This window comes from Silurus meridionalis, chromosome 8 (assembly GCF_014805685.1).
Source record: "Silurus meridionalis isolate SWU-2019-XX chromosome 8, ASM1480568v1, whole genome shotgun sequence".
Taxonomy (NCBI): domain Eukaryota; kingdom Metazoa; phylum Chordata; class Actinopteri; order Siluriformes; family Siluridae; genus Silurus; species Silurus meridionalis.
In genome coordinates, this window is record NC_060891.1 from 23,815,308 (window position 1) to 23,959,486 (window position 144,179).

At 38.1% G+C, this 144,179-nt stretch overlaps 2 protein-coding genes across 7 annotated transcripts in view; both read left to right on the forward strand.

Moving 5' to 3' along the window:
- The first annotated feature begins 33,614 nt into the window (after positions 1-33,614).
- Positions 33,615-94,926, forward strand: htr1d (5-hydroxytryptamine (serotonin) receptor 1D, G protein-coupled). Of its 6 annotated transcripts, XM_046855911.1 has the most exons (5): positions 33,615-33,679; positions 33,841-33,924; positions 45,399-45,540; positions 45,698-45,839; positions 93,005-94,926. In XM_046855911.1, the coding sequence occupies exon 5, from the start codon at positions 93,399-93,401 to the stop codon at positions 94,539-94,541; it is 1,143 nt and encodes a 380-aa protein (XP_046711867.1). In that variant the 5' UTR covers positions 33,615-33,679; positions 33,841-33,924; positions 45,399-45,540; positions 45,698-45,839; positions 93,005-93,398; the 3' UTR covers positions 94,542-94,926. The 6 variants fall into 6 exon arrangements, 4 of the variants coding, with proteins under 4 accessions (XP_046711867.1, XP_046711869.1, XP_046711868.1 ...); XR_006926693.1 differs by lacking the exon at positions 93,005-94,926 and adding an exon at positions 57,301-57,455 and having other exon boundaries at positions 45,399-45,839; XR_006926694.1 differs by lacking the exon at positions 93,005-94,926 and adding an exon at positions 46,002-46,135 and having other exon boundaries at positions 45,399-45,839.
- Positions 94,927-140,793: 45,867 nt separating this feature from the next.
- ccdc6a (coiled-coil domain containing 6a) overlaps positions 140,794-144,179 on the forward strand; it is a 14,113-nt gene continuing 10,727 nt past the window's right edge. Inside the window, exon 1 of the mRNA XM_046855230.1 lies at positions 140,794-141,203. Within this exon, the coding sequence (XP_046711186.1) occupies positions 140,907-141,203 (297 nt within the window). The 5' untranslated portion in view covers positions 140,794-140,906. The remainder of the gene's footprint in view (positions 141,204-144,179) is intronic.

The following is a 144,179-nucleotide window of genomic DNA, read 5'->3' on the forward strand; positions in this document are numbered from 1 at the left end:
AGAATGTCAAAAGTATATAACTATATTTAACCTAGCTATACAAAGAGAAGTGTCAAATAAGAATAAAAAAATGAAGAAATTCAAAATGATGATTTATATTCTTTCTATAACAGCAAATCTGAGAGCAGTTTCAGCAGCAAGACAAATTACAGGTTTAGTAGTTAAATTTATTTAAAAGGGTGCACAGTAAAGAAGTGTTTTTACCTCATCAATATTTTACACAATATTTAATTTCAATTATTTACATTTTGGAAAAACTCTTACTTTGCTACATTTTTTACATTTTTCGTTTTACTCCACCACATTTTAGAAAAACATGCCGTTTCTCACTACATTGAAGTAAATATATAAATTACATTTGATGAAAAGAGTGGTGAGAGCACAAACATAAATCTGTGGTTGTGGTGAAAGTGTGTGTGGAAAAGGGTTCTTTCAGTGTGTGTCTTTAGCTATAGAAAACTCTCTCTTTAAAAAGGTTTGATGTGCAGGAGAATGGAAGCCTGCATCCATTATTCACATCATTCTAAAAGATCACTACTTTTCACCAGAAATTGTTTACTTAAGTAGAATTGTCAAATGAGCACTTTTTTTTTTAGTTATATTTAAGAAGGCAATTAGTACTTTTACTCAAATACATTAGAAGTGTCATGTCCATTGCTGGTAGTTGTGCATGTACATGCAAAGCAAGCCCATTTAAATGCAAGTGTGGTGCAAACAAATCCAAAACATAACCAAAATATCCAAAAGTCAGAATCGGGAGAAAAATAAGGCAATCAGCAGGGGTAATCTGGAGACAAGTTACCATAAACAGAACAAAGGATCAACACCAGGGAAGCAAATACATGGTATAGACTGAAAGTAGTATAAACTGTGCTAATAGTTTGCGGTGTGTCTATGAATGAATGATTTTTAAATAGTAAGCAAGAGAAGTGTGTGTTTGAGAATTGGTGTGTCTCAATAGAAACAGTGATTGAAAGTTTGTGAGTGTTTGTTCCCAGGAGCCATGTCTGTAGGTTGTGTGGGTCACTCAAAGTCAGACCTAGTATCATACACCAATTCCAAATTTGCAAATTGCATAAACCTGTATTTTATTTATAATAGAACATAGAAAACATATCAAATGTTAAAAATAATGAAATGCGCCATTTAAAGGAAAAAATAAGGTCATTTTGGATTTGATGGCTACAGTTTGGACAGGGCAATGTTTAACACTGTCTAGCGTCTTGTCTTCTGTCCATACATCTGGGAACTCTGGAGACCAGTTGCTGAAGTTTTGGGATAAAAATGTTTTCCCATATGAGTCTGATACAGAAGTCTAGCTCCTCAAAAGTTCTGGGTGTCCTTTGTTGTGTTTTTTTTTGTGTTCATTTGCTTGTAGCTTTTTATCCAATGTCATTAGTGCATAAATAAATACAATTTCTTCCTCTCAGTTTTTCTGACCCCGGCTTTGCATCACTATCGTCTCGCATGTTTCCTGAGTGTCCCACTGTTGAACAGCGTCTGGTTTGAAAATAAGCCTTCTTCCTTTGTTCAAAGTTTGCAAGAAAGTCAGCCAGCTCTACCCACATTGCCTTGGGTGCACTGCCTTGAACAGAAGGCATGTGTTATTGGCTCTGGCTGCTCGTCTGCATGAAAATATGTACTCATGCGTAGAAGCCTGAGGCCAGGGAGAATAAAAAAAGTATTTCCTTTTTTCCCCAGAGGAAAGATAAAACAGTCCAGAATCACAGCCAGGAGTGTGTGTATGTGTGAAAGAGAACATACAGAGAAAGAATAAACATTTTCAGGTTTTCAATTTCAGCCATAATTTATCTTGACACACATTTTTGTTTATTTGACCACAAATGGACTAGGGAGCGCTTATGTTTAGGGTGCTAATAATGTTATTGTGTATACAGGCTTAATTCAATTGCAGATGCTTCACATGAGCGGATTACAGATTTGTCCTTGCAGTGACATTGTGAGGAGACATTTATTTAACATACACGGAATGAGTGTCCATTGTTAGAGCTTTGTAATGGTTAGACATAAATCTGGAAATGTTTAAATATGTAGACAAAAATCAATTCATGGGAGTTGTCATACAAAAAAAGAAACATTGTTGCACCAATTGTATTATTTCATTCATACAACTTAGCAATTGATGGTTGAGGCCCTTGAGGGCCTAGCAATAGCAGCTTAATGATGGTGGAAGTTGGCTTCACAACCTTCTGATCAGAAGATGTTAGACTTCTGATCAGAAGGTTCTGAGGCCAAATTGTTGGCCTCAGGTTGTTAGGCTGAATGAGCACAAATCTCCACAAGCACATTCCAAAATCTAGTGAAACATCTTATGGAATGTGCTTGTGGAGATTCGTTCTCATTCAGCCTAAAGGCATTTGTTAATTCAAGTATTGATGTAGGTGAGCTGAAGAGGCCTGGGGTGCAGACAGCATTCCAATTCATCCCAAAGGTGTTTAATAAGGTTAAGTTTAAAGCTCTTTAGCAGGCTGCTCAATATCTTCTACTGTGGATCATTTAAAGCTAATCTTCATGGAACTGACTTTGTGCACAGAGAAATATTCATGCTGGAACAGGTTTGGGACTCCTAGTCTAAGTAAAGGGAAAATGAGCAAAGGCGTCCTATACAGTTGTGGGCCTCTGACTTTGTGGCAACAGTTTGGGGGAAACACATATGGCTGGAAAAGTCAGGTGTCCCAATACCAGAGCCAGAGGTGATGGTGATGAGGGAAACAATAAACATTGAAAGAAACCAAACTTTAAATGGAACCCATCCTCATCTGAGTGACACTGAGTATTAATACAGTTTCAATAATATAATAGAATGGAATAAAATAGAAATTCATTATAATTTTAGCAATGTAAAAACGGTTGTAGTAAAATCCTTCAGAGAAAGCTCAAATATCTCTGGTCTGTTCATGTGGTGGCATCATTCAGCAGCAGTGAGTGTTTTCCAAGTGATGAAAGCTCCATCCAGAAGATGGGCATCATACATAGTTACACTGCTCAATCTGTCCTCTGCACTCATACTACAGGTTCTTCAACTTATTTTTTGTGAATGTACACACACACACACACACACACACACACACACACACACACACACACACACACACACACACACACACACACACACGTGTATATTTGCAGGTGCTGGATCAGATCTTCTCTTTTCACCCTGCTCTCACGCTCTGCCTCATCGCTTCACTGCCTACGTGTCTAACCGACATAGCGAGAAAAAGAGATAAATGGTGGTAGAGGTTGTGCTTCACTTTTTATTTGGGGTCATTTATACCGTTACTTTTGTGAAATCACTTCTTCACCCTTTAAAATACTAAAAATGGCTAAGTGTAAATTGTGGAATAGTAAATAAGTGAATAGAGCTCAAGCTGGAATTGACATTCACGTGAAGAATAAAGCACTTCAAAGTGTGTATTTTGAGGAGAATCAGTTGCAGGGTAATATATGATAAGCCCAATGTAAAATAAAACTCATTCTAATTATAATATTGTTTGTTTTCCAATAACAGTGAAGAATGACAGAATACTTAATGTTGTAGAACATCTACCTCAACCGTACACTTTTTTTTTTTTATTTAATGATGAAAACGTTACGTTACTCTAGGTACTCTACAAACAGAGCACAAATTTCAACCTCTCTGAACTTTTGGCTAGAAACGATGAGACTGAGAGGAAGTACCCAAATGCAGGACGCAACAAGGGTATGGAGAAAACGGTTTAATGGCATGCAGAAAAAACGGATCAAAAATAGCTGACAGACAAAGTGACTTACAAAACTGTTTTGAGGTTTCTATCCATAAGTACATACTGATACTTAAAGAGAGTGCTAATTTAAGTCCTACTGGTATGGTCAAACACAAGACTCTCTTGTCTAAACTCAAGAGCCTCGGTATCCGTGGAGCAGCATGGGAATAGTTTGCTTTCTACCTGGAAGGTCCCTCATACCAGGTAACATGGAGGGGTTCCACATCGGCCTCACACAGACTCTCCACTGCTCAGTAGTTAATCCCCTCCTTATACATTTATATTTGCGGCATTTAGCAGATGACCTTGGCATTTAGCAGATGACCTTGGCATTTAGCAGATGACCTTGTCCAAAGCGACGTACAAAAGTGCTTTGAGTCTCTATTAATGAATAAATCTACACTGGTACACTAGATTACAACTTAAGATAAATCAGCCTACAACTCTGTTGAGAGTTTTTTGCTTTTTTAAAAAATATTTTCTCCCTCTATAACCACTCTCTTAGTGACGTCATATCCAAGCTTCTGCTCAGATCTTGGCATGCTTGGCGGACATATCTTTGTGGATGAGTGCTCAACTAAAACTCAACCCCAGCAAATCCGAACTGCTGATCCCAGGTGATTCATCTCCAGGTCATAACTCTCTGCTCTTCCCTTTAGCCACTGCTTGCAACCTGGGGGTAACTATAGACAATCAACTGTCCTTCTCTTCACATGTGGCTAATGTGGCTGGATTTCTTTTATACAACATCAGGGTTCCCAGGTGCTTGTTCAGTCTCTTGTCATTTTGAGACTGGACTACTGCAACTCTCTGCTTGCAGGTCTTTCTCTGAACGCTACTCATCCACTGCAAACTGTGGATACATTTGGACCAGCACCCTCTTACCTCAGAGAAAGTATTCCAAAAATGGACCAGCACCCTCTTACCTCAGAGACCTCATCATTTCTCGCACTGCACCTGAGTGTCTGAGATCCTGTAGACTGTTCGCCTGGTACACCTTCTCTCAGGATAAGAGCTAAGTATACTTCAAGGCTCTTCACTGTTCTGGTACCAATGTAGTGAAATTTACTTCCCCTAGATGTCAGAACAGGGTGAGTCCCTGGCTATCTTCAAGTGACGGGTAATGACCCATCGCTTCCTGATACACTTTAACACCTTGCAAGTTTGCTTTGTTTTGAAAAATAAAAAAATAAAATTAATAGTGGTAGTGCTAGTGAATATTCGGACTAGTGGAAGTCTAACAAGTCAAACTAGTGATTTGTTCCAATACTTAGCTTTTGAGAACAAAGAGACTTGAAACAGGGCTTCCTTGTAGCCTGGGGGATAGTGGGACCAGTGGTCGATGATAAGAGGGTGTGGGGGAGCCCATTTGGTGTGGGTCTATTTTTGGCATTGTAGGCAATCTTCAGTGTTTGAAATGTGAAGATTTAGACATAGAGATAAATCACCAAAAATCTGAACAGCATTTGAGTATGACCTTCAGGAGCAGCCATATATGATAACTGATTAAAAAGCTGAGAGGTGTCTGTAGGGGAAAGGAGAGATTCTTTTTGCTTGTCATATATACTTTACAGCAGAGTGAAATTCTTTCTATGCATATTCCAGTGATGTTAGCAAGCTGGGGTCAGACTGCAGGGTCAGCCATGTTACAACAACCCTAGAGCACAGAGGGTTAAGGGTCTTGCTCAAGAGCCCCCAGAATGGCAGCTTGGTGAGACTAGGGCATGAACCCCTGACCTTACGATAACCCAGAGCCTGTCATTACGTAACCCAGAGCCTTAACCACTCAGCTATGATCTCCCTCCTTGAGCTATCACCTCCCCCTTGAGCTACCACCTGCCCAAGAGGCTTAGTTTAGTGGTAGCTCTGTGGTTAAGATGTTGAACTTCTGGTCAGAAGTGGCACTCTATAAATCCCCTTCCTGACTTATATACTTCATTACTTCCTGGTGCACTAATGATTGCTGCATGTATTAATTCCTCATTATGAAAGCATCTATTACCTATTAGTTGTCAAGCGGCAAACGAAACAGAGGCGGAAGCCAGAGCACAGTTCGCTTTGGTTTAAGGACACACAGAGAGCTGAACACAAAAACACACACATACACGGCAGTCCATAGAATCCCAATGAACGCGAGATAGATATCCGTGGTATGCCCTGAAGGGGTGAGGTCCACAAAATCCAGGAGCGAACGCACGGGAGGAACAGGGGTAATCCGGGGTGCTCTTTGGAAGGAAGCGCGGCCGTGGAGAGAGCGTGGATTCCGGAACGGAAGGAACACATAGGAATATGTAAGGCAGTGAAACACATATACATGCACCAACAAACACCAACACATACCAACAATAACGGACAAGGAGTGTGGGTGAATGAGGGGTTTATATAGGAGCTGGGGATGAGTGAATAATGAACCCCAGGTGTTCACGACTGCAGCCGGGAGCTTTAGAGAACGCGGCCGATGACAGCCGCCAAAGGGGGCGTGGCAGGTGGATTCCTGACATTATTATACTGTATATTTATTTGTTTATTTAATCTGAAAGAAGCTTGTGTATGCTTTGTGATTTCCAGCTCTGTCCCTCACTTTCACAGTATCTTCAGAAGACAGGTCTGACAGCAGAACATCTATACAAATCTACAAATATAAATCATGCATAAAAGACAGCACTGCCTGAGATCACCGCATTAGCGTATTTGTCGGGATTTAGATGTCAGTTTAAATATTAAATATTTTCACTGTATTATGGTGAGCAAGTGACAGTTCAATTTCAACCACATAAATTTGGGGGATGGAGGGCTTCTGGTAAGAAAAAGGTCTTCTATGTGCGTGTTCTTTTATTTTTATACCAGAATTTTCTGGTTTTAAAAAGACTTTAATTCACAAACACCACTTTAGCAACACATAATAATAAGAAATATCATTATTATAATAATTATAATAATAATATATTTTAATATTTGTACATAATACAGTGGGGAAAATAATTACTTGATCCCCTGCTGATTTTTTTGCGTTTACCCCCTTACAAAGAAATGAACAGTCTAGAATTTTTATAGTAGGTTTATTATAACACAGAATATAAAAAGAAAATCCATTCCAGCCTTGTGCAGGTCTACAATCTTGTCCCTGACGTCCTTCGACAGCTCTTTAGTCTTACCCATGGTGGTGGAGAGGTTTGAATGGAGGAGGTTGATCTGAAATGTGTCTTTTTTTACACACAATGAGTTGATATTAGCTCTTTTTTAAAGGGAAAGAACTAATTTGGGTGTGTGGGAATTCTTGCTGGTTGGTACGGGATCAAATACAAAGTTATTTGTATACAATGTTGACGTATAATTTATTTGTAGATTTTATTTTGTATTCTTTCTAGGTTCCGTGGTGGTCTAGTGGTTAGGATGCGGCGCTCTCACTGCTGCGGCCCGGGTTCGATCCCCGTTCAGGGAACCAACCCCAGGGTTGGACAAGCCAGTGCACTCTTAGTGCCGGTCCCAAGCCCGGATAAATGGGGAGGGTTGCGTTAGGAAGGGCATCCAGCGTAAAAACATGTGCCAAATCAAACATGCGGATCACGAATACGGATGATCCGCTGTGGCGACCCCTAATCGGAGAAGCTGAAAGAAAGTTTATTTTATATTCTTTCTCTTTCTATCAAAATAATCCTACCATAAGCATTCAAGACCATAATAATTATTTTTGTTTTAAGGGGTAAATTTACTAAATCAGCTGGGGTTAAAATAACACTGCACAACAAGATTTTCGCTTCTTGTAAACTGTTTGGTGTTCCTTAATGATTTTTGGCTGCTGGTCACGAAAATACAAATTTGCCCATCACATACTGTTTAATTGTAGTTTTGTCATGTTTTCCTTATTGTTATGTGTCCAAAAATGTTTGTTTCTGTAAGAGACCTATAAAAAATGTTGTGCAGTTGTCCAGGCATATAATCAGGCCAGGTTGGAAGCTGTGGAAGTATGCAGCCCGGGCATTCCTAGGCTGAGCCATCTTGACACCGCCTCAGCTGGCTTGCATAAACAGATACTACATTGGATTAATATAGATCTTATAGTGTGCATGTATTGTTTATGAATATAGCATTGCCTCAGCAGCACTATAACAAGTAATTTAGATGTTCTACATTTTACAGGACGATTGGTGTCGGTCAATCTGTCTCGTCAATGTCGTAGCCGTTATGCATTCTGCTATATTTTTGCTGAGTATGCGCTTGTTCATTCGAGACTCTCAATGAATGCTCTTGTGAGAAAAACACATCATCTGTAAAATTGCTAATCAAGACAAGGAATGATAACCTCACATTTGTTGTGCGACATGTGCTGTCTGTCTTAGAGCTTGGCTCAGAGGCACTCGAAAGACATTGCCGTTTGCTGTCCCAATGATATAGCAAGAACAGAAAGACCATGTGACGGACTGTTACTTCTGTTTGACTAATGTGTCTGGTTTCTCTGTCAAAATCAAGAAGTCAATTGACTACCCTAATACTTCGAGACTGCAGGAATGGTGTTTGCTGTAATCAGGTACAACATTTTTTTTTAAGCTGCCAAGATGATAGAATTAAATTCATTGCACAAGTTGACAGGCTCTGTTTCTGTGTTGACATCAAAATATTGTTTTGGGTTGTGACCATGTCCCGCAAGAGTGGCGTCTCCTTATTGATTTATCAATGTTAAGAATCAAAGCTGTTCTGTTAAACAATGGCAAAGTTTACTTTTCAATACCTTTTGGCTATGCAGTACAGATGAAAAAAACCTATGGGAGCATGAAAATGTTGCTAAAGCACATCCAGTACAGCAAGTACAACTGGAATATCTGTGGAGATCTGAAAGTCATTGCTAGAAGATGCTCTGTTACTGGGACTGCAGCTCGGCTATACAAAGTACTGTTGTTTCATCGGTGAATGGGAGAGTCGTGCCAAAGAGTTACATTATTGCTGTAAAAGCTGACCACTTCATAAAAAGTTAGTTCCAGGACAGAAAAATGGGGCGCATGAACCGCTATTGTCGACCCGGCAAAGATTTTTCCTTCTCTTCATGTAAAGGCAACGTTTTTTGATATTTAAGACAGGAATAACTAAGGGCAAGTTTAGAGAGGGCATTTTTGTTGGCCCTCAGATCAGACATGTTATGAGTGACATGCGGTTCAAAGATCTATTAGTCGGACCAGAAAAATTGCCTGGAAAGCCTTCAAAGATGTTGTTCACAAATTTATTGGCAATTACAGAGCCCCACATTACATTTAGCTGCCAGACAAACTTCTCAAAGCATTCAAAACAATGAAGTGCAACATGTCACTTAAGATTCATTAAGATGCACCCATTAGGGGTTATGCCACAGCGGATCATCCATCTTTATTTCATTTCTGCATCTTTCAGACCAACCACCTGCATTTCTTCTTTTAACACATCCATAAACCTCCTCCTTCTTCCTTTTCTACCTGCTGCCTGGTGGCTCCATCTTCAGCATTCTTCTACTGATATACTCCATGTACCTCCTCTGCACAGGAACAAACCATCCCAATCGTGCCTTTCTCACCTTCTCTCCAAAAAAACACAGCATCTTCAACTTAGCCACCGTCTATGGCACTCTTTCTAAACCATACAACATAGCAGGTTATACCGCAGTCTTATAAACTTTCTCTTTACACTTCTTCCACAAATCCCTCCTGCCACTTTTCTAAACCCAGTCCACACTGCCGGCACTCTTTTCTTCACTTCTTTAACAGACAATAATAATAATTTTTTTTTTTTCATTCTATTTCTGTAGTGATTTTAACAATAGACATTGTCTAAAAGCAGTTTTAGAGAATAAAAAAATGAGCTTATATTTACCTTTATTTGTATTTATCCCTTATGAGTAAATCTGGGGAAACTGTGGCAAGGGCAAAAGCGGAACCTATCCTCATTTAGAAGAAACCAAGAGTGTGATTATAAATCATTAAACCATTACAAACACAGGAGAGAGAGAAATATCATGCGCACCAGATCATGTGATTATGAGTAATGTCCTTTCTACAGTCTTCCACTGTCGGTTGCTGTTCATGAAACAACTCATGAATTATCTCAACATCTGAAATCATCATAACAGCCATAATATTATTTTAGGCAACACCAACAACGATAAACAGGTAATAACAATATTAACAAGAAGTCTAACAGTTTTAAATAATAGCATCATCATTCATCTGCAGTTTGAAGAGACTTTCAGCAATTATGATGCAGCTGAAATAAAAGATTTCTTCAACTTCATTCGGATTAAAACTCGATCATCTTTCTCATTATATTATCAGCCTAATGGCATCTTTCTATATGCCCCCTCGTCCTTATCTCTTGGAAGATGGAATGAATTGGATGATCTTATCCCGGCGCTGCTGGAGTATTGTCGCATGCAGCAGCTCTTCTCTGATTGTGATTGAGTTTGTCGACTCATCAGGAGCTCATCAGTTTGCAGGGAGATTTCTAGTGACCGCTTGTCAAAGATGCCAAACCAGCCACAATGGCGCTCTTTAAGAGGACGGGGTAATCTGATGTAAATGTGGAAACATTTCCTACACTCCCACGCATGCATGTGGTGTGCAGGATGGAGGGCAGAACAGTGGCCTAGTTGGCATACCACTAGTCATAAGTGTTTTAGAAAGTCTCGGTAAAGGAAAACAGGACTGAGACAGGAAGTAGATACTGAATATAACGGGCTATATTATTTCATTTGTTGTTTAGGTTAGCTTGTCATTCAGATTGTTTATTTAAACAGTGTGTGTGTATGTGTGTAGCTGCGATAATTTCTTTATTCATTCGTTTATAAACTGAACCGTATTAGTTTTTGTTAGTTTTTTTTTTTTGCATCTGTGTGCATGTGTGCGTGTGTGTGTGTGTGTGTGTGTGTGTGTACATGTCCTTGTGTGCATGTGTGTCTGTATTTCTCCATCCTGAGGTCTGAATTAATAAATTACTTCATTCATTCCCCTATTCATTCATTCCTTCATTCATTAAACTGGGCCATCTTAGTTATTGGATTTTTTTGTATTTATTTTCCTAAGGATTTACATAGTCGAAACAGATTTGTCAAGTCTTGCTTTTAGTCGACTAATAGTCAAATTGTGTGTGTGTCAGCTAGGAATTGGGAGGCGAGCACGCTCTAAGTACAGTGCAACATCGATGCACTGAAAAACATCAAAAAATTTTAAAGAATCAAATTATATTGTTCAATATTTAAATCCCTGCCACCAAGATGCTTCTGCCACCGGGGTGGTTGGACTTATTCATGCACATTAAATATATGTATTAAAATCTTTTCTTTTCACATTCATTTACATTATTAAATAATGGGCTGATGTTCTGTATATTAACTTATTAGGAGAAAACCGGTAGTTCTATGTAAAACCAGACATTGAGCACCCCCATATAACTAAAATGGCATGCTCCTCGTTTCATAACACCTTGGTGAAGATTCGACTTGGTTTGTTTGTTTATACTGTATGTCACAGAGCAGATGACAAATGCACACGCATGACTTGGTATTGGAGATGCTGGAGAGGCAGATGCAAGCATTGGATAAGAACATGAACAAAAAAGCAGGCAAAGGTTGCGCATTTAACAACTAGTGTGACCTTGGGCAAAACTTGGATGAGATGAAAAGAGCAAAAGCAATATCAAAACCAGGAAATCAAGAAAAAATGGCTTGGTAAATGACAGGTGCAAATATCCACATATATGCTACACTTGGGTACAACCTTGCCTTGAATCTTTAATCTTATTCAAACAGCAACGGTGTACTTAGTTTTTCGCACATGACATTCTCATTTTAAGACCTAATTTAAAACCATAATATTCTAGAGTCTATTTGTTGTATTTAAGAGTGGGCACACTGGATCGTCAATCACAAACATGGCTCACACCCCAAATCAAACATTGTTTGAGAAACCTGACAATCAAAACCATGTGTTGCTTTTCCAAACTGTTTTCACAACATTTGAAGCAGTAACTTTCAATTTCCATTCACATTAACAGCAGACACAATTATCTGAATTAGACACAAAGAACTGTAAGGGCCTTGCTAAAGGGCCCAGCAGTGGTAGCTTCCATGCAGTAGTCGAACGCCTTACCCATTGAGTTACCACTTTCCTACACAAACCAAGCTCCATTAAGATTTCTTGTGTTAAAAATTGAGTGGGCGAACTTCAGTGTCCTGCACAACACCCTGACCTCCTCAACCCCACTGAGCTTCTTTTATATGAAATGGAGAACAAACTATACCCCAGACCTCCACACCTACCATCTAACTAATGACCTTGAAGCAAATCTTATGGTAAATTCCCACAGCTATGCCCCAAAATCTAGTGGAAACTATTCATAGAGGAGGGAAGCTTATAACAGCAAAAGGGGAATCCATCTGGATTGAGGAAAAAACATCTGGATTGATATTAAATTTTTTACGTACATACTATTATGGTGTACAATCAAAGATGCAGAGAAGCCTAGAATTTTTTTAAGTGTATTGGCTAAAAAGAGGGAAATACAGATAATGGGGGAAGGCAAAAAAAGAGAAAAAAAGAAATTCAGTGAACAGGAGCTGTTTTTTTAATTTGCATTCGTATTTGTTCTTGCAAACGTCTTTCACTCTACCGTTCAATTATACTAAATCTACTAGGAGCAACCGGGGATATCAATAATCTCAGGGAACAAGAAGCAGAACAAACACACACATAGGTGTGTTTGCACTCATGCTAGAGAACTCACCAAAGAGATCTGAATCTATTGTCTGCATACCTGCGCTCTCCCATCTAAATCCACTTTGACTCAATGTCAGTTTGTAATGCATGAATATTCCAGTTTCTTTTCTATTCCAGTTACTTTCCTTTTTCTATGGAAGCTGGAGAGGCTAGCCCTTTGTCTGTTTAAAAAAAAATAAAAAAATTCAGCAGACGTTTTTTTTAAAGCAGGTTTGAAACTTGGCAAAGCTGTTTTCAAATCTCAACAAGTTTCAGAGGCTTTCAAATCTACAGTGAATAAAAAGTTACCTTTCTTATACAGTGCATTCAGAAAGTATTCACAGCGCTTCACTTTTTCACGTTTTACAAATTACATGTACATACAGCAAGTATTTACAGCCTTTGCTCACTACTTTGTTGAAGCACCTTTGGTACCAATTACAGCCTCAAATCTCTTTGAGTATCTCTTGAGTATTGAGTATAATGGTCTGATATTCTGTATATTAACTTATGTAAAACCAGAAATTAAGCACCCCCATATAACTAAAATGGCATGATCCTCGTTTCATAACACCTTGGTGAAGATTCGACTTGGTTTGTTTGTTTATACTGTATGTCACAGAGCAGATGACAAATGCACATGCATTACTTGGTATTGGAGATGCTGGAGAGGCAGATGCAAGCATTGGATAAGAACATGAACAAAAAAGCAGGCAAAGCTTGCGCATTTAACAACTAATGTGACCTTGGGCAAAACTTGGATGAGATGAAAAGAGCAAAAGCAATATCAAAACCAGGAAATCAAGAAAAAATGGCTTGGTAAATGACAGGTGCAAATATCCACATATATGCTACACTTGGCTACAACCTTGCCTTGAATCTCAATGGTGTACTTAATTTTTCGCACATGACATTCTCATTTTAAGACCTAATTTAAAACCATAATATTCTAGAGTCTATTTGTTGTATTTAAGAGTGGGCACACTGGATCGTCAATCACAAACATGGCTCACAATCCAAATCAAACATTGTATATATCACAGAGCAGATGACAAATGCACACACATTACTTGGTATTGGAGATGCTGGAGATACTACACTCTTGTCACACCTTTTTTTGGCCAGTTTCTCCCATTCTTTGTTGCAAAACCTCTAAAGCTCCATCAGGTTGGATTGTGAGCGTCAGTGTACAGCGATTTTCAGATCTCACCAGAGATGCTCGATCCGGTTCAAGTATGGGCTCTGGCTCGGCCACTCATGTCCATTCACAGAGTTGTCCCATAGCAATCTGAGGTCCAGCACACTCTGAAGCAGGTTTTCATCAAGGACATCTCTGTACATTGCTGCATTCATCTTTCCCTCAATCCTGACTAGTCTCCCAGTTCCTGTTGCTGAAAAACATCCCCACAGCATAATGATGCCACCACCATGCTTCACTGTAGGGATGGTACTGGTAAACCTTCAGCGCAACCCACGTTTATTCAAGACATCCTTTCTTTACTCAGATATAAAAAAAAAAACTCCATGGAAAATATTTTTTAATCAGCAAACATTTGTTTTACTGATGCGTCTCAAATCAGCAATAAATTTCGTCATGATGCACACAATTAATCCTCTGGCATCGACAAACACGGCGGCATGTTTTGTGTTATTTTTACCTCATAACTCTGAAACTTAAACTTAAACTTAACTTAAAATACAATTTTTTTGATCGTACAGATAGGAGCAATACGAATCTGTAAAGTGTCTACTTTTATTTATACACACTCATAATAACAACAGAAAACTGTGCTTTTGTAAAACATACAGGGTCTCTGTCTCCTCTATTCACAGACACACTAAACAATCTGAATCTCAGTGAATGCTAACCTCACAGACATAATAAATATATGTATAGAAAGCTTGAAAAAGACTACTTTTAAATAAATCAAATCACATCGATACAAATATTCTCTGATTATGTAATCCGTATGAAAGTTATAAGAGGTACAGTTTCTCTGGTATCACCTCATTAACCATCTGTGTGGAAACATAGCAATTTAAAACACAATAATTACTTACCGTAATTTCCGGACTATAAAGCGTACCCATTTATAAGCCGCACCCACTGAATTTTACAAATATTTTTATTTTTAACATAAGCCGTGTGTATATGCAGAACATGTGTTTTGCAGCTCAGAACACAGGTGAGGTGCGTTTTTTCGTTTCCGTTCGGAAATTTCATTGGTCTAATGTTATGGGGTTCAGTTTTTTGGCTTGAAGTTTGTGAAACCGGGAAAAACCCAGGGAAAATTTGACAAGTATTCATTTAAGGTACATTTAGAACAGATAAAAATGTGCGATTAACTTGCCATTAATCGTGATTAAATATTTTAAATGATTGACAGCCCTAATATTAATATGACGTGAGGTCCAGTTACCAGCGTGACACTTAAACAGCATGTAGTAATGGATACTTTTGTAGTAGATACTTGAGTATCTATACTTCTACTTAAGTGAAGAATGTGTGTACCTCTGCCACAGGCCTATTTATACTACATGAACCCAAATCTACACATGCACACTCTAATATTGAGTGGAACAGGAGTTATTACAACAGCAAATGGGGACTTAATGTGGAAATATATGTTCTAAAATTACATACCAATCCTGTGGTCAAGTTTCCATAAACCTTTGTCTATATGGTGTAGGTGAAGAATATTTTTGTGCCAGGGATCTTGGAGCTTTCATGCAGCAACACTTCTTAACATGTATTTACACTCCTTATGGAGGAATGTGTGTATGTGTGCTTTTAGGTGAGTGTGAAAAGATGGTGTAGATGGAAATGGTTAATGATCTGATCATTAGCTAATTAGTTGTTCATTAAAGAAACTATTATCTTCGAATTCGTATGCATTTCAGAGAAAATGCATGTGATTGTGATGCTCTAAATGTTCTTGAATATAAAACTTTTTCTGAAACTGGCATGTAATTCGAAACAGCACCTTGGAAGGTCACATAGTAACTGGGTTAATACCATAAATATCATAAAGGTAACATTGTTAGTCATGTGCTCGCAGTAGCAGTCCCTGTACAGGAAGTGGAAGGAATTGCGTAAGACCGAACCAGGCCTGGGGCAACACTGGCACACTGTGTTCCATGAAGATATTCCTAAAATTGGGTGTATCGGCATGTCTGTGCACTTCCCTCTCTCGTAGTGCAAGAGTGCAGGAAATCATCAGCTTTGTCAAATTTGAGACATTTGGTGGCTACTTGCCTGTTCAAATTTTCACTATGGTCACCATAGTGCGCACACATTTCTGATGTTCAATTCTTTGCCATATAGCATACAATATCGAGATTTTATATATAGAATATAGTGAACTCAAATATAAAATGAGATCTTGGTGATCGCTAAACTTTCAACTGAATCTGCTATCATTTTGTTTACGCTAACTCCCATTGCGACCACTAGGTGCAATAATAGCTATATGGAGCTAAATGGGGCAGTGAGGTATGGCACAAAATCTAGTATGGCAGTGGAACATCTGTCAAATAGCAGTTGAGAATAAAGTACAAATCCTCTGCTTAAATACAACTCCAATAAAGGTAAAACTCTTTGATTGACTTTTTTACTTGAGGTAAAACAGAAAGTACTGGCTTTTTAAATGGATTTAAGTGTCAAGTAGTGATCTGGGAGAACTCTATGTGAATAATGGATGCAGTTCAGTGTTCCATTCGCCTGCACATCAGACCTTTTCAAGAAAAGAATTTTCTATTGATACAGACACACACTGAGTGAACCCCTACTCCACACACACTCACCTGAACTGCAGGGTTAAGCCTGTGCTCTCACCACAGTTTCTCATTTTACAATGTTTTCACTTATTTGAGGAACAGCATGTTTTTCTGAAATGTAGTGAAGTGTAACGCAAAATACTACACATTAAAATGTAGTGATGAAAATGTTTTTCAAAAGGTAAAAATACTCTGATGAAGTACAATTAAATAAATAACACCACATTATTGGTCACCACTGGCCAAAGAGTGAGATCGTTTGAAATCTTGCAGAGGTTTTATACCTTTTTTATTGAAATGTAAAATGTAAGGATTTTTTCCTGTGCATTACAGATTTCCTGTAGATTTGAAATGAAACTAATGTGTGATTTTGTGCAAATTTTACAGGAAAGAAAACGCAAAAGTATTAATTGTTATGAAAAAGCTTAACAACTGTTTTGAACTTTTTTGGCTTTTTTTCCATCTTGTAAGTTGTCCTTGTTTTTGTTTCTAGGACCAAATAATTTTTCTCTGTCATCCACACGACTATATCAGAGCTTGTGCAGTTTGCTCCAGTATTGGTTTACATGCTTTTACTAGAGTGCTTACTGACCATCCAATCAAAGATTTGAAAATGTCAACGTGATTGGATGCCTTCTATTGGGCTTGGAGTGGCCACATCGCAATTTGATTAGTTAAAGCAACATAGAGTTTTTGCTGGAAAAAACTCTTCATGTGCGGACTTCAACATATGCAGACACTTGGGTGGGCTGCTGCAAGTAGAGATGTATGTAAAAGCTGTAAAATTAAGAGAATACTCTATTGGGAATAATTGAATGCATATCAATGTCCCGGCTCGCTCATCAGGGAAAAACTTACATCTTATTTATTTTTATCACCACATTATATGTGTAAATCTGCTTTGAGACAATGTTCATTGTTAAAAGCGCTATACAAATAAAAATGAATTAAATTGAATCAATGGGCAAAAATATATACGACTTAAGCCAGTGGTTTTTAAAGAGTTTAGATCAGCAGAGAAGGTCTTTTTCTCTCTCTTGTTCCACTCTGTGTTTCTTCTTTCTTGCTGCCTTTGTGCCAGGCCACTGTTGTAAATCATAATTAGCTCTTAATTATTTGCCTTAAATGAAATGTTAAATAAAACAGCACACACACACACACACACACACACACACACACACACACACACACACACACACACACACACACACACAAGCATCACTATCTCTGTTAGCCCCTGACTTCAGAGACTAACAAATCAATGATTCCTGTGAATCAGTTACAGCACAGACTCTCAGTCTCTCAGTCTGAAGTGCTGTTGAACCACTAATACAATAAAGGCCCTTTGTTCATAAAGAGATATTAATAGGAAAAAATGATCAATAGCAATAATATGATTTGTATAGGCATTTGTGCCATTCTGAGCTGAACAGGGTATGATTAACACTTTCCTTTAAGTATTCAGATTAATATTAGCATTCATCATAATTCAAACAGATCCGGATGGCGACGCAAGGAGAAACAGCCCCCTCCGAATGCCCGGAAGGGAAGATGTTTGTTCCCCAGGTTCCGCCCACCGGGGGAGAAGACAGACCCTCCTCTTGGTCTAATTGCGCTACTGGTGGCAAGTGATGTGCAGGGACATAGCAAGATATGTCCAAGGCTGCTCTGTCTTTGCTATGTCAAAGACCACATGCCACTTACCAGCTGGAAAACTGGTCCCCCTGCTGACCCCACAATGACCGCGGTCCCATCTCCGGTCCTACTACCACCAGGATCAAACGAGCTGGAACCGTTTTTTTCCATGAGCCGAGTGCGCAAAACTTCCTGCACTAGGAAGCCACTGGCCTGACCCCATTCCAGTGCGTGCTAGTCTTCTAACCCCACTATTTCCCTGGACAGATGAACAATCTAACGTCCCAGCAGTAGATTACTAGTTCCGGAAAAGCGTGCATGTGGGAGTCAGCACATACCCAGCTCCAAAGAGCCCTCAGGACCACCCGGACGTTCACAGATCCTCTGAAATTAAGCCCTTACCAACCAGGAGATCTGGTGCGGTTTTTGACCCGAGATCTGCGCCTCTGACTGCCCTGTAAAAAGCTCAGTCCGCAATACATCGGGCCATTCAAAATCATAAAGCAGATCAACAAAGTTGTTAAAAGGTCTAACTTTATTTTTTAAACACTTGTAATAACAAAAAAATGCTGTGCTTTTGTAAAATAAAAAAAAAAAACAGAAAGGGGGTGCTCTCTACCATCTCTCTTCACAGACACACAAATAAAACAACCTAAATCTCAGTGAATACTAACTTTAAATACATAATAAATATAGGTATAGAATATACCTTTATTTATTATGTCTTTGAGGTTTATTATGTCTTTGAGGTAAATATTCTCTGATTATGTAATCAGTATGAATGTTAGAAGAGGTACAGTTTTTTCGGTATCACCTCATTAACTGTCCGTGTGGAAACATAGCAAAGGTTCCGTTTGGTGTCCAGATAATTTACGTAATTTAAAACCATTAATTTAAATCATTACTTTTACGAGATTATTTTGTCTTCATGCTCTATGTTGAGTCTGGTTTCACTAATAATAAACATTCATTTGCATAAAGCTTATATATTTGTCCATACATATGTTGATTAGAGTATTAAAAACCTGAAATGTATTATTTTAAGGTAAATTTAGAAAAGATAAAAATGTGCAATTAAATTGTGATTAATCATGAGTTAACTCATGACAGTAATGGGATTAATCACGATTAATTTTTTTAATCGATTGACAGCCCTAATATTAATATGCGGTGAGGTCCAGTTACCAGCTTGACACTAAAACAGATAGTAATAATGGCTACTTTTTACTTAAGTACTGTACCATCGCATCACTGGGTTTCTCCTTAAGGAGGATGCAGTAGGTGTGTAGGAGGTATATAGAGTCTTGTTTTCTACCATAGGTTCAATCAATGCTGCATTAGTGGTTGACACTATAGGGAAGCAGTCCAAAACTGCACCATACCAGAAGTGCTGGCTGCTATGTTGATAAGACTGCAGGAAAGACTATTCAGCTGCCACACAAATCTCCTCTAGAGACATGGGGGTTAAGCAATGCCTTAAGGAGGCATACTCCTAGATGAGTGGAGATAGGGGGTGACAGGGGAAGAGGTAGATTGTGGTCACCTTGTTTAAAAACCTAGTCTGGTCGACTGGGACTTAATGACTCCGTAAGTCCTTGGTGAAACATCCCTGTGAGATCATTGTCTTCAGCAAGAAGCATCTTTCGTTCTCTTAGAAATCGTTACAGTTTAACCACAGATCTCTCTCTGAGGCCTTGATTGCTGCCAGGAAATGGATTATTTGCTTGGTGGCATGGAAGGCTTAATCTGCAGCCTGATGATTTTTCTTCACTGTGGACACCATTAATACCTTTCCATCATCCATTGTTGTGGTAAGACTGAAGCACAGCCATAGTGAGCAGCGCTGCATCAGTCTGGCCAAATAAACTTGATGTTACTCTACACAATTTAGAGGACAGGGATGGACCCCTCCATGATGATGCTGGAAAGCTCGAAAGATTCAGGGCAAGGAATATGGATTTTAGGACCTGGAATATGTATACAGTAACTTAAACAGAATGGAGTTTCTGGAGGAGCTTCAACAGATTGAAGTTGCTGTTTATCGCAGTAGATACGATTCGAACCAGAAAGACACAGCTTACATTTGACTAAAAAGTTTACGTCTTTATGCTTAACTAAAGTGAAATAATGAGCATATTTCTACTTTGAGAAACTCGTCTTGCTCTCGCCTCAACTCGCCATTACTGCCGCACAGACCTGAATAAACGGAGACACGCCCACAGTGCGTCTTCTTCGTCTTTACAGTGGTTCATCCACTAATCCTACAATGTGTCACTGCTGTAAATAGGTTAGACTGTAGGCTACACTTCAGCTAAAATTCATTCATTTAAAAAAGTAACGGGTAACGCACCATACGGTAATGGAAACGGAGTTACTTAATTTTTTTAAAGTAACGCGTTACAGTATTAGTTACTGTCAAAAGTAACTGCATTACAGTAACGCGTTACTGCCCAACACTGGTTATTTCAACAGCAAATCATGCTTTTTATCCATTTAGAGTAATATTTACATACATTATACATGCAAGTAAAATGTAGAAGTAAACGAAAAACAAATGCAGGAAAAAAATTGTGGTGAGTGAAAAGCTGAAAAATTATTTATAATAATATTTATATATATAATTATTATATTATAAAACTTGATTTGTACAAAATGCCGATGCTGGAGATTATTTTTAAAATGTCAGGAATTATAAAATATTTTCATAAAAAAAACATGTTTTTATCTGTTTAATATCAGAATAATGAGCCCTTTGCTCAATAAGCAAAGGGCATTTAAAATTACATTTCTATCCGAATTTCTGTAAAGCTGCTTAATCCTTTTTTTTAAAATAAACTGAATTAAATTAAATTGAATTGCAGAGTTGGTGTTAATCCTGTGAAAATAATATTATATGATCCCCTGGAGAAGCACGTCCAACGAATTGAAGCGCTTTTTATGTATGTAAATGCTGCTTTAGGCATGTGAATTCATTCACTTTTTTTTTTTTTTTATACTTTTATTATGCACATTCTATTTTTATTTTTTCTAAAGTAAATTTTATTCAGACTTTTTCCTTTAATTTCTATTTTACACATTTATTGTAAATCAATGTTTTTCTATTCTATTTTTATGTTATGACCAGCTTTCAAAGTGTTTCACTGGATGTTGTTCTGTGTCTGTATAACGTGTTTCTATGGGGAAGTAGTAGCACAGTGGTTAAGGTTCTGGGTTACTGATTGAAAGGTTGGGGCTTTGAGCCCCAATATTGCCAAGCTGCAACTCTAGGGCCCTTGAGCAAGACCCTAAAACCACTGTGCTCCAGGGGTGCAGTATCATCTCAGTTGAATTTAGCGGTAATGCATTATGTGTTAGCGGCCGGAGCAGCCCCTTTAAGAAGGTAGCGGATGGAGGTAAGACATGTGACCGAGGCATCATGACATGCATCAAGAGTGAGTCATAAACAGATGTGGCGAAGAGAATCCAGTCATTTTCCAAAATAAAACATTGTTCAGAATCAGATAATAAATAAAACAGAAATAATGTAAGTTATGTATTCTTTCTGTGCGGTCTGGTACCAAATGACCCACAGACCAGTGCCGGTCCGCGGCCCGGGGGTTGGAGACCATTGGTCTACACATCACAAGTTGGCCCAAAATTTTCAGTTGCTGTCTATGATATGTGTTATTCTTTTACCGGTCATTATGTTATAATTTCATAATGTTATGCCTGGTCTGTGTAATACACATGAAGCCCAGGAAGTGCAGAAGGGAGACATTGGAGGTGAGTCTAGATCATGACAGTATACAGTAGGTGCGTACGTGGCAAATAAAATACAAACTTGAAATTACGAAGCTTGTTTAGCATCAGAGCACACATTTTATTTGCTGATATTTTTTTACCTTAGTATCTACATCTCAAAGGCTTCATGTCTTTATTGTTAATAACTGTCATTAATGCAGTGCTAAACATTTGAATACATTTTTTTTCACCATGTTTTATTCTTTTTTGGTTGTGATTTATGTAATGCTTTATTCTTGTCCTTCTCTTTGGTTGGTAGGTAGGTAGGTTAGAACCTATGTGTGTTCCTCCCACCTGCGGCACAGCAAAAGAGCACTCGTGCTTGGAACACTCCCACACTTTCCACTGCAACACTGCAAGGTCGTACCCTGTGTGCGAACACGGACAGATCAATAATCCTGCCTTGTTTTCAGCTTTGCTTTTCTGACACCGCTGTTAGACATGGAGAAGGAAGTGATCTTTCAGACCAGGGTTTTACACACACACACACACACACACACACACACACACACACACACACACACACACACAAATAAAGCTAAACCGCCCTTTTTAAGCTAAATTTCTGCAGTTATTTAACACATATCAAAGGGCTGTGAAGATGAAACCGGGTGTCGTGCCACTGCATCACATCACACACATTTTTATGCTGTTTTAAGCCACACGCCATCTATATTTCATACAGGTACATAATTCACTCAGTGCAGTTTTTTTATCTTGCGCTTGTGTTTGAAACGACAGAAGACCATGTGGAAACTTGCCGCGGGACACCTCACAGGATTCAACGCCCACGTGCGTGTCTATAAAGTAAGTCATAAATAAAAGCCACAGGGTGAGCTGTATACTAACCAGGACAATTATGGAGAGGGTCCTAACAGTTTGACCATTAAAACCTTCAAGCAAATGCATATCAGCGGTCTCAGGGTATGTGTTTTACAATATATAGGCAAAAGCATTGAGACATCTGACTTTTTCAGGCATGTGTGGTTCTTCCCCAAACTGTTACAACTAAGTTGGAGACAAACAATTGTACATTTTTCCGTTTACTTGAACTAGAAGACCCAAACACAAAACCAGCTCTGTTAAGATATAGTATATTTGGGTTGGAGTGAAAGATACTTTGCTAACAAAAGTGGAGGTTTTTTTAATAGCAAATAGTGACTAAATGTGGAATGGGATGTCCAAAAGTCACATAATAATCTTAATTTCAGGTGTCCACAAAAACCTTTGTGCATATAGTGTAAAATCTTTAAAAAAAATTTGTTTTGTAACAATGGTGAGAAGACAAAGGCAGCATTAAACTGTCCGATATAAATCGGGACTCTGAAGGTGGGAAAACAAGACCCAAAGCATAGGTAAACAACAACAACGACATGCTTGTAATTAAGGCTTAACATGAAAGGGATGCACACAATCAGTTAACATGACAAGACAAAAACAAAAGCACAATGCCTCAACTTGAATCCAAACAAATAATTGCAGGGATGCTCTAAAAGGTTCCAAATACTTCACAAGCAGACTCCATCCATTTAATGAACATCTAAATTTTTGCCTGTTTTTATTTCCCTTTCTTCTGTATACTTATTGGTTTGTTAAACAAGCCTACCTGCTGAATAATAATCCTCTTTTGGATCTTTATTCATGTTTTTATCACCATTTATTTTAATTTGTTTAAACACTACTTGAAATGGAAAGTGAATGACTCCGATGCACTGACATCTGAGACATACTGTATGATAATATACTTTCTTACATAGTATTCACCCTCCCTGAACTTTTCTCCCTGCTGTATTTTGTGCCACATCCTGAAACCGAAATGGACTTCATTGAGATTTCATTTCATGAATCTATCAAGAAAATAAAGAGTACTAATATAGTAACTGTTCTCTGAATCGACTGCAATGAGAAAGGAGGAAATGAAACTTAGCATCTCATAGAGATGGAGTATATTTTTGGCAGAAACTGCCAGACACTATTCAGAGGGTTACATCCTTAGTTGGAAAAATCATCCCAGACAGATAACTGCAAGAGGTCATAAAAGTGCTGTAGTTTTCAATTTTATACTTATGAAAACATAGTTACAAAGAATGAGTGGATGAGATATACTGTAGATGGATATGTGCTAGGAAAAAGATGACGGTAAAAAAGACAGAAAGTGGCAGTCATATTAAAATATCAATATACAGTAGTCATTCAATGGAATGTTGATTTATCCTTTATTAAATAAATTAATGAAATAATATCTAATAATATCTAGCACCAGCTTCTGCTTGTTCAGAAAGTGCTCTCTGTGTGTTGTCCTCTGCAGGTAAGTTGTAAATGTCCAAAAAGCAAACAATCGTTCCGACTGTGCACAAAATACAGCTAATGCGTCGCTTGCTTGGGAGTGGAGCACGGTAGACCTGTTCCCGAGGTAGAGTGTTCTTCGAGTAGGGAGCCCTCTAAGGAGAGGCCTCCCTTGCCACAAGAGCATGCAGCTCCGCCTCTCTTCCCGTGTCTTGATGGGTCCTGCGCACTGTAGAGCAACAGGCTCTGTCCCAAACTCTGGTGGGAAGCGAGCAGGCTTTGGTCATGGAACAAGAAGTAGACTCTCTCCTGAGGAAGAATGCCATCGAGGTGGTCCCTTCGTCAGACAAAGAGTTCGGTTTCTACTTCATAGTTCCCAAAAAGGACGGTAGGTTGCATCCTATTCTAGATCTACATCAGCTGAACCGCTCTCTGATGAGGCCCCGTTTCAAAATGCTGACCCTCAAGCAGGTCGTGTCTCAGATCAGATCCGAGGACTGGCTTGTTACGGTAGATCTAAAGGATGCGTACTTTTATGTACCCATCCTCCCTTCTCACAGGAACTTCCCGAGGTTCGCTTTTGGGGTCAAAGCATACCAATATTGGGTCCTTCCGTTTGGCCTTACCTTATCACCCCGCACCTTTACGAAATGTGTCAATGCGGTTCTGGCTTCCCTGAGAGTTCAGGGCATCCGCATTCTCAACTATATCAACGATTGGTTGATATTAGCTCAAACAGAGCAGTTAGCGGTTCGGCATAAAGATGTGTTTTCGCTCACATAAAGGAACTGGGGTTTTGGCATAATACCAGGAAGAGTGTGCTTTCCCTATCACAGAGAACCACCTGTTTTGGCATCATATGGATTCATGTGGTGAAGCAGATATGGGAGAGGTTTGGACATGTTAAAGTCTACACGTCTGCCATTTCGGCTTATTACGCCCCTGTGTCGGGGCATTTACTGGGCAGAGACCTACTCCTGACATCCTCTTAAGAGTCCTTTATTCTCCCCGCACCATTCAGGGTTTAGAGCACACTCGACCCGGAGTGTGTCAGCTTCTAAGGCTTGGTCCTCTGGATTGTCCCTCCAAGACCTCTGCGACGCTGCGGGCTGGTTCACTCTGCTCACCTTTGTGGGATTTTACAACCTTGACCTCTGCGCCACTCATGGCACCTCTGTCCTTCGACCTAGCTGTGCTCTTTCACACTAGTCAGGGACTGGTCAGTGTGGTGGTATTGGACTCTTGTTCCCAAAGCGTTCCGATGCAGCTTGAGTTCCTGAAAGGGAACTCAGCATCTTTAGCTGTCACCTCCAGCTCCACCTCCTGTCTTTTACCTAATGCCACTGTCTCTAAACCATACAACATACCAGGTCTCACCACAGTCCTATAAACTTTCTCTTTCACTGTTGTAGATACTCTTCACCTCTTCTCAATGCAACCGCACCACTCCACTGCCGTCCCTCTCATTCACACACATGTACTGTATTTTCCGGACTATAAGCCGTTACTTTTTTCCCCATGCTTTGAACCCCACGGCTTAAACAATGAAGCAGCTAATTTATGGATTTTTTCTGGGTTTTTCCCATTTTCACAAGCTTCAAGTAAAAAAACTGAGCCCCATAACATAGGCCAATGAAATTGCCGAACAGTTTCAGGTGAACCAATTAAACTCTTTATATTAAATCGCGCTCCCACTAAATCGGGCCGCACCACATCATAAATGTGGATGAAGTTCCTTTGACGTTTGACCTGCCGCTCACTTGGACAGTCAACAGGAAATGCGAATCATTCGTCACACTGAAAACAACCGGGCATAAAAAAAAAAAAAACGCACTTTACCTCTGTTCTGAGCTGCACGGCATCGAGAGAAAAGCTTCCACTGATGGCGATTTTTAAACGCACGACGATGCCAAAAGATAAAATCTTGAGAGAAATTGTTGTGAAAGGAAGGAGGAAGACAGTGAACAATGACTTTCTTGGTAGGCTACTGTTTGGATACAAGCCGTGTAACAGGCACTGTCTTTCGTTAAAGCTTGTTTAAAGTTCATTAGTTTCTATGTAGACACCTGTGGCTTATAGACAGGTGCGCCATATTTATGTTCAAAATAAAAATCTTTGTAAAATTTAGAGGGTCCGTCTTATATTTGGGATCGCTTAATAGTCCGGAAATTGTGGTACACTGTCTTACTCCCACTGACTTTCGTTCCCCTTCTCTACAGCACGTACCTCCACCTCTCCAGGCTCTTCTCAATCTGCTCTCTGCTCTTACCACAAATCACAATATCCCAATAGTTTCTTTACAGATAATTATTTTAGGATAGGCCCAGACAGACTACATAATGGAAACAGCTGACGGTTTGTAATGGTATTCAAAGTTTGAATTAATTGGAATTTCTATCCATTAGTGATGGTTTCCATTGTCCCTTCATTTAGCAGGAATTATTGAGTAAATATGAAATATTATTAAATATTTCGTTATGCCTATTTAAGTGTTTTCTATTACACTACATATTCTGTCAATGCATGCAAATCACACTATTAATGACAAACAGATCCGGTTAGAGAGCGTCCAAAAGAAATCATTAAACACATGCAGAGATCTGTTAAGGTAAATGCACAATTGTGAGTTCAAATGAGCAAAACCATGTTACACAGCTTGAGGCCAAGGGGCGAATTACCTTCATGCGCACTGCAGGATCTCACTCTGTGCATAATTAACAAAAGCAAATGTTGCTTGTTCAGTCTACAGAACACTAATTTGCTGTAATTACTACATAACGGTGCTCCCGAGAGATAAGTGGTTTATTCAAGCCTTGTTTTGAACGGTGCACTGCTTCCTTCCTTGACGGCTGCATAATTATCTGTACCGAATCATTATTTCATTAGAAATAAAATCATACTTTACTGGGCCTTGGTGCAGGTTATTGTTTTGTTTTGTTTTACCCATACAAAGGGATATTCGTATTATGAGAAACACCCTGAAACACATAAAATACACAGATCAATCATAGCATTAAAACCACTGAGTGTTGACATGAATGTCATTGAGTATCTTATTAGAATGGCATCTATATCAATTAGTGGGATATATTAAGCAGTGAAGGAACAGTCAGGAAAAATGTAAGGATGTGGACAGTTGTGGACAATTTGACAAATTGTGAGGACTAGATAACTGGGTCAGAGCATCTCCAAAATATATTCAAGGTCAAAACATATGCAAGTGATTAGCACCTACTGTACCAAAAGTAGTCCAATAAAAGACACCTGGTGTACCAGTGACAGGGTCATGGACACCCAAGGCTCAGAGATACAGGTATGTGTAGAGAAAAAAGGCTATGTCTGTCATGATCCCCTCAGAAGAGCTACTATAGTACATATAACTGAAAAAGTAAATGCTGGTTCTAATAGAAAGGAGTCGGAACGTACAGTCCATCACATCTTGCAGTGTATTGCGGTTATGTACTGCTACTAAAGTGGTCAAAGTGCCCATTCTGAATCCTGTACACCGCTGAAAGCTCTACAATCCTCTCAGCATCAGGACTGGACCATGGAGCAAAGGAAGAAGGTTCCCCAGTCTAATAATATACAGGAAATCGAACAGTGTGATGCAGTGATTTTTTCATCAGAAACATTAGGTCCTGGAATTCATGTGGATGTTACTTAAAAAAGTGCCCTCTACCCAAACATTACTAAATTACTAAACTGTATTCCCAAATGGAAGTGGCCTCCTTCAGCAGGATAGTGTGACCTACACTGCAAAAAAATGTTTAGGAATGATTTGAGGAATAAAGTTTTCAAGGTGTTGACTCAACCTTTAAATTCCCCAGCTCTCAATCGGATGTGCTGTACAAACAAGTGGAAACTCCATTTCACAAGTAACAAGACTTAAAGGATCTGCTGATAACAACTTGGTCCCAGATACCAGCCAGACATCTTATGGAATCCAGACCGGGGTCAGAGATGTTTTGGTGAAACAAGCGAAATCTACCCAATATTGGGCTGGTAGGTTTAATGTTATAACTGATTGGTGTATGTGGTAGATACAAGGGTAAAAACGCTAGACATGGACACTATTACAGATTGTGCTGAGGGAATACAAACTAGGTCAGTGTCAATAGGAAGCTAAGAACAATATAAAAATAAAAAATTGGATAGTCTTAGTCTAAAGGGGAAAAAAAGAAGAAAACTAGACCAGACTGTTCTGTCTAATAAGCAATGAGTACCTGTCTGCTAACCCAGCATGTCTAAGCAGACATTAAAACCTCTGTGGGAATGTAGCACAAGAAAACCAAACTAAAACAAAAAAGGACACACTCTCTCACCCTTCCTCTCGCTACTGCTCATATGGGATATCACAATATAGAAGCAGATTCTTAAGATCAAGGAAGCAGTGAAAGAATACAAATAAGAAACTACCTGCAACCCCTGTGGCAATTGTGTTACCAATAAATTAATCCATTACTCATTTTTCAGTAATAATACTACTACTACTACTACTACTACTACTACTACTACTAATAATAATAATAATAATAATTCTATGCTTTAAACCCTGAATAATGCAGCTTTGTGCTAGCTTTGTCAATTTGCACTGAATATATTAGAAACACATATACCTGTACTTAACTTATTTTAACACACATTTAGCTATAGTTTTGATGGACTCATTCCAAGAGATGCCTTTCCTGCAGGAAGCACATCATTTCCTCTTGAATTTGGTTAGAGATGGAAAACAACAGCATGCTAATTTTTTGGCAGTTATTTTTCTATAATTGAATACATTTGGATCAGAACGACAAATCTGTTATTTTGTGGCTTCTACCACAATGCACATGATTTCTTCTTGTTTTCATAAATTAAAATTTAATTCCTGACAAATTTTCTGGTTCTAATTCTCTCAAAAACAGGGAAACACAATCAGTCTGGTGGCATTACACCAAAGGCAGTTTCAAGAGCTGACTTAATAATGATTATGCTGCTCCTAAACACCTCTCACATGCAATTTAAAGCAGTGAGAGTTAATGTTAAGTTGAGTAATATAAAAAAACAAAAAATAATTTTAGTCTTAGAAACCCTGTATTTATGGATACAATACATTATATGTCTTCTGTACACGTTTTTGGACATCAGCTTTATGATCCTTAAGTCAATTAGCTTTATTGTCATTTAAGGTATATTCAGTACACAGTGAAATCAAACAATGTTCCTTCAGGACCTTGGTGCTACATAAAACAACATACAACCAAATTCCTAAAAGTTTGCAACGTTGTGTGACATGTAAATGAAAACAGAATGCAATGATTTTTAAATCTCAAAACCCATATTTTTTTCAAAATATAACCTAGAAAATAATATAAAAATTGATGAAATGCACCTTTAAAGTAAAATATTATTATTAGTAGTAAAATGAATTATTATTATTATTATTATTATTATTATTATTATTATTTTATTATCATTATTATTAAATATTATTTTATATTAAGATTTATTTAATGGCTGCAACACATCTTTAAAAAAGTTGGGACAGGGTGATGTTTCCCACTGTGTAGCATCCGCTCTAATTTTAACAAGTCTTGTATACATTATGGCAATGAGGAAACCAGTTGAGTTTTTCTGTGTCTAATACAGTATTCAAACTGCTCAACATTCCTGGGTCTTCCTTGTTGTATTTTTCATTTCCTGAAGGGCCGAATGTTTTCAGTTGTTGAATAGTATATAATATAAAATATGGGTTAATGGAATTTGTATTCTGTTTTAAATTACATTTTACCCAGCATCCTAACTTTTTTTTTTGGAGTTGGGGATTGAATGAACACTAGATAGCACAAAACTGATTAAAACATACAAACCTGTACACAGGAATAAAAATTGTGCATGTGAAAACCTGTGTAAACCGCATTTAGTGCAACAACACAATACTATAGAACTGTCGCAATCCAGCATTAAACCGGTACACAGAAATGAATGAGAAATAGTGAAAGTATATTGGCCATATAATAATTACTGTACATGCAAACATTTTGTACAAAAAAAGTGTGCAGTGTGTGTGTGTGTGTGTGTGTGTGTGTGTGTATGTTTGTGTGTGAGAATCAGTCCAGTCTCTTATTTAAGAGTTGGATGGCTTGTGGGAAGAAACTGTTAGACAGTCTGGCTGTGAGGGCCCGAATGCTTCGGTTAGAGAGCACTCGACATTTCCATGCCCTGCTTCCCTGTGGGAGAACAAACGTTTGAACCAGGACATTTTCAGAGCGTGTTACCATCCATGGATTTTACATAAAACTTGTATTTAAAAGGGTTTGTGTGATGCATGTAATCGTGAGTAAACAGTTCTCCTTGTGTGACTGTCGAGGTCTGTGATTATTTATCTGCTGTTAAACAGATCTGTGGTTCTTGGCTACATTTACTAACAATTTTATTGATACCAGACATATACTAAGCTCTTCCATGTTTTGAAATGTTGGGAAGTTTAACATTAAAAGCAGGGTTTCAGAATATATGCTTTCATTTAAATGAAATCCCAAGTTACAGTATCCTAAAGGGTATGTATGTGTTTGTACATGTACATGTATGTGTATGTACATGTACTTTTGTGCTTGTTTATACTTGTGTTTACATTGTGTGTGTGTGTGTGTGTGTGTGTGTGTGTGTGTGTGTGTGTGCTTATATGCATGTGTGCATTTTTGTATGAATGTATGTAATGTATGTATGTACTGTATGTATGTACTGTATGTATGTACTGTATGTATGTATGTATGTATGTATATATGTATGTATGTATGTATGTGTGTATGTTTATGCGTTTATTTGTTTTGGTGATTGTGAATGTGCACGTGTGTGTGCTTCTGTGTGTTTGTGTGTGTGTGTCTTTTCCATAATAGTGCATATTTGTGGGTTTTTGTATGTGCTTATGTTTGTGTTTGTGTGTGTGCTTGTGTGCATTTTTTTTGTGTTCATGCATGTTTTTGTGTGGTTGTGTTTTTTCATTTGTGTGTATGGATAATACTGTTACAGAGGGTCTCTTTGGCTTTCTAAAGTATGCCACATTGACTTTCCTTTCACATTACTCACACACACACACACACACACACACACACACACACACACACACACACACACTATTCTGCCAAACTGACAAAATTTAACTTTTCTCTCATCCCACAGAGATTAATAATCAGTGGCCGACGTGAGCAGGTGTTTAAACACATTCACACATTTTTTTCTCATTTTTAATTAAGTTAGTGTAGGTTCTGCTAATAGGAAGAGATCTTGTACAGAATTTAACACTGAGAGTGTGTGTGTGTGTGTGTGTGTGTGTGTGTGTGTGTGTGTGTGTGTGCGTGTGTGTGTGTGGGGCAGTTTGTATTGAGGAATAGGGCACAGTATGCTCAATTCAGGAGATCTTTAGCTCAGTGATTAAGGTATTAGTCATCTCACCTTGTTCAGATGATTCCCGATGTTTTGATGACTCATAAAGAGCAGCACTTACTCTTTAAATAGATAGCGTCCAGTTATACAGCATAAAACATGCTATTTGTTTGAGTGTGTGTATAAGAGAGAGGGAGACAAAAGTTCAATGAAGATATTAAACATTTCAACTGCTTTTACACCTAATATGGGACATTATACAGAAATAAATAGCTTTTTGTATTTTTTCTCTCCCTCCACATATTGGAAATATTTGCTTATTCCTCATTTATCATGCCAGTGAATTCTCTAGTTAGTGTTTTAATGGATTTTGAATGCAGGTTAGCATTATGGTGGATGAATTTGTATGTGAACATAATCGTAATATATTCATTACGAAGAAGAATAATAAAATGCTGACCCCATTTATAATTTGTTATCCGTTTTTACCAGCATAGCACTATGCAAATTTTTTGTTTGTCTTTTTAGCTTGAGAAATAAGACCAATGCTCCAAATTAGAAGGTAATAGGGACTAACTTGTTTCAAGAATAGTTCATTTAACCATGAATGGATAAAATTGGCAAAAAATGAAGAATGAAGTAATGTAATATAAATTCACTATATGGACACCGACCATAAGATTGGCATGTGCTTTTGAATATCCCATTCCACATTTAGTTCCCATTTGCTGTTATAATAATCACTACTTTTCTGGCAAGATGTTCCACTAGATTTTTGAGTGTGCTTGTGAAGATTTGTGGAGGTCATTCGTCCCTAGGGACATTGGTAAAATCAGGTACTGATGAAGGTGAGGTGAGGAGGCCTGGGGATTTTAATTCTCTATAGAACCAGAATCGGGTGAACGCTAAACCAATTATACCAAGCAATATGTAGGTTGAAACACAATCATTAAGTGAAACAGAAACAGCTGCGTGGGAGGATTCAAACTGGGTGCGGATCAGCCAAACTCTGCTACTACGATTAAGTTGTCAAAGACAGCTTCATTTCACAGGTCATAAAACTTTGCAAGTCTGAGCATAGCAACAATACACAGGGTACTTATTCTGTATCAACAAGGTCTCTCCCAGACAAAGATTTAAAAAGACTGGGATTTCATGATGTTCATGCAGATAAAATCATGTTCTGATGTCGGTGAGGAGGCCTGGGGTGCAGTCAGCATTCCAAATCATCCCAAAAGTGTTCAGTAGGGTTGAGGCCAGAGCTCTATAGTAGGCCACTCATAATCTTCTACCCTGACACTTTATGTAAAACATATGGAGCTGGCTTTGTGCAAAGGAATATTTTCATGCTGGAACAGGTTGGCATCTCCTAGATCAAGTGTGTCTTCAATTTTGTGTTATCAAGTTGGGAAAGAACCACATATGGCTGAAAAGCTCAGGTGTACCAATACTTTTGTCCTTAGAGCGTACATATGAAATTCATGTACATTATGTACACAATAAATGTGATTTTTGCTTTGTGAATTTTTTTTACAAAAATGTATTTTAAGATTGTAATCGCAGCATACCAGTTTAGATTTATTTATTTCTAGAGACTCAAAGCACTTTTGTACGTCACTTTGGACAAGGGCGTCTGTTAAATCCTGCTATTGTAAATGTCAAATAAATAAATAAATGTCTCCACTTTATGAAAATGTAAATTTTCTCTTTGTTAAATGAAAAAAATTTTTTAGGCACAGTGTACATTTTATCCATTTATAGCTACACTTAATGGTACTCAGTGTCCATTAAATCATTCCCTCTCCAGGCCTTCTTTTTTCTCTCTGCCTTTAAATTAACTGCTAGGAATATGGCCATGGACTATGGACCCATCAGCCACTGCACTAACACATGAATGCTACATGTCACTTATAACTGACACCTGTACCTCCTCAATCTTATTGGCACATATATATGCACCTTGTCTTAAGTTTGTCTTCCGTAAAGGGTAATTCCTGTCTACCTACTGCTGACACTATTTCTCAAATATGCATTAAAGTGCTGTGAAATGGTTTCATTTGCATTTACTGGGTTAGGAAGTTGGGGTCAGAGTTCAGGGTCACTGGAATGATACCAAGCACAAAGTATTATAGGTCTTGCTCTTCACACTACACACTTGCACACTGTCAGAGAACCACCAGTCATGCCCCCTCCAAACCTCTCGCTCAGCCTCTCCCTCCTATTAATTACCTGCACCTGTTTCCCATTAACCCTTCACTCGCCGACTGATCTACCATATACCTTAGATCATCCGGACTACCCACTGCTCCTGCGATCTCCTGAGTTTCCTATGCTCCTCGCTATACTTCTTGTGACGTACGCTACAGCTAATTTTATTATTTCCTGCACTTCCGTTTCTGATTCTCCTGTGTCTGCTTCCGGTTTCTGTCGTCTGGTGTATCCGTGACACACACACTTTTACACGTCCATGTCTGTTTTTTCCAATCAAGGCTTACTTGCTCTTCTCTAACCCAAAGATTAGTATCCTGTGGAAAACATTGAATGCAGCAAATCTGACCAGGAGGCTTCCTAATGACACTGGAGATCTAATAATGCCAGCGGTGAGAATCTCTCTGTACGATGTACTCTATGAAAACACATCGAGCAATATCAAACAGCAAAGAAATTTTACAACTTTTTTGTAATCCTGCAATATTATTGTACATCAAAAATGGATTCTGATTCATGCAGTTCACACCTAGGCCTTCAGTGGTGTCTGACCTGAACCAATCTATATATTAATACCATTATTATGACACCACAGCTATAGAATCCATCAATACTATACCGAAATACAGTATAACAGACCACTGCATCACAGTCAGATATCACATGCAGTGAGTGATGCCTGTTAGGGGGCATAAATCTAACAAGAGCCTATACTATTTATTTCTGCTGGTCATATCCACAGTACACACTCACGTCAATTTATATTATGAATATGCATGTAGGACAGTTGATTTGATTGGTTTGTTCAATGGAATCACTCTCAGAAAAAAACAATATTGACGTAAAATCAAGTTGAAATTGAAGACAATGTCATGCAATTAAGTTTGTATAATATAAGCACCTTCTCTCTTCTTCGTCTTTTGGCTGCGCCTTTTAGGGGTTGCCACAATGGATCATCTGTCTCCACACTACTCTGTCCTCTACATCTGCCTCATTCAAACCAGCTACCTGCAATTCTTCTTTCACCACACCCAAACCTCCTCCTTAGTCTCCTCTTTTCTTCCTTCCTGGTGGCTTCATCCTCAGCATTCTCCTACCAATATAGCCCATGTCCCTCCTCTGCAAATCATCTCAATCGGGCCTTGTCCCTAAAACGTCCCACCTGTGCTGTCCCTTGTTTCTAATCCTGTCCATCCTTGTTACTCCCAATGAAAATCTCAACATATTAAGCTCTGCTACCTCCAGCTCCACCTCCTGCCTTTTACTCAATGCCACTGTCTCTAAACCATACAGCATAGCAGTTCTCACTACAGTCCTATAAACTTTCCCTTTCACTCTTGCAGATACTCTTCTATCACAAATCACTCCTGCTATCACCCTGCCTGCACTCTTTTCTTCACTTCTCCAACACACACTCCATTACTCTTCACTGTTGACCCCAGGTACCTGAACTCCTCCACCTTCCCCACCTCTTCTCCCTGCAACCTCACCACTCCACTGCCCTCCCTCTCATTCACACACATGTACTCTGTCTTACTCCTACTGACTTTCATTCTTCTTCTCTCCAGCACGTAACTCCACCTCTCCAGGCTCATTTTAACCTGCTCCCTACTCTCACCACAAATCACAATATCATCTGCAAACATCATAGTCCACGAAGACTCCTGTCTGACCTTGTCCGTCAACCTGTCCATCACCACTGCAAACAGAAAAGGGCTTAGAGCTGATCCTTGATGCAGTCCAACCTCCACCTTAAACTAGTCTTTCGTTCCTACTGCACACTCCACTGCTGTCACTCTGTCCTCATACATGTTCTGCACCACCCTTACATACTTTACATACTTCTCTGCCACACCAGACTTCCTCATACAATACCACCTTTCCTCTATCGGCCCCCTGTCATATGCTTTCTCTAAATCTACAAACACACAATGTGACTCCTTCTGACCCTCTCTATACTTCTCCATCAACATTCTTAAAGCAAATAATCATCCAGCACCTCTTCACCACCACAAGCCCCTGTCTGACCTCTTTCCTGAATCTCAAACTACAGTCTTCCTTCTTCAATTTCCACAATCCTATTCTTCTTTCAGTCCTTAGTCTCCTCCTCTTCCTCATCTCCAAAACCATCCTACAGAACACCATCCAATGCTGTCTAGCTTCACTGTCCTCCGCCAACACCTTACAGTCTCCAATCTCCTTCAGGTTGCCTCTCCAGCATAGAACATAGTCCACCTGTGTGCACCTTCCTCCACTCTTATATGTCACCTATGATCCTCCTTCTTCTTAAAATAAGTATTCATGTATAATATAAGCACCATGACAGGATAATCAGATTTTGTGCAGCCCAATGCAATACTAGTTACTGTTAACAGTACAACTTTATGTCCAATAAGTGATTTATTATTTTTTTAATTGTCATAAAAAAATCTTGTTGCCCACATAATCCATTTATGGTACATCAAATGTTGTGGAACGTCTATTATATAGGAATATACAAATTCCTCACATTATAGCAGCTATAAGCATTTGTTCTCTAGCCAGAATGTGCCTTTTTTTGATCTCTTAAAGTGAAGAAAAATACAACTGTTTTTTTTCAAAATCTGCAACTCATAAAAAAGCCTTTACTTTATTCCTTACATTTTTAACTTAAGGTCAGGATTATTCACAAAGACTAAGCTTATCACCCTCTCTGTAGCGTTTTTAAAGAGGATAATAGAAAGACACATTTTTTATTTATGGCATTTGGCAGATGCCCTTATCCAGAGCAACTTACTTTTCTCTCATTTATACAACTGAGGAGCTAAGGGCCTTGCTCAGGGGCCTAGCAGTGGCAGCTTGATGTTAGAATTTGAACTCATGAGCATCAGATCCAATGTTTAATGCCTTAAGCACTAAGCTAATGCCCCTCCACAGCTTACTGCTGTCTTTACTAACATTTATCTTCACAGTGCATGTTCGTAATGATATTTCCTCAATACATGCAACACAATCACCATAATACATATAGCACAGCTTCACCAATGCACCACACTCATGTCATATGATCTCTGCACCTGATTTACATTGTGTTCAGTGCACCTGATTTACATTCACTTGTGCACCTTTCACAACATTTATGGTCTCATGTTTGCTGTCCATGGTTCTTGTTGTTTTGGAGTTCCGCAATCTAGTTTATGTTTACAGTGTACTGAGGCTTTTGTGTTTTTGGTATACACACACTGTAGATAAAATAATTTGCACTTGCATCCGTCTTCTGAGTATTTCAGGACATTTTACCTCTGAAATTAAAGCTATGAAGCACTAATATAAAGCACTTAAACTGGAGAATCAAGTTAAGTCAAAAGCTTTTATTGGCATTTCAACCATATATAGCTGACGCAGTATACAGTGAAATGAAACAACGTTTCTCCAGGACCCTGGTACTACATATAACAACATAGAGCTACATAATACAACACAGAGCTCAGGACTAAAAATAAGTTGTCCTAGCCACATAAAGTGTATCATGTGCAACATAATGTAAACAGTGCAAGACAAAACAGAACATACACAAAATACGTTGACCAGTATACACTGTGTATAAAATGTTATGCAGCAGCAATTGAGTAAGTGTGCAAAACAGCATGTAAACAGTTATAATATGGATGGTGCTATAGACATGGATGTACAGTACAGACCAAAAGTTTGGACACACCTTGTGTGTCCAAACTTTTGGTCTGTACTGTATATATATATTATATTATATTATAATGTAGATTCACACATTGTAGATTCACACTGAAGGCATCAAAACTATGAATTAACACATGTGGAATTATATACATAACAAAAAAGTGAACTGAAAATATGTCATATTGTAGGTTCTTCAAAGTAGGCATCAAGAGAATGCCAAGCGTGTGCAAAGCAGTAATCTAAGCAAAAGGTGGCTACTTTGAAGAACCTAGAATATGACATATTTTCAGTTGTTTCACACTTTTTTGTTATGTATATAATTCCACATGTGTTAATTCATAGTTTTGATACCTTCAGTGTGACTCTACAATTTTCATAGTCATGAAAATAAAGAAAACTCTTTGAATGAGCAGGTGTGTCCAAACTTTTGGTCTGTACTGTATATCTTTTCACTTTAATTAATGTTAAATACATCTCAATGACAGAAAACGTTAAATTAGAAGTTACTCTATTATTGTGCAAATTTAAGTTAGTAGGATTTTGTATTCTTGCTGATACTAGTGATGGTCTTCATGAATGATTCATTCATATAGAACGATTCTTTAACGTGATTCAGAATAACGAGTCGTCTCAAAGAGTGATTCTATCATTTTCTACTGGACGCGTATGAGCAAAGCATCACAACATCTCCGTAGGCTATGTACAGGAAAGTAGTAGTTTATCCCATGAGTCCTCTCTGAATTGTTTGTTCTTTCAGCACGTGACAGCCATAGACGCTACACAATGTAATAGATCCGGGGGTTTTTGGTTCAAATCTGGACATTATTGTTACAAGACGCTGCATAATGCAATAGATCAGGTTTTTGATTAAAATCTTGAAATTATTGTTACAATATGTATGGGAGTCACATGACAAAAGAACTAATGACACAGACCAGAAGATATGAGAGGTGAAAAATGTATGATCCGAAAAATTTATGATCAAACTCTTGATGTCACCCAAATGAGGATGGGTTCCCCTTTTGAGTCTGGTTTTTCTAAAGGTTTCTTCCTCATAACAGGGAGTTTTTCCTTGCCACAGTCACCATGGCTGCTCATCAGGGATAAATGCACACCGTTCACCTTAACTGTTGATTTCTGTAAAGCTGCTTTGAGACAATGTCTGTTGTGCAAAGCAGTAATCAAAGCAAAAGGTGGCTACTTTGAAGAACCTACAATATGACATATTTTCAGTTGTTTCACAATTTTTTGTTATGTATATAATTCCACATGTGTTAATTCATAGTTTTGATGCCTTCAGTGTGACATAGTCATGAAAATAAAGAAAATTCTTTGAATGAGAAGGTGTGTCCAAACTTTTGGTCTGTACTGTATCTGCAGCTAAATAAATTTTTTCTTCGCTGTCAGCCACTGTGGAATAAAAAAGCCTAACAGCTCTGCAGTTTGCTACAGATGCAGTTTGTAAGCTCTGACTAGCGCGCTCTCTGAGCTTCCAATCATAGGACATATTAATGCCAATATGATCTGACGCCATCTAGGGGGCTTAAAGTGGCAAATCACAATCAGATCAATTAAGCAAGAGCTTCAATCAACATAGAGTATAATTATAGTCCTGCTACATGGTCCGGTGTCACCATACAAAAATCCAATTAGTTAAGGCAACAGTTTCAAACAAAGTGTATTTTATGCTGTAGTTGTCTGCACTGCTAATTCTGAAGGCTCATGGCAGATTACTTTGATGCTGGCAATCCGAAATCTGATTAGATACAAATTCTAGCAAAAACTAGAAATTGAAAGTCAAAACTCAATCTAAGCAGTCCATACCCCAGGAGACCGTAGGGCTAAATTAGCTGTGTAGGTATAAGTTTCTCTTCTCTGTCAATCACAAGCCATTTGTACAACTCATGTGTGAGAAAGAAGGTAGAAAGTGCTTTCTTCAGAGTGCAGTATGTTTCATGATCAGAATATAAAAAGACAAGTCTGGAGTCATATATATTGGTTTTAAATTGTGCTTTTGTTTCTGGTGTCTCTGCCCCTGTTTTGCTATTGGTCACTTTCCTATTGTGTACACCTTTTTTTGTTAATCTTTAAATTAGTTTAGTTCCCCCCCCCTACCCTTCTGTTACTTTTGTTTATTTGAAAAGTCAATGTTTGTGGTTTTCTGCCTAAATCTCTTTCTTTTATATTTATTTTCAGTTTTCTGAGTTCTTGTCTTTTCATATATGATCACAGGTTTTGCTTCTTTACTGATACCTAACCAAGGCCTCTGCTTCTGATTTTTTTTAAATGATTTATATATAGTCTTTAATTAGAGTGCTTAATTCCTCCCTCCAGCCACAAAGATGTATTGCAACCAATTTTAGCTTTACACAGATACACCCTATTTATGAGGTTTATACTAATGTTCACTCTAAAAATGCCTAATGGTGATAGTTATAATGATAATGTGTACGAATGCAGAATAATGACCCCACTTCTATGAATTAATATTAAAGAGGATGAAGGAGAAATTACTACACACCCCTATGATTGCAGTCTGCATCAGCTTCTACCATACAATCTACACGCAAGAAATTTCAGCTCATTTTATTTATAGCTGTATTGAAATAAAAATGAAAAAAATAATTAAGTTAATTTCTTTCTAATTTATAACAGTTTCGCAAAGTAGGATCTCAACTATTAAAATGCAATTATGCAAATATAGTAAGATTTAATATCTGAATGTCGTAAAGGAGAGACGCAAGAGGATGCAAATGCAGTTTTGAGTTTTATTAAAGAAACTGGCAAACAGATCCAAAATGTGACGCAAATGACTGAAACAGAAAATAGCTTATAAAAATAAAAAAATATATATATTTGTCATGACATGTTTTATGACAGGGGATTACATTTCCCATAAGTCACTGCATGTCATATTTATTGTCAAGTGACTTCCTGCATCTGAAGCATATTGTCTTGTATTTAACACTTGAACAAAGACTTACCTCACTACACTACGCTCAGTGTATTTTGTTTGGCATTTATGGCTTTATATATATATATATATATATATATATATATATATATATATATATATATAGTGAGGAAAATAAGTATTTGAACACCCTGCTATTTTGCAAGTTCTCCCACTTAGAAATCATGGAGGGGTCTGAAATTGTCATCATAGGTGCATGTCCACTGTGAGAGACATAATCTAAAAAAAATAATCCAGAAATCACAATGAATGATTTTTAAACTATTTATTTGTATGATACAGCTGCAAATAAGTATTTGAACACCTGTCTATCAGCTAGAATTCTGACCCTCAAAGACCTGTTAGTCTGCCTTTAAAATGTCCACCTCCACTACATTTATTATCCTAAATTAGATGCACCTCTTTGAGGTCGTTAGCTGCATAAAGACACCTGTCCACCCCATACAATCAGTAAGAATCCAACTACTAACATGGCCAAGACCAAAGAGCTGTCCAAAGACACTAGAGACAAAATTGTACACCTCCACAAGGCTGGAAAGGGCTACAGGGAAATTGCCAAGCAGCTTGGTGAAAAAAGGTCCACTGTTGGAGTAATCATTAGAAAATGGAAGAAGCTAAACATGACTGTCAATCTCCCTCGGACTGGGGCTCCATGCAAGATCTCACCTCGTGGGGTCTCAATGATCCGAAGGAAGGTGAGAAATCAGCCCAGAACTACAAGGGAGGAGCTGGTCAATGACCTGAAAAGCGCTGGGACCACCGTTTCCAAGGTTACTGTTGGTAATACACTAAGACGTCATGGTTTGAAATCATGCATGGCACGGAAGGTTCCCCTGCTTAAACCAGCACATGTCCAAGCATGTCTTAAAATGACCATTTGGATGATCCAGAGGAGTCATGGGAGAAAGTCATATGAGTGGTCAGATGAGACCAAAATAGAACTTTTGGGTCAAAATTCCACTAAACATGTTTCGAGGAAGAAGAATGATGAGTACCATCCCAAGAACACCATCCCTACCGTGAAGCATGGGGGTGGTAGCATCATGCTTTGGGGGTGTTTTTCTGCACATGGGACAGGGCGACTGCACTGTATTAAGGAGAGGATGACCAGCGCCATGTATTGCGAGATTTTGGGGAACAACCTCCTTCCCTCAGTTAGAGCATTGAAGATGGGTCGAGGCTGGGTCTTCCAACATGACAATGACCCGAACCACACAGCCAGGATAACCAAGGAGTGGCTCTGTAAGAAGCATATCAAGGTTCTGGTGTAGCCTAGCCAGTCTCCAGACCTAAACCCAATAGATAATCTTTGGAGGGAGCTCAAACTCCGTGTTTCTCAGCGACAGGCCAGAAACCTGACTGATCTAGAAAAGATCTGTGTGGAGGAGTGGGCCAAAATCCCTCCTGCAGTGTGTGCAAACCTGGTGAAAAACTACAGGAAACGTTTGACCTCTGTAATTGCAAACAAAGGCTACTGTACCAAATATAAACATTGACTTTCTCAAGTGTTTAAATACTTATTTGCAGCTGTATCATACAAATAAATAGTTAAAAAATCATACATTGTGATTTCTAGATTTTTTTTTTTAGAATATGTCTCTCACAGTGAACATGCACCTACGATGACAATTTCAGACCCCTCCATAATTTCTAAGTGGGAGAACTTGCAAAATAGCAGGGTGTTCAAATATTTATTTTCCTCACTGTATATATATATATATATATATATATATATATATATATATATATATATATATATATATATATATATATATATATATGTGTGTGTGTGTGTGTGTGTAGGTGGACACCTGACTATGAAATTCTTGTGTGTGTCTATTCCACATTTCGTCCACATTTGCTGTTATAATAACTTCCACTCTTCTGGGAAGATGTTCCACTCGATTTTGGAGTGTGTTTGTGGAGATTTGTGTGAACCCAGCCATTAGGGTTGCACAAGCCAGTGCCGGTCCCAAGCCCGGATAATTAAGGAGCGTTGTGTTAGGAATGCATCGAGCATAAAATATGTGCCGAATCAAATATGCAGATCACAAATTCATACCGAATCGGTCGAGGCCTGGGTTACCAACGACCGCAACAGGTATTGTTAGCCAACAGGGTACCAGTGGAAATTGGGCTACTGTTGGCTAAAGGAGGAGAAGGAGAGGAGGAAGACGTCTACAGAGACAAAAGGAAATGGAGAATTGTAGGAGAGTGGAGGTTGGAGTTGGTATTTTAAATGTTGGTACTATGACGGGTAAAGGGAGAGAGGTAGCTGATATGATGGAGAGGAGATATTTTGTGTGTTCAGGAGACCAAGTGGAAAGGGAGTAAGACCAGGAACATTGGAGGTGGTTTTAAACTGTTCTATCATGGTGTGGATGGAAAGAGAAATGGTGTAGGGGTGATTCTAAAGGAATAGTACAGTAAGACTGTAGTGGAGGTGAAGAGAGTTTCTGATAGGGTGATAAACGTGAAGCTGAAAGTTGAAGGGGTGATGATAAATGTCATCAGTGCTTATGCTTCACAAGTGGGTTGTGGGATATAATAAGACCAGTTCTGGAGTGAGTTAGATGACGTGGTGGAGAGTGTAGCTGGAAAGAAAGATTGGTGATTGGGACAGACTTTAATGGCCATGTTGGTGAAGGAAACAGTGGTGATGAGGAGGTGATGGGTAGGTATGGTCTTAGGGAGAGGAATTTGGAAGGGCAGATGGTTGTAGATTTAGCTTAAAGGGATGAGAATGACTGTGATGAACACTCATTTTAAGAAGAAGGAGGATCATAGGGTGACGTATAAGAGTGGAGGAAGATGCACACAGATGGACTATGTTTTATGCAGGAGATGCAACCTGAAGGAGATTGGAGACTGTAAGGTTTTGGCAGGGGACAGTGTAGCTAGACAGCATCGGATGATTGTCTGTAGGATGGTTTTGGAGGAGGAGAGTGAGGACTAAAAGAAGAATAAGATGTTGGAAATTGAAGGAGGAAGACTGTGGTGTGATATTTAGGGAAGAGGTCAGACAGGGACTCGGTGGTGATGAAGAGATGCTGGATGATTGGGCAACTACTGCTGAAGAGAGACAGCTAGAAAGGTACTTGGTGTGACATCTGGAAATAGGGAGGAGGACAAAGAGATGTGTTGGTGGAATAAGGAAGTGCAGGAGAGCATAAGGAGAAAGAGGTTGGAGAAACAGAATTGAGCTCGACAGAGTGATGAGAAAAGTAGGCAGGAGAACAAGGAGATGCGACAGCAGGTGAAGAGGGATGTGGCAAAAGCCAAGGAAAAGGCATATGAGGGTCTGTATGAGAACTTGGACACTAAGGGAGAAGAAAATGATTTTTACCGATTGGCCAGGCAGAGGGACCGAGCTGGGAATGATGTGCTGCAAGTTAAAGCAATAAAGAATGCAGATGGAAATGTGTTGACTAGTGAGGAGAGTGTGTTGAGAAGATGAAGGGAACATTTTGAGCAGCTGATGAACAAGGAAAATGAGAGAGAGAGAGAGAGAGAGAGAGAGAGAGAGAGAGAGAGAGAGAGAGAGAGAGAGAGAGAGAGAATGTTGGATGGTAAGAAGGAAGTGAGAGCAGCGATTAAGAGGATGAAGAGTGGAAAGTCGGTAGGACAAGATGACATACTGTAAGAAGCGTTAAGATGTTTAGATTGGTCAGAGAGAATAGAATAGAATAGAATAGAATAGAATAGAATAGAATAGAATAGAATAGAATAGAATTAGATGATGCTTTAATATTAAAAAATTGAAGGAGTCTCCAGGGCTAGAGAATACTGCTGAGAAATTAGAGCACCTCTTACCTTGTCAATACTTTGGACTGTAGTCTGCTTGTATGAATAATGATTCACAATTCCTGCATGTTTTGTTGGTATAGTACGGATTCTGTTTTTTTTTTACTCTCCTGATTAAAGAGGTTCTGCACTTGCATTAACCTGCTTCTGGCCCTCATTTTATTATAGCTGCTCTTTCCTTAATATGCTTTAAAGACCTTGTGCTTCGTCTTCATTTGACCAATCTAACTAGAAATAGATTCACACTTCTTTCTTACCTTCAATTAATTCTGACAGCGAGGCTTTGTGTACCTTCCTTACACTAAAGGAAGATTCTATTACAAACAAAACCCTGTTTCCAGCACAAAGGGGAACCGGGGTGTCTCTTCATTAGGAGGAGGAAGGGGAAAGAGAAACAAGGCCAGTAGCTTAACCCTCCTCTTTATGCATGTGTATGTGAGCACTTGACAATGTTTGCTGTTCAATTACTCGAGGTGAGCAAAGAGACAAAGTGTGAAAATTGATTTGGTTGGTGCACTGTGTGGTGCTGTGCACTTAAGATTGTTTGGACAATTTTTTTTTTTTTGCTGGTGTGTGTATAAGATACTTGAGAATGGATTTTGCAAAGTGAGATGAAGTCATTTAAAATTCAAATTTTCTTAAACACTTAAGCTTTTTTCTTTAACCATTGGCATGTTCCATTCGCACCAGAATTCTCATGTTCTCTATACTGTATAAGGATTTCTTTCAGGTACACTAGTTTCCTTTGCTTAATTCATTGATCATGCACTGAAATGGGTTGCCCCCCAATCTTTCCCCAAGTATGTGAAGAATATGTGGTATGGATCAATGGATATTCACATTCTCTACGTTTAGCTTGGATCCCTTTTAATGAATGGTAGAATATTGTGTTCTAACCCTAACCAATTTTGGTTTACAACTATGCCTCATCGCGAGATACAAGATGATTCCATGCATGTTTGGTTTTCATTTTGCATGCATATTGCAAAAGCTGGCTCAAAACACACACATTGTGCATTTTGTAATTTTGGAATATCTGTCACTTTCCTTTGTGTTCTCAGGATCCCCAAAACATGCTATTGGTGGATGATGACTGTGTGTGCAGTTGTTTGATGTGTGATAAAAGCTTTATTTTTGTTCCTTCCTTATGCCCAGGTTTTCAGAGGATCCAGGATAGAAAATGGATGAAATCTGTGCTTAAAGTTTGCGGTGAACACGTGTTCCTTTTCAGTGCAGAAAACATTCTTGATCGGGATCAGCCACAGCTTCTGATGGAGGCATGAATTAAGCCTGGTTTTACACGCATGGCACTTGGACGATCTATTATTATCAAGTGCCTGCAAGGAATTACGCACGCGTGTCTTGGTGAACCTGGATCACAGCACCTTTATATTTGTGTTTCTTCTTTTGAAGCAAAAAAAAGATCGAAGGAGAAGATTGGAAAGGGGGAGGGAACAGTGTGGAACCCCGAAAGTGTTCGTGTGCAAGAGACCCCCGTGTCGATCCGCAGCGTCAACCGATAGCAGAGGCACTAAAGGGGCGTGAGACGGGACGGGTGCGCACTTGTCTCAGTCTCTCTCTCTTTCCGAAAAAAAGAACCTCTCGTTTTTTTGTGCTGTATTTTACGCAACATTCTCTTCTATTGCTCATCTGATGGAGTGAAGCTTTATAAGCGCTTATAATCTCACTGATATTATTTTTTTTTTGAAAAGTGCGGCGTGGGAGCGCTGCGTTTACGCACCGCACTCGTGAGATGATGCGCGTCTGGATATTTCCCCTGCAATGGACTCGAGTGTGAAACGTGATGACACTTCTGTGGATCCGAGACTTCAGTCCGATCGAGTGAGAGAGAAAGTGAGTAAAACCTATCCTGCTGTAGATTACTGGTCTTTCCAAGTGAAGCCAAACCGGGGAGAAGCGAGAGGTGAGGATGAAGTGGGGTGAGGGAATGAGAAGAAATCTTGATCACTTTTTTACTTCTAAGTTATTATAAAACTTGTTTTTGTTACTTCTTAGAATCACTATTAGCCAGTCTGAGTGCGCATCCGCAAGTCGGACTCATCATAAATATCACCATGGACCTCAATGTGTCCAGTCGGTGGGCATGCCAGCACTACAAAAAAATCTTTAATGGATGTAATAAATAGCAGAAATATTTAAATAAAGAGAATTATATTTTCCCTTTTATGCACAATCATTGCAGTCAGTGTATAGTTTTGATTTGTGCTAATTTCTAGACTATATGCCATTCCCAATACAGATTTACAACTTCTGCATGCAACAAATATATAAATATATTGAATATTATCCATTTCTTTAACACAAAAAAAGTTTAAATGGTTCTTATCATCCATTTTAGGGCATCTTTCTGGTATAATCAATTTGTTAAAGAAAAGAAAATCTTGTGTGCTTGAATTCGGTATATCATATTAGCAATAAACAATGCATAATAAATACAGCTATAATGTGTTATGCATTTTTTAAACATGACTAGAACATAATTCATAAACTCTTTATTTCTTTCTTTTTTAACAAAAAAGAGATAAAAAAAATTCAGCATCATGTAAAAAAATCCTTAAACCCAAAAAGTTGTCAAGGATAGTGCAAGATGATGATCCAAAATATTGAATATATTAAATATTCAGTTTTTAGTAATACAGTGTCAAACATGAATACAGAACATTAATAGTGATCACAGCCAGGGCTGGTGTGACTGATGATCAAATGAACGATTTTCTATACTCTGGCATTCCCTGATTCAGCTCAGTTAATGTGTATGTTTAGTGGGTGTGTTAGAGCAGGAAAAAAACCATTGTGTGCTCAACTCCAGTGTTTAATCTTTAACAAATAATTGAGTGCAGCAGTGTTACAGGTATACATCTCGCTTCTGTAAGTGTAATGTGAAAGAATAAAGAGATTAAAAAAGATCGATTAAAAAAGATCTGGACTTTCCATTGTCTCTGCAATATGACTGTCAGCATGATTCAGAGAAGGCAGATTCAAGTGTAAATATTTTATCAAAAGTGCAAATAAAACCTAATAATAACTAACACCATGAAACCATAATCGAGCATAAAGATGAGGACCATAAAAACTGTGGGAACATAAACATGACACTATGCACATGACACACAAGTCACCCAAGTCTATACACTATATATGATTGCTAAATAACTAAAAACATGATTCGGGTGCAGAAAGATGTGTGGCATGAAACTTAAAGGCTGATGGAAAATCTAGTTCTGAGTGTCTCTTGGCAGAATCCTGACAGTGATATTTAGGTTTATGGCATTGTGGAATGCCATAAACCTCGTTTCCAGAGTGGCTTAATTATACATCTGAATAGTGGAAGGTTAAGGACCATGGATAGGGGCTGAGATTTGAACTCAATTATGGGATGATGTCGAGCAAAAAGTTATTGCTACCACTGGACATTAATTCTTTTCCTAAAACAACACTTTATGAAGGGATGATGAACATCTGAGCTTCAGCTACCAAGCTACCACAGTGGCATTAATGTTTTATCATATTAACATGAAGAGAGAGAAATAATATTGGTGAGGAAATGATTGTTGAGGCTGGCGAGAAAATGATTGTAATTGCATTTTAATGCTGATGTTCATGAATGAAATGAAACATTGATATATTAGAGATTAGTCAATGTGCAGCTTGTATAGCTTGTACATGTGTGTGTGTGTGTGTGTGCGCTTTTGATAGATACTGACCACTGCAAGCATTTTTATCACACATATTTGATTTGAGATTTTACTGGAACGAAGCACACACCTGTAATCATGATGCATCTTTCTCCCTTTCTTCTCTCTCTCCATCTGCAGTGATTAAGAGATGCATGTTTCTTGTCAGTCACTGCTGATGCTTTAGATGCCTTTGTGTTTTTTTTGAAGACAGAGTGAATTCAAAGGCATATCGATGAGAACTGTGCAATCTGTATACAATTATTTGTCTGTGTGTGTGTGTGTGTGTGTGTGTGTGTGTGTGTGTGTGTGTGTGCTGAATGAGGACACACAAAGCTCACCTGAAATCCATTCGCAGGTCCATTGATAACAGGCTTGCACTCAGGGAAAGACCGATCACTCATCCCTGCTGTAAAGTTAGTGTTAGTTACTGCACTGTGTAAAAACTAATTAACTTTAATAGAGAGCAGTCAATTTTATCACCCGCAACTATTTCCCCAGATTCATCTTCTCTCTTTCAATCTCTCTCTCGCTCTTTCTCGCCCGCTCGGTCTTCTACTCTTGAAGTTCCCATCTCTTTTCTTTGCTCTTTCAGTCCCACAGCCAATAACTTCAATTTTTCGAGAATGCTTGTTCATAGGAGATGCTGATAAAGTGCACGGCTCATTAGTCATAAGCAATCTAAAGCACTGTTACCTCCCTAAGTTGAAGGGAAAGTAGGTTTTGGCCTCAAAAACCATTCCCATGAAGCAAATTAAACAAATGTACACCATGTACACCTCGTTTTAAAAAAAGTAGTCCGTCTGAAAAATACAAATGGTGTATAGTTAATATTGTCATCATAATGTTCCAGACAAACACAGAAAAAAAATGAATGCTCTTTTCTGTTCCTCCTTCTCTGAAAAAACAAAACATTTATGGAGCAAATATAGGCCAGGGTGAGTCCTGCCCCAATGGGCCTCTATAAGCATTTATTACAATCTCTTTTCTTTTTATATATAAGGGTCAGTTATTGTGCCATGTGGGTAAGCAATTACCTTTAAGCAGCTGACAGAAGGGTATAGGAACTCAAAGAGCCAAATCTTTAGCACAGTGAGCAGAAAAGCATCTCAGAATGCACAGTGTCATATACCTGAAGACGGACTACAACAGCAAACAGTCACATTGAGTTTCCTACTTTTTAACCAAGAAGATAAATATGAGGTTACATTGGGCACAGATTTTCCCCAGACTGAACAATTATGCCCCACTCAAAAGATGCCAAAAAGATGGGGTAACTAGAAGCTAGGAGGGGCAACTCCTATAGGATTAGGAATAAGATTGCTAATCAAATTAGGTATATTTTGTAATTGATTTGAAAAGCAGGTAACCTACACTATATGGACAAAAGTATTAGGACACCTGACCTTTTCTGTCATATGTGTTTTTTCTTCTAACTGTTACCACCAAGCTGGAGGCGCACAATTGTATAGGATGTCTTTGGATGCCGTATAATAAAATTTTGCATTCACGTGAACTTGGAAACCAAAAGCTGTTCCAGCATGGCAATACCCCTGTGCACAACGCGAGTTTCCTGAAGATATGATTAACATGGTTTGGAGAGGAAGATTCTCAGTGGCCTCCTCACCTACATCAATCCCTGACTTTAGTACTACCCTTGTGGCTGATGAACACAAATGTTCATAAGCACAATCCAAAATCTAGTGGAACATCTTCCCAGAAGAGTGTAGGGAATTATATGAGCAAATTGGTAATAAATGTGAAATACGATGCTAAAAAAGCACACAGCATGCGTATGACCAGGTGTCTGCAAACCTTTGGCAATATAGTACCGTATTTTTCGGACTATAAGCGGCTACTTTTTCCCACCTTTTGAACCCCGTGGCTTAAACAACGAATCGGCTTATTTATGAATTTTTCCTGGGTTTTTCCCAGTTTCACAAACTTCAAGCCAAAAAAACTGAGCCCCTTAACATTAGACCAATGAAATTTCCAAACGGAAACGAAAAAACGCACCTCACCTGTGTTCTGAGCTGCACGGCATCGGGAGAAAAAACGTTTTTTTTTTTTTTAAACGCACGACGATGCCAAAAGAAAAACTCCCGAGAGAAATTGTTGTGAAAGGAAGGAGGAAGACAGTGAACAATGACTTTCTTGGTCGGTTACTGTTTAGATACAAGCCGTTGTAGCGCGTTGAGTCTGGGTGAAGGGAGAGCTCGCTAACTCCAGTTGCAACAGAAATCATATTAGCACAGACAGGTTTCCAAAACTCGTGCTTTTTTATTTTTCTTGGCAACAGCGTTACAGGTTAGTCAAAGAAACTTAGCAATGAGCATCAGAAAATAATAAGGACATATTTCTCGATCTTGCACACATGCAGTAATGCACTATTCCCAAAATGCCACTCTGCTCTTAAAGGAGTCACAACATATTATACCAGTGTAACAGACACTGTCGTTAAAGCCTGTGTAAAGTTAATTAGTTTTAATGTAGACAGGTGCGGCTTATTTATGTTTAAAATAAAAATCTTTGTCATATTCGGCTTATATATGGGTGCGCTTTATAGTCCGGAAATAACGGTATATTTACTGTACATTTTTATATAAGTCAACTAATGTGATTTTGTATGAATCTGTTAAATCATATGATTACCTTCTGCATCTGTTTCCTATATAACCCTTCTATCATTTACATACCAGTTCACTCTATATCGTTCGTCAATTATTTTTTTTCCATCATTTCCATGTGCAGTTCTTGAGTCTGGTTTCCTCTGTTTGTGATATCCAGTTTGACTCTGCTTCTGCCCTGGTATTTTTTTTATCCTGATTCTCCTTCCTTGCACTAGTTTCCCAGACTGTTTGACCGTAGCCTATTTTTAACTTGGACGCCATGTGCTGATTTGGGTTGTTGAATAAAAATATCCTTAGGTTTATATCCACCTGGCTTTTCTTTATGAAATACATTCATGATAAAATGCATGTATGGTTTATAGAGTAAGCATACAATAAATAGTCATTGTAATCCATGGAAGGCTGGTATACATTTTTCTGCCCCCCAATACAGTCAAACTGCACATTTTAGAGTGGCCTTTTATTGTGGCCAGTCTAAGGCACACCTGTGCAATAATCATGTTGTCCAATCATCATCTTGATATGCTCACAAACACAGATTTAGACAGATTTGTGAGCAATATTTGAGAGAAATGGGCCTTTTGTGTACATAGAAAATGTCTTAGATACTTTGAGTTCAGCTCATGAAAACGGGGCAAAAACAAGTGTTGCATTTATAATTTTGTTCGGTGTATATAAGCTTTTATTCCTTATAATTCAATCGAAGTGATTGTTAAACCCTGATATACCTAAATATCAAAGAATTCTTGTTTTGGATCATTTTTACTCCTCAGACCAAAACATGGCCTTTTCCTTTTTGTCTCAGAGGCATTTCTTCCCTGGAACCTAGCCTTACAGCCACACTACGTTATCACAGAAACAGTTCTTGACTCCTGGCATCTGAGACAAAAGCACTTTTCTTAAGCCTTTCACTGGATATGAAACAATGTGCAGCCAGAAGCTCTAGCAGATTCACCAGTGCCAGCCTTTTTTTCTTTTTTCTTTTGTGAATCTGAGAGTTTAGCATGGTTTTGCGCTACACGCTATGCCACTTGAAGCTTGGAGCACCAAATCTGCTCGGCTTGACACTGGATTATTTTCATCAGTGCTTTGTCAGCTGATCACTCAGCCATGTACATCTGTCCCCCGTTCAGCTCGGTGCTCCTCTCTGTGCTCCGGCTCTGTGCTGAAAAGCCCCCGGAGTAAAACCTTGACAGAATTCCAGGCTTTCCATCTCCTTCACTGGCTGGGATGAGGGACGTATTTGTAAAGCTTGCAATCATTTCCTTTTGCCCATTCTCAGAGCCACCATCTATGTGTTCTCTGATCAAAAGGATGATGGAAAGTATGTGCGAGCAATTTCCTCTGAGAAATCTCTCTGAATATCCAGAGATTTCCTCTCTATCTTTGTGTCACTTACTGTGCCTAGAAGAAAGTGTTTTTTCTGAGTTTTGAAACGTGGACCTCTGGGTTGAGTTTTATATTGTGACTCTGTCGTTGGTGTTCCAGCCAAATGTCTCGGCATGTGACAGGAGATTGCAAAAGTACACACATCCTTCACTTAAGTAGAAGTAGAGATATTTATGTTTTAAAAGACTCAAAGTTGAAATACTGACAATACTTTTTTACCCAAGTTAAAGTAAAGCACCCAACTAGCAAATATATACATCTCAACAAATGTTCAAAAGTCCTCTTTTTTTATTTTTAGCCAAGAAAACATTCTCAAACTACCCTCAGAGAAAAAAGTTATTAAAGGGATAGTTCACTTTTAAAAACGAGAAAATTCTGTCATAAATTCTTTTCTCACACTTGTGTTTTTCCAAACCTGTATGCTTTTCTTTTTTCTGTTTGGAAGAAACAGATACAGATTTGGAACAATATAGATGTGAGTAATTAATGTTTGCATTTTTATTTTACAGTGAAGTATCTCTTTAAAAAAGAGATTTAACTAGTATTAAAAGTCTGAATATCAGAACAATTCAGTGAATACATTTCCACAAACATTAATTTATACATCATTTCAGACAACATTCCTACTGCCAAATAGTGCTTGGGCACAGCTGAATCAATGCCAAGTTCCCCCTTAAACTCTTCAAAAAGTTTTCGATGTACATTTTTTCTTTTCTCTTTTGTTTCGTTGAATGTTATCAATAGCGCGCATATCCTACTATGTTTTAACCATGTGACCGGCAGAAACTAGCGCCCTCTCCTGGTTGGAGAATTAATATCCTAATATGAAAGCAGATGTTTCTTTTCTCAGCGCTCAGACTGGCATGGTCTTGGTATTTAAAGTTGCCCATCCCTGTTGTAGACACCTGACTCATCTGGGTCTTAACAGGTAGCCATGAAAAGGTATATGCAAGAGGCAAGTAAAAAGGAAGAGGTAACAGTGAACAGGACCATGATCAGAGCCTGTTTACTGCTACCTCTCCATTTCTACAATTGCACTTATGGCAACTGTTTGTTTTATGTTTAATCTCTAGTTGTTAGCTAGCAGTTAGCTAACTTATATGTTAAAAGTTAGCATTACATGAGAAATCCAATAACTTGTTCCCCAATTTCTGATTAGTTGGGCATGCATGAGAAATCTTTAGAGAAATAACCAAACCATATCACCAAAAGAAAATAGTTTTTTAACCTGAGATGAATTTTGAACTGCAAACACAACCATTTTTGATGATCATTTATGTCCAGTCCAGTTGTTTCGTTGCTGTTAAGCACAGCTGCTGATTTTCTTTTCTGGCAGTGGCAGCAGGTGTGATAAAATATAAAATTGGAGCCTGTACTCCATCGAATCTGGAACCCAACCATATGACATTTGTGTTCCTGTGCTGGTTTGTTTTGGCTGCCTTCAGTTTTTCTTTTGTTTTGCCTCCAGCTAGCACCCTTGTCGTAATCGTGATATCAGCACTTAAAGGGTCTATATGTATGAAGTTATATAGCATTTGTGACTATATTATCTCCCAAATGATAGAATTTAGTCTGTGGCCTAATGAACCTTTATCAGGAAGTATTGCGGCCCGGGTTCGATCCCCGGTCAGGGAATCAACCCCAGCCACTCTTAGTGCCGGTCCCAAGCAAGGATAAATAGGGAGGGTTGCGTTAGGAAGGGCATCCAGCGTAAAAACATGTGCCAAATCAAACATGCGGATGATTCGCTGTGGCGACCCCTAATGGGAGAAGCTGAAAGAAAGTTTTTATTTATGGATAGAGACTTCATAGCACTTCTGTAAATTGCTCTGGATAAATGAGTCTACCAAATTCTATTAATATAAATAATGCAATACTCTATTCTTTTTGTATTGCTTTAGCTTGACCTGTTGATGCACCCAACATCAGCTGTTATTTATTTTTATCGTCCCCAAACACGGTAGCACATTTAAGCATTGCCTTTACTTCTGTTGATTCATTGGTCACTTCTTAACAATTACATGTCATCATGATACTAATATCTGCATGGTGGACTCTGTTGTCCCTGATTTGTCCAATCACCATAACCTGGCTTTTTATTAATACCCTGCATATTTCTAATTCCTGATGCTGCCTTGTACCTTAACCAAAGAAAGGTTGATAACACAAGATCTTAAACCTGCCAGACATCCTGCTCTCTCCTGGGATAACATCCTAGTCTCTGCTTGAGTGAACATGCCCTTCACACTCTCCCTGCATTGATTTGAGCCCTAAAAATCATTACTGAAAACTCATGGCAAACTCAAACAAACCATACAGAGTCAATTTTGGACTGTTGCAATCATTGTTTTGATGCCGTCCATTATTGTATTGGTGGATTATGCTTGCAATTGTGAACAGGCTTTACTACGTCTTGGTCTAGCATTTCTACTGGTGCTAAAGCAGAATCAGATAATGCTTGGAAAACAAGAACGGAACTGTCCAGTGATTTCCAACGGATAGTCAACTTGCTGAATATAAAGTGCATTTTAAATGAAACAAAAGACCTGCATTTGTTATGAAAATGTGTTTCACCAATTTGCTAGAAGTTTCTGGAATCTGTGCATCGTACAATTAGTGATACTCAGTGACAGAAAAGCACAGTTCCATCTCTCATTCTCTAGTGCTGATTAATTTTCTCTTGTTCAGTCATCCCTATTAAACCCTTCTGTATTCTGTCTGTAGTCTCAGCGTCTTTCTTTTTTGTTTGTCTTTCACTTTTTAGTCTTTCGGCTCTGGGTTTAGTTATTTCTTCCGGTTTCCCGCACTGTCTGCCTTTTAAATCTCTAAATACTTTTTTTTATACTTTTATACTTTATACTTTTTTTTAATACCTCCATTCTTTTCTGTTAATACTAGCATTTAGTCTTTCTGTTTATTTGGACAATTAATAACAATAATTATTGGTGCCATTTATCTTTTATCTTTTTCATTTTTAAAGTAAACATTTGTGTAAAAGTTTGTATGAGTCAAACTAAACTAGAATGTCTACCAGATTAACAAAATTGTTTGCAATTTTCTATTTCTCACAAATCTAGCAATGCTATCTTTTGTGAGATATTTTTCTGAAGACAAGCAGAAAAAAACATATGTGAAACATTACATCATTGGCTAATTTATGTTAATTCACAAGAATGTGGCTGTATTTCAATATTTCTACCATTGCAGAAATTTTTTTTAAAAACATCTTTAAATTCATTATGCAATCATGAACTGTGTTATTTCAAACAGCAGCATTGCTGAGCCCTTGAGCAAAAACTTTAGCTCACCCTGGCCTCTTCTTGGTTAATTTCTGCCTCACTGTCTCTGTACCGATACGTGTCTCTAATATAAAATATTGGTCACAAATTATTGGTCACTTTCTAAATAATAAAAGTATAGCACAGCTACTAATAATTATATAGCTGCTATATAGCGTGCTTTTTTATTTTTCTTGGCAACAGCGTTATGGGTTAGTCAAAGAAACTTAGAAATGAGCATCAGAAAATAATAAGGACATATTCCTCGGTCTTGCACACATGCAGTAATACTGGAAAATGCGGCAGCAGCCTATTCCCAAAATACCGCTCTGCTCTTAAAGGAGCCACAAAATATTTCACCCGTTACACCGTGTAACAGACACTGTCTTTCTTTAAAGCCTGTGTAAAGTTTATTAGTTTCAGTGTAGACTTGCGGCATATACACAGGTGCGGCTTATTTATGTTCAAAATAAAAATCTTTGTCTAATTCAATGGGTGTGGCTTTTATTTGGGTGCGCTTTATAGTCCGGAAATTACGGTAAATAAATAGTTTTTTGCATTGTGATACAAATGCTAACTTGTATCTTTTTTAAAATCAACGCATCACATGAGGGAACAGATGGGAAAGTGCAACGTCTTTAGAGACATGAACAGGTCCACCTGAGCCTTGCCGAATTTCTCATGACTGCACCCCGTGAGTATTATGCAACGACCAGGAACTCAGAGCATGGGGCCCTGAGACAGGAACCTGGGATCTCTCAATACATCTAAGGCACATAGGCATTGCCACGTGATCTTGATAGTACAAGAGGGGATTGCCCTTCTGTGAGAACCTATTAGTCTTGAGCCACCACTGAAGTGGTCTCATTTACAGGAGGCCAAATGGAATCACACTGAACGCTGTTACCATAAGCCCAAGCAGTTTCTGGAACTGCTTGACAGTAAGTGACTGTCCTTCTCTGACCTTCCTGACGGCTGTAAGGAGTGTGGTTGAAACCTATATGACGCCTAAATAAGTGGTTCCCTGTAATGAGGTACCGCTGGAACGTCGCCGTCTGTTTCTTGCCCTCCTGAAACCATTCGACCACTGCATTACCGGAATCGCTAAATAGGCCAATTGGCCTAAGGGGGCCTCCACCAATACAGCCCTATCTCTGTCGGACATGTTTGGCAGGGTGAGCCAAAGGTGTCTCTCCGTAGAGACTAGGGCGGCCATAGACTGTCCAATGGCCTTAGCAGTCTCTTTACTGGCTCTGAGAGCCAGATCAGTCGTGCGGCAGAGCTTTAGAACCTGGCTATCTAAAGCACCTGCCACATCCAACTCTCGCAGCAGGTCGTGCTGATACGCATGCAACACAGCCATGGTGTGCAGCCTGACCTGCTGAGGCATAAGCCTTACCCACGAGTGCCGACGTATTGCATATAGGGGCTTATTGAGTAATGTTGGGATCTTTAGAGACGATGCAATTTCCGGGGAAAGATAGCTGGCTAGTGTCTCTTCAACCCGTGGATGTAGGGGCTTTCCGCTAATCGGCCAGCTAAGCTAGATCCAGCTTGGCAACGGCACAAGTCACAAACTCCATATGCGCCTCGACTTCAGTATTGCAGAGCACGGCCCCCCTCTCAGAGGAAGAGAGGTGGAGTTGCATGCTCTTGTCATAGGGGGAAGAAACCGGCGAAAGGCGTGCTTCTGAAGCCTGTGAATGATAGCTGGATCGAGCAGGTGAGGTTGGAGATAGGGACAAGCCCGTCTTAAAACACTCTCCAAGGTCCATCTGCAACTCACAGGAACTGGCGGGTCGCTCTGCCTCAGCAAGTGCGGGGCCGGAACTTTGAGGAGTAAAGGCACCCTCCTCAAAGAGTGCCCATCAGGAGCAGAGCGATCGCAGGAACGACTTAGCATGCTCTGCTCCCAAGCAAGCCACACAATGGGGGCAGGGAGGAACACACAGCAATTACAATTGTGTACCTCCAACTTTTTGGTAACAGTCTGAAGAAGAACAATATATGCCTGGAAAAGTCAGTTGTCCCATTACATTTGTACATATAATGTGCCTGTAATTTAAGTCTCAGCCTATAAATAGCAGGGTAATAATTTTGTTAATTCCTTTTTATTTGGGAAAATAAGAAGAATAAAGTTCTCTGGTACTCTGCTCTATTATTTTGACCTTCCTGTAAGCATCTATTCATTCCTTTGCATTATAATGAATATAATTAATCTAGATATTTAACACTTATTTTGCCATGTTGCTGTATTTGGTGCAAAATCATCATTTTAATGTTCCATTTAATCTGATATAATCTTCTTTTTTTCCTCTCCCAGTTTTTTAATCATTACAATCATCTGCGTCCACCTGAACAAATAGTACTTTTGTACTTGATGCCTCACACTAAGCTCTGTACAGAGGATTCCAACTGCTTCTATAATCCCATTGAGGTTTACTCTGAGACACTCAGTGACAGTAAAGTAAACATAATTCTGCCTCTTATCCTCTAATCCTGATTAATTCTCTCTCTTTCAATCATCCCCATGTGCAATCTGCTTTGTTTTTTCTGTATGGAATAGACTTTTTATCTTGTGTTTTGTTTCTGTTTCACATTTCAGTCCTTTTTGTTTAGTTTTGTTGCTGCGTTGTCCGCTTTTGGGTACTCATCTTTTTTTAGTATTTCTCTCTTTGGATACTTTTCAGGTTCTATTTTTTTATTAGCCTTTATCCTTTGTCTTTTTAGGCAATAAATCATTGGGCCTCAGTTTTTTTTGTGTGTGTGTGTGTAAATGCATGTAAAATTTAGCATGAGCCTAAACTAAAAACGTACACTAGATAACAAATGTTTCATGTATTTTTACGTACTTGCATGCAGCTATTATGGTCATGAATGACAATCATTTGATGCCCACAGATCTCCATTAAAGGCAAAAAATAATCACATGGTTGAGATGTCAAGTAAAAGGCAAAATTAGAAGACTTTCTTAGAGACAGGAATGAAATTTATTCTGACTAAGGCCTATGCCAATAAAAAATTCATCCTATTTAACAACAACTAAAAGCCCAAATATTTAGAGATAAATTACAGAAAAGTGTTGCAATGACAGGAGGAAGTGATTAATATGTGGTGTCTTTGCAGCCCGTCCTCTTTTTACACAAATTTGTCCTCAATTAAGCAACTGATCGCATTTGTCTTCATAGATGCATATGTTTTTCTGATTTGTCATATTTATAATGTGCTATTTGAGTCACATTCATAACGCCCTCATACTTGGCTTGTGTATGATCTCTTGTTTACTTCCATTGTGGCTGTCCTTAATTGCCTTTTAGACTTATTGCTATACTTTGCAGGGTTCTTGGTAGCATTTACAACCACTTTGGGACCTAAAATTTAAGCTTAAAATGCAAAACAGAGAACACTATAGCACTGTGAGCTAGCATGAGACTCTTCATTGAGACTAAATCGCTCATGAGTTTCATCGTGAGAGTCGGTGTCGAGTTCCGAACATGCGACGAGTACCAAAACATTTCTCAGTAACGTGACAAGTACCGAATTTGACGAGTTTTTTTTAAGTACTACTTTCTTTGTTACATTAAAAAATAAAATCATGATTCTGTATTCAGCTTGTATTTTCTATGCTAGATTTTTTATTTTAGGTTTAAAATAACAGTGTTTAAGTGGTTAACAGTCAGTGGTCTATACTGCGCTTAAAAAAAAGCTTTAAATTATTTCACAAAAGAACTCCTGCAGCCTCGGAGGCTTGAATGACGGAAAAACTTTTACCACATAAATATTTATGTTCTTTTTGGACCATTTCTAAGTATAAGGACTGATCCCTGGGATGAGCACAAGTTAGTTTTCTGATTACAGAAGCAGTTCTGAGGTACAAATCTACACTATCCAGGTGAGATTATTCACTAAAGCAAGCTGAGCTATGGATGTAAACCGTTTGTGTAAGTGCAGATCCACAATGGTGAGAAATAAGTCAGGAGTGCAGAAAGCTCAGAGCAGAAGTAGAGCAGGATCACTGTTCTTTTTTTCTTATTTGTTATAGCCTCTTACTTCGGCTTGCTCACATGTCTTATCCGATATGATGGCTAAAAATTGAATTCCACCGTTGCGTGTATCCGACCGTAAATAACCATGTTAAACCCATGTCAAAGTGTCGATCAAAACTCCGTTGGACGAATCCATCATATAGAAAGCTCATCTTAATACATTCTCATAAATTTCACTCTAAAGCCTGCACTGCATCCATTTTCTATTTTCTCTGAATCTTGTTCTTTTATCTGTCTATCACTGTGAGTCTCCTGCTCGCTCTGTTTCTCTGTGTATCCCTCACACACTCTGTCTCTTTCTTCCTCCCACCAGCCTTCAGACTTCTCCCTTTATTTATGCACAACTCCAATACCAAATTATCATTGCGTTTTATCAAACCGAATATATTCTAGAAGATGCATATCTCATGTCTCATATCTCCAACAAGATGATGTGATTAAAAATTCAAGAAGAATTTACCATTCATGACCAATTCTGTTTAAAGTTTTTGTTTTACTTTTACCAAAATCAAACTTTTAGAGAATCATTATACTTTCCAAAAGTGGTCTTCAAAAAATTTGATCACAAAGACTCATCATCTGAATAATAATAATAATAATAATTGAAATTCTTTAATAACTTTAAAATCTTTAACATTGTGTTTTATTTAAAATTTCTTGTATTTTATATTAACTTTATTTTACTTTAATTGAATTGTAAGTTGAACTGCGGACATAACAGTTTTCCTGTGAAATCAATAAAGTATTTGGATTCAAATTTACAGAAACATTTACATTTACATTTGTGGCATTTAGCAGACGCCCTGGTCCACGTACAAAAGTGCTTTAAGTCTCTAGCAATGAATAAATCTACACTGGTACAATAGATTATGAACTTAAAATAAATCAAACTACAACTCTTGATTTTTACAAAGCAAACTTGAAAAGTGCAAATTTAAGTGTTTCAGGAAGAGGTAAGTCTTTGACCGTCGCTTAAAGATAGCCAGGGACTTTCGAAATAACAGGAAACTGAACAAGCACCTGGGCAGCCTGTGTGGACAGAAATGGTTGAATCCTTCAGATGTTGTAGGGAAGAAATCGACAAGAACGAGCCACATAGCGACATGTGAGGAGACAGAAGTTGATTGTCCATAGTTACCCCAGGGTTGCGAGCAGTGGCTGAAGGGGATAGCAGTGGTAAGAAAACCATGTGAGGATATGACTTAACCAATAGAGTGGGTATAGAGGGAGAAAAGGAGGGGACCAAGTGTCGAGCCTTTTGGGACACCAGTGGTGAGTCTGCACAGGGCAGATGTGGACCAGCTTCATCTTACATGGTATGAGCGAACTTCCAGGTAGGAAGCAAACCAAAAGACAGTCTTGTGGTTGACCATGTCGAATGCTGCTATAAGGTCAAGAGAGATAAATTCAGATGACAGCTTGGCTGATCAAGCAGCATGCATTTTCTCAGAAACAGCCAAAAGGGCTGTCTCTATGGAATGTGTTGCTTTGAAGCCAGACTGGTATGGATCATGGAGTTTGTTCTGTGAGAGATAGACAGACAATTGGTTAAAAACAGTGTGTTCCAGAGATTTAGAAAGAAAGGAGAGAAGTGATTCTAGTCTGTAGTTGTTGATGTCTGATGGATCCAGAGCAGGTCTCTTCAAGATGGGAATGACCCTTGCTTGCTTGAAGGTATTTGGCACATAGCCAGATGTTAAGGACCGGTTGATGATTGTGAGATGAAGGGCAGGAGATCTTGTGAGATGGTCTGAAGCATAGTTGAAGGGATTGGATCCAGAGGGCAGGTGGTGGAATCGCAAGATTGGATGCAGTATCTAATCTTCTGTTATGGTTGAAAAGCTTGACAATGAAGGAGTAGGGGATTCCTGGCTGTGTTGTGTAGTCATTGTTGGGGAGGAAGTGAAGGTCAAGCAGATTTCCTTAATCAACTCAAATAATATGAAGCTCAGTGCATTCTCTCTTCAACTTTCAGACAATGAAAGAAAACTATTTATACTTATATTAGTGAGGAATAATAGATTAATACTGGAGAAATATGATGTAATAAATACTGTAAGTTAGTATGGTTTAATGCTGTGAAAATGAATAATGTTATTTAAAATTAATAAGGAGAACAGACTTGCTTGTAAAAAAAAATATTTAAAGAAAAAAAATAAATCTTTTTGTCCAAAGATTCAGCTGAAACACTTTGCCATGCCTCTTCAAAAGGTGTCAAAGGAGTTCCCCACTAGTTTAGATTTCTTTCTGGCCTTGTGATCCAGTTCATCCGAGAGCTGTTTAATAGGATTTAGGTGCGGTGACTGGGCGGGCCGTTTTATAATAGATCACATTCCAGCCGATTGCTCTCTAAATAACACTTACAGAGCTTGGATATATGCTTCAGGTCATCATCCTGTTATATGGTGAAGTCAGTTCCAATGAGCCACAGTCCAGATGGAATTGCACAGTGTTAAAGTATGGAACAGTAACCATGTTGTTTCAGTATGTCTTTCACCTGAAATAAGTTTCCAACTTTCACTGTGCAATTTTTGTGTTTTTGCCTTTTACCGAGTTTGTTGCATATAAATAAAAGGCAACAGGCATGGTACCGTTTATGGTTTTTGGATTTTCCAAACTTTTTGCTGTACAATGGTGTGAAAAAGTTTTTGCCCTCTTCCTGATTTCTTGGGGTTTTTGCATGTTTGTCACACTTTAATGTTTCGGATCATCAAACTAATTTAAATCTGAAACATTAAAGTGTGAAAAACATGCAAAAAAATAAGAAATCAGGAAAGGTGCAAACACTTTTTCACACCACTGTATATTATATAAAATACTACTATTAATATTAAGAAATATTGTCATTATGAAGAAAGTGTTTTATTTCTTTTTTATATTTCTTTTTTATATTCTGGACACAGACTTTCACCTGCCCTTCAATTGAAGTAATTTACAGTCACTAAATAAATTGCCTGAACCCCACAGGCTTGAAGGGAGACAGAAAAGGAATTGCTCATTAAAATGATGCAATCCTCCTGCAGACCTGTTAAAGATCAGATAATCGCTGCACAATTGTTTGATCAGCCACTGTCAAATTTTCCACATAAACAATACAAATCAAGTCTTTGATTTTTAGGGAGGGGAGATCCTTTCATTCATCTTTCCACAGAACGTGCATTTGTCTGCGTTATTTGCCACATTGACTTACTACATCAGCCTGATAAAAGTCCATTAAAGCCTCAGCAAAGAAGTGCTGAGTTGCAGGAACAAGTGATGTATTGAACGTTTCAGTGATTGTGTGCTCCTGTGGTCACTTCTTTCAGTTGGAGAGATTCTGTCTTTCTTCATTTGCAGCTTCAAATTTTTGTGTGTGTAGTAACTAAGTTCTTGCTTACAGACCAATAAAGAACAAAGAAAGAATTTTCCTGCACACGGAATGATATAGTATGCATGCTGTATATTATAACAGTAGTATAGTATGAAATCTTACAATGAGAGTTTTAAATACATCTATATACACTATAATTCCAAAAGTATTGGTTCACCTGGTCATCAAGATTTTGAGCACTGCATTCCACATTTAGTCCCAATTTGCTCTTATATTTCCTTCTAATCTTCTGGGAAGCTGTTTCACTAGATTTTGGAGTGTACTTATGGATATTTGTGTTTATCAGCCAGAAGAGTATCATGCAAGGCAGGTACTGATGTGGGTGAGGAGGCCTGGTGTGCAGTCAGGGTTCTAATTCATCCCAAAGTTGTTCAGTAGGGATGATTTTAGAGCTCTAAATCAGGCCACTGAAGATCATCCTCTCCAAAGCATGTAAACCAAAACTGGCTTTGTGCACAGGGGCAGTGCCATGCTGGAACAGGTTTAAGTTTCCAAGTTAAAGTGAATGCAAAATTTGATTATAGTGCATCTAAAGGCTTCCTATTTAATTGAGTGCCTACAGCTTTGTGGTAACAGTTTGGAAAAGAAGCACATATAGCAGGAAAGATCAGGTGACCCAATACTATTGAATATCTAGAGTGTGTTTATATATATATATATATATATATATATATATATATATATATATATATATATATATATATATACATACATATACATACACTGTATACATATACATACATATATATATATATATATATATATATATATATATATATATATATATATATATATATATATATATATAAAATCCAGCCAGGGAAATAATTTGAGAAACAGACCTGATTCATTCATATAAGATATGAATGTGTTTATGTTATGAGCCAACTTTACAGATCCCTAAACATGTTGTTACTATAAAGACAAGCTAATGCCCTAAAGTTCTAGTGTATTCATATAAACATGAGCCCTCTGAACTTTTAATACACTTATCCTAATGTTATAAATATATTTTTGTTCTATTTCTTGTTACACCATCAGAGAACCCTCTGTTCCCAAAATTAAAACACAACCTTATCAGTGTCACATCACCTTTAAAACTATCCTGAAAAAAAGAGCATAAATGTGTGTGTGTGTGTGTGTGTGTGTGTGTGTGTGTGTGTGTGTGTGTGTGTGTTCTGGACAATGTGTGCCTTAGGTTATAGTGTGTCTGAAAGACTCAGGTGGTTCAGAGAACAAATTTTGTGTCCTTCAATCCTGTTTCTGTCATTCTTAACTTTCCCTTGAGGCACACACAAACACACATTTTTCTTTTTCATTTATAAAATAATTAGGCAACGAATTAACACAAAAATCCATTATACCATTTCAATATCAAATGATATTCATTTTAAATATGAATAAGTTACACTATTTGGTTACAATCCATTCTCCTATACATGTATTTCAGAGATATTTCTATACTATAGTATTTTTTGCTTCTCGTTTGCTGTTAATGCTCTTTTGTGTTTTTGTGTTTTGCAATTAAAGCTTAACATTTTAATGCTCTAGAATTGTACATGATGTCTTTGGATGCAGTACCATTAAATTTTCCCTTCACTTGAACAAGGAGACCCAAACCTTTTCCAGCATGACAATGTTCCTGTGCACAAAGCCAGCACCATGAAGATACGCTTTCCATGAGTTGCAGTGGAAGATCCCCTGCTATAGAGCTCCAAACCTATTGAACATGTTGAATGTGAACGCTGACTGCATCCCAGGCCTCCTCAGCTCACCTACATCACTACCTGACACTACTAATACTCCTGTGGCTGAAAGAATCACACACAAACCTCCACAAAATCTTGTGGAACATCTTCCAGGAGAGTGGAGGTAATTATAACAGCAAACGGGAACTAAATGTTGAAAAGGATGTTCTAAATGCACTAAAATCCTATAGTCAGACAAACATATGCCCATATAGTGTTTGGATTCCTGTGGGTTTTTTCCATTCAGTGATGCATTAAGTAGCCAAATCCTGCAGGCCTTGGATCCATGCTTCATTTCATCATCAGCCCTGGGTGAAAAAAGCACTCGCAGTGTAATAATGGCTCCAGATAATGATTCACCTCTACCTGAGAGGGGGTCCAGGAGTAACTTTCAAACCCCAGGCACTAAAGTAAAACAATCCATTCGCTTTCATTATGCTGTGATGTTTATCCTGTATGAACCGGTGTTGCGATTTAACTCAAGTCAAGTCAAGTCAAGTCAAGTGGCTTTTATTGTCATTTTTACTATACACAGTGGTACACAGTACACAGTAAAAACGAAACAACGTTCCTCCGGAACCCTGGTGCTACACAAAAACAACAAAACAACATAAAGTGCATCGAGTGCAGCCTGGTGCAAACAGTGCAAACAAAAGAACAGTACAGACAGACAGAGTGCAGACAGACAACACAAGACAAGACAAAAGACAAAAACCAAGTATAGCGCCGACTAGTAAACCTACTGTATACTTACATATACAGTACTGTGTGAGGTGAATGTAAAAACTATACCCAGGAGAAAATACAAACAGAAAGAGCAATGTAGTGCAAAAAACAGCAGCAAGGAGGTGCAAAGACAGCATGTAAACATTATACTGTACTCCAGCCTGAGGTGCCAGGAGTGACCGATATTCCCCATGTCACTCCTCTGCACATGTCCAAACCATCTCAATCTCGCCTCTCTCTTTGTCCCTAAAACATCCTACATGCTCCATCCCTCTTATAAATTAATTTCTAGTCCTGTCCATCCTCATTGCTCCCAATGAAAATCTCACCATCTTCAGCTCTGCTACCTCCAGCTCCACCTCCTGTCTTTTACTCAATGCCACTGTCTCTAAACCATACAACATCTCAGGTCTCACCACAGTCCTATAAACTTTCCCTTTCACTCTCACAGACACTCTTCTATCACAAATCACTCCTGCTATCACTCTTCTCCACCCACTACACCCTGCCTGCACTCTTTTCTTCACTTCTCTAACACACTCTCCATCACTTTGCACTGTTGACCCCAGGTAACTGAACTCCTCCACCTTCTCCACCTCTTCTCCCTGCAACATTAGAACAAAAAACAAACAAAAAAGACTACCTCTAAATGTGGTTGGAGTCAGAAATAAGAAAGAAAATAATCTCTTAATATAAAAAAAACTTATTAAAAACACAGGAAAAAATTTATGTTAAAACATTTTCAATATTTTAGTGTTTCTATGGTAACAGAACATTCTGCAGGGTCGGTACAAACAGATGAAAAAGTAATTAAATGCAATAAGAAATATGAATATAAATATGAAAATAAAAATATTTGTGTGTGTGTGTGTGTGTGTGTGTGTGTGTGTGTGTGTGTGTGTGTATATATATATATATATATATATATATATATATATATATATATATATATATATATATATATACACACACACACACACACACACACACACACACACATCTGCATTATTCCCTGCATGCACCCTTGACACTTGTTATAATGGATACAAATTCTTGTGTGTAATATATACAGTAAAACTCTATTGTACGAGCAACTAATAGTACGATCAAACGGAGATACGAGCGACCTTGCTCACAAAATTTTACCCTATTTCACGAGCAAATTTCAAAGGCACGAGCAAACCCACGCTGCCGGTTCCCTGTTTTCAGCGGAGGGAAGCATCAGTCGCTTAGTTAATGACGTATCACTCGGTCGCTCTCGTTGTTCAGTGCAGCAAAAACTTAGTTTTATATTTTTATTTCACTAGAAATCTTGAAAAATGTCTCCCAAGTAAATCAGTGCTGGTGCTGTGAAAACGAAAGTAAATAGAATTACCATGGAAACCGAGGTGTTTATGAGCGTGGTGTGCGTCTTACACTCGCAATCAACCACTACCACATGAGTAAGTGTTAAATTATGTTTACATTACGGTAATTTGCGGTGTATTTATTTGGTAAAATAGGCTACAAATACTTTTTAAGTGCAGAAATAAGCGATCGAATGAGATCTCGGAACGGATTAAATCGCTTTTACATTCATTCCTATGGGGAAAATCAGTTCGAACGTACGAGCAAATGGACCTATGAGCAATTTTCAAGAACTAATTATGCTCGTACAACGGGGTTTTACTGTACTGTAATTTCCGGACTATTAAGCGCACCCATATATAAGCCCACTGAATTTGACAAAGATTTTTATTTTGAACATAAATAAGCCGCACCTGTCTATAAGCCTGTCTACACTGAAACTAATGAACTTTACACAGGTTATAACGAAAGATAGTGTCTGTTACACGGTGTAATGGGTGAAATATGTTGTGGCTCCTTTAAGAGCAGAGCGGTATTTTGGGAATAGCCTGCCACCGCATTTTTCCACTATTACTGCATGTGTGCAAGACCGAGGAATATGTACTTATTATTTTCTGATGCTTATTTCTAAGTTTTTTTGACTAACCCATAACGGTGTTGCCAAGAAAAATAAAAAAGCACGAGTTTTGGAAACCTGTCTGTGCTTATATGATTTCTGTTGCAGCTGGAGTTAGTGAGCTCTCCCTTGACCCTGATACAACGCGTTACAACGGCTTGTATCTAAACAGTAGCCTACTAAAGTCATTGTTCACTGTCTTCCTCCTTGCTTTCCAAACTATTTCTCTCAGGAGTTTATCTTTTGGCATCGTCGTGCGTTTAAAATCACCCGATGGAAGTTTTTTCTCCCGATGCCGTGCAGTTAAGAACACAGGTGAGATCCGTTTTTTCGTTTCTGTTCGGAAATTTCATTGGTCTAATGTTATGTCGCTCAGTTTTTTGGCTTAAAGTTTGTGAAATTCTTGTATGTCATACAAGCAAATACAAGAATTTCACAAACTTCAAGGCTTTGAACAAAAAAACGCATCTCACCTGTGTTCTTAACTGCACGGCATCGGGAGAAAAAACTTCCATCGGGTGATTCAGTTATTTGGGTGTTAGTAAAGTCAGGTGAGGAGGCCTAGGGTGCAGTCAGCATTCAAATTCATCCCAAAGGTGTACAGTAGGGTTGAGGTCAGAGCTCTGTAGCAGGCCACTCATGATCTTCCACATTAAACCTGCTGGATCAGGTTTAGGTCTCCAGTTCAAGTGAAGGAAAAATTTCAAGCTACCACATCTAAAGACATTCTATATAATTGTGTGCTTCAAATTTTGTGGTACCACTTTGGGAAGAACTGCATATGGCTGGCAAATTTTAAATATTAATCTTGATGCAATAAATAAAATAAAAAAATTCTATACAGGAAAATGAAGCCCTGTTGCTCATTTCATATGAATTTTCTATATATCTATTTTCCTAATGATAAATAAATTACATTACAAAGCTTTATTAATTTTTTCTTGGCTAATGCCACTGCAATCATGAAATAGATTTTTTTTATTTCAGATTTAAGGGTGCTAATTCCGTGGACCACTGCACCGCATTGAACTGTCACGTGATTTTTGCGCACTTGTTTCTCCGCACCTTGCACTGCAGTTCACTGGCTTTGACATCCATCCACAATAATCGTTGCGATTATCCTTCCATGTTCGGGGTTCTTGTTTCTTTGTGTTTTTGTTTCATGTTTGCTTTTCATTGAGTTTATTTTCCTCGTGTAGTTTACCTGCACTTGTATCTGCTCCTGCCTTGTTTGAAAGGAGTCTCTAGTGTTTTTGTCACCGAGATCACATTTTCCCTGCATTGTGTTTAATATTTGATGTGAAATTGAGCTCAAGCTTTTGACCATCTGCATTATTCCCTGCATGCACCTTTCACGTGTTATAATGGATACGCATGCAAGTTGGATAAAGGTGAATTGAGATTCACGTGCAATAGTGTACAGAATGTTACAGACGACAGACTTTTCTTGACAGTGAGAAAAGTGATGAGTTTGAAAAAAAAGACTCAGTGCAAGGGCATTTCTGAGCTTCGCTGAAATGCTACAATGCTGAAAAACCAGCCATTCGTGGAGGAAAGTCTAAATCTCGAGAGCACAAGTGAACTGGAACTTGAGGACCTTAACAAGGAGGCAGGACTGTATGAGCGTAAATAGTTCACTGAGGTCACCCAGGGCTCAGCTGCTTACGGTTTTGTAGGTGAGAAGAAGGAGTCTGTATTGAGTACTCTAACAGATAAATATCCCAAAGACTGTATGACCTTAAGGACATCGAGTGTGATGTGTGTGTGAATGTTCATTGTCTTCTAATAGCTGAATTTTGGGATTTACGGAAGCCTGGAGAGTGTTCTGCCATGAAAATCAGGATTGGAGTTTTGTTAGAAGGGCATTAGTCTTTGTACTGCTATAGAAAAATCAATTACACTTTATTGCAAATGATTTTTTCATGACTGATAACATGCATTTAAATGTCTAACAGTGTTGTGTGGGTTTTTAGCACGGAATTAGCAATTAGAAATGGACAGATCAATAGGATCAGAAAAAAAGAAACGCTGCTTTAAGAATAAGATCTTAATTATCTGGGTTAATGAAAAATATCTTAACAATAATGAATTTTTAGAATATAGCGCTAGCCAGATTTCCTGCCATCATAACGACAATGAAGTAGCAACCATGAAACCTCTGTCTGTGAGTTTTCTCTATAAAGTGCACAAGCAGGGTTAAATATAATGAAACAAAATTGATCAATGAAATCCTGCTTCCTTTCCACATTATTGTTATGGTCATAACAATGGAAACCATAAGTTATTAATTGTTCCTATTTGAATGCATTTTAAATGATATTATGGTAAAAATAAGCGATAATCCAAAGCTAGGTGCACAGTGTAAATGCTTCACAGAGTGGACCTTGTCATGGATTATCTCACTTATTGGCAGCTTTAAAAATGTAAAGCTGTCATAGACGATTGAAGTGTAAAAGTGACTAAATTGATATAAACTACAGGCAATTTTTGCTACTTATTTTATATACAGGGCGTTAGATGTAGAATCCGGTCCACTCTTTAATTACACACAAAGATTAACAAGTGCTATAAGGTTACAATTATTTGAACTCATTTTAATGATAAAGAAGTTATTTTTGAGAGAGAGAGAGAGAGAGAGAGAGAGAGAGAGAGAATAATGAATCTGTTAATGTTTGCACCTTGTGCCCTTTTTTCTTTTGTTTTTCAAATTCTTCTTGTGTTTTGGCCCATTCATCAAAATCACATCCATCATTCATTGCATTTATTTCACCACGCTGAAATATAAATTTCGCTTCCTGAAGTCATTATGAAATGTTTATCTAAGTCTTACTGTACCTATATGTTACTATAGACACTAGGGATGGTACGATTCACCGTTTCGCTTCGGCATAAAGCTAAACGATGTGATACATTGTTAAAAAGTGTGTATTGGATACAAGTTGGCATCTGTATCGCGATGCATAATTTTTAACATTATTGTATTGGTAAAATCTGATTTATTTATATATTTTTTAGTAGATGTGCTACACTTTTATTATTTAGAAAGTGACCAATAATTTGTACAGTAGATAATGTATAAAACCTTATATTTCACACTAATTGAGCTCCAAAATCCCATTTCATATCATTAGTATTATGCAAAAAAAAAAAAAAAAACAGTTTGTAACATATTACATAGAGTAATTCAATTAAAGAGTAGTAATAGGGCTAAATACAGACCCCGAATCTGCAGATAATTTGGAAGTAAAAATTAAAAATTAAAAAATGTAAAAAATTACACCGTGTCTGTTTTTGTGTATGAATATACATTTGTCTTAACGCACTTTTATCTTAAAAGTGCTAAATACAGGGTGGCGTGTATGGAAATCGATTCATTTTGCAACTGTAATTTAGTGCAATTTACTTTAGGGACAGGCAATTACATGTGCAAATGAAATGCAAGCAAAGGGTATTAAGTATGCATAGGGTGCAACTGAAGAGCGAATCCCTCAGGTAGTTTTCCCCTTAAGTAATGCGGAACTAAATAACACGAGTCAAGTGACATTATTTAATGCACTAGTTAACATGAGCTTCAGCATTAATGCACCATCAAGTACCACTAGTGTTACTTTTTTTTCATTTTTTATGTAGAATCAACCAAAATCTAAATGTTGACATAAAGCACTACATTCACAATTTGCGTTTTATTTGCATTTTCAGTAAATAGGCTTTTATTACTTTATTTTGCTGTTTAGTCTCCTGGTCTTTTGCCAGTCTTGTTTGGAGTGAGACCTGAAATAGTCTTCTTTTTCTTTGTCACTTTTGGTTATATGAGGTTCTTTATACTGGCTTCCTGTCAGCTTGAATCATTTTGCTTTTCTACTGACTGGTATCTGTAGGATTTTATGCACTGCACTTTTATTACATGACTGATAATGGGATAAATGAAAAGGTCTACATGTGTTCCTATAAAAGTGGCTTCTGAGTATACAATCTATTTGGAATGGAAAATATGAAATGCATTCCTCTTGTAAACCTTTAATTGTCATTCAGTCTATGAGGATTGGTGGACAGTATGAGATAAAGCAGTCAGTCTGTGTGTTGTCTTGGGGAAACACAGCCTCAAGCAGCACTGTGCTGTTAATATTTTACAAGTTCCTTCACGTCGGAGTCAGAGAGAGAGAGAGAGAGAGAGAGAGAGATTGTCATCCAGAACAAACAGACACACTCTCAAAAACAACTCCAGGCATCAAGCAACAATCGAACATTTAAAGGTCGAGCTTGTGAAAGTTCTGGAATCAGAGACAGAGTGTTAGGAAAAAAAGGGGGGTTGTAGTGCTAATCACTTATTTTTATTGCATCCATAACTATTAATACAATATGTATGTATACGCATACATACATACATACATAGATACATACACACACAAGCAGATAGACAACATACAATGACAGACAGACAGGTCAACAGAAATATATATTCACAGACAGACCGGCAGATGGATGGATGGATGGATGGATGGATGGATGGATGGATGGATGGATGGATGGATGGATGGATGGATGGATAGATAGATAGATAGATAGATAGATAGATAGATAGATAGATAGATAGATAGATAGATAGAAACTATAATGTTTCTGGAAATAGAAATTTTATATACACAGTTTATACACAGTTTTATTGGAAAATGCCAAAGTGGGAATTTTGTAAAAGGATATAAAATAATCTGTTGGATTTGCTCATAGAAAAAAAATGCCATTTGCTACAGGTGGTTTTTAAATGCACCTGGAAATATATCCTCTTAAATAACATCAGCAAATCAGTAAGCTTCTATATATGGGAGAGAGCGTGAGAGAGAGAGAGAGAGTCATCATCACAATGTCAAACCTCATTCTCTATTCTATGGATCTCCTTAGAAGCACGAGCAGCGATTATCTACACCAGATTGGTCCAGATTTCTGAATTACATTAGTCATAGCACCATCTGCAACAGAAACACACACTATTCCAGAATGAGAAATAAAATCAACATTGAAATCTTACGTAAATCCTTCTGACATCTCCCGGAATAGCTGTTCCTCTGATGCGCGGAGCCATCGGCTACCCAATACCACTTGCTAATTATTCATCTGTTTAACAGTACTTGCATTTTCGACGTTCCTAAATAGAGTTTTTTTTATCGCAACCATGAGAGATGTTAGGGATTTACGAGAATGAAATTGATATGGGTTTTGGGCCAAGTTGGTTTAATGGTTGGTGAGCAGTCAGATAGGAAAGGCAGCAGTTAGGCAACAGTTGGTCCTGCTGACTATGATGAATGTTGCTCAAATCAACAAATGGTTACTGGGGACTGGATTTTATTCAATGTATTTAAATTCAGTTATGTTTGTATTGCCCTTTTAACAATGAACATTGTCACAGTGCAGCTTTACAGAAATAGTCTATGAATATAAATGTTAGCTTTACAATTTCATCCTTATAGATTTATCCCTAATGAGCAAGCAATAGGCAACAAAGGCAAGGGAAATCTCCCTGACATGGTATGAGAAAGAAACCTTGAGAGGAACCAGTCTACCAACCACCAGGCAACCCAACCTCATCTGGGTGACACCAAATATCCATTCATTATGGTTACTTTATATTCACTCATGGGCAGTGTAATGCACAACTATGCATGGCAATTGCAGTCTTAGATGTAATATAAACCAGACTGTTTATATTAATTATTGTCTAAATCCACCTTCATTGTTCTTGAATTTAACCTTCCAAAGAAACCTCCAAAGATATTTAGGCTTTTCATGTGGAACCATCCTCAGCTGCAGTGAATGGTTTTTAATTAAAAAGAACTCCATGCAGAAGTATGGAAGGATCAGGATGGATCAGGCAGGTCCAGAATGAAGAAATGAGTCAGGATCACTGGTACCTAAGGAGCATGTGTGGCTTGACAGAGAAAAAGAGAGAGAGAGAAATAGAGAGTTTAATATACTATATAGACAAATGTTTGGGGACACCTCACTGAGAATTGTACAGTGTATGTTTTCATATATTGCATCCATTCTACTGGGATGATGTTCCACTAGATTTTGGAGTGTACTTGGAACGATTGGTGCTCACTGATGTAGGTGAGGTGAGGTGAGGAGGCCTGGGGTGCAGTCAGCATTTTAATTCATCCATATGGTTGTGGACAGAGCTCTTTAGCAGGCCATGCAAGATCTTCTATTACAACCCATGTATATTATATGTTCATGGAGCTGACTTTGTGCACAGGAGCATTGTCATGCTTGAAAAGGGTTGGGTCTCCTAGATCAAGTGAAGGGAAAATGTGTAATGCTACTACATCCAAAGACACTCTTTACAATGGTGTGCCTCCAACTTTGTGATAACAATTTTAAGAAAAAAACACATATGGCTGCAATATTCAGATATCTCAGTATCTTGAACTAAAAAAAGATTTTAACTCGCATGTAAGTTTGGACATGAGCATCTGATGAACATCAAGATGCATGCTGGACCATAACACTCCATAGTTCTCAACTCTTCCACTTATTCCTATAATCACTGTAAAATACTCTGAAATTCTTGCATTTTCATTGCAAGCACCATCTGTAGTCCATTTTTAATGATCCAAAGAACATCTTGAACAGTTTTTAGATCATCATATGAAGATAGAGTTATATTATTCCCCTCTGTTTATGTATCAGCACAGGTAAAGCCTTTTCATCTATAATTCATTCACGGAAGTGCGTGAAATCTCCACAACCTTGATAGAGTCCTAGCTGTACACTCAAGTGTTCATTATTATTTCATGTGTCAGACCACCATGACCCATAGACACTAAGCCTGCCCTCCCCCTTCCCCCCTTTCTCTCTCTTCTCATTCAGGAAGCTCTGGGCAGCTTTTACATCTTATCTTCAGACTACAGGTCTGGATGATTCCAATACATGGCACTTAGAGTACAGTGAGGTGAAGCTCTAACAGATATGCAAAAAAAGAGGCAAAACGATAGGTGGGAAACGTTTTAGGTCCACACTTATACGCGGATCTGCATAATCCTTCAATCAAGCCTCTTTTTTTCAATCAAAATTTGCTCAGGTTTTGGTAATAAATATGGAAGGATATAATTGGAAACAGAATTGAGAAAGTTGTGGAGAAAAGTGAGCTTCTGATTTGAACAAAATGAATTTGGGTCGGTGAATTGGAAAAAAATTAAGATGAGTCGCTCTCTTTGTTGTGTGTTGTGAGTCTATGTTCATGAGTACAACCTTGATTCTGCTCCAGTTGAATCAATTTGCTGCTTCCATGCAGTTCAGAGGATCAGCATTGACCTGGAGTGCTGGCGAGTACTGCAGTGTGCGTGTAAGAGAGAGCGAGATGGAAAAATCGAAGAAGTGTTTTAGGTGCACTGAACACTAAGAGAGAGTTAATGGTTCCAGTTAAAGCCGCCCTTCACCAGCAGCTTGGTGTGTTTACTGTTTACGATTCCTTCCTTCTCTCTGCTCGTTAATGAGTTTCCCTCTGAAACTTAGGTTCATGACACTTAGAGTAACACCACAGGATGCCTCATTAATGCTGCAGCTAGGGTTACAGATTAACATTATAGCACAACATCAGGTATTTCAACAAGAGTTCCCTTTTGCATATTCATAACTGCCCTTAGAAGATGACTCATATTAACAGTTAGAGAATAGATGTATGGATTGATGGATTATCAGCATTGCAAAAAACAGAAGCACAAACAGTTTGATGCTATAACAGCATGGATACTAGTTGTATCAAAAAGTTATGAGATTACCTCTGTTCACAAGAAAGAACTTTATTTATCCAAGTTTTTACACTATATCCTTCATAAATCAATACATCAATACAGTGCTCCCAGTGTTCAAGCACTTTCTGGAATGTGTCCTGGAAGTCTTCTTTTCAAAGCATTTCAAGTACCTTCTCTGAAATGGTGTCAAAATGGCAACCTTTGAGCTTGATCTTCATCTATGAGAACCTCTACACCACAACTACACTGAGGCCCCCAGTGCAACCTAGAGTGCCTGGGTGGGACCTGGCTGTCATGTTGTAGGCTCTGTCTGAGCCCCCCTTTCAAGCCTCCGGCTGAGGCATCTTGGAGGCACCTCTCTATCAAGACAGTGTTCTTATTGGCCATTTGCTTTCTCAAAAGTCAGAGATCTGCAAGCCCTTTGTGTTGCCCCCTCCTTTTTGAGGTTTACTTTAGGCATGGCCAGTGCCTTCTTGTACCCTGGAACGGGTTACATCCCCAAGTTGCCCTCGGTCATCCCACAACCCGTGAGGTTACAGGCATTATACCCTCCTCCATTCCAGGCCCCAGACCAGGAGATACTGAACCGGCTGTGCCCGGTGCGAGCACTAGACACTTACGTCCACAGGACGGGTCCCTGGAGGAAGTCCGACCAACTGCTCATCTGTTACGGCTCTGAGAGGAGAGGCCTACCTGGTATTAAGCAGACCCTGAACAGCTGGATCATTGATGCCATTTTTATGAGTCCACTGGTCTCCCCGCTCCATTTGGGGTCAGAGCTCACTTGACCCGGAGTGTGGCAGCCTCTAAGGCTTGGTCCTTTGGAGTACCCCTCCAATGACATTTGCAACGCTGCGGGCTGGTCCCCCCACCACCGCTTGTCCGGTTTTACAACCTGGACAACATTGCCACTCCTGGACCCTCTGTCCTTCGACCTAGCCGTGCCCATACACACTAGTCAGGGACTTGTCAGTCTGGCATGATTGCACACTCTTTCCCAAAGCATTGAAACGCAGTGCATATGGTTACGTATGTAACCCTAGTTCCCAGAGGGAACAATACGCTGCGTCTTTATGCCACACTGCACTCCAGGTGCGTTTTCTACTTCCTGCTCGTGACGTTACCCCGCTGGTGATGTCCCGCGTCCAATTTTGACTGATTACACACATTGTTTTAGAGCATGGACAATGCGGTCGCGTTTCCAAATCGTTGCGACGCAGCGTCTCATTCCCTTAGGGAATTAGGGTTACATACGTAACCTACAGATGTTCTTGCTTTAGTAAAAATGGTATTCAATTTGTGAAATGCCTCTCTCTCTCTGTAATGCCTTGTTATATTTCGTTTTTGTATAGTATTGATGTTTTCTATAATTGTGACATGATAGTCGCAATATTAAAAGATGGATTAAGTCGGGTAAGTCCCCACTGAAGGCCCAGGTACCAAATACACGGCCTGCCACTGAACACCAGGGTTCTGGAGAACCGTTGTCTCATTTTACTGTGTACTGCATCAGCTATTTATGGTTAAAATGACAATAAAAGCTTCATGACATTGAATGCTACTTCATGCTACGTGACATTTATCTAATACTTTCTTATCAGAAGATAATATATAATAAATCATATATTAGCCTAATAAACATACATTGGGGGAAATATTATTTAATACTCTGCTGATTGTTTAAATTTACCCCCTTACAAAGAAATTAATTATTATGGTATAGAATTTTTAGGTAGGTTTATTTTAACAGAGAAAAAAAAAAATATCAAATAAAACAGAGTCACAGAATCAACCACTTCCATTCAAACCTCTCCACCACCATGGGGAAGACCAAAGAACTGTCAAAGGACAACAGAGACAAGATTGTAGACCTGCACAAGGCTGGAATGGGCTACAAGACTATCAGCAAGAAGCTTGGTGGGAAAGAGACCACTATTGGCACAATAATTCGCTCTGGAGCTCTATGCAAAATCTCACCTCATGGGGTAAGGTTGATTCTGAGAAAGTAAGGGATTAGAACAGAATTACACCAGAAGAGGTTGTCAATGATCTTAAGGGATCTTGAGCCACAGTCATCAAGAAAACCATTAGTAACACACCAAGGTTCATCTGCTCAAGAATAAACATTAACAGACCGTCTGAAGCCGATGAACACGTTCAGAGGAGGCTTGGGGGGGGCGGGGGTCTATCTGCTATTGCACCCAGCTATCTGACTAAATGAATATGTACTGAGCCACAGTCTGAGCCTTCAAAATAGAGCCAGAAGATGTTTCTATTCAAATGAACTGCACAAACACATGCCAGGCTCACACTGGCATCCTAAGGCATAACAGCATTTTTATTACACAATGGCCATGGGCTAATGAACTACAATGCAATCCACAATGTAGTCAATTTAAATCACATTGCATGGAAGAAGAAGAAGAATGTTTGCTAGTGTTCTGATATGTGATTCTAGATAAACCTACAGGTTCTGAATTTTGTATATGTTGTATGATGGAGGATTAGTTGGAGGTTTGACTTATACATCCAGGGTTTGGAGATCTGGTCTATGTGTGCAGAGTTTACATCATCTCCCTTATCTTTAGGTGTTTTCTCTAGATACTCAAGTTTCCTTCCCTCAGTGCAAAGACACGCTTTGTTGAGTCAGTGGCAGTTCCAAATTGTCTGTAGTGTGTAAATAGGATAGTGAGTGGGTGAGATGTGGTTTCACCTGCTTTGTTGCCCAAGTTCTTTCATATAGGCACCAGGCTTCCCAGTGTAGGATAAAAAGAAGATTCCAGAATTCCCTTTTCACATATCCATTGTATATTCATTCTTATAGCTACATTAAAAGCATTGGACATTATTTTATTTTGCAACTAAGATCTTGAGGGTTAAGGGCCTTGCTCATGGAGCCAGCAGTATTTGAACTCATGACCTTCTGGTAGTTGTCCGCACTCTTTTCCACCGAGCTAGCACTTTGATGCATAAATTCCATCTATAAATTATTCATACCCTTACTTTCAAGAAATAGGCTCCTCTAATCGTAATGTTGCCAGGACTATAAGAAAAATATATAGTACTCATCCGCTCTGAGTCAGGACAGTGATGATATGCTGTATAAATTGTATGTAATGTCCGTGACAGGACAATTTATAAAAAATCTCAACCACTGCCTATTGTCAGATTTAAGCTTTGGGACCATACTTGCCTTTGGCTACTGCACCATATCTCATGATCACTGATTCTAATAATGGTTAATTAGCGCATTCAATGTATATGGCCTCACTTGGTCCCACGTTTCTTACTCATGGTCGTCGTGGTACCTGGTTCTGGTTTGTGTTGTTGTTTCCTTGTTTATTTGACTTTACTCACAAATGTTTGCACTTGCATTAAATGCACCTCATTAAATGGCTCATACTATACAGTATGTTTATCTCAATATAGAAATATACATTTCTGATATACAGTACATACACACCTCATGACTGAAACCATTGTCATGTTTTGGTCTCTGAGAGCTCACAAGCCTTTTAACTCTCTGGTTCTTTTCTTCTTTCCAAGCAACAAGAAGAGAAGAGCTCTCATGGAGATGTGCTCACATTCTCAACACACAGACACTCTCTCAGAGGCATGTATACAGACAAACAGTTCAGCAGTGATGGACGATGTACACAAACCATGTAAAAGTAAAGAAACACTTGGTAAAATATGACCCCAGTAAAAGTGCTCCTTTTAAACTATCACTTGTGTAAAAGTACAAAAAGTATTTGCTTTCAAATGTACTTAATTAAGTATCCAAAGTACTATGATTTATTATGGCTGTATTGTTCCTATTATCATTTTTGTCACCAGACTCTTTGCTTAATCAACTCAGTTTATGTGAAAAGACTTTATTGTTACTCCTAGCACACAAATCTATTAGTAGAATGATATTAATGAGTCAGACACTGATTGATATCTATTAAAATGATCATGATTCCAAAACGTTGTAAGAGTTAGACCCAGGAGGTTCTTCCATCATTTATGCCTCTCAAAATGTTCTGCTTGCTGTTAAATTGAAGCTGAACTGTATGTACACGATAAGTAGATACCACCAAGCAGCAATCAAAACAAGTTCAAAACAAAGTGCATGCACTACCCTGATTGGTGGTTTGCTGCATGCTTGACCAGTTTTTATCTTCTCATAAATAAAATGGAATGACTGATTTTGCAAAATGTAGTTGAGTAAAAAGTAAGATATTTTTTTTTCTGTAAAGTAGTGAGGTTAAAGTAAAAGTCTCCCCAAATGGAAATACTTCAGTAAAGTACAGATACTCAGTTTAAATGAAAAGAGACACTTATAAGTGTACTTAAGTTCGGTCACAAATTACATTTACTTTGTTACTATCCACCACGACATCTTCTTTCACCTTATGTACCAGTAAGTTTTTCAATAATTTATCTTTCTTCCAAAATAATACGTCTCTATTATTAGTGTAAATGTAACATAATTATCACACACAATTGGAAAGTCTGAGCTTAAATGTTTCATCGCTAGGATAGAAAACGAAAGCTTTAGTAGGACTATTTTGAGGATTGTGTCTTGAGAGGTGAGAGGTTATAAGCTAGAACAGGGTTGATGGGGTAAAATGAGGAAAATGGTCATTGTTAGAACAGCTGAGTTCAGAAAAGAAGTATATGGAAGGTCATTTTGGTTGATGTTTTCACTTAAACTTGATTTTAACTTGTTTGAACCCACGCCTTTCCCGTTCGTCTTGCTGCCTTCCAGCAGGGGTCTATCATCTTGTCTCCATTTTGCCGAAAAGTCGACTGTTGCAACTTGACAAACTGTCAACGAGGATCAACTCAGCAGGCGTGGATCGCACTGGAATTCATGCCTTTTCTTTACCAAATTGAACTTTGGGGACATTTCACTAACGAATGAAAAAAAAGACCCAGATCTGAACGTATTTCTCAAGTAAAATACGAACAGAGCAAAGCAGACTGCTCACTGTGATGTACTAAAATATTAACTACAGTATCTTCAATCCAATTCACTCAATAAAAGTAATTATGGGGTTTAAACATTATTTTCAATTGTTAGAACCAGGTCAGCCAACCTCACCTGCAGAGCAGCATTTTTAATAATGCCCTAGTGCCCCAGTGAAAAAGAATGCAGGGTAGCATGAATTGCCCCAGGACTCATAGGCAAAATGTAAATGGTTTAGAGGAAAAGTGAAAAGGGTAAAAGAAGAGCATGTGTCTTAGTGCTCAATGCTCATAAATGATTTTTTTAAGACAGAATTTCGAACTCTCATTTTGACAAATGGGAAATGGTTATATAGATCGTTTCAGAGTTCTGATGGTTCGGCTTAAGATATTTGGATCGTACGGTGACAATATTGATATGACAAAATTGTAAAAATATAGTTTTGCGCAGCGTATGTGCCGCCCTACTTGCACAAACTAAAGCTCATTCATGCACCCTCTGCCACAAACATATATACTGTAAAGTATATACAGTATAGAACTGTAAACTGCTCTGTTTTGCTAAATGATGTACTGTAATTTGTTAAATAATAAAAAAAAAATTACAGCATACTGCCCAATACTGATTACTATTCTTTAAGACTCCTGTGTAGGCTCCGCCATGTCTCGACTTATGATATATGGGGTCGTCGGAACGCATCTCTATTGTAAGTTGAGGACTACCTGTATTTAATAATTATATTTACTCCGATTATCATTAAAAACATCAATCTGACCAATGCTCCAATTATTGCCTTGATGGCGTTTTGCCTCCATATATGATCTTAAAGATGTGAACCTTTTAACAACATTATTTCAATATTTCAAGGAACGCATGCTTTTACACAGGAAGGTGGACCTATAGTACTGTTCAAGTGGTTAAAGTTGTAAAAATAGAGTTGCTTATTATCTGAACAGACTTGCTAATTGTTAAGGCTGATGTTTGGGCAAGTTAGCCCCTTTTATGTGGATTTGCTGGTTCAGTGTACAGTAAAACCCTATTGTACGAGCAACTAATAGTACGAGCAAATGAAGATACGAACAGCCTTGCTCGCAAAATAGGGCAAGATTTTGCGAGCAAGGCCGTTCGTATCTTCGTTTGATCAAATTTTGAAGGCACAAACAAACCCACACTGCCGGTTCCCTGCTTTCGGCCGAGGGTAGCATCAGTCGCTTAGTTCATCTTGTGTCGCTCGGTCGCTCTTGTTGTTCAGTGAAGTTAACTTTTTTAGTGTTATATTTTTGTTTCACTTAAAATCTTGAAAAATGTCTCCCAAGAAAATCAGTGATGGTGCTGGGAAAACGAAATTAAATAGAATTACCATTAAAACCAAGAAGGAAATAGTGAAAAGGTACGAGCGTGGTGTGCGCCTCACACTCGCAATCAACCACTAACCACATGGGTAAGTGTTAAATTATGTTTCTGGTATGGTAATTGGCATTGAATTTGTTTGTTAAAATAGGCTACAAATAATTTTTAAGTGCAGCAATAAGCGATCCAATAAGGTTTCGGAACAGATTAAATCGCTTTTACAATAATTAATTTTTACATTAAATAACGGAATTATTTTTCAAAGATTTGACATAATTCATCTCTGATTGGTCAGAATTAATAGTCTACTAAATCACTATCAGGTGTTTTACCCTTACATTACTATTCATCAGTTAGTAATAATACATTTCAGTTTCTTAGCTTTAACTTTAATCTGAGCAGCTTTCCCTCTCAGATATCATTGTCGAAGCAAAGCAATCACAGCAGAAGGCAGTAAGTTCAGCCCTCATGCTGTTTTGAGTTTCATGCCCATGATCAGATCAATGTTCATCTTCTAGCTGGTCCTGCGGGATGATGGAAGGTTGCACTTGTCACCTTATGCTGTGTCAAAAAAAAGTGTCAGAGTGTCCTTAGTGACGAGCAACAACTTCTTCAGCTCTTACTTTTAGAGTAAAGTAAGTACAGAATCTGTATCAGACTGACTAATTACATTTGCTATCAAACCCTCCTGCCTTCACTAGAGAGGAAATCACTGTGAAAGCATTCATACTTAATGGTGGCTGTGGGAGGATCATTATGCTCTTTTTTTTTATGGTGAAGTATCAAACTGTGGGGAAAAAATTACTAATGTTTGGAGTGGCATGTACCCGCATAAGGCTAGAACATAAAATATGGATGATGCATCCAAGAATTCTACCTAATCCCTGCCTTACTGTGCTTTAAAATAATGACATTTCTACAATATTCCTGATCAACTGTATAAAAAAAATCATCTGTTCACCTGATCATCTGTATAAGTTAAAGCAGTGTCCACATTTTTTTTAACGGCAGCCATATATACAAAAGTGTAGCAGGCATCTGAGTTCATGAGCAGAATTTCTGCTTTTATCATAAATTATCATAAATTAGTCCACCTTATTTAAGGATTCAAGGATTAGAGTTTTTTTTAGGAATGGTGGATTTTAGTTCTTTTTTCAAAAGTCTGTAACTAAACATCATTCTGTAAAATAATTTGCTGGAGAAACAAAACAACCTCTTGTATTTTAGCTAATTATTTAATTAGCAAGCCTGCTGCCACAGTAAACCATACAACATCGTAGGTCTCACAACAATCCTATAAACTATCCCTTTCACTCTTATAGTTACCCTTCTGTCACAAATCACTCCTGCCACTCTTCTCCACCCACTCCACCCTGCCTGCACTCTTTTCTTCACTTCTCTAACACATTCTCCATTACTTTGCACTGTTTACCCCAGGTACCTGAACTCCTCCACCTCCTACTGACTTTCATTCTCCTTCTCTCCAGCAAGTACCTCCACCTCTCCAGGCTCTTCTCCACCTGCTCCCTCCCCTCACCACAAATCACAATATCATCCCCAAAAATCATAGTCCACAGAGACTCCCGTTTGACCTCGTCCATCAACCTGTCCAGCACCACTGCATACACTAAAGGGCTCAGAGCCGATCCTTGATGCAGTCCAACCTCCACCTTGAACCAGTCTGTCGTTCCTACTGCACACTTCACTGCTGTCACTCCTCATACATGTCCTGCACCACCCTCACATACTTCTCTGACACACCAGTCTTCCTCATACAATACCACAACTCCTCTCTCTACGCTTTCTCTAAATCCACAAACACACAATGCAACTCCTTCTGACCTTCTCTATACTTCTCCATCAACATTCTCATTATATCATATAAATATTACGTCCATACTGCTCTTTCTCGGCATGAAACCATACTGTTGCTCACAGAAAATAATTATTTATATACAAATTCCAAATTACATTTTTGATAACTGGGCTCATGTTGTCAGTCACTCTCCATCTCTGATGAAATTTATCACCAAGTACATCTATCCATCCACCCATCCATCTTAATTCATACGCAAAAACTAATAATATGAAATGCCTTTAGATAAAACTTGTTTTGACTTTGCAGCAGCACCCCATCTTTTTTATTCATAGTAGATTCTGATAAACCCAAAAATACCAAGAAACTGTTGCATACATATTTTAAAAGGCTACAATAATATATTGTTGTACTCATCATTTTATGAATAGCTATTGTACCTGCAAACTGCCGTACCTGCTTTGAATACTATAGGTAGACAGATAGTTAGGTAAGTAGATTGATAGGTAGATAGGTAGGTAGGTAGGTAATGAGGTAGGTAGGTAGGTAGACAATATTATTCAACCCAGGGAAAATGTCATGAATGTATCTCAATCTTTCGGTAACATCCTCTCTGTAGCATTTATTATTACTATATAATAATAATTATACTTTTTTATGGATAATGGAAATGTTTTACTTTCTCCATGCCTGTGCAAATTGAATTTTGCTTCTTGCCACCTGCAGCACATACAGCAGTTTATCTCACTGTCAGTGTGTTTTAAGGTTAGCAGCAAGGATTAATTTAACCTCATTTCTATGCAGAAGAAAAACCATAAATTTCAAGCAGCTAAGACAACCCAAGCTAGTGCTGCATCTGATTAACGTAAAACTGTTTACAATAATTATACATACTGTACATGAATATCAGCGTATATTACCTACTTACTTTTAGAAAAAAGCTATGGATTAATTGAAAAAAATAGAATGAGAACATGCACTACTGTATATGGACAAAGGTTTGGTAAGCGCCTTTACTAGATTTTAGAGTGTGCATTCAGCTTTCACATCATCCCAAAAGTGTTCACTAGGGTTGATGTCAGAGCTCCACAGTAGGCCATTCAATATCTTGCACCTACAGCTTATGTATTTTCATGGAACTCGTTTTGTGAACAGAAACATTGTCATGCTTGAACAAGTTTCGGTCCCTCAGCTTAAGAAAAGGGAAACTTTCATGCTACTGCATCCAAAGACATCCTGTACAATTGTGTGCCTCAGACTTTGTGATACCAGTTTGGGTAAAACCACATATGTTGGAAAAGTCAGTTGCCCCAATACTTTTGTCCATATAGTGTTTTTGTAAGGTTGAAATCGACACTACTGTCACAACAGTGATGACTTAAAGCTAATACCTTCAATAATCAGTGATAATGCAGCAGGTTAATGAATTGAATGAAAACAGATTTATATTAATCCTCTGTGGCTTTAAAGATTATGCATCAAAACTCCATACAGCTTTGATTTGCGTCAAAAACTCGGATGAAGATTAAACGTGAGCTGATTGAATTTAAAATAATAATAAAAAATAAATAACAGGAAAAAACTTTGGGATTGGATTTCCAGGAATAAATTCAACTCGGTTCTGGTATAGAGTTCAGTTTAATCCCATTTTCTAGTAAGACATGCGTCACTGCACATATTATACAACTTTATTGTATATAAGAAAACTTTACTGAAAACTTCTGCTCGATTTTTTTAGAATGTGTTTATTAGCTTTGTGCTTCTGCATTTTAAAGCACTACAGTCGCTCGTAAAGTGCACAATATTTCTGGTTATTACTGGTTAACGTTTCTACTCTCAATTACTGTTATATAACACATGAATGAATGCAGTCGACAGTTGATTTCTAATCTTTGCCAGTGTGATCTGAATGGTCATTTTGTAAATACATTTAATGTATTTCAAAGTAAGATTAGATTTTCCTGGTTAAAGTAGTTGTTTTGGAAATTAAAATGCCAACAAACAGCCATTTATTTTAGTTGCTGCACAGGAGAGCTCACTCAGTCAAAATCATCTACACTCACAGGCCACTTTATTATGTACACCTGTCCAACTGCTCGTTAACGCAAATTTTTAATCAGCCAATCACATGGTAGCAACTCAATGAATTAAGACATGTAGACATGGTCAAGACGATCTGCTGCAGTTCAAACCGAGCGTCAGAATGGGAAAGAAAGGTGATTTAAGTGACTTTGAACGTGGCATGGTTGTTGGTGCCAGACGGGCTGGTCTGAGTATTTCAGAAACTGCTGATTTACTGGGATTTTCACGCACAATCATCTCTAGGGTTTACAGAGAATGGTCTGAATTTAATCTTGTTTGAATGGATTTGGTTGAATTTAATTTAATTTGGTTTTATTGGATTTGGTTGAATTTAATATGCTTTTATTGGATTTGGTTGAATTGAATTGGGTCTGATCAGATTTAGATTAATATAATTCTGTTAGATTGGATTGGTTTGAATTTAACCATGTTAGAATGGATTGGTTGAATTTTGATTTGGTTGAATTTAATCGTCTTTAATTGAATTTGGTTGAATTTTATTGGATTTAATTGAATTTGTTCGAATTTTGATTTGGTTTAATTTTATTGTGTTTGATTGCATTTGGTTGAATTTAATTGGGTTTAATTGGATGCAACTGGTTCTTTTTGTTTTTCTGTAGATCATGGGGCACTGAAAATAGTTTATCCTCTATCTGATATTTTACTGAAGCTGCCATTTGAGGAGAACTAATTCAAAATAACAATTACTGAGAACGTCACTCAAAAAGCCACAAAACAATATATTTTGGAAAACTAGATATACTATATGCATTGAACATTTTTATACTGTAAGTGTCATGCATTGCACATGAAATGTGACTTGTCATGTAGATGAAAGCAAAAGCTTTATTGTCATTTTAGGGCTTAACTTCCGAATGTAGCACATAAAAATAAAACCACACGCCACTTTCTTACCTTCAGCATCTCGCCATGCTGCACTGCTCCAATTTAATGACTAGAGTTTTCAGTCTAAAAAATCTAAACAGAAACAATCTAACTGATTTGTTTCTGTTTCGAAAGAGAGCTAATCAAACAGAAGGAGGAAGCTTTACTAACTTTCAAAAGCTAGTGTACATCTGGGATTCATTAAGGATTGTTCACCACAGCTGTTTGCCTTTTTCTTTCCAATTCCAAACAGCATGTAAAGTCCAATGCTACATATGAAGCTTATTTTTAATATAAACATCAATTAGTGATGCTATTTAAAGGTGAATTCTTTGGCACTGTGCAGTTTCCTTTTGCTGTCTTTGCTAGCACCTATCTCTTTTCTTTCTATTGAAAGGGGTGTGGCTTTTGAACCCCTTTACGTCTAGTAATAGAAGTGTGAATTCTGTAACCTTTACTTCTAAGGAAAGAGTCAAGTCAAGTCAAGTTTATTTGTATAGCGCTTTTCACAACAGACATTGTCTCAAAGCAGCTATACAGAAATCAACAGTCAAGCTGAATGGTGTGCATTTATTCCTGATGAGCAAGCCATGGCAACTGTGGCAAGAAAAAACTCCCTTAGATGTAATGAGGAAGAAACCTTGAGAGGAACCAGACTCAAAAGGGGAACCCATCCTCATTTGGGTGACATCAAGAGTTTAATCATAAATCTTTCAACACTACAGAACACTGGAGAGTGAGAACTAACATGAGCACTGGAGTATAAGATTATAAGTAAATGTTCTTTTAACAGTCTTTGGTATAAAAGTAGGAGCTACTGAGCTCAACATTTGTGATCATCACAGATCCAGCATCAGCTTCTCCATGCCAGAGCCTTTAAACACTCCAGGAGGTCCAATGTCAAACTCCACACATGCAGTGGGATCCAATTGGCACTGGTACGTCTCTAGATGGTTCAGGATGTTTGCGAGTTTGGCATCTACTTGAGGTGGGACGTGACTGAAACTGTCCAAACCTCAGGAAGCCTCGGGATGGGGAGAGAAAGAGAAGCAGTGGAGAGGAATTAGCGTAGCTGCTGTTCATGATATTAACAGCACAAGTTGATAATGTGCATGTGATCAGATGTTCTGGAGCACAAGGTTATGATGTGATGTGTGTTATGTGTAGGCTTTGCTAAAAAGATATGTTTTTAATCTGCACTTAAACTGGGTGAGTGTGTCTGAGCCCCGAACACTGTCAGGAAGACTATTCCAGAGTTTAGGAGCTAAATGTGAAAATGCTCTACCACCTTTAGTGGACTTTGCTATTCTAGGAACTACTAGAAGCCCAGAGTTTTGAGATCTCAGGGAGCCTGACGGATTGTAGCGTGTTAGAAGACTGAAGAGATACATGGGAGCCAATCCATTTAGTGCTTTATAAGTGAGTAGCAGTAGTTTGTAGTCTATTCGGAAGCCAATGTAGGGACGATAAGATCGGGGTTATGTGATCATATTTTCTTGACCTTGTGAGAATTCTGGTTGCCGCATTCTGAACTAACTGAAGCTTGTTTATTAATGACGCAGGACATCCACCTAGTAACGCAGTAGTCTATTCTGGAGGTCATAAACGCATGGACGAGCTTCTCTGCATCGGATATAGACAACATATTTCTTAGCTTAGAAATATTTCTAAGGTGAAAGAAGGCTGTTTTTGTAACTTGGTTGATATGATTTTTAAAAGATAAGTTGCTGTCTAAAATAACTCCCAGGTCTTTTACTGTTGAACATCCGTCTAAATGCAGGTTGAGATGCTGGTGCTTCTGTATACTAGTTTTTGGGCCGATGAGCAAAATCTCCGTCTTATCAGAATTTAAAAGTAGAAAGTTATGGGTCATCCAATCTCTTATTTCCTTAACACACTCAGTTATCCGGGTTAATTGAGCTATATCGCCTGGTTTAGATGAGATATATAGCTGAGTATCATCAGCATAACAATGGAAGCTAATTCCATGCCTTCTAATAATATTTCCTAAGGGAAGCATGTATATTGTGAAGAGCAGGGGTCCTAGAACTGAACCTTGTGGCACGCCATAGTTCACTAGCATTAGCCTGGATAGCTCTCCATTTAAATCTACGAAATGGTAACGATCAGACAGGTAGGATTTAAACCAGCTTAATGCCTGTCCCTGAATGCCAATGTAATTCTGTAAGCGATCTAGGAGAAGATCATGATCTATAGTGTCGAACGCAGCACTAAGATCTAGTAAAACTAACAGCGAGATGAAGCCTTGGTCTGAAGCTAAAAACAGGACATTAGTGATTTTAACTAGAGCAGTTTCTGTGCTATGATGGGGCCTAAAACCTGACTGAAACTCCTCAAAGATATTGTTCTCTTGCAGGTAGGAACATAACTGGGCAGCGACAATCTTTTCTAAAATCTTAGACATAAATGGCAGATTTGAAATTGGTCTATAATTCGATAGCGTGTTTGGATCCAGATTAGGTTCTTTAATGAGGGGCTTAATAACTGCTATCTTGAGGGATTTAGGGACGTGACCTAACGATAGTGAGGAGTTAATAATATTCAGAAGAGACTCACTAGCTGTATATAACACTTCCTTTAGTAAATTTGTTGGAATGGGATCTAACTGACATGTTGTTGATTTAGCTTTGATAATAACATCATACAGCTCTTCCTGTCCTATACATGTCAAATAGTGGAGTTGTGGAGTTGAAGGTAACACTGTCTCAGGAGATGGTCTCAGAGGTTGAACTGCCACAATTGTTTTTCTAATGTTATCTATTTTTTCAGTGAAGAAATTCATAAAGTCCTCACTACTAAACTGTGATGGAACACAATTTTCAGATCCCTGATTTGTAGTTAGTTTAGCTACTGTAGAAAAAAGGAACCTGGGATTGTTTTTGTTGTTTTCGTTGTTTTCTATGAGTGTGACCTCTACCCATTACTTTCATTGTAGTGGTGTGGCCTCAGTACTCATTACTTTTAGTTGTAAACGTGTGGCCTCACTACTTATTACTTCTAGTGAATGCCTCTGTAGCCATTATTTCTTGTGAGAGTCGTAGCCTCAGTACCAGCTAATTTTAGTTGGAGAGGAATGGCCTCTGTAGCGGTTACTTCTAGTGAAAGGGGTGTGGCTTCTGTAGCCATTATTTCTAGTGAAAGAAATGTGGATTCTGTAGCCATTATTTTTAGTAAAGGAGGTGTGGTACCCTTTACCTTTATTTGTAAAGGTGTGTCCTCTGTACCCATTACCTATAGTGTAAGAGGTGTGGCCACTGTTTGACAGTCCCAAATAGGAAGGAGGTCTTCAGTGCTAGGCATGGTTTTAAATGACTGAATATTTATTATTCTAGTCTATCAGATTTAAATTAATTGCTGATTAAACTGTATGTTTAACATAATTGCACACTGATACCGATAGACATATGCGTCAAACCAAATGACAGAATCATTTTTGTGCAATAAACTTATAGACTATTTGGGTTTTTAGGAAAATTTATTGGTTCCCTATATAGTGTTAATAATGCATCACTATATTCTTTTTTGTAAAGGCAGCCAGCCTTATAATATAATATATAATATAACATGATATAAGGTTATTATTCATATCGAGAGAGAGGGGCTGTCTCTATCAAACCCTTTGTATTTGAGCTTGCCACACACACACACACACACACACACACACACACACACACTCATACACGTACTTACAACACTGCACACATCACCCAGGGCACGGTGTGATGTGGAACAGGTGGCAGGAGTGCATTCGGTGAATGAGAATAAACTGTGAATTTCTCTGTCCCTGTGGGTCTCTGCGCCACCATGCAGGCAACGTTCCCCTCATCAAATTCACAAGTCTCAAAATTAAGATTGCAGCTGCCAAACTGTCACTTTACACACATTATCCTAATTCAATTGTCAACTTGATGTAAGATTTCATGGTAGAGGAAATTGTGTTTATCAATAAGTCTGTAAATGTCAATTTGTCTCTCCACCTCCCCCTCTCTCTCCCCATCTCTCTCTTTCTCTCCCACAAATACAAAGCATTCAAATATAAAAATAAAACAAAAATGTATCAGTAACAATAATTGACGATGTAATTTATAGCCCTAGATAGATACATAGATAGATCCAAATTTATTTTCATTGTATAGTAAAGGCACACGGCAATGAAATGCAGTTTTGCATCTACTTAAGTGCAAAAACCAGCACTGTGCAAACAGACAAGTGCACATAAATATGTAAATATATGTAAAACAAATAAATATAAAGGCTCTGGGCAGTGAAAATGTGCAGAAGCTGTTGAGCAGGTACACTAAGTTTATATATTCTGGAAGCAGTAACTCAAGGTTTCTTAGACTTGTGATTGGAAATCCCACCCAGCTGCCACTCCTGGGCCCTTGAGCAAGGCCCTTAATCCTCAACTGTTGGCAAGTGGCTCTGGATTAGGGTGTCTGATTATATATATATAGTGGAACCCTTATGTCGATGTCCTAGGGGGTCGCCAAAAAGCATCGAGATAACCGTTGATCGAGATAAACGAAAATCAATATGGCGGCAGTATATTAACGTGCTTGAAATTTCTTTATGTACATGATGTGCGTTAATAAATGAGAATGTGCATGCACGTGTTTTTGGAGGGTTTTTTACACAACAGCGTTGCTGCGATTTATTTGATGAAGGCATGCTATAAAAATGTACATACGTTTGTTAACAACAAAAGGCATAAGTGCACCTACTAACAGCAGAGATTTACCAGTATACAATACAAACCACCGTCCATTCTCCATACAAACCTTTATTATATTCTCCAACATTATAAACACACAGATCGCTCAACAAAAAAAAAAAAAACAGCGGCTGCACAGTGCCGTCTCACATTTAGTCCACATGTGGAAAGAAAAGAAAAATAAACAGTAACTAAGTTTCTGAAAACTTATGAACATCAGGCTGAAGTAATCCGCACAAACACACAAAGCAAAGTGTCCAAAAAAACTTACGTCCGCGATGCCGAGGGGGAGATAAGCCGAGCGAGAGAGAGAGAGAGAGAGAGAGAGAGAGAGAGAGAGAGAGTTTGTGAATGTAAAAATAGGGAAATTAAAAAATACCGCGACCGGCGGCACGACGCGAAGCCGGAAAAAAAACCCGGAAAATCCAAAACTGAACCCGAAACCAAAAACGAGGGACAGAAAAGTCTCAAACGTGAACGGCCGAAGGGGCGTGGCAGGTGCCGGCCGCTTTCTCTGAAGCTCCCGGCTTCAACTCCTTACTGAGAGAGCCGTGCTCCTTACTGAGCGTGCCGTGCTCCTTACCCTGCTTGCGCGCGTGCTCGGTAAGGAGTTGAAGCCGGGAGCGTCGCGCTCCCATACATCGCATAACATTTAACAAAAAAAAAATGCATATGTGCACTTACTAACAGCAGAGATTCACCAGTATACAATACAACACCTGTAGTATCTGTAAGGTTTGATTTTTCCGCCACTTTCGCGAGTTCTTCTGCGGCTGCACAGTGCCGATCGACATAACTGACGTTAAAATTTCTAATTTTTCCCCCCTTGTGCTCGAGATATTAGGGTTCGCGACATAAAAAGTCGACATAACCGATAAAAATGCATAGAAAAGCGAGAATTTGGCGGTTCCACTTCAAAAACGTCGACTTAATAGGGTTGTCGAGTTAACCGAGGGCGAGATAACCAGGTTCCACTCTATATATATATATATATATATATATATATATATATATATATATATATATATATATATATATTAGTATCAGTGTACATGGCAACGAGCCCATGAGTGGAGGACGAAATTGGACACGCTGTTTCAGTGTCCTGTTACTTTGATAAAAAGGAAAGAGAGAAGAGCTTAAATTGTGAAACACCAAGAACACAGAAAAAAAATACAAAATACACACTCTAACACTGAGACAACTAAACTCCGTCAACCACTGGCAAGAGTAAAGCATCTCACAGGGTGGGAGATGTGTACAACATGGCAGCTTTTCAATGTACTGTAAGAAAATTACAATGGGACACGAAAATTTTAATATTTAAAAAAATGTTCCGTATTGCTATCATCATCGAAAGATACAAAAAAATCTTTGTCTGTTGTCTGATTGTGTTCACCTGTTTCATGTTAGTTCTTGACTATTTCCCTTTGTATTGCCTCTTATCACCATAGGCTAAGGCGATTGCCATAGCCTTGTTCTGTTTTTTTCTACTTCCTGGTTTTGACTCTTGCCCATTTTTCTCATTGCTTCAGTTTAAATTTGCTATTCTACCTCACAGATAAGGAAACAAAAAAGAAATCACACCATCTAAAATCTACTGTTGTTCCTGGGGTAATGTAGTCTGTATATAATGTAGACTGTCTACAAGCTATCACGTTTTTTCCCCGGTTACACAACAGACTCGTTCAATAGAATCATTACTCAATGTTTAGAGATATGTAAATGAATGCATAATGCACTTTACTCGTAGCATGCTCTACTGCTTCCCGAGTCAAGCTACTTGCTAGATTACAAGCATTAACCAAATATACATTTTAGCCATCAGTAGAAACTACTGAATAAAATCATAAGTTTATGTTTTGGAGATACATGATTTATTAGATTGAAGCAAAGGCAATTATCAAGCTAGTTTTGGTTTCTTGGTCTAGTGAATTTTACTCTAGGCATCTCAATAACATCAGAAGCACAGGTTAGGCTAGCTAAGGAATGTATCATTTGTCTACCATTGATGCAGACACTTTTTGGAAATCATCCATTTGGAAATCGTCTTATCTTGATTACAGAAAAGCTTAGAAAAATTAGATTAGAAACCAAAGATGCATTACAAATGATTGACCCTTTATGTAGTTTCTGAAGGATACATAGTGTTAGCATTAGCAGAGTTACTTATTCGGGTGCTAATATAGCATTATAGTTTTTGTGTTTTTGTGTTTTAGTAAAATTAATCTGGATATTTTAATAGGTGGAAAGCAAAAACAAGTCTGCTATGTGTGTGTGTGTGTGTGTGTGTGTGTGTGTTGCATCAGTCATTACATGCTCAAATGATGAATTCGAATGCGTCTCTGCACGTGTCTGCGAATGTTTACTCTGACAGATCATGAAAACAGCAATAACGCACGCTGTTTGCATTTTTTCTTTTAAGTGTTTACCTTATTAGCCCCTCATTATAGCGCTTCTAATCGGCCATTACTTCTGTGCAGCAACACACTTTACAGTAAAAACGAGCTTGAGACATACAATGGGCTTTGTTTGTTCATGACTTCAAGTCCCGAACCAAATATTTATGGTATCTATTCCTGTCTTTTTTCTCTCACTCTTTTCTAGATCCCCAGATCTTCACTATGACATGGATTGAATCCATCCAAGATGAGGCATTTCTTCCATTAGGAGTAACAACAATCTTTTGACAGTTCTGCTTCTTCTTTGTCGTAGCTTTTATTCACTGAAGAGACTTCACCAGGGATCTATTTGAGCAAAGTGAAGGTTTTTTCATATGCACACACACCAAGGGATTGGGTTAAGGAGAAGAGAATTAAGGCAAAGCTTCGGTATTAGACATTAATGGAGACCTAAACCAGAAAGCTGAGATATGTGAAAAGAACAAATCTTGAGCAAGATTTATAGGGAAACTTTTATAATAATGGCTCGTATAACTGTTATATTATCAAAAACCTTGCATTTGTCTTGACGATGTAGCTATGAACAGCAACAAAGAGGCATGATGGATAAATACAACACAACTGCTGAGCTTTTCCCGTTTAACAACACAAGCAGTTTGGACCCTTCCGAGCCCTGGGACGACACAACACGACTAGGCCTCCAGATCTCTCTGTCGATTATTCTGGTCATAATAACATTGGCTACAATGCTGTCCAATGCTTTCGTCATCGCCACCATTTTCCTGACACGCAAGTTGCACACACCAGCTAACTTCCTGATTGGCTCTTTGGCCCTGACAGATCTGCTTGTGTCCATCCTGGTCATGCCCATCAGCATCTTGTACACCGTGAGTAAGACCTGGACCCTTGGGCAGGTGGTTTGTGACATCTGGCTTTCATCAGATATAACCTTCTGCACAGCGTCCATCTTGCACCTGTGCGTGATTGCGCTGGACCGGTACTGGGCCATCACGGACGCACTGGAGTACTCTAAGAGGCGGACAACTAGACGGGCCGCGCTCATGATCGCAGTTGTATGGGTCATCTCCATCTCCATCTCTATGCCTCCACTTTTCTGGAGGCAAGCCAAGGCTCAAGAAGAGTTGACGGAATGTCTGGTCAACACTGACCAGATCTCCTACACGATCTACTCCACTTTCGGCGCATTTTACGTGCCCACCGTGCTCCTCATTATCCTTTATGGCCGAATCTACGTGGCTGCCCGCAGTCGCATTTTCAAGACCCCAGCATCGAGAGCAAAACGATTCACTACGGCGCAACTCATCCAAACGTCAGCCGGCTCCTCCCTCTGCTCGCTCAACTCCTCAACCAACCAAGAGGGTCTTCACCTAGGAGCCGGAAATAGTGGAGGAGGAGGGTCTCCAAATTTCTCAAACAGTGTCAAGGTGAAGCTAGCAGATAGCGTCCTAGAGCGAAAACGACTGTGCGCAGCAAGAGAAAAGAAAGCCACAAAGACTCTAGGCATCATCTTAGGAGCCTTCATCATATGCTGGCTGCCCTTCTTCGTAGGAACACTGGTCATGGCGATCTGTAAGGAGTGCTGGTTCCACCAAGTGCTGTTCGACTTCTTCACCTGGCTCGGCTATCTCAACTCACTGATCAACCCTGTGATCTACACGGCCTTCAACGACGAGTTCAAGCAAGCCTTCCACAAGCTGATCAAGTTCAAGAGATGCTACTGAAGAGAGCATGAATAATGAGAGAACATTTGCTCTTTTACTTTGTTGTATTGAAACACAAAATCCACCCTCACGATTCATGATGCATGATCATGATGCATTTTTGTACAGCTAAATGACCATGAGAAAGAAAAAAAAAAAAGGAAACAAAAAGTTGTGCCAAAATGTGGATGTTACCTTGTAGATTTACTTATTCTGCATGTTTCAAAGTCCCTGTTTTACCCTTTAGAAAATATTTGTCATGTATCTATAAGCAATTACAGATGCTGAGAGCATATCAGACAAAACTTGAGGACTCATGAGATGTTGAAAATCATTCAATCACAATACATGAAATACATGTAGTCTATTGAGGGAAGAAATATAAAAGTTGCAATTTTTAAAACAGTATTTTTGTGTCTTGTTGTCATTTGTATTTTGGTATAACAGGTTGCATTCATTTATTTCAATTATTTGAATAAATATCTGTTACCAATAACAATTGTCAGAATAACATGATATGCCAGATCAATCCCCACAGCGTACATACACGTATACGAGGGGCATTTAAGTCAAACTGGGACTTTTGAGTTTATAAAGTTAACAAACAAATTTCAAGAAGTGGAAACTGCATTTATTTTTCGACATACTCTGCTGCTCAGTGGTGGAAAGTAACATTTACTCGTGTTACTGTGATTGAGCAGATTTTTATTTACTTCTACATTTGAAAGTAGTTAAAATAAGTAATTTTGCTTTTACTTAAGTATGTTTCATTTGAAGTATTGTACTTAACTACATTTTAAAACATACCAGTTACCGGAGATGGCAATACTACACATATCCTTCACTTCAGTAGCACAGATACTCATGTTTTAAAAGACTCCTGTAAAAGTTGAAGTTCTGACTACACTTTTTCACTCAAGTTAAAGTAAAGAGGTTTGGGCTCTGACATGCACTTAAGTAAAAAAAAGCCATTACTGCTGCCTGTTTTAGTGTCACGCTGGAAACTGGACCTCACATCATATTAATATAATAATACAAAATATAAAACGCAAGCAGAAAAAAGATGATGATGATCAGGAATGTCTTTGTTCTCAGTCATGTTTACATCACTGACTCTCTGTCTCATCCACGTGGTGTAAGAACCAGGAAATCATACACCAGTGGTAGATTGAATAAGACGTGCAATGACAAGAAATAGGTTGATGGTCTGAAAACACAGCACAGTGTGAAGAAAAATATTGACCAAATACATTGAAACTAAAGCAAAAGGCCTGTTTTGAAAATGTTATAAGTAGAAAGTACAGATATTTGTGTAAAAAGTAAAAGTACAATGTCAAATGTAAACCGTTCAAAGGTACTGATAACAGAAAGATCTACTTAAGTACAATAACAAAGTATTTGTACTTCATTACGTCCCAACTCTGTCTGTTACTGAGTAAAAAAATTTATAAACAAAATAATGCTTTGGGGGGGGAATCGCACCCCGGAAGTTACTGCACTGATTGATGTGCGGTGAACAAATGCGCTAAATTATAACGAGAATTTTTTGTTGCTGTGAAAGTGCATGAATAACATTCGACTCAAGTCATGGACTGTAGTGTATTTTATTTGTTTGTTGTTATTGCACTTTAATATGTAAAGCTGTTCCTTCAATTAAAAACAACTAGTTTGAGATTTATATCCCTTGTCCTTTTTAAACTACACTAGAATCCCCCATCCCACCTCCTGCTGTAACTCTGTTAATTTTACTCTGAGTAAATAATAAATGAACTTTTTACTTTTTTTTTATTTTTAGACCTGTAGCTTTACTTTTACATACTTGAGTAAAAGATTTCACTGAAATAGCAGTATGTTTACTTGAGTAGAATATTTTATTACACTTTCCATCTCTGCCCCTGCTACATTTATACACTTATTTCAGCATTTAACTATTGCCTAGAAAATATAGGCATAAAAAGATTCAGTCAGGTTGCCTGAATCATCCTAAGACAGCCTGCTTCACTTCGTCACCAGTGCTGAAAGCCTGACCTCTGAGTAACTTGTCGATTATCCAGGATCAGGGGTTCCAATGTTCACAGGAATGACTGCTGTGAGCTGAGAACCCCCTCAACCGGGATCAGCACTGACAGACGCTCGGCCAACTTTGAAACTGCGGCTGAGCGTTTCATCACTTTACAGTATTTAAAGTTTTCTGTAGATATACACAGGATTTACGCCTTCATTTACAAGAAACATTATCACCACATGCTGTTTTATGCACTAACAGTCTTGATTAACGGTCTCTGGACTGTAATAGGACACCCTAGACACTTACTGCTGCGTGAAGTACTGCCTAGCATTCTTTTTTATCTGTAAAATTAAAAGTCCCGGTTTGACTTGAACGCCACTCGTATTTATACCTAAGTGGGAAAATCTCCCCAAGCTAATCCAAGTACCACTAGGTGGTAAGTTGGAGGTGGAAGAAAACCCAGTGAAAAACCAACATAAATGCAGGAAAAATCCACCCACACAGAAAACCAAGCTCAGGATGAAGGCCGGGGACCCCTGGAGCTGTGACACTGGTACTTTTAGTAAAAAATATTGCTTTATCATTTGTTTTCTGAGGATGGAATTGTAAAGGTTTTACTGTAATACTGGCATTTGATTAACTCCTCCATTTACATTGGAGCTTTTGATCCAAAGGCAATTAAATTGTGAGCTTGATCAGTGCATAAAAGTCCAATCTAGGGTCCCATAATGTCCAACAGTGTCCTATACTAATGCATTGCTAAGCTGAAACTAGGACCAGAGTACCAAATTAAAAACTATGTATGTTTCACATCTTGGTAGCTCTCACCTGAGGAGTACTTCATACATGATGAAGGTTGCATCTATTTGAACATGAAGAGGAAAGTCATTGATTGTGGAGAAGCTCTGCCCGGATTTCACGCATGTAAAGAGTGTCTTATAAAGAGTGACTGCTCTGGACAGCCAGTCAGGTCAGATTATTTTTCCACATTTCTAAAAGGCATCTGACCTTTTCTTGAGTTTTTCTGCCATCAGTTCTAGCATGATCTGTTCATCTCCCTGTCACACACTCCGTTCATGTTAAGACCTGGTTCGATTACAGTCAATCATGTCTGTTAAAATTAGATCAACTGCATGGTTTTGATACAAAAGCCGCGAGGAAACTTTCAAGCCTTTGTAAAGAAAAAAGTGTCAACATTCATACTTTTTAAACCCAAAGTCATTAAATTATGACAGATGGAATGTTATGCAGTCTGGTCAGCAATCTCTGTGTGTGTTAAATCAGGAACCAAAAAAAAGAAAAAAAAATAACCATACAAATTGCACCCAAGCGAAAGCCCAGGTGGTTGGGAATGGTTCTCTGGCTGTTCTCTGGCTGTTTATTCTGCAAATTCTCAAAGCCATCATAATACCACTCACCCACACACAAATAGCTTCACTAAAACTGAAGCTGTAACCCTTAAACCCTGTTGGGTAAAGTCTCCTGAGTGCATATTGCTAACATACGCATCAGCCGTTCTGTTTAAACACACGCCCACGGCTTGGAGGAAAGGAGCTGATAGGAATGATGAAAAATAGCAACTCAAACAACAAAATAAAACAAGTCGGTGCATTAAAGATTAGTTAAAGAATAGATGAAGAGTAGCAACATCCTCATCTAGATGCAAATTTATCATTTTTGACAGTGACTTAAGTATTTACCCCTGTAAACTTGGGAAAAGGAAATTAGGATTTTATGCCATGATAGCAAATTTATTTTGGATTTGAGTCATGAATCTATATATATTTCATATTATCAAAGAGTCACTTGTGTTTGTTTGAGAACCTTAACCATGAGCATCATGAAAAACAAGAAACAATCAAAAAAATCCAGGGCAAAGTGAAACAGGGTTTGGTTATAAAGATGATTTTATTTATGTGAAAAAATAAAAGGACATGACCCAATTGGGGCTCTGATAAGAGTAGTCCATTTACCAATTGACAGTGACAAATGGTATCTCTTATAAAACCTGATGAGGTTCACAGCTCAGATTCTGCTGAAGGTGTTGGCTGAAGCCGTTCACAAGCATGTTTGCAAACATGTAAAAAAAAAAGTTCTCTGTGCACTACAACTTTTTTTTTAACTTTATCCTGAGAACACCATCTCCATTGTGAAGCATGTTTGTGGTAGCATCATGCACTGTAAGGTTAAGTCTACACTGAGTCAGATCAGATAAATTCGGGAAAAAAAAGGCATTTTAATCTAAATATGCTAACTCATCTAAATATATATACAGTGGGTACGGAAATTATTCAGATCCCCTTAAATTTTCACTCTTTGTTATATTGTGGCCATTTGCTAAAATCATTTAAGTTCATTTCTTTTCCTCATTAATGTACACAGAGCACCCCATATTGACAGAAAAACAAAGAATTGTTAACATTTTTGCAGATTTATTAAAAAAGAAAAACTGAAATATCACATGGTCCTAAGTAATCAGACCCTTTGCTGTGACGCTCATATATTTAACTCAGGTGCTATCCATTTCTTCTGATCATCCTTGTGATGGTTCTACACCTTCATTTGAGTCCAGCTGTGTTTGATTTTACTGATTGGACTTGATTAGGAAAGCCACACACCTGTCTATAGATGACCTTACAGATCACAATGCATGTCAGAGCAAATGAGAATCATAAGGTCAAAGGAACTGCTGGAATATATTTTCAATCTTTTTCCAAAAGTTGCTCATCCACACTAAAACATCTAAAAATGCTTACGTCCCTGTAGTGCGTATGAGTAAAACGGAAGACGCTTCGACCTGCGTCATCTCCACCTGCCGTTATTTACTTTTCAGGTCTTTCAAATTTTCATGGCAATGTCCAAGAAAGGCACTGTTACATGACAAAAATGCGTCATCATTTTCAGAAGCCCCATTTTCCACACTGTGACGAGAAAACAGCATTTTCAGATTTATCAATGTTGGCAAGCACTTTCAAAAATCGTCTCAGTGTGGAAGGCCCAAACACAGAGAAAAATATGTGTTTTCAAACAAAAACCTATTAAACCTATTAGTGTGGACATGGCCTGAGAAAGGTTTGAGATAAAGATGGTTGGAACCAAATTAAAGACAATCCTTTCAGAAAGCACAATCATCTTTCATCAGAACAGCACACCTGGCACACTGGAATGGTTCAACACCAAGAGCTTGTAAATAGTATAGGTAAGGGGTAGCTCAGTGGATAAGATGTTGGACTTCTGATTGGAAGGTTATAAGTTTAGGTCCCAGCACCACCATGCTGCCACTGCTGGGCCCTTGAGAAAGGCTCTTAACCCTTATTTGCTCAGCTGGATAACTCTAAGTCGTTCTGGATAATGCTGTAAATTTAATTTAATGTAGTTAAAAATTATTTTATTTATGTGTCTGTTGCAAGACATGTTCAGTGAACTTTAACCAAAGTGATCAAATATCAGGATCCAGATGTGCACAACTGGCAGAGGCATGTCTCAGAATTACTACAGCTGTAATCACAGGCAAACATATTTCTAACAAGTATAACCCCAGAGGATGAATATTTATGATTGGCACTATAACAATTACCTGACGAGGAAAGCAGGTAGGTGTGTTTAGAGCCTGAGTCTAGAATGCAGTGAAACCTATTCATTTATATTTTCTTTTCGGTGTGTAGGAGCACGAAAACCATCCCACCACCAAAAACCAGATTCAGCTTGAGTCATCTGTCAAAGAAAAAGCCATTGTCTGGCTGTTATTTTACTTCTGTACCTTTTCTTTTTGTTGTCAGAACACCATTAGTTCATGAAACATCTCCTACACCAGTACTGCCTACACCTAGTGCAAAGAAATTCTTTATTGAGTGGCATGTTCAGCACTTAGTCATGACTATGAACCAATTTGCGCATCAGTTTGTCTATTTCTTTTACATGCTAGATTTTGTACTAGCTTTGTTTTTTGTTATTTTTATTTTTTTAGCAGATTTACAAAGCAAGCTAACTGGACTAGCTGCACACAGACACCCTTTTCATGTTCTTTTTTTTTATAGCAAAGCCTGTATACATATTTAACAAGATGGTATGAAAGACAAAACAACTTTTATTCCTTTAGTTTTTTGTGGGAACTAAAGAAACTTCAGACCAAACAGGAAAATGATGGTTTTGGCCTTCTGTTCACACTGAGAGTCAACGAAAACGTAGCATTTTGAAAACACTCTCCAGAGTGGATAAATTCGAAAACGGTTTTAGTGCCGCAGTGTGCACTGTGAAAACATAGGCTTTCGAAAACGATGACGCATTTTTAGTCATTGCCGTAACATATGAAAGAGCCGGGAAGTAATTAAACGAGGGGGAAAAATTACGCAGATCGAAGCGTCTTACTCTTTACTCATGCGCAGTACAGGGACATAAGCCTTTTCAGACGTTTCAGTGTGGATGAGTAACAATTGGGAAGCGATTGAAACCAAGTTTGGACACGTGGGCACTCTGTTGGACAGAGCGTTTCTACATGAAAACCCCATTTTTTTTTATTGATCCGGATTAGTGTAAACGTTGCCTTATTCATGTGACAGTGCCTTTGCTGGACGTTGCCACAAAGTGTCAAAGAGCAGTAAAATAAATAAACGGCAAGTGGAAATGCTGCAGGCTGAAGCAACTGACCTTTTACTCATGCGCATTTTTTAATGATTCAGTGTGCATGAACAACGACTGGTAAAGTGATTCAAAACATAGTGTGGACACACTTATCTAAATTTATACATTCGTTTAATTCCTAGTGAATTTTGTCAGTAAATGTATTTTATTGCTCCATGAACAGTTTATTAATATAGTGACTCTTTTAGCATTATTGATTTGCTGGTAGCTCAGTGGTTAAGGCTCTGGGTTACTAATCGGGAATTAGGGTTTCAAACCCTGGTATCACCAAGCTGCCTCTCTTGGGGGCCTTTACAAGGCCCTTAACTGTCTGTACTTCAGGAGTGTTATATCATAGCTGTTGGTGCTCTCTGCCTCCGGCTTCCTAACATTGCTGGGATATGCAAAGAAGTATTTCACTATGCTGTAAAAAAAAAAAAAAAAAAGTATAAAGCACCTTTCTTTCTTTATTTTTCTTTCTTTTGGATATAGTCTCCAATATTAGCATTTTCTAACTATCGAAGATAAATCTGTAACTTTTAAGTTTTCTGACCCTGGAAAGTTTCTTTCCATGTAACATGACAGGCAGCTTCTTTATTTGATCTATTTATTGATTTATTTATTTGTCTTCTTAACTTCCAGAGAGAAAAAGAACTATTGAACAAACTCATTTTCAATCAAAAGTTTGATTGGAGCTGCTTGGAGCTGGTGCTCATATAGAGCTTTATATAGGGATCTCAGCAATGAAGCATAAACTTAATTCTTTATTTTGGGGTTTCATTGTTTGTAAATTCCATCCCCAGGCTGTAAATGAGTGACCTTTAGACTTACTGACTAACAAGTCAATAAAATAAGGGTTTTACAGTCTTTTATTTGTCCTAGCACACCTGAACGGCATATTAGTGTAATAGTTAGCTTGTGTGTGTGTGTGTGTGTGTGTGTGTGTGTGTGTGTGTGTGTGTGTATGTGTGCAAGAATATTCGAGCTGGTCAAAAAATGGTCGAATAAATAATAAAATGTATTTCATTATGTAATAAAAACTCATACAGTTTATTTTTTAGGATTAATAATCTTAATATTAAAGTGTAGGTGCACCCTACCATGGCTAGAATTCTGACCCTCAAAGACCTGTTAGTCTGCCTTTAAAATGTCCACCTCCACTACATTTATTATCCTAAATTAGATGCACCTGTTTGAGGTCATTAGCTGCATAAAGACACCTGTCCACCCCATACAATCAGTAAGAATCCAACTACTAACATGGCCAAGACCAAAGAGCTGTCCAAAGACACTAGAGACAAAATTGTACATCTTCACAAGGCTGGAAAGGGCAACAGGGAAATTGCCAAGCAGCTTGGTGAAAAAAGGTCCACTGTTGGAGCAATCATTAGAAAATGAAAGAAGCTAAACATGACTGTCAATCTCCCTCGGACTGGGGCTCCATGCAAGATCTCACCTCGTGGGGTCTCAATGATCCTAAGAAAGGTGAGAAATCAGCCCAGAACTACACGGGAGGAGCTGGTCAATGACCTGAAAAGAGCTGGGACCACCGTTTCCAAGGTTACTGTTGGTAATACACTCAGACGTCATGGTTTGAAATCATGCATGGCACGGAAGGTTCCCCTGCTTAAACCAGCACATGTCCAGGCATGTCTTAAGTTTGCCAATGACCTTTTGGATGTTCCAGAGGAGTCATGGGAGAAAGTCATGTGGTCAGATGAGACCAAAATAGAACTTTTGGGTCAAAATTCCACTAAACGTGTTCGGAGGAAGAAGAATGATGTGTACCATCCCAAGAACACCATCCCTACTGTGAAGCATGGGGGTGGTAGCATCATGCTTTGGGGGTGTTTTTCTGCACATGGGACAGGGCGACTGCACTGTATTAAGGAGAGGATGACCGGGGCCATGTATTGCGAGATTTTGGGGAACAACCTGCGGCGAGTTTTGTTTTTCTCATAACGCCGAAACGAACTAAAATTACTCTGTCTTTTTTTGATTGTACAGATAAGGGCAATACATCATTTGAATCTGTAAAGGCTCTACTTTCAGTCTACACTCATAAAAACAACAAAACGCTGTGCTTTTGTAAAATAAAGCAAACAGACAGGGTGCCGTCTCTGTCATCTCTCTTCACAGACAAACAACCCGAATCTCAGGGAATATTTGCCTCACACACATAATAAATATATGTATAGAAAGCTCGAAAAGTTGACTTTTAAAGAAACTAATTCACATCGATTACAAATATTTTCATGCTTTGTAATCCGTATGAAAGTTATAAAAGGTACAGTTTCTCGGATATATCCTCATTAACTGTCCATGTGAAAACATAGCAAAGGTTTCGTTTAGTGTCCTGATAATTTACCGAAATTAAAACACCATTAATACTTTAAAATGTTTACAAGAAGATTTTGTCTTCATGCTCTATGTTGAGTTTGGTTTCACGAATATAAACATACATTGCGTAAAGCATCAATATATGTCCATGCCCTAGTTGATTAGAATATTAAAAAATTGGAAAGTATGAATTTAAGGTACATTTAAAACAGATAAAAATGTGTAATTTGGTTGTGATTAATCGTGAGTTAACTCACGACAATCATGCAATAATTAGGATTCATATTTTAATCGATTGACAATCCTAATATTAATATGACGTGCCGTCCAGTTACCTGTATGACACTAAAACAGGTAGGAGTAACAGCTACTTTTTATTAAGTACATGTCAGAGCCCAAACTTTACTTTACCTTGAGAAAAAAAGTGTAGTTAGTACTTCAACTTTTACCCGAGTATGTTAATAGGATTATGAGTAAGTGAAGGATGTGTGTACTTTTGCCATCTCTGTTTCAGTGTGCATGAGCAACATTTGGGAAATTGGAAACAATTGAAAGCAAGGTTGTGAATGTGGTGCGTTTTTAGACATATTCTATATGGATAAAGTATTTGGACATCTGAATTTTTCAGCCATATGTGGTTCTTCCCCAAACTGTTACCACCAAAATTGAGGCATGCAATTGTATATGACGTCTTCGTTCCTTCACTTACTACGAGAGCCAAACCTGTTCCAGCATGAAGATATCCCTGCGCACAAAGACAGCTTAATGGGCATATAGTCTCATAGGTTGGAGTAGAAGATTTTGAGTGGCCTGTTATAGAGCTCTGACCTCAACCTTATTGAACATCTTTGGAATGAATGTGAAAACTGGCTGCACATCAAGCCTCCTCACCTCACCTACATCAGTATCTGACTTCACCAATTACTTTGTGGCTGAATGAGCATAAATCTCCTTAAACACACTTACTCATCTTCCTGGAAAAGTGGAGGTCATTATAACAGCAAATGGGGACTAAATGTGGAATGGGATGTTCAAAAGGCACATACCAATCTTATAGTTATGGGTCCACAAAGTTTTCGCTATATATTGTACAACTTTTCCTCATACTTTTGAGATTTTATGAGGAGTTGATGGCGCGTTCAGATTGTGTTAATAAAATGAGCACCAAGCAGCACAAGATTGTGCCGCAGATCGCTGCCTTGGTGTGTTGGTGCGCTCTTACTACTATAATGGAATGTTGCACCTTGGCTTATTCTGGAAAAGATTATCATCATACAAACTGTATAGTTAATGTCTTTATCTTTATATTTATTTATTATGTATCAGTTATAAAGTATCAGTTTTTTTCATATTTTTATAGCACCAGCACATCAAATTCCATGTATATGCAACTCATGATACTTGTCAATAAAGGTGATTCTGAAAGCAAGCATTCCTGATTGGAAGGGACATTAAAAAAAAAAATGTGTTTCTTTTAGCTAGATAATACAATTGTGTTGAAACAATGGCTTAAAATGCATATTACTACTATTATTATTTTTGGTATTATTTTATCTCTACATATGTTACATTACAGCTATATTAATAGTACTTGAAAAATATTGACTATTGTATCTTTTGAATTTGATTAAAATCTATGTTTAAAAGTTGAACTGGTATGAAGTCGTCTTTATGTCAGCACTGGGTTGATTTCAGGTTTATAATTAGCCGATGAGAACGAAACAGGAGAAGCTCGAAAATAAATTAACCTTATGAATCATAATTACAGGCTCAAATATCAGGAAAACAAACAGACCACATTTGCCAGAAGAAATGTCTGGCAATAAGATAAAGATCTGCAGAGAGCTTGTACTTTGCTGTGGTGGTTTTTTTTCCATCTATCTAATCCGATTCTTCTGTTGGTGCATATAAAAAGCAGGAGCTGTGATCCTACCCCAGAATGCTGCAACTTATAGAAAGAGGAGAACATTGGAAATGAGAAAGGAGAAAATAAGCCGTAATTCGGATAACGAGGTAAAAAACAGTTTAAACAAAAAAAAAAACCTATGGAGGAATGGAGGCTCATTCATGGATCGATCATTTTGCAGTTTGCGAGTCAATGATGTAAGAGATTAGCCATCGTTGTAGAAAAAATAAAAACATAAAAGTATAGGGAATGTGTCTGAATCTTTCTCATTCAGACATCAGTCAGAAATATTCAGCCTAAATTTACCTGTGTGAATAGGTGTGAACCATTTGCTCCATTTTATTAAAACTCCTAAATATATGCAAGTATTGAAACCTGATTTTTCCACTATATATATATATATATATATATATATATATATATATATATATATATATATATATATATATATATATATATATACATACACTGGCGGGCCGTGCATTTGGTACCTGGAAAATTTGTGAGGACTTACCACTTTTTAATACCACCACTATCACGTCACAATTATAGAAACCATCAATACTATACAAAAACGAAATGTAACAACATGTGGCATTACAGAGAGAGAGAGGCATTTCACATATGGAGGGTGAACACTATTTTACTAAAGCAAGAAACCCAGTTAAGACTCCAAACCTCTACACTGCAACCACAACTGTGCCACATACATCATCTGGAGCAGTTCAGAATTAATATTTGTCTAATAATATGACAAAAACATAAAAATGTAAATAAAATACAACCTACTTGATTGGTTACTTTGATTGGTTAAAGAAACAGACTCATTGATTTTATTGTTTCTGTATTATAGTTATTTATTTCTTCACCATTGATGGAATGATCTCAGGTGTCAGCTCTTTTGAAAGAACTGGTTTTTGTTTTTAAATAAAGATTCTTCAGGACTTCAGGCTGGATCAATTCACAACTTTCTTTTAAAGAAGGTAGGAGAGTTGGTTGTGTTGATGTTTAGAAATACAAAAAACTCCAAAGCAGCTATATTTCTTTTGGCTGGACCAGGCTGTGTACTCAGTCAGACAAAATAACACTGCAATAATCTGCATAATGCCTGCTGACTCTTAGACACAGCATCCATATGAAGATCTGAACTCAGCACCAATGACTTTTCTCGTAAACTTTCTGTACAGTTGGGGAACTCATTGAAGCGAATGTCCACTAGTGTGTTCTTTCAAAAGTAACCTCAGTTTCCCCATACGGGTTCTGTATATTCAGACATGATAAAATTGCATGTAATTCCATGTAATGAGAAATTAAATGGCTGTGAAGTCCACTTAATCATAAAGACTCACCTGGCACTTTATTAGGGACATCTGGACACCTGGATATTTATGTAGTTAGCAAATCAGCCAATGAGGTGGTAGCAGTAGTGTATAGGAATTTGTATACTATCAAGCAGATACAGGTCAAGAGTTTCAGTTAATTTTCACATAAAGTTAAAAAAGGTATGAGCTATACAACTTTGCCATGGCATGGATGTTAGTGGCAAATAGGCTGGTTTGAGTGTTTCAGAAACTGTCGATCTGGGATCTTCACAAACTGAAGTCTTTGAAGTATAAAAAAAGGTAAAACTTAAGTGAATGACAGTTCTGTTCATAGACACACCTTGTTTCAAGGTCAAAGGACCAGATTTGTTTAAGCTGCCCAGGAAGGATATAGTAACTCACATGATCACTTTTTACAACCATGGTGAGCAGAAAAGCATATCAGAATGCACAAGACATCAAAACATGAGATAGATGGACTACAAAAGCAGAAGACTACGTCAAGTTCCACTCCTATCAGCCAAGAACAGGTACATTATATTGCCAAAGGTTTGTGAACAACTGGTCATAAGTATTGTACATGCTTTTATGTTCAATATGTGCTTTTATGTTCCATTTTTAATCCCAATTTGCTAATATAATTTCCCTTTACTCTTTTGGGAAGCTGTTCCACTAGATTCGGAGTGTGCCTGTGGAGATTTGTGCTTATTCAGACACAAATCAGGTACTGATGTAGGTGAGGTGAGGAGGCTTGGGGTGCAGTTCCAAATCATCTAAAAGGTGTTCAATAGGTTTGAGATCACAGCTCTGTAGCAGGAGATCTTTGCTTTAAAAAAGGGAAAGTTTCATGCTACTGCATCCAAAGACACTCCAGACAATTGTGTGACTTCAGCTTTACGATAACAGTTTGGGAAAGAACCATATATGGCTGGCAAGTTCAGGTGTCCCAATAGTTTTTTCCATATAGTGAAACTGAGGACATCATGGGCACAAACTCACCCAAAATAAACTGGAAATATAAAAAAATATCACCTGGTCTATTTCAGGTTTCTTGCTGTATAGTAAGAGAGAAGTCTATAACCACGTGAATCTCAGATTCTTGTTTATGGCTGACAGAAGTGGAAGTTAATATTATCTTCTGCCTCTGGAGTCCATCCACCTCATGTTTTCATGTGTGTTCTGCAGAGATTGCACATATCCAAAAGTACAACTTGATCCAAGTAGAAGTACAGATAATCATGTTTTAAAAGACTCTGATAAAAATACTGACTATACTTTTTTATTCAAGATAAAGTAAAGAAGGTTGGGTTCTGACATGTACTTAAGTAAAAAGTAGTAATTACTACTACATTTTAGTGTTACTCTGGTAACTGGACCTCACATCATAATATATTAGTACGAAATAATTTTAGTTTTGTTACCCAATGAATCCAGGCTGAATAACCACCATATAGAACACAAGGAGAGAACAGATGATAATGATCAGGTGATCAGGAAAGTCTCTGTTCTCAGTTATGTTTACATCACTGACTCCTTCTGTCTCGTCCACGTTAGCCATGTTGCCTTCTGAAAATGGCGCGCAATGAGAGTTATGATCATAAAGTAATGAGCCTGGCTTGAAAATGTAAGAAGTAGAAATTACAGATATTTGTGTGAAAAATGTAATGAGTTTAAGTAAACAGTTATCTGAAGAATTGCCTTTATTTTGTCACATATACCTTATAACACAGTGAAATTCTTTCTTCACATATCCCAGCTTTCTCAGAAGCTGGGGTCAGCCATGGTACAGCGCCCCTGGAGTGCCGAGAATTAAGAGGTTTGCTCACGGGTGGCAACTTGGCAATACCAGGGCTTGTATCCCCGACCTTCTGATCAGTAACCCAGCACCTTAACCACTGAGCTACCACTCTCCTGAAAACTTAATCGTGAAGTAAATACTGATACCACAAAAGTAAGTACAATACCAAACTATTTGTACTTCATTACTTCCCATCTCTGGTGTTCTGAGGTGCAGACCTTCTCTTTACAGGGTTGTGGTGGTTCAATGGTTGAGGCTCAGAATTACTGGTTAGATGGTTGGTGGTTCAAGCTCCATCACTGCCAAGTTCTCATGTTGAGTCCCTGAACAAGCTTTTAAACCTTTCTTTTTAAAGGTGTGCAGCATCGTGGCTGACAATGCTTGGATCCCAATTTTTCAGTGGCGGGTGGTCAGGGCAGCAAGGCCTTTTATCCTGGCCTGAACACTATCAGAAGCACTGACCTACATTTACAACCTAAATTCTAATATATGTTCCATGAAACTGTATTAATTTATTCCCAACTGTTTATTCTCTTTATTTGGTAGCGTTTTTATGGCTTTACGACTTCCAGTAATTGTATGTGGATGTTAGATTTTTTTGTCCAATCAGATTTCAGCTTCTATATACTGCCATATTAATCTAATCTGCCCAGGGCCTTTAGAATCAGTAGTGCTGGTCAATGTACCTTAAACTATATTACCAATCTGTCTTTTTCTTTAACTAATCAGATTTTAAATTCGCCTGGAAAGGCACAATAATCCTGGGGCACGAGGCAAGTGAAGTGCCAGCAACAGACAAAGCGGAGCTTGAGGCAAACTGATACCGGGTAGAGCGCCTTGGAGGTCAGGAAAGGCTGAACAAAGCGTGGAGCAAGCCTCCAGGTGGCCGCCCCAAGCACTTTCTGGCCGATGTGTTTAGGCGGAGCGACGCCCTCTGTGGAGGTCTGGGGTGGAGCGACGCCCTCTGCGGAGGTCTGGGGCGGAGCAACGCCCTCGGCGGAGGTCTGAGGCAGAGCGGCGCCCTCGGCGGAGGTCTCTGCTGGGGGCTGAGCTTCAGAATTTCTACCGTCTCGGTTGGGTCCCTGAATTGCCGGTCAGTGGCGGAGCAAGCCCAACGCTTCAAAACATCCGCTGGGTCTATCTTTTGGCCAGATTATTCTGTCAGAGAACACAGGTGCCGGGCTAGGTGACTGGATGGGAGGACCCAAATGCAGGATGCACACAAGGTTACAGAATTACAGAATTTAATATAAAAGGTTAAGCAAAGGGGCAAAGGCAAAAACACAATCCAAAAACAGTTCAGGGTCAAGGCACAGGCAACAGGGCAATACAGGGAAGCAAACCAAAAACCAAAACAGTGCAAAAAAATACATAAATCGGCAAACAGGTCAATAAAGGGCAGAGCAAAACATAAACCAAAAAACAGTCCAAAGTCCAAACCAGGTAACAAGAAGAACAGGGAACAGGTTGAGGGTCAGGGTCAAGTTCAGGATCAGTATCAGGATCAGGATCAGGATCAGGATATAGAGCAGGCAGGATGGCAAGAATAATCTCAGGGGCTAGGTAGCCGGTAAGATAATCTAGCCCCGAGCTAAAATCTAGGTTGTCCTTAAATACAGAGAGGAGGGGGAAAAACAGCAAGATGGCCGATGACCTGGAAGGGCTCGCCGCGGAACCGGAAGTACGTGCCCCGAAACTGGAAGTGCCCAGGAGATCCTGACAAATTGCCTTTATCTCTGTAATGCCACGAGTTGTTATATTGTGTTTTTGTATTGTATTGATGGTTTCTATAATTGCAACGTGATAGTGGTGGTATTGAGTCGGGTAAGTCCGCACTGAAGGTCCAGGTACCATATGCATGGCCCGCCACTGCAATTTCCAAATAAGCTGGGAGAACAGAATGTGGAGAAAAGAATATGGCTGTAATGTACAGTATATATGTACAGTGGAAGTCATCTTACTTTTATTAGTCATTCCATACTTTCTTCAATACAGCAGCAATCAGAATCTAATTCATTATGTTTGAAACTGCAGTCCATGTTCCTGTCCAGAAAATGTTGAGGAGGTTCTACAGATCTCTACCACAGGAGTCAGCTAGCTGATACTTTCATTTTAAGCACAACGTTTGTACACAAACTAGAAGAATGCTCTGTCCCCGAAACACACAATACATCGCAGGCAAATGTTAAAATTTTGTTTTTTGCAATTCATTTTCACATTTGCTTCTGAAAAAGTGTCGATGTGTTGGGAACCTGGCCCAACATATGAAATCTATCATATAGGTCTACGCATAAGAATGTGTAAGCCACTTTATAAAGTTTTCACATATCCTTAGCACTTTTTCTCCATACATTATAAGTTATTAGTTGTTTATTAGATCATTTTAAATATAAGAAGATGAGATACACTGACTCATTAAAGATAAATGACTAAGTGAGGACTCAAGGATGGTTTCTTCCCTGAGGCAATCAGAATACTCCACAACCTGTTGCCTCCTAATGCTCACCTGGACTCTTCAGACCCATAACCCCAGGATAACTGTTGACACACAACTGACCACCTGAAGCTTCAGTACAGCATTGGACATTCATTATTTATATTGTTTTTGTTTATTTATGAGACTCTTTTTGCTGCTGACCCAATAGTCTTGGTGAATTCCTTGATGTTAACTTACATAATAGCTTACAGTTCTGTTGTTTTGTCTAATTAACATAAAACTCGTCTTGGGTATTTATTGCCCTGCAATTCTATTTGCACTATTACTGCATACTTGTCTAGTGTGTTGCCATGTGTTACACTATGTTCCTGGAAAATTGGCATTCATTCCAAAGTGCATAAAATGTACAAAATGACAATAAAAACCTACTTGAGCATGAACCATTTTAAACATGTGAGGACTGTGGGCATGTACATGTAGCACTTCTGCTCCTTCATTTTAAATTTATTTTGTGGTACTATATCACACAAAACATAATATTAAATAATTACATGTATGATAGTCTCTGGGGTACTTGTTAAGCAGTTTGTAATTGGCGCTTTGGAGAATATTACCTGAATTAGATAGCCTTGACTAGCTAATCGTTTCTGGAATCTCTAAATAGGACCTAATATATAATTTATAATATATGATATACTGTATAGGAGGTGGGTGATTAGGATATATGTAAAATAATTATTGGGAATTCCAATGATTAAGTATTCTGTAAAAAAACAACTGACAGTAATAAAGTCTATTTAAGTGTTAGAGTAGGAAAACCAGCAACCATACAGTTTTGGACTATGCAGAAAACTACATAGGCTATTTTAATTTTTCTAAAAATAAAACAGCAAGAGGAGCCAGATGTTGACATGAAATTTGTAGATCCCTGTTAAATTTTGTTTAAATATGTTCATGATATTAGTGATGCACTGTGTTAGTCAGGCTATTGTTATCTAGTTTGGGGTATGCTAGCTTAATGACATTTTTATCAGACAGTTGTGAGTTAAATCCCATCACCACCGAGCTGCCCTGGCTGGGCAATGAGTGTTGTGTACACTTCTCAGTTGTATAAATGAGAAACCTGTAAGTTGCTCTGGGTAAAGATAAATTAAATATAGTGGAATAGATTATGTTAACCATGTTAGTTTAATGATGCATAATATACTATAGGTCTACTTCTAGAACTGTAAATTGCTCTGGATAAAGTAAATTAAGAAGGGTTAGTTTATGTTGATCATGTAAGTTTAATGATCATAATATAGCTCTAACTCTGCCCGCTTTCTCATCTAGCCATATGCAAAAGAGGAAGGTTGGTCTTATTGATTATTTTGAATGGTAGGCAAAGGAATCTTCATCATATCCCATCTTTGTGAGGGCAAATGACCTGTCAGTCATCAGAAGACTGTTGAAAGTCCAAGTGTGTCCCCATTTATGGTGTTAAAATATGAATATGAAAATATGATTTGTACATTGCATCTCCTATAAAGATCTTCTTCTTCTTCTTCTTCTTCTTCTTCTTCTTCTTCTTTTCTTCTTCTTCTTTTGGCTGCTTCTATTAGGGGTCGCCACAGCGGATCATCCGTTTCCATACCACCCTGTCCTCTACATCTGCCTTTTTCACACCAACTACCTGCATGTCTTGCCTCTAAAGATCTCTAGAAAAAAGTTGTTTAATCTTGAACTTCTGATCAGAATGTAGTTCCAATCGCAGCACTGCCACCCCGCAAGTGTTCGGTGCCTGGGAATGGCTCTTAACTCTCAACAGTTCAGTTGTATAAATTTTATAATTGTAAGTTGCTCTGGATAATGGTGTATCATAAATGTAGGACATTTATCTTAATACAGAGTGTGTTGGCTAAAGGTTGACAATTTGAATATACCTTAATATAATTTACAAATTTCTTACCGAGACACAGTACCACATTCCTTGAGTCATGGTGCTTGCAATGGATTCTATTAAGGATCACTTTGCCTCAATGTCGTTCTTGTCAATCCTCCCTCACTCTAGAGGGTGCCATTTTATTCCTGGAACGCTAAATACCGCAGACCAGTTTCCTGAAAGAAGAAGATTTATATGTGTTTTTTGAACATCCCATTTCACATTAATCGATATTTCCTGTTAAAATAGCTTCCACTGTGCTTGTGGAGAATTGTGCTCATTCAGCTACAAGGGTGTGTAAAGTAATAATGTGAACTGATTTAGGGTGAGGAGGCCTGGGGTGCAGTCAGCATTTCAATTAATCCCCCAGGTGTTTAATAGGGTTGATGTCAGAGCTCTACAGCAGGAGATCTTCCACTTCAACCCATGTACAGTAAATCTTCATGGAGCTGAGGTTGTGCACAGGGGCATCCTCATGCTGGAACAGGTTTGGGTCTCCTAGTTTAAGTGAAGACAACATGTCATGCTACTGCATACAAAGACATTCTAAACAATTGTGTGCCTTAAACTTTGTTGTATTTATTTGGAGAACTTAAAGCTAGAAAAGTGTCTGAATACTTTTATCCATACAGTGTATCTAGGATTGTTGATGGTTGACATCAAATACATTTAAAAGAATAACACAAATATGGAGTGGAACCCAGATATTGCTGGTGCCAGACTGGCTGCAATATGGAGGCTATGCTCTGGTGCACTTAAAATTAAGTGTGCTTTTTGTAGATGGCACTGAAGCGCCCTGGCATTAGAAGAGACAAATTAACATAGGCATATTTGGTAAAGCTTTTTGGGACGAATCAGAGATATGTTGTGGAAGTACTTGAGGACTGCTGGGAATATTGAGTTAAAATTTATGGGAAGGTTTTTAGGTGTGTTGTAAATTGTCTGCCAATGGAAAGTGGACTGTTGAACAGGGACTATAAAACATTATGAGCCATTATGAGGCACCAGGCACAAAATCTAAATAGAGGATTTGCATCCTCAACAAGCTGTTGTAAAAGCATCTGTGTTTTTTAGCATAAGTACCTTATCTTTAGGGGGCAAAGCTACTACTCCTAGGTTAGATTTAACTTTTAAATTCCCTGTATCAAGTTTTTTTGGTGTGAACCTTCCAAAACTCTAAATTCCGCTCTTCGCCACCTCTGACAACTGCAGTCAACCAGTGTCACTGCCATCAAGACATTGTCTTACTTAAGCAGTCAGGTAAAATAATCTAAGTGCTAGAAGTTTGCATGAAGTGTTCTCAGCAATCATAGGATCATAATACTACCGAAAAGGTCTACTCTCTTCTGTCCTTGCTTGAGAAAGACTGACACTGATCTCCTCTCTCATGTTTCTTTAATCACAACCCATTTTTGATCTTCAATTTTACATTAACATTTGTGGCATGTGGCAGATGCCCTTACACTGGACACACTCTTTTTATTTTATACATACAAATAGCAGTTGAGGTGATATCTATCACATTTTACTGGCTTTACAAACATGATTACTTGGCGGCCTGTGAAATGAAACGAGTCCATTTATTGTCCTCCTGCAAGGCTCACAAGTCTTGACTGCCATTTTAGCTAAGCGCTTTTTCTGTATCCCCCTGCTTCCTTTAGTTGTTTTGTAATGGCCTTCATTAATTTTACTCAACATTTAAATGAAGGTGTTTTTCACCACATTTGCTTTATGGGCTTTATCTTTTTTTTTTCTTCAGCTGCTTAACAAGTAAGCGGTAGTTAAATGTTAACACTTCGAATGATGTGAAAAGGATTTGATGCAAATGAGGTAGTCAACAATACTCAATAGGGATTTGCATTTCCATAGCTGGGGCCAATGCAATTCGCATCTCAATGCATAGCCAATGACACGATACATTAAAGATACATATGAAGCAGCTACATTTACATTTGCATTTACATTTGCAGAATTTAGCAGACGCCCTTGTCCAGAGCGACGTACAAAAGTTATCTACACTGGTACGCTAGATTATAAACTTAAGATAAATCAGCCTACAACTCTGTTAAGAGGATTTTTTTCAACAAAGCAAACTTGGAAAGTGTTCCAGAAAGAGGAAGGTTTTTACCTTTCGCTTGAAGATAGCCAGGGACTCCACTGTTCAGACATCTAGTGGAAGTTCATTCCACCACCTCGGTGCCAGAGCAGAGAAGAGCCTTGAAGTATACTTACCTCTTACCCTGAGAGAAGGTGGTACCAGTCGAGCAGTGCTGGAGGATCCCAGACAGTATGGTGTGGTGCATTGTGTGGTGTGATGAGGTCTCTGAGGTAAGATGGTGCTGGTCCATTTTTGGCCTTGCAGTCAAACATCAGTGTTTTAAATCTGACACATGCAGCAACTGGAAGCCAGTGAAGGGAGCAACAGTGGGGTGGTGTGGGAGAATTTGGGCAGATTAAGCACAAGTCTTGCGGCTAGGTTATGGATAATTTGCAGTGGACGAGTAGCATTTAGAGGAAGACTTGCCAGCAGAGCTGCAGTAGTCCAGTCTTGAAATGACAAGAGACTGAACAAGCACCTGGGCAGCCTGTGTGGACAGAAATGGTCGAATCCTTTGGATGTTGTAGAAAAGTAATTGTCAGGAACGAGCCACATTAGCAACATGTGAGGAGATGGACAGTTGATTGTCCATGGTTACCCCAAGGTTGAGAGCAATGGCTGAAGGGGAGAGCAGAGAGTTATGATGAGTTATTCGGAGATCTTAACCTGGAGCTATTGACACGATGCAATGCGATACGATGCTACCGATGCGATGTGATTCCTCTATTACTATGCAGTGCGATCAGATTTCAATTTAATTTACACAATGCAATAAAATGCAAAGGAAAAAATATGATGCTATGCAATTAATATGGTACAGATAGTTCGCTTTTATTTATTTGGTTCAGGCAGACAGCAAACAGGTCTTTTGTAGTGCAAAAAAGAAAACTTTTCCTGTTCTGTCTCCAGGAAGAAGCAGCTCTCCCTCTGCCCTGTTAATCTGTATTCTATGTGACTCTCAGGACACTCAAGTGTTGTGATACGCAGCAGTGGTGCTGAGAGAACGCACTTCAGAGCGTTTATTGAGGAGAAATCAACCTACATATAAAATATTGCCAACAACTTATTAGTCACTTTCAAAATAATAAAACTATAGCTATATAACTAAAATTCAGGTTTTTTGTTTTTTGATATGGACAAAGCAGCTTTACAGACATAAATAAATTAATGCATTCAAGTGCAGACAGATGAAACAGATGACACATTTTTACAATAAATGCTTTTTAAGACATAGCGGATGCATTGTCTTACTCAGGCATTAATACCTAAGTAGGGGTAAAGTAGCTCAGGGGTTAAGACATTCGACTTTTGATCCGAAGATTGTGAGTTCAACAACAAGAGGTTGCCATGCCTGGACAATGAGTGTTATACAACTGCCCAGTTGTATAAACACAATAATTTACTCTGTATAAAGACATCTTTAGAGGTAGTTAAGTGGGTAATTTTGCCAGTTAGATTATGTTGTCTATGATGACACTTTCTCTTCTAGAAGTGTGGAAAAGAGTAGAGTTGGTCTAAGTAATTATTTTTCTTCATATCACAGCTGTTGGCCTGTCAGTCATTGACAGACTGTTTATTGTCCAAGTGTGTCTTCATTTAGGTTGTTAAAATATGAATGTGCTTTGTGTATTGCACAAATTTATATCCACCATGCACCAGTTCACATAAAGGATATTAGCACATTCATAGGGATTACCAACTGATGATACATTATGATTTGACTTTAAGGCCAGTATGTTCAATTCATGCTGTGAAAATTGTATGTATTGCGTAATGGCCAAATTACCTTTTGTAATTCTAGGTTTATATCTTCAGATCATTAATTAGCAAGCCAGAGGCATCAGCATCAAAAGCTGTATACTATTGTAAGGAATTTCCAAGTCTGCCAGAAAGATGGGTTTTGATCTGGGGTAATCTCAATCCAAACACCTCAACGTTCCTCCCTTCCAGCTGCTGAATCCAGCTATGTTCCAGTTACCACAGACACAAACAAGTGGTTCTCAATTCTGCCCTGACATTCACATGAACACCAGAAATTTTATAAAGTCAGACTATTTCAATTTCAAAGAGACCATTTGCATCACCCAAGCATTATTTGGTACATTCATAGACTAAATATTTTGGACATGGAAATAAATACTTGCTTTTCAACAAGTTTTACCCTTTTAGTTTTCTTTGTATATCATACAGTACTTTATCAAGACTGACATTACCAAATCTAAAATCAGGACTAGCTAAGATCGAGTGAAGACATATGAGGGTTAAAGTGGTCAAGTAGGAGATTGAAAACCATCAATCTATTCCTTTTCCAGGTGCTTTAGCTAATTTGCATCTATGGCTGGTTTGTTATCTACATGAAAGAGAGCACAAAATCATTTCTAAAAATGTCCAGTAAAACCAAGATCACATTTGATAAGATGCCCAATACCTGAAAGTCCAAAAAATGTCTGCCCAGATTTGTGTCATACAAGTTGGTTGAGTTGATGTGATAAAATAAATGAAAAGTAAAGGTAGAAGGTGGAGGAGTATAGTGATAATCTGATGGGTTTAAAAAGAGGATTCAGTCTGATTCAGTCTTACTCGTAAATGGATGAGTCTTGGGTATCAACTGGGAAGTGCAGTCTTTATGCAGTTTATTTCAGTGTCAATAAAATTACCATAATGCTGAATAAAGCAAATGTATGCTTGCAATCGTTTCCATCTCTAAACTTTTCCCATTATTTTAACCAAGTTTTGGAATCAGAAAGGAGTTTATTGCCAAATGTATTCAAATACATTAGGAGTTTGTATTTTTTACACAGTGTACAGTCAGGATGGCAAATTCAGGTCTTTCAGATCTTGTATACAAATAAATCAAGATTAAGTAGCATATATAAATTGTGACAGTTTGCATTTGAATAAATAATAAATTGAAACAATATACTCTATATTTTTGATGTTTACATACAAAAACATGCATGCATACATCATTTCCATCCAACTTGAATTTTGATTTTGCCTATATGGAGATTTACTATCAAGGATTTAGGAGTGCTAAAGCCAGAACTTCAAAGCTAAAAAAGTTTTTTTCCCACAGGCCATCAGGCTCGTAAAGGACGCCTATCCACTGCTTCACTTCCCATTCCTGCATACTGGTTGTTCTCTGATCCTGAGAGAAGTCAAACTTACCTCAACCCGTCCTACACACACATTCATTAATAATATTATAGGTGACCTAGTCTACTGATACTTTCACACACACATAATGGCCTATTCACTTTGTTCAGCACCTAGGTTCTACCTGGTAGATGTCAGGTGCTATATAATTAAAGATTGATTGATTGATTGATTGATTGATTGATTGATTGACACACACACACACACACACACACACACACACACACACACACACACACCTCTGCAGGACTTTTATTCCATAATATTTGCACACTGTACTGTATTGTTTAAGTGTCCCTGTATATCCAGTTCATTTTGTTGAAATCTGAAAAATTATTTACATGTGCAAACGGCAAAATGTCCAACAGAAACAATGCTATATGATGTACATATAGTTTATTGTATGCCTGTTGTGACTTTGAGACTTTGTGAAGCAGCTGAGAGCCATGAACCTGTTAGCTTTTTTAAATTGAACTGCTCAGCGTGTCCCATTTTCTCACTCGGAGACATGGCCCTGCCCTTGAGGTGATCCAAACGATTGCTCTGGACATCGACCGTCTGCCGAAAACCATATCAAAAAGGATCAGCATTTATTATAAGCGCTATAACCTCGTAGCGCTGCCGGTACGTATATTTGTATTAAAGGGATTTGGCTGAAAGTCGGCTGATGCTGCTACATGAATGAAACATGTTTCATTCCGCTGGATTTTTCTAAAACACAAATGGAAAAACATGCGCATGCATTTATATACACCTACAGTATCTCATTCATGTTGTTCACTCTGTATCAAAGATTAAAGATAATTGGCTTTAAATGCCTCTATGCTACTGAATCCTTAAATGGATTAGGGATTAGGAGCAAATCAAACTCCCGTGTTCCCTTAATTAGCCTGTTAAAAGCGACTAACTACATCATGGAAGTCGAATGAATTCAGAAGAAATGCCTCAAGAGATTTTTTATACAATACATGAACATGGAACCCTATCCTTTCAATTAATTAAACCTTTCTTACATGTGCTATCTCTTCTTTGTTCCCGCACTTGTTCTTCTGCTTTCTCAGCAGCAAAGGGAGGTCGTGCATTTCACACCTAGGCTTTCAGTGGTGTCCTGCCTGAATCAATCCACCTCTTAATACCATCATTATGACATCACAGCTTGAGAAACCATCAATATTATAGAGAAACAAAGTGTAACAGAGAGCTGCACCACAGACAGGAATCTTATAGAGCATTACTAAAGTAAGAAACCCAATGAACACAATTCAACACGTCTCCTTTCACTGCAGCCATAGCCGCACCACCCGCTTACATCATCTCTAGCAGAAGCATCGATATTAACCTTATAAAATGACCCTGGGTTTTCTGTGCTTTTTTCTGTGCATTATGGTTTTCCCCAGGATTTGAAACAAAGGCAAATTGTGTGTTTTTGTGCAAATTCTAAAGAAAAGAAACCGCAAAAGTACAAATGGTTCATGAAAAAGCTTAACGACTTTTTTGAAGTGTTTTGTCTGACTTTTCCTCATGACGTCCAGCTTTTCTTAAATAAACCATTTTGTAAATGTAAGTGTATCTTCAACCAAATCAATTTCTTCCTCTGTCAGCTGCTGTGGAAAGAAAAACACAGCTATTAAATTCAAGTATTTTTGAGCTTACGCAGTTTGCTGCAGATGCAGTTGACCAGCTCTTGGGTCAAAGGACTTGAAAATGCAGATATTATCCTCTGCCTGTTAGCGGGCCTTGGATTAGAAAAGTCTCAGTCTGATTGGTTAAAGCAACAGCTTCAAGCAATATGGATTTGAAGCTGACAAGAGCCAGTGCTGTTAATTTCTGCTAGCGTTATGGATATAGAGAAAAGCTATACAATGAAGAGAATAGACTATTGGAAATAATCGTATACATATTCATAGACAAAAATATATTGACATAAGTCAGTGATTCTGAGTTTATGTTAGTAGTAACCCTGACAGCTCACCACCATTTATTGATAGATTTTATATAATTTATATACAGGTCATAGCATTTGCCCTCCAGATAAAACAATTAAATATAATAAATTGAAAAAAAAAGATTTTAAATGTTAAATTACACTATTAGGATACATTGCTGTCTATCTACATGTTGAAATGTTTTAGTAACATCATCTGACATCTGGCTGTATCTCACCAATCTCTTATTATCCTATAAGATCATGCTTCCATGCATTTTAATCCTTACTTCATTTTAATTTTCTGAAGATGTAATAAAAAGTCAACTTTTCTTTGTTAACTTCATATCAAAAAAAAAGTTTACTTTGAGAATAAAGGTTGGACAAAGCAAGCAAGATCTGGTCTGATCTGCCATTTCAGAAATACAATGAATATAAAAGAATGTAATCCTAAACACAGTCTAAAGCAATGAGGAACTTATAGCCTTCGGAAGAATTGCAAAAACCGAAATGAACACTTAGGTACACTTATCAGAACCGAATTTAACACAGCAGGGAATGTTTTATCGCAGGTTTCTCAAGGGGCTATGTTGCATAACTGCAAAGAGATGGACTTTAAGAAAGATAGAGAGAGAGAGAGAGAGAGAGAGAGAGAGACAGAGAGACAGAGAGACAGAGAGAGAGAGAGAAAGCCAAGACTACTTATCCATGCTCTTTATAGGCCAACTAGTGCAAGACTACAGCGTCACACTCTTGCATCTCTCAGTCTGGTTGAAATTGCAGCCTTTGCTTTGGTCTCTTTACAGATTAGGTCTGGACCGACACAGCGCTTCATATCAGTTCGGACACTCCAGAGGCCCAAGAGAGAGAACGAGAAAGAAGAGGGAAGGGGTAAAGAGCAGAAGATAAAAGTCAAGAGATAGGAGAGATGGCAGCAAAGAGGCTGAGCAAAAAAACTGAAGACAAGTGATTGAAAGAGAAAAGAGATAGAGCGTTACACAGATTATTAGACGCAGAGACGGTGGCATGCGATTTTGTGTGTGTGTTTGTGTGTTGAGCCTGTGAGCCTTATCTGAAATGAAATGTGTTCTCTGTGTATGAAGGATGGAGACAGCCTTCACACCAGAAATGATAATTCGCTTTCCATTTGCTCTGTAGTTCCATCTTCAACCAAGAGTGGGTGCAAAGAGTAAATAACACACACACACACACACACACACACACACACACACACACACACACACACAATTATTCTCAACCTCACACAATCTACATTCCGTTTTTATTTTATGTTTATCATGTATTAGGTTTTATTATTTACAGAAAGTTCCACTGCTCGCTTTTTACTTGTGCAGATGTCTTTTGTTGTGTTGTACCATCTTTTTTTTCTTTCTGCCACACCCCCTCTCTCTCTTTCTCTCTCTCTTTCTCTCTCTTTCTTACTCTCTCGCTCTCTCTCTCTTACTAAATATGTCAGTCAGTCAGTCAATCTTTTATTTATTTGCTTGTTTGGTTGTGTTTGCTTGGTCATTTGTCATTTGTTTGTTTGCTTGTTTGTTTTCTTGTTTGGTGCCCTGTGCAGACTCACCACTGGTGTCCCACAAGGCTCGGTACTTGGTCCCCTCCTTTTCTCCCTCTATACCCACTCCATTGGTGAAGTCATATCCTCACATTGGTTTTCTTACCACTGCTATGCAGATGACACTCAACTTATATTTTCTTTCCCTCCATCAGATACCAAAGCTTCCGCTCGAATCTTGGCATGCTTGACAGACATATCTTAATGGATGAGTGATCATCCATGAAGGTTTGTAGAATTCAAGAGTTATATTTATATTAAGTTTGCAATCTTGCGTACCAGTGTAGATTTATTCATTGCTAGAGACTCAAAGCACTTTTGTACGTCGCTCTGGATAAGGGCGTCTGTAAATGCCGCAAATGTGTTGTTAGACAGTTGTAGAGGTGTAGAAAGACACTGTAGAGGTGTAGAAAGACACTGTAGAGGTGTAGAAAGACATTGTAGAGATGTAGAAAGACAATAGAGGTGCAGAAAAACTAGAAGAAGGCAACATTGTTTTATTTGTAATCTTTTTTCAAGCTATTTTGCTGTAACGTGCTGTAACGTGGGTCTTCACCTTTTACTGACAACACAGTCCTCAATGCACCTGTATTCTAAAGGGAATGACGTTATTAATGTATGATATTTTGTTTTGAACAGAAAACAGAATCATCACCTTTTTTGTTGTTGAATCCAGGCTGTGCTCCAGTTCTGCTCTGTGTTCTCCACAGACTTGTTCATTTCCCAAGGTTTAGAACTGGCACATCACTCTTTGGACATATTGTTCTATTTTATAAGTTATGTAGTTGTATGTATTATAAAGTTATAATTGTTTTAGATGTTGTTCTGGTACACTGTGTACAGATTGGAGAAAGTTGGACTATTTCCCTGGCAGGATTCCTATTTATTTTATTTAGCTCAAAGCTTGTGGAGGATGGATGATTAATCTAGGGTGTTTTCCCACCTCATGCCTGTGGTTCTAGAGATTAAATTAATTGAATAAATTAAAGTTCTGAATGAGTTGAAAAAATAGTGTCTTATGAAATTTTAAGAAATGTGAGAAATGTGGCAAAATCTTCATTTGGTCAGCACATATTATCACCTGAGGACTCTGCAGAGGATGTTCTGCAGAGATTTTGCTTTCCATTAGCTTTAGACCCCCTTCTGTAACATTTTGTTTAGTGTGTGGAAATTATAGTGATCAATGTGTATCACTGTATTGCTGTGTAAAAGTGTAAAACGGTGCTGAATTCTCAAATCTGATTGATTAGAAGCCGTAAATTACAACACTCTTGTTCTTAAATTAGATTAGATTAGATTAGATTCAACTTTATTGTCATTACACATGTACAAGTACAATGCAACGAAATGCAGTTTGGGTCTAACCAGAGTGCAATAACAGCAAGTGCAGGATATATAGATTTAACATGAATTTACAGTTAAATAAAATAAAGACTATAAACAGTAATTAAAAGATGAATATGTACTATAAATGTTGTATACAGATGAATATATGTTATATATGTAAAACACAATATACAGAGTAGTGTATATATATATGTACTATAAATATAAATATAATTACAGATGAGTATATATGTACTATGAACAATAATATACAGATGTATATATATATATATATATATAAATGTATTATGAACATGCTATACAGATGCCTATTACACAGAGATTTACAGAAGGATGTAAGCGGTGGACATAATAATATTGCTGTAACTATAAACAGAGAACAGGTATATGTACAGTGGTGATAAGTTTATAGTGAGCAGCAATAAAAAAAAGAGCAGTGTGCAAATGAGCAAGGTTTGTGTAAACAGTCCGTGCAACAACAAAGTGTGAGGTGAGAAATGATCAGTGTCTTGGTGAGCATAAGTTTTTGTTCAGAGAGTCCATTAGCAAAGAGTGTGAGGTGTGGGGGGAATGTAGTAGTGTATCAGTGAGTGTCAGAGTTCACTAAAGAGACAGCTCTAGGAAAAAAGCTGTTCTTTAGTCTGCTGGTCCTGGTCCGGAGACACCTGAAACGCCTGCCAGAGGGCAGAAGAGTGAACAGTCTGTGGGCGGGATGAGAGGAGTCCTTAAGAATGCTGCGAGCTTGACGCAGACAGCGTTTCTTTTGGATGTCCTCCATGGCTGGGAGTGGAGTCCCTGTGATGCGCTGGGCAGTTTTCAACACCCGCTGCAGTGCCTTACGCTCTGCAGCAGAGCAGCTCCCATACCAGACTGTGACACAGCTGGTCAGGATGCTCTCTACTGCGCAGTGGTAGAAGTTCACCAGGATATCCGAGGAGAGCTGATTTTTTTTAAGTGTCCTCAGGAAAAAGAGACGCTGGTGAGCCTTCTTGACCAGGATGGAGGTGTTGATGTTCCAAGACAGGTCTGCCGAGATGTGGATCCCCAGGAACTTGAAACTGGAGACACGCTCAACAGCCATCCCGTTGATGTGGGTGGTGTCATGTGTACCTCTTGCCTCCTTACCAAATGCTATCCTTTCTATAGTAACAACACTTTCAAAGGGACTTGTACAGAAAACCCTCATCATAAAACCTACATTTTAAAAACATGCTCTATATATATATGTACTATAAATATAAATATAATTACAGATGAGTATATATGTACTATAAATATAAATATAATTACAGATGAGTATATATGTACTATGAACAATAATATACAGATGTATATATATATATAGCATGTTTTATAAAATGTGTAATATATATATATCTTTGGACTGCTGCTCATTTGGTAATAACCTGGTAATAATATTATTATTAATAAACTTTCTTTCGGCTTCTCCCTTTAGGGGTCGCCACAGCGGATCCTCCGCATGTTTTGATTTGGCACATGTTTTACGCTGGATGCCCTTCCTAACACAACCCTCCCCAATTTATCCGGGCTTGGGACCGGCACTGAGAGTGGCTGGGGATGGTTCCCTGACCGGGAATATTAATATTAATTAATATTATAGTAATGATCATGATAATAATTTGGTAATTATTAATAATATTTGGTAATAAGCTGATTTGCTAAATCACTTAGTAATAACTTGCTGTTATTACTAATGAATTGATATATTTAGGTGCTAACAGTGAAGTATCCCATAGCAGCACATCCCGAACAGTTTGATTCCCTGAACTGAAAAATCCATAGAAGGTGAAAATGAATAATCTAAAATATAATCAGAAAAACTATTTTGTTCCATTTTTTTCTGTTGCACTATTATTTTTGTTTTGTCAGTCATTCTGCCAATAAAAAGACAATACAGGTTTCACATTCCCATAAGACTTTTAGCTTCAATGTATTGTCATGATGGTGTAACCTTAAAAAAATCTAAAAGAATTGTCTTTTATAAATTATTTAACTCTAAAGAATGAACAAAGATGTAGAAGGTGTCATTCTTTTGTCAGAGCTTGATTTTGTTTTATTCATTCCCTATGTGCTTCAGGAACATTCTTAATAAAAAAAATAGTGTAGAGAGAAAAGAAAAAAGTCTGATATATAGTCAAAACTTCGTCTATGACGGGTTTTAACCTTGCCTGACTGTCAGATCTGCAAACGTGACACGATTATGAGCTACACTACCCATCAGCCACTGCACTTCACTAGCCGTGTCGTGTGACTTTCTATCTTTTGTACTGTTGGAAAATTAGCCAGTTTTCAAGCAGTGTCCAAAATTGCTGGGTTGGTCATTCATTCATCAATCCCCAAATAATGTATGCCAGTTTAATATGTGAGAAGAAGGGAATGAAGACGAGTGTGAGATTTCGGATGTGAATATTGTGCATCAGAGACTATCTTGCTAAATACGGACGTGATCGTTACACCTACCCATAAATTATATATATATATATATATATATATATAAATACAGTACAGACCAAAAGTTTGGACACACCTTCTCATTCAAAGAGTTTTCTTTATTTTCATGACTATGAAAATTGTAGATTCACAATGAAGGCATCAAAACTATGAATTAACACATGTGGAATTATATATGGAATTATATACATAACAAAAAAGTGTGAAACAACTGAAAAATGTAATATTCTAGGTTCTTTAAAGTAGCCACCTTTTGCTTTGATTACTGCTTTGCACACTCTTGGCATTCTCTTGATGAGCTTCAAGAGGTAGTCACCTGAAATGGTCTTCCAACAGTCTTGAAGGAGTTCCCCGTGAGATGCTTGGCACTTGTTGGCCCTTTTGCCTTCACTCTGCGGTCCAGCTCACCCCTAAACCATCTCGATTGGGTTCAGGTCCGGTGACTGTGGAGGCCAGGTCATCTGGCGCAGCACCCCATCACTCTCCTTCTTGGTCAAATAGCCCTTGATGCCTTCAGTGTGAATCTACAATTTTCATAGTCATGAAAATAAAGAAAACTCTTTGAATGAGAAGGTGTGTCCAAACTTTTGGTCTGTACTGTATGTTTTCCCCTCTTTTTATTTTAGATCATTTTCATCATTTTAATAAGATCAGGTTTAGTTCTGTAAAAAAAAAAAATTGAACAAGATAACATAACATAAAATTTAAACATTGCACTTTTTTATATGTATTTAGAGCAAATCATTAATTCCAGTGATTTCTTTTACATTGACACTCGTTTACTCTTTTTTTTTTTTTACATGATTAATTTATTGTCAGGTTGCCTTTACACATGATTTAGTTTTAATTGGAGTCCATACACCTTGTTTATTTTGTTAAATTTCTTTTACACATATGATTCATGTATTATCATGTTATTTTACAGAGTTCCCTTTTATTTTTATTTCCTTTTTTTTACTTTTATGTACGTATTTGCAGTTCATTATTTGTTTCAGAATTTATTGAGTTTCACATTTTTTTCATGTTTTTTTCATGTTTTGTTTTTGTGTGTGATTAATTAATTATTCATTTTCAGAAAGATTTTACAGGCTTCCTTTATTTTCCTTTGATTTCTTACACATGATGCTTGCTTTTCATATGCTTGCTTTACACATGGTTCATTATTCATGTTGTTTTATGAAACGATTCGTTTATTTTCACATTTTTTCCCCCACATGATAATTTCACACCGTCTTTGTTCATTTTCTGATTTATTCCCATTATAGTTTTCTGTGCAGATTATTTTTTTTAAGTTCCTGTGTGATTTTTAAAATGTGTTTGTTTATACATGTAATTTTTTTGCATTGATTAATTCAATTTCACACGTGATTGTTCCATGCCTAATTTACCTTCATTTTTTCTAGATTTTCTTTTGCATTTATTAACAGCTATAATCACTTGAATCTTATCTGCCTAAGTGCAGTGACTACTGGAAACACTGAAGAGAGCACTGTCAGAATGGCATGTTGTTATAGAACTAGTAAATGTACAGTCCAGATGTGCATGGTGAAGAGTGAAATTACTTCCATGTTCTTTCCATGGGCTCTGTGACGGATAGCAGGAGTGAAACTGAGAGAGAGAAGGATAGAGAAAAGAGAGAGAGAGAGAGAGAGAGAGACAGAGACAGAGACAGAGACAGTGAGAGAGACTACTTTCAATGGACATGCTTTTAAAATACTAAACAGCTTCCCAAAGGAGTGAGGAAAATCACAGCTGTGAGTTTCTGAAACTCAGCACATGTCCATCAAAAGAGCAGCATTTAAAGGAAAAACATGAATGGACTCAAACAGATACTGTAAACATCGAAAAAGAAACAAAGATATTTTCATCTTTATATTTATTTGTGTGTGTGTGTGTGTGTGTGTGTGTGTGTGTGTGTGTGTGTGTGTGTGTAAATATTCAAAGTGCTGACAGAATGTGACACAAAAAGAGAAATACTGTCTTATTCAACATTTCACACGAACCAATCTGGAGTTTCACACATTCCGAGCAAATGAAATACCAGAAAGTTTTCTATTCAGGAGAGTGAACTGAAACTTTATGCAGTGTTCCAGTTCTTTTCAGCCATGTTTCCATCCTCATTATCCACATTGGGCACACATACACTTTCGTTTGTCTTCTTCTTGGGAATTTTAAGTGAAGATGTTTCTAATTCTAACCAGGAGAAAGAATTCTTACCATTCCAAACATACCTATGGTGTTGTAATCTAATGAAGATGGATTGGATGTATCCAGATACTCCATATGACAGCTGACAGTTACCTCCTTCCTGTCTCAAAGCATATTCCATGAGAAACTGTCCTATAGGTCATCAAATGGCCCGGCACAGTCCTGATGCAGACGAGAGTGAGATCAGTGAATCAATCCAAGCACTTGAAGAAGCTGTTTTGAAATCCAGATGTAGTTTTTGTTCTATAATGAGCCAGAGTTAAAAGGAACCAGAATGAAAGGAGTGACAACCAATGCTGGAATCATAAACCATTATTGTTCTGCAGATATATACTATAGGTTCAAACGGCAATACTCAGTTTATTATATTATATTATATTATATTATATTATATTATATTATATTATATTATATTATATTATATTATATTATATTATATTATATAAAAAAAGCTTTATCACTTTGACAACCTTAAGTGAAATGCTTTTAATGATTGATCTATGACATAAAGCAAAACATAATGAAAAAAAGATAATAATAAAATGTAGAATCAAATTTTTATATAATTGATTGAAGTTATATTAAGCAAGAAAATGTAGCAAGAATAATTTAAATTGACAGTATGCAATAGAAATAAAATATAAATATAAGTAAAAATGTATATTATATTATATTATATTATATTATATTATATTATATTATATTATATAAAAAATATTTGTCACTTACATAACAAAACATGCATGCAATGAAATGCTTTCAATGACTGTTCTATAACATAAAATAATTAAAAGAAGTGTAGGGTATAATTATATAAATTATAATATAAATAAATCATTTTTTTAAACCAAGAAAATTAAGCAAGTATAAATACAATAGAACTGACAGTAGGATAAAAATATAATTGCTGTAAAATTGCCATAAAATTTGCATAGATTTAAAACTACAATAAAAATAGAAGTAGAAATATAAAATTATAAAAAATATATTATATTATATTACAAATATGTAAACAACCATATACACTATGGCATTTTAAAATAATAATTTAATAAAAAACATTAATTAATTATTGCAAATAGAAAATAAAGCAAGATTAATTGAAATTGAATTGACAACAGGATAAAATATAATTGCTGTAAAATTGCCATAAAATGTGCATAGACTTGAATCTATGATCAAAATTACAATAGAAAAAGAAGCAATAATATTTAGTTACAAACACATTATATTATATTATATTATATTATATTATATTATATTATATTATATTATATTATATTATATTATATCTACAATTTTAAAAAAAAGTTCAGATATTTAGAATCAAATGGGAACATAACAAGCATTCAAATGTACATCTAATCAGACCTTGAAGCATATAATTCTGCATTAATATTCCAAGTAGTAATTTAACAATATTTCATCCACCTTTATTATTTGGCAGCATATTAAAATAGTACCTGATCCAGCACATGCTATATATACAGTGTATACACTGACTAGCCATAACCTGCCTAATATTGCATAAATCCCCCTTGTGTCTGCAAAACAGTTTTGACCCTCTAAGACTCTCGCAAATATCTCGAAGGTGTGCTGTGGTATCTCGTACCAAGCTGTTATCAGCAAGCCCTGTAAGGTGCAAGGTAGGGGTCCCAGGATCAGACTTGCTTGTCCAGCACATCCCTCAGATGAGATGCAATCGGTTGGCTTCACATGCCCCGGTGAGAACATGTGATAGCCTTCATTCTCTCTGACTGGTAGCTGTTGTGTGATAAGCGACCCGATTGAAAGGGGGGAACAAATTAAAGGAAAGATATTCAGGGAAAAAATTCAATCCTCAAGATAATGAGAAATCATCTTTCAGGAGTGGGGGAATGATGTCTCCTCTGATGTCTTCCTCTGATGTCAAAGAAAAAAAAAAAAGACAAATTTCATTGACTTTAAAAGGATGATATTATATAATGAATAATTAATTCAATTCATATATTAATTATTAATTAACATTAAATACAGCTTGACATATTGTCGTTACATTAAACTCACACAGTCCTCTGATCCATCACACAAGAAAATGAGCTTCAGTCTGTGATCAAAGTTATGTGTAAGTGAAACACACCTCTGTTTGATTAAAACTCCATCCTACGTGCAAAACTCTTAAATAACTTTTGATTACATATTGAAGTGTTTAAATATTAATTTCAGTATTCGCTATCCTCAATGCATGCATTTAACTCATCTCTGAACAGCCCGCTGTGAATTAGAGGCATGGGACAGGTACAGAGTAGTGTTTATGATTACACAAATTAGCACAAATCCAGATAAGATTATTTCCTGAAGCATGAATAAGACTTGAAAATGTTTTAGAAAATATCCTTGAAGCAAGCCAATATGACCGTATACCATTGGCTTGCCCTGCATTTCACACCTAGGCCATTAGTGGTGTCCTACCTGAATCAATTCTTAATCCTTAAACCTCTTAATACTATCATTATAGCACCACAGCTATAAAAACCATCAATATTATAGAGAAACGCAGTATAACAGAGTGCTGCATCACAGACAGGAATCTCATGCAGTGTGAATGAATGCCATTACTAAAGCAAGAAACCCAATGAACACTCTTCAATAAGTCTCCTTTCACAGGAGCCACAGCTGCAGCACCTTCATACACTAGCAGAAGCATCAGTATTATGGTTTTATTGGGGAATTGAAATGAAGGCAATTTGTATGTTTTTGTGCAAATTCTACAGGAAAAAAACACAAAAATATAAACGGTTCTTGAAAAAGCTTTACAACTGTTTTGACCTGCTTTTTCTGATCTTTCCTCAAAATGTCACAGTGTTAAAAACAGCTCTAAAGCCTACACAAATATATAAGTATTTGTGCACGTTAATACAATCGTGGTCTGCAAGCTCTGACTAGTGTGCTCTCTGATCATACGATCAAAGAAAATGCCAACATTATTGTACACCTGCTAGATAGCCCTGGTATCACCAAACTCAAAATCTGGTTAAAGCAACAGCTTCATTCTCATGTACTTTAAACTACAGGTTCCCACACGGTTGATTCTGAAGTCCTTCGAGGGCAGATTACTTTCCTCATGCACAGATCAAGAGTCGAACCGGAATAAAGTCAAGTAAGCTTTATTTGCCTTAGTATACAAAGCAGGAGCTTCCAAAGAAGCCAACACCAGAAAACGGGTAGGGTACAGAGCATCAGAAGTCCAGGGAGGATCTAGAGTGCAAACTGTAGATCGGACGGTGAGCAGTGGGAATGGGGCGGGCCTTATAAAGGGGAGTGTAGATTGGAGACAGGTGTGGGTGATTAGTAGGAAGGAAAGGCTGAGCGAGTGTGCTGAGTGCAGGAGGGAGGAGTGGCTGGTGGTTCTCTGACAACTTTGACCCTGGAAACACATGATTGCTGAAATATGATTGCGTAGAAACTCTAACATAAACATACACTCCTGGAAGCAGTGCAAACAAGAGAACATCTATGTAATGAAGAGAATAGACTATTGGGAATAATTTAATACATATTCATGGAAGAAAAATCGATTGAAATGTAAGTCAGTGATTTTGACAGTGTTTAGGCCAGCAGAGAAGGTCTTTCTGGCCCTGATGGTCCACCACTGCTAAGGTTGCTTTTAAAAACTCCCTCTATCTATAGTGTTATTGCTGTCACTAGTGCCTCATTCCCTTCTCAGTCTTGAACCAGGTGCACACTGTGTGATTTTGGCCTCAGTTTAATTTTAAAAAATCCTTAAAGATTCCTATTATCTAATGATCATTATTTTTTCTCGAAGGAAAATCTGGTAAAGTCAGAAGTTTTTTTACACACTTTCCTGCAGTGTGAATCAAAACCAATAGGTGCGCCGAACCTTATGGCGCAATTAGTGCAACATCTTCAAACCACCTCAGGGAAAATATCGAAATGAGTCATGTAGATTGTACAGCAAGAAGAGAAACTTATTGAGTTATGGAGGGGAGTGTTTGTATGACATTTACCATAACGAGAGAATGTGGTTCTAAACATGTCATTGATTGATGATGTAAAACTTCAGACTAATCGTTTTTTTGTGTGCATCAGTTTTTGACTGTTGTACAGTCTGACATTATGGACATTATGGCAAACTGAAATATGCCATGACATATGGATTATGTTCACACAGTACAGCCTGCATTATTCTCTGCCCTGTTTCATAGTTCTTTTTTAATTGATGTTTAGGTGTTCTAATGCTAGCCATTCATGTCACGAGTAAGTCACTGTAATGTTTTAGACTATTATTTTTTACAGTTTTGTTGGATTCCGACTTGAGGTGATGTTTTTTTTAATTATGATTTTCTTATTTTCTTAAAATCTCTTAGGATTTTCATTACACTCTACACACTTTTATAACTATAGTTTAGAGATAGAGTCATCTGATTAAAGTCCTAAACTTGATAGTCAAGAACAAGTGTTTTACAATAATATTAATAATAATAATAATAATAATAATAATAATAATAATAACAACAACTTTCTTTCGGTTTCTCCCATTAGGGGTCGCCACAGCGGATCATCCGCATGTTTGATTTGGCACATGTTTTTACGCTGGATGCCTTCCCTAACGCAACCCTCCCCATTTATCCGGGCTTGGGACCGGCACTAAGGCTTGTGCAACCCTAATGGCTGGGGTTGGTTCCCTGACCAGGGATCGAACCCGGCCGCAGCGTTGAGAGCACCGCATCCTAACCAATAGACCACCAGGGGACCAATAATAATAATAAAAATAATAATAATAAAATAATAATAATAATAATAATATTAATAATAATAATAATAATAATAATAATTGGTCAACAATTCTAGCTAGATCTTTCTTGTCTTGTCTTTGGATACTGGTGGAACATATTTGAAGATTTCTTAACTGAAGTATTTCAATGCGTACAATCCAGCTATTGAGACAATCCATAAGCAGAATTTAAACAAATAAAAAAATTTTACCTGCAGGAATATAAAAAAAAGCATTTAATGTCCACTTTCAACCGATTGGTGAAGATGGCAACAAACAAAACATTATTGGATGGCAAAATTGAAGAAGTAGAATCAGAAACCTGAGCTAGAGACCGATTCCTAATATTGTCATAGCAGGAACTGTGTTTACTCATACTGTATATGCAGAAATGTATTTCATGCCTAAGAAAGAATAACAAGAAATCTGGCAAGAAATCAGGTATGGTTGCGAATCGGTGTGTGTGTGTGTGTGTGTGTGTGTGTGTGTGTGGATGCTCAAAACATTAAAAAAATAGCATCCGTATCTTAGTTCATGCGCATGCTATTGAATAAAGCAAGACAGCTACAAGCCAACTCACCAATAGATCTGTGCTTTCTGTATGTTTATTTTTAGAGCAAACTCCCGCACGGCTGAAAGAATCGGAAACTTCGAGCCGCCAACACTGATTACTGTCACCCAGCAGTTCACACACCAACAAATATACAGACATTTATTTTGTGAACGTTCATTTTATTGGCAATGCCTTAAAATTGCAAACACGTATTAAAAAAAGTTTTTAAAATATTGTGGTTTTTTTTCATCAATATAATAAAATAGAACATCATCTTATTTCGGCTGCTCCTATTAGGGGTCGCCACAGCGGATCATCCGTCTCCATACCCCCCCTGTCCTCTACAGCTGCCTCTTTCAAACCAACTACCTGCATGTCTTCCTTCACCACATCCATAAACCTCCTCCTTGGTCTTTCTTCCTCCTCCCTGGTGGCTCCATCCTCATCGTTCTCCTACTGATATACCCCATGTCCCTCCTCTGCACATGTCCAAACCATCTCAATCGGGCCTCTCTCACCTTCTTCCCAAAATGTCCTACATGTGCTGTCCCTCTAATAAACTCATTTCTAATTCTGTCCATCGTCATCACTCCCAATGAAAACCTCAACATCTTCAGCTCTGCTACCTCCAGCTCCACCTCCACCTCCTGTCTTTATTTAATGCCACTGTCTCTAAACCATACAACATCTCAGGTCTCACCACAGTCCTATAAACTTTCCCTTTCACTCTTGCAGATACTCTTCTATCACAAATCACTCCTGCTATCACTCTTTTCCACCCACTCCACCCTGCCTGCACTCTTTTCTTTATTTCTCTTACACACTCTCCATTACTTTGCACTGTTGACCCCAGGTACCTGAACTCCTCCACCTTCTCCACCTCTTCTCCCTGCAACTGCATCACTCCACTGCCCTCCCTCTCATTCACACACATGTACTCTGTCTTACTCCTACTGACTTTCATTCCCCTTCTCTCCAGCGTGTACCTCCACCTCTCCAGCTCCTCTCTCAGCCTGCTCCCTACTCTCACCACCAATCACAATATCATACACAAACATCATATCCCACGGAGACTCCTGTCTGACCTCGTCCGTCAACCTGTCCATCACCACAGCAAACAGGAAAGGGCTCAGAGTCAATCCTTGGTGCAGTCCAACCTCCACCAGTCTGTCGTTCCTACTGCATACTTCACTGCTGTCACACTGTCCTCATACATGTCCTGCACCACCCTTACATACTTCTCTGCCACACAATATCTCCTAAACATCTTAATCTTTCCTAAACATCTCCATGTTTCTACAGGTATGTCATTTGATCCAACCGACTTTCCACTTTTCATCCTCTTATTAGCTGCTCTCATTTCCTTCTTACTAATCCTATCCACCTCCTGCTTCCACCATCTCCACATCATTTCAACCTTCAATATACTCCCCCACCTTCTCAACACACTCTCATTTGTCTCATCAATCAACACATTTCCATCTGCATCCTTTATTGCCTTAATTTGCAGCACATCCTTCCCAGCTCAGTCCCTCTGCCTCGGTAATCGGTTTAAATTCTTTTCTCCTTCCTTAATGTCCAACTTTTCATACAACTCCTACGAATATGCCTTTTCCTTGGCTTTTGCCACATTCATTTTTACCTGCTGCTGCATCTCTTTGTACTCCTGCCTGTTTTTCTCATCACTCTGTTGATCCCAATTCTGTTTTTCCAACCGCTTTCTCCTTATGCTCTCCTGCACTTCCTCATTCCACCACCATGTCTCTTTGTCTTCCTTTCTCTTTCCAGAAGTCACACCAAGTACCTTTTTAGCTGTCTTTCTCATCACTTCTGCAGTAGTTGCCCAATCATCCAGCACCTCTTCAGTACCACCAAGCCCCAGTCTGACCTCTTCCCTGAACCTCACACTACACTCTTCCTCCTTTAGTTTCCACCGTCTTATTCTTCTTTCAGTCCTCACTCTCCTCCTCTTCTTCTTCACCTCCAAAACCATCCTACAGACCACCATCCGATGCTGTCTAGCTACACTGTCCCCTGCCAAAACCTTTCGGTCTCCAATCTCCTTCAGGTTGCATCTCCTACATAGAACATAGTCCACCTGTTTGCACCTTCCTCCACTCTTATACGTCACCCTATGATCCTCCTTCTTCTTAAAATAAGTATTTACCACTGCTATTTCCATCCTTTTTACTACATCTACCACCATCTGCCCTTCCACATTCCTCTCCTTAAAGCCATACCTCCTCATCACCTCTGTTCCCTTCACCTACATGCCCATTAAAGTCTGCCCCAATCACCAATCTTTCCTAGATACACCATCTACCACTTCATCTAATTCACTATAGAATGTTTCCTTCTCCTTCATCTCACAGCCCACTTGTGGAGCATAATCACTTATGACATTTATCATCACCCCTTCAAATTCCAGCTTCATGTTCATCACCCCATCAGAAACTCTCTTCACCTCCACTACATTCTTACTGTACTCTTCCTTCAGTATCACCCCTACACCATTTCTCTTTCCATCCACACCATGATAGAACAGTTTAAACCCACCTCCAATGTTCCTGGCCTTAATCCCTTTCCACCTGGTCTTCTGAACACACAACATATCTACCTTTCTCCTCTCCATCATATCAGCGACCTCTCTCCCTTTACCAGTCATAGTACCCACATTTAAAGTACCCACCCAAACCTCCACTCTCCTACGCTGCTCCTTTCCTTGCCGCCTCTGTAGAAGACTTTCCCCTCTCCTTCTGCCCCTTTGGCCAACAGTAGCCCAATTTTTATAATATAATATAATATAATATAATATAATATAATATAATATAATATAATATAATATAATATAATATAATACAATACAATATAATATAATTAATATTTGTATTGTATTTTTTTATGTAAAAAAATATATATTTTATTATTAATATTTAGTATTTTTTATTATTCAGTATTTTGTGAGTTGTGATTCCAGAAATACTGACTTTATTGAAAAAATTTAGAGTCGGTTTAATCAGTAATAGAGATACATTTTTTAAAGGTAAATTCTCTAATCGCACCCGCTTTCCTAATTTTTTTTACTTTTTTATAATGACAGCATGTTATATTACCAAGATAGCACAAACACTTCTATACTGAAGATATAATGTCTAAAAATGATCATGTTTTATCGAAAATGCATTTCATTAAAAAAAAATGTATAAATGATGTATTAGCACCACGCTCCCTCTGATCCTCAAACACTGCTCTACTGATCCCTCCATCTCAGAAGAAAGCATTTTCTTTAAGGTTCTTCTATGTTCTAGGACTGTGGTGGTGGAACGAAATTCCACTTGTTGTCTAAGCAGCTTACGAGTCTTCACGAGTATACATACAACACCTACCTCTAAGCACCTTTCCTATTTTTAAAATGTACATTTTTAACTACATGCTCTCCTAACAAACCTTTTCATTGATTGTGATATTATTAGTCTGTGACCTAATGAACAAGTATCAGGAGGGATTTATTGATAGAGATAAAAAAAAAAAGAAAACTTCACTTTGTATAAGAGCATCTGTGAAATGCTATAAATGTAAATGCAACGATGTAATCGCTGCAACAAGTTGCAAAGTTTTTGCATAAATTTAAACTTTTCTCCACTTTCGGACATCGCTGGATACACCCACATCTAGCTGCCAGGGATAGCTGTCGAACGTGATACTACAAGTGGCTAGCTCTAAAAGTCGCTAAATAGATGAAGGTAGCTTTACTGTTATAGCACCACCAAGCTGTCACTACAGGGCCCTTTAGCAAGGCCCTTAAACCTTAATTGCTGGATAACTGAGATAAGTGTACGTTGCTCTGGATAAGGATGTCTGCTAAATGCCATAAACGTACAATGATGGACTGTTACATTTAAACACAATCACTGCTCAGGTATTTCAAATATGAAATATATCATGCAAGATAGAAAACAGAATTTAAGCTCATTCTTAAATACAAAACTGTTAGCAGGGAGACCCTAAGTAAGTTATTTACCAAAGATCATGATTTGGATGATCTTTCTTCACAAATGTTTTCTAGTTTCACTAGTTTCTTTTTTATGCCCCTGCGATTGTTGTGTTTGTTTTCAAGCTTAATAATAATAATAATAATAATAATAATAATAATAATAATACATATAGATAGTGTCACAGTTCCAACAAGGTGGCTCTAGGAGCCTGTGGCAGGGACTAAGGACAATAACAGACTATAGAACACCATCTTCCAGAATGGTGGATGCGGACGCTTCTCTGGCAGACGAGCTAAACACCTTTTACGCTCGTTTCGAGGCTGCAGCTACCCACGCTAGCGGCGCTAGCAGCACAACCAGCGTGCATGCTGAGAAAGCCGGAGAGGTAAACACATTCACCATCTCGGAGCATGACGTGAGGAGGGCATGCAAGAGAGTGAATACCAGGAAGGCAGCAGGACCAGATGGCATCACAGGTCGGGTTCTGAAAGCCTGCGCTGGCCAGCTAGCACCGGTGTTCACTGAGATATTCAACCTCTCCCTGGAACAGTCTGTTGTCCCCTCATGTTTCAAACAGTCCACCATTGTTCCTGTCCCGAAGAAACCCCAGCCCGCCTGCCTTAACGACTATCGCCCTGTAGCCTTGACCTCAGTAGTGATGAAGTGCTTTGAGAGACTGGTAAGGGACTTTATCACTGCATCACTACCAGACACACTGGACCCACTACAGTTTGCGTACCGTCAGAACCGTTCGACTGAGGACGCCATTGCACATCTTCTCCACACTACAATCAGCCACCTGGACCAAAGAAACGGGAATTACACAAAGATGCTGTTTGTGGACTACAGTTCAGCATTTAACACTATAATTCCCTCCACAATCACCTCTAAGTTGGAGGTCCTGGGACTCAGCCTGCCGCTGTGTCAATGGATCTCTAACTTCTTGACTGACAGACCACAAGCCGTACGGGTGGGAAAACACACTTCATCCACCCTCACCCTCAGCACTGGAGCTCCCCAGGGTTGTGTTCTAAGCCCCCTGCTGTACTCACTGTACACATATGACTGTGTGGCCACTTCCAACTCCACCACCATCATCAAGTTTGCTTACGACACTGTTGTGGTGGGCCGGATCTCCAACAACGACGAGACAGCCTACCTACAGGAGGTACCACACATGGACACTTTATGGACAATCAAAAACCATGCTTAACTTATCTTTATATCCTTATATATTCTTTTTTTATATAGTTTTATACTTTATTTATCTGCCTTCTTTTTCTTTGTTTTTATATATATTTTTTTTATTCTCCTTTTTCACCCCATTTTATTCCCTAATGCCAGACTGTCGTAAAAAGCATTTCACTGCATGTCGTACCCTGTATGTATGTGTATGTGACAAATAAAATTTGATTTGATTTGATTTGATTTGAGATAGATGTCTATCTATCTATCTATCTATCTATCTATCTATCTATCTATCTATCTATCTATCTATCTATCTATCTATCTATCTATCTATCTATCTATCTATCTATCTATCTATCTATCTATTCATTCTGTGTCCCTGTATATGTATATAGATTTTGCCTTTTGGTCATATCTGAATTAGCCTTTCATGAGCTGCATGTTTAACTGTTACATAAAGTGAAGTAAACAATTGCAAACTGTTTTCAGAATGTTCAGAAAGCCATACTTCTTGGCATGATTAATAATTTTCTGGGCTCGCCCCAATAAAAGATGGAGATAGAAGCGATTTGCAGCATGACCGTCATCGATTGGGCCTGACCTTGCTAAATCCGGCTAAAACAAGCTAGCAAAATGAGAGAATGTGCTCTGAGGACAGATGGAGAAACTGTTTGAAACAATTCTGTTTCCAAAGAATTTATGCTTTGTATTGCCTTCAGAGCTTCTTAAATGGGTCCTTTTTTGGTTCTTTCATTTAGCATGTTTGTATGAAGTGTCCATTCGTCACTGTACTGCACATGCTAATTTCCTGTGTTCCTGCATCAATGCCTTGCTTGATAAGTAAAGTAACCTCACTATGAGTCTTAGCTGTGGAACAATGTGTTATTCCTGACAGGAAAATGATAAAAAATATTCGACTCGCGTCCTCACCGCCACGTGAGCTGACAGACACACACCTAAGAGACTCACACACTGATTTCATAAGCGCTCACACAATCTTCTAGCTTTGACTGATTCTCTTTTGCTCTGTTTTTTGTTTCGTTTTTTTTTTTTACTGTGAAAGAACAGGATATGAAGACCGGTCGTATCGCATGCTAATAGTCCTCTCTGAAGTGATAGCATCAGTGGGGGCAGAATGTCAGCGTCTACCACATCGATAAAGTCCCATATTACTCTTAAATTCAACTGCTTTAAGGGAACAGCTTTTTCTTTATTCCTTTGTGAGGAAAGTGCAATAGTTTGTTTTTTAATGTATTTCTTATAGATTTTAAGCTTTCATTTAATGACATTTGGTAGACACCCTTATTTGGAGTGACTTACACTGACCTCAGTGATACAACTGAGCAGCTTTGTGGTTAAGGGCCTTGTTCAGGGGCCCAGGAACGGCAGCTTGGTGTGGCTGGGATTTTAACTTATGACTTTCAGATCAAACTCCTTCAACACTAAGCGTCCATTATTCTATGAGTCTATTAATATTTCATTGTATTTTTTTTAAGAAATGCTTAATGGAAACCAATAGATAGTACTAGATGAATTGGATGGGTGACCACAGAATGTCCATTAAGTATAGTTCCATCATTGCTGAGGTTATCAGCCTTTCACTGATGGACACTTGAATGGAAAAGTGTTTATGGCTTAATCCATTGAAGCAAACTGTTTGTATGTATTGCAGTTGTGTGGCACTGATGAAGGTTAACGTGTTGTTTATGCTGTACATAAAAATGCCTAAATCTACTAAAAGCAGTGCTCGAATGGAGTCAAGACTTATGGGGGTCCCCAGTTGTGGTGTAATTTAGATATTTCTTACTAAAATAATCTCGTACGTCTATTTTTTTAACTTGTCATGGGGAGGTCCCTAACGCCTTATGAGGGGGTCCTGGATTCCCCCCGCCCTGAATCGAGCACTGCCTAAAAGTAATAAAATGACAAAGTATGTTTAACCCTTTAGTTCTGCCCAGCTGTGGTTATTTGTTACACCTTCAGTAAAAAAAATAGTACTATATAATACTCTACAGTTATGATTTAATTATTAAACTCAGTTTAAATACGATATATGTTTGCGATGCAATACTGCCCTCTTGTGGTATTATAGCATCATTGCATGTTCTTTACTGTGACGGTTATGTCGCAGACTGGAAAAAAAATCAAATTGACATTAATGAGAATAAATTCCACTCAGACAAGCGAATAATTGGCATTAAGCATACCAATGAACATTTTAGATGAAAACTGTATCCCAACTGATAATTTCCTTATGAGTGATTTGTCATTTGATCCTTGATCTGTATGTGTATGTGTGTAGCCACTACTGATGGTTCAGGTATGTTTGAACTATTTGCCTTTAGGGGGCGCGCTAACATACTCGACCATGTTTTTTTTCTTTAACGGTACTTTGAAGTCCCGGCTTCAGACTACAATAAAGTGAACAAATACAAACATAATTGTAATTAATCATTTGAAATAGAATTACATAAAACATGTATGTAGTTTTATTGATATATTTTCTACAAGAGTTCTCGATCATTCTTTTGAAAGGTGGCAATATTACCCCTATCCAGCCAAATGGTACAACCCGGAAGTGTGGCAGGGCAGGGCACGACAGGCGAGGGGCGGGAACAAAACGAACCAATCCTGATTGAGAAGGTGGGAACACGAACCAATAGTGATTGAGGAGGCGGGGCTTTTGCTTCCCTGGCGTTCTCTGGTTGTGCATTGTGGATTCAGTGCTCGGGGTGCAGTCATGGCGGACAGCGCCAGCGAAAGCGACACAGATGGAGCGGGGAGCAGCAGCTCGGCCACGCAGCTTTCCTTTTCAGCATCCACCACCAACACGGCCGCAGCCGCCGCACCGGGCACAGCCCGGGACGGCAAGCAGGGCGTTTTTATCTCGGCGTTCCGCCTGGAGGAGCTGACGAACCGACTGGCGTCCCTGCAGCAGGAGAACAAAGTGCTGAAGATCGAGCTGGAGACTCTGAGGCTTAAGTGCAAGTGTCTGCAGGAGGAGAACCGCGACCTCCGCAGGGCCAGTGTTACTATTGTGAGGCTCCTCAACAACCGAGTTTATACATATTTATTTATAATATATTTTTTTCTCTCGCACCTACAGCGCCATTTTGTTTGTATATATTAATCCCCATCACAGCTCGTACACCTAATAGCAAAAATAATAGTTTTATACTCTTACAAATGTCAGTCAGTTTATTACACGTTGAATTAAAAATTAGGATTAAAGATTAACATTCTTTAACACGTATTTCGCTCTAAACCATCATTCTGTTGTTAGCTTGTATATTAGCCTGCAACTCACATGTCATGAATTTCTCGCTTAAGAATATTTTCGCGTTATTTATTTTAATGAATATAATTAGTGTGGAATGTATTATGCGCTTAAAATGTGTTGTTATAAGTACGATTTGTACATATATTGACATTAATGGGGATTAGTTTTCTTGCTAGCGGGTTATGTTAGCTGTGGTAATACAACCCGGGTTGCCAGGTTTTGTAGATTTTTTACTGCGGGTTTGGAAACGACAAAGACTTGTGGTACGCAATACGGTTGCTACGTCCAGAACCTCCCAATCTGGCAACCGGTGTTGATTGTTATGGCCACATTGAATGAGAATGTATTCGAGAATAAATGGGAATGTCATGGTGAAATGATGATGTAATGTCTTTTGGGAGTATTTACACTCTTGAAGGAGTGTGGGAATTATGGTTTGAGTAGCTTGGCTGTGTAGATTTAGTGCAGTTTGGTTTAGGTATTGTATGTGTAGTAAGCCCTGTGTAGATGGGATTAGTTTGAGACAGGGAGGTGGAGATTGTAGTCAAACTCCATCAGGTTTGACAGATTGTATGTGCATGTGTCTGGAGAGCTTGTGCCGTGTTTGAACAGGATTAGAGCTCCCGATATGTTTACATTTATGGCATTTTGGCATTCAGAGCGACTTAGTTATCTCAGTTATACAGCTGTGGGTTTAAGAATCTTGCTCAAGGGCAAGGCTGATTTGGTGCAGGGATTTGAACCTATGACAACTGATCATGATGGATTAGAGGTCCAACTTCAAAGTAGATCAAATTACATAGATCAAAGTAGATACATTTCTGTGCTTTGTTCAGCAGATGGTTTTATGCATGGTGACAGAAAAGCTTCAAAAACACACCTTGCTTGTTCACTACATGTAGGTGAAGTCAGAATTGTTTGCAATTTCAATATAATTGCAATACATTTTTCTCAATTGCAACATCTTATCCAATTTCCTTATATGCCAAGCCTGGTGGTTATTAAGGCCTGGTACAATGCGATAATCAGAAAGTTTACAGACTAGCTCTGTTTACAAGAAAGCACTTTATTTATCTACATTTACACACTATCACCTTCAGAATAGTCCCCTTGCACTGCAGTACAGCATTTCTGCAACTTCTGGAATGTGTCCTGAAAGTCTTCTTTTTAAACGTGTCAAGCACCTCCATCGATTTGCCCTGGATCTCCGCACTGGTGTCAAAGCGGCGACCTTTGAGCTGGATCTTCAACTTCGGCAAGAGTGCGAAGTCCGTAGGAGCCAAATATGTCGAGTGGGTGTGAGATCATGTTATTTAGGGTGAAAAACTTGGCGATGGGGTGCGCACTTGGTCAGAATAGGGCCAGTTGCAAATCTTTTAATGTACACAGGATTATGTCTTTTGGAACATTGATTTATGAAGGTGGTGCTCCCTGTGACTGTGTGTGCAGCCTTTTGTTGCCATTTGTTGGTTTGTTACAAGAGTAGTCTTTGAAACTAGTACAAAGCACCTCTCGTGTTGGTGTAATTTTTTCCTCACTATCTAATTATGATGTCACATGCAAGCACTGGACCAGTCTACTAACGGATGAAGGTTTAAAAAACGCATTTCTTGCAAAATTTGTCTGTTTGTATGTAGCTTTATACAGGATGTCAGATTTAATCAGTGTTAAGATAATTATAGCTGCTGTAGTGTAAGCGAGAACAGAAACTTGCTTGCTGCAGTATTACTGGCAAAACATCAAACTCTAAATGGATGAATAAAATGACCTTTCTTTAATAGACTAAAAAGAAAAGGTTGAGTGGATTGAAATTTCATATAAGAAATGGTTTTATTGTTCCGTGCTGTATCTCTAATCCCGGTCCTGTGTGATTAATCATTTACTTGCAGTCAGAGAGACAAAAGGTACGTTATCAATAAGCATAAGTCATTTCCTGTCTACTCACACTAACGGGAAATTTTCTGTCCACAACACAAGTCTTATTTGTATTGTGTTTGAGTTCCTCTGTGGACCAGCAGTGAACCAGATTTAATGTTAAATGTTACCTGATAGTGTTACTGGTTTATTGTGGTTTAATGTTACATGTTATTAAGACCTCCAGAGTGCAGAGTATATTGTTTATTGGTGGTTTTGTGACACTTGATCATAAACGGAGCCGATCCTTAAACGTGAATGTTTAAAGCTTTTATATGAAGTGTTGGTATGTTATGCATATGTTCTGAAGCATCATATGTACAATAGCATTGAGACACCTAAATTTTCCAGCATGGATGGATGGATGGATAGATAGATAGATGGATAGATAGATTCTGAACTGTACTTTTGTAAGTAATTGATTAATGAAGTCACTCACTGTGAGCACAAGTTTTTTTTTTTGCGCAGTCTTGCGCTCTGGTTTTAAGCAGAGCTCCCCAGTGTGACCACACCTCTGAAGAGTCTCACTGAAGTGTTGGAGAGGGGGAAAGAAAGAAAGAGAGAGAGAGAGAGATTCAGTCCTTATGGTGCATAAAAATAAAATATAATCATGGTTATTACAAAGATGGTGGCATGCAGTTGTATAGAAGGTCTTTGGATTCTGTAGCATTGAATTTATTTGAACTATGACTATGCCCCTGTGAACAAAGCCAACTTCATGAAGATATGGTTTCATAGGTTGGAATGAGTTTAATATCTTCTGCTGTAGAGTTTAACCCTATTGATCACTTTTGGAGAGCTGACCTCACCCTAGGCCTC

Excerpts from the sequence above, each read along its gene's own strand:
- htr1d (XM_046855911.1), top strand. The coding sequence starts at position 93,399 with ATGATGGATAAATACAACACAACTGCTGAGCTTTTCCCGTTTAACAAC.